The 107,804-nt window shown below is 39.4% G+C and overlaps 2 protein-coding genes across 3 annotated transcripts; one reads left to right on the top strand and one right to left on the bottom strand.

The window, feature by feature from the left end:
• Positions 1 to 4,876: 4,876 nt before the first annotated feature.
• Positions 4,877 to 33,468, bottom strand: dtl (denticleless E3 ubiquitin protein ligase homolog (Drosophila)). Of its 2 annotated transcripts, none has more exons than XM_052010889.1 (15): positions 33,380 to 33,468; positions 25,533 to 25,655; positions 24,760 to 24,858; positions 23,418 to 23,479; positions 23,197 to 23,317; positions 23,044 to 23,109; positions 19,785 to 19,900; positions 19,574 to 19,647; positions 16,601 to 16,704; positions 16,194 to 16,298; positions 14,063 to 14,175; positions 12,531 to 12,620; positions 9,796 to 9,910; positions 8,239 to 9,077; positions 4,877 to 6,565 (listed from the first exon to the last, which is right to left on the bottom strand). In XM_052010889.1, the coding sequence occupies exons 1-15, from the start codon at positions 33,426 to 33,428 to the stop codon at positions 6,509 to 6,511; spliced, it is 2,133 nt and encodes a 710-aa protein (XP_051866849.1). In that variant the 5' UTR covers positions 33,429 to 33,468; the 3' UTR covers positions 4,877 to 6,508. The 2 variants fall into 2 exon arrangements, with proteins under 2 accessions (XP_051866849.1, XP_051866850.1); XM_052010890.1 differs by having other exon boundaries at positions 4,898 to 6,565; positions 24,760 to 24,855.
• Positions 33,469 to 33,594: 126 nt separating this feature from the next.
• Positions 33,595 to 82,212, top strand: ints7 (integrator complex subunit 7). Its single transcript, XM_052010888.1, has 20 exons — positions 33,595 to 33,726; positions 37,435 to 37,564; positions 37,670 to 37,816; positions 38,420 to 38,557; positions 38,859 to 38,905; positions 41,799 to 41,998; positions 42,861 to 42,983; positions 45,236 to 45,353; positions 47,392 to 47,523; positions 50,297 to 50,394; positions 56,591 to 56,830; positions 57,762 to 57,899; positions 60,119 to 60,325; positions 63,267 to 63,461; positions 64,446 to 64,549; positions 65,581 to 65,649; positions 73,235 to 73,367; positions 76,036 to 76,134; positions 76,775 to 76,960; positions 77,489 to 82,212. The coding sequence occupies exons 1-20, from the start codon at positions 33,633 to 33,635 to the stop codon at positions 77,765 to 77,767; spliced, it is 2,877 nt and encodes a 958-aa protein (XP_051866848.1). The 5' UTR covers positions 33,595 to 33,632; the 3' UTR covers positions 77,768 to 82,212.
• Positions 82,213 to 107,804: the final 25,592 nt, after the last annotated feature.

Here is a 107,804-nt window from a genome sequence, read left to right as displayed (position 1 = left end):
CTCCTGTGCTCCAGGGAATAAAGTCCCAGCAACATCCCTGTAAATTTTCTCTGTACTCTTTCAAGCTTATTGATATATTTCCTGTAGGTAGATGACCAAAACTGCACACAATACTCTAAATTCGGCCTCACCAACATCTTGTACAACTTCAACATAACATCCCAACTCCTGTACTCAATGCCCTGATTTAGGAGGTGCCAATGTGCCAAAAGCTCTCTTTATGAGCCTATCTACCTGTGATGCCACTTTCAAGGAATTATGGATCTGTATTCCCAGGTCCCTTTGATCTAATGCAGAGCCCAATCTTTCACCGTGTAAGTCTTGCCCTGGTTTGTCCTCCCAAAGTACTTGTCTGCATTAAATTATATTTGCCATTTTTCAGCCCATTTTCCTAGCTGGTCAAAGTCATGCTGCAAGCTTTGATAGCCTTCATCGCTGTCCACTATGCCCCCAATCTTGGTGTCATCTGCAAATTTGCTGATCCAGTTTACCACATTATCATCTAAATCATTAATATAGATGATAACCAGCAGACCCAGCACCGATCTCTGTGGCACACCACTAGTCACAGGCCTCCAGTCAGAGAGACAACCATCTACTACCACTCTCTGGCTTCTTAAACGAAACCAGTGTTGAATCCAACTGGCTACTTCATCCTAAATGCCAAGTGACTTAACCTTCTGGACCAGCCTCCCATGTGGGACTTTGTCAAAGGCCTTGCTAAAATCCATATAGACAACATCCACCATCTTTCCTTCATCAACCTTCTTGGTAACCTCCTCAAAAAACTCCACTAGATTGGTTAGACATGACCTACCATGCACAAAGCCATGTTGGCTATCCCTAATCAGGCCCTGTCTATCCAAATACATATATATCCCATCCCTTAGAATACCTTACAATAATTTACCCATGATGACTGATGTCAGGCTCACTGGTTTATAATTTCCCAGTTTATTCTTAGAGCCTTTCTTGAACAATGGAACAACATTAGCTATCCTGCAGTCCTCCGGCACCTCACCCATGGCTCAGGATGTTTTAAGTACCTCTGCCAGGGCCCATGCAATTTCTGCACTAGTCTCCCACAAGGTCCAAGGGGACACCTTGTCAGGCCCTGGGGATTATCCACCTTCATTCGCCTCAAGACAGCCAGCACCTCCTCTTCTGGATACGGTCCATGACCTCACTACTCTTTTGCCTCAGTTCTATAGTCTCTGTGTCAGTCTCCAGAGCAGACACAGATACAAAAAATTCATTTATGATCTCCCCCATCTCTTTCAGCTCCATGTATAGAAGACCACGCTGATCTTGAAGAGGACAAATTTTGTCCTTTGCTACCCTTTTGCTCTTAACTTAGCTATAGAATCCCTTGGGATTCTCTTTCACCCGGTCTGCCAGAGCAACCTCATATCCACTTCCTACCCTCCTGATTTCTCTCTTAAGTGTTCTCTTGCATTTCTCATACTGAAGCACCTCATTTGATCCTAACTGCTTATAGCTGATATGTGCCACCTTTTTCTTTACCAGGGTTTCAATATCCCTTGATAACCAAGGTTCCCTAAACCAGTTAGCCTTGCCTTTTATTCTAACAGGAACATATAGATTCTGTACTCTCAACATTTTCACTTTTGAAATCCTTCCACTTACCAAGAATCTCTTTGCTGGCAAATAGCCTATCCCAATCCACACCTGCCAGATCCCTTCTGGTGCCATCAAAACTGGCCTTACTCCAATTTAAAACCTCAACCCAAGGACTGGTCCTATCCTTCTGCATAATTATCTTGAAACTAATGGAATTATGATCACTAGATCCAAAATGTTCCTTTATACACTTCTGCCATCTGCCCTGTCTCGTTCCCTAGGACGAGATCCAGTATCACACTCTCACTAGTTGGGACCTCTATATATTGATTAAGGAAACTTTTCTGAAGACATTTGAAACTCTATCCCATCCAATCCCTTCACAGAATGGGAGTCCCAGTCAATATGGGGAAAAGTTAATATCACCTAGTATCACAACCTTATTTCCTGCAATCTTGTTGAAAGTTCCAGCAAGCACGAGAACCACATCCTGCATCACTCATGTTCTCACCGATATCTGGAGACTGTGGTGTAAATTGGGAGAGCTATCCCACAGACCAGTCATGCAACAACCTGACAGAACCAAACTGGAATACCAGAGTTCACAATGACACTAAAAGAAAGTGAAACAAAAATGCAAATGCTGGAAATCTGGAGCAAGGTCAAAAAATGCTGGAAATACTCAGCAGGTCAGGCAGCATCTGTGGAAGGAGAACATTTCTGAGAGACAGGATCTACCTCCATTTGGAAAGGCAAAGAGTGATTTGGGATACTCAGCATGGCTTTGTGTGTTGAAATTCTGTCTCAAAAAATTGATTGGTTTTTTTTGAAGAGGTGACCAAAAGGATTGGCGAGGGCAGGGCAGTCGACATTTGCTAGACATTTTAAAAGGTCCCTCATGGTAGGCTTGTCTGGAAAGTTAGATCACATTGTAATCTATGGTTTCCTAGCTAATTGGAAAGAAAATTGTTTTCGTGATAGAAGGCAGAGGGTGGTAGTGGGAGGTTATTTTTCAGATTGAAGGCCTGTGACCAGTGGTGTGCCACAGGTATCAGTACTGGGTCCCCTCTTGTTCATCTATAATAACAATTTGGTTGAGAATGCAAGTGGTATGGTTAGTAAGTTTGTGGATAACACCAAAATTAGGGTTATTGGGGACAGTAAAGGAATTCTATCTTAGATCACAACAGGATCTAAATCAACTGGGAAAGTGGGACAAGGAATGGCAGATGGAATTTAACTTGGACAAGTGTGATGTGTTGCATTTTGGGAAGTTAAACCAGGGTAGGACTTACACAATAAATGGCAGGACCCTGGAGAATCTAGGGTACAAGTACATAGTACTCAAAAGTACAACACAAGCAGACAGGGTGGTGAAGGCAGCATTTGACACACTTGCTTTCATTGGTCAGAGCATGAGCACAAGAATTGGGACATAATGTTACAGTTCTACAAGATATTGGCAAGTCTGCACTTGGAATACTGTGCGCATTTCTGGTAACCTAGCTATAGGAAGGATGTCATTAAACTGGAAAAAGGTGCAGAAAAGATTCACAAGCTATAGCTAGAGGTAGGGGCCATTTGCAGCATAGTCAGCCAAGGGGTGACCTTATAAGAATTATATAATATCATGAGGGGAATGAATAAGTGAATGGTCACAATCTAGAGGGCATGGATTTAAGGTGAGAGAGGAATGACTTAATAAGGTACCCAAGAGGAAACTTTTTCCACACAGAGGGTGGTGGTTCTATGGAACAAGCTGCCAGAGGAAGTGGTAGAGGTGGTTACAATTACAATGTTTAAAAGCAGTTGGGCAGATACATGGATAGAAAAGATTTCTGGGGGAAATGGGACTAATTCAGGTAGGCACCTTGGTCGAGTGGATGAGTAGGGCTGAAGGGATCGTTTCCGTGCTGTATAACTATGGCTCTATTATTTCAGGCCCAGGAACCATCATCAGACTGGAAGTGTTAACCATTTCTCCTTCCACAGATACTGTCTGACCTGCTGAGTGTTTCCAGCATTTTCTGTTTCTGGTCTCAAACCATTTGCTTTTTTCCATCTTTCCTAGTTGAGAAGACATGGACAAAATGATGTGCTGCCTTGTGTGGGAAATGACAAAGTACTGGCAGGGGAAGGGATGTCTGGGTGAGATTTTCCAGTCACCTGGATCACAGTGCTTGAGCTGTACTCAGTAACAATTCAATTAACATTTTTAAGCTCAGAAATACTCAAGTTCAGTGATCTTAAGTTCACAACATTGGGACCATACATCAGAGAAAAGTGTATAGAGAGGTTGTGCCAATTTTCTTTTGCAAGTGGCATTGTCTAACTACAAATACCTTCAACCATAATATTAAGTGACTAATTCAGACCTAAGTCATAATTATGGCAGCTAATGATCTGATGTTTAGGAGTTGTATTTTATTGTGTTAAATAAACATTTTACAACTATTGCCCACACTGCCAAAGTCCATCCCTCAGGAAGTCCTTTGGCGAAGCCAGAAATTGGAACAGGATATGCAGCAGGAAACTGTTTTCAGCCTTTGTTGACAATTGTTAACAATTTTGTTTAAAATTAAAACCACACTCTGCCCCCAAAATAGCCTTTACGTCATCCTTACCTGGGTTACATTCAAAATAGTCCACATTCCTGAATCAGGCAAAGGGCAAAGACAACTAGCTTTTCCAAACAAAGATGTTCTCCTTCACAAAGTAGCCAATTTGCCTTTGAAAATAAAAACTGTTGTGCCATGATTTAGTATTACTTAAATCTAACTAATCTGGTATTACTCTTTAAATACTAAAATGCTTTTAGATCAGTTTTCGGGCCTTTTCTATGGTCTCTGTTTTTTGTTTAAATAAGCAAGGAATGAAATGTGCCTCAGGAGAATCACAACAGCCAAGGGTACTTCAAAAGAACAATAGGAGAAGGTTGCAAGAAGTGCATTTCAAGGAGATGCAAACATTTATGGAACATCTGAAATGAGGCATGCACTTAGGAAATACAAGGCACACAGTTATACCATTGAACTGTCAAACCTAATGAGTGCCTGCATCGCTTCCTTTCTGGTTTACATTGCATGTTGATTCTTCAGCCTTTGTGCATTGGACTCCTAAAGCTGCATACAATATTCTGAGACTTAATAAATGTGTTGTAGAAATTCATCTATTGCTTTTATCTAATGCTAAAATAATGAACCAAGCAGTATTAAATTCCATGCTATTATTCACGAGCATTAAAAAAAATGGAGAACACTCTTGCTTAAACATACAAACTTACTTGCACTTAAATGGATGAGATCAATTACTTTAATGAAAAAACAATACATGGTGCAACTTTAATTTCCAAATTCATACAAAACTTGAAAGTTGAAACTTCTGCATTAAGTATTCTAAATCCTACTTTGACTGACAAATAAACTAGCTCAATGATAATTTTGTGTCAGAACTATATTGTAGCTTTAGCAAGTTAACCTTGACACAATTAAAGTGCAGTAGTACCACCATAATTCAGAAAACAAACAAGGACAATGTTGTCAAACAATTCACATGACAAATAGATGTTTACCATTGCAGAGGTGCTATCAATTCATAATGCATCAATTCCATATGTATTGACATCAGAATTCTAAGAGACAGGGCTAGGAAAGGGCAGAGAGATTCTACCAAATGTAACCTAACCACTGCTTCGCCTAAGGTATCAATGTGTTGCCATATTATTTGGTTGCACATTATATATTGTTTTAGATTGAAAAAACACAAAACTGGGCTTTTTAAGTTCCATTCATTTATCTGTTACAATGAAAGGTCCATAACAAGTGGCATAATCTACAACATTCGAATAATTTTGCTTCCAGTTGTGCGAAGGCATCCACATTTTGTATTTCCTTAAGACATAGGAAGCAATTTGGCCCAGAGTCTATGCCAGATATCAGAGCAATCTCATTCCCCCACTTATTTCCTTATAACCTTTTCTTTCACATATACCCAGTAACACCCCCTGGCTTTCCCATTCACCTACAATAGGGGTAATTTACAGTGACCAATTAATCCACTGACCAGCACATTGGAGGAAACCTGTGTGATCATAAGGAGAAAATGTAAACTCTACAGACAGCATTGGAGGTCCGAATTGAGCCTGCATCACTGGAGTTATGAGACACCTCCATTACCTTCAGTGCCACTATGTGTCCCCCAGGCTGGAGTCATAGCAAAATATAGTTTGTTCCAACATTAAGCAAAAAAAAGAACATCAAACATTATCGAAGTAGGTAAAATCTAATCTGGGAAGCAACAAGTTCAATATCAACCAGTAACATAATTTATAAACATAGCTGTAACTTTGTGCTTTTTAAAAAAAGGAAAGTAAAATTTAAAATTTGGATAAAATTCAAATGGAACCAGGGTGTTTTGACAAATAAACCAAGTAATTACTTCAATGCTCAAAAACCATTGATTAGTTAAATTTAGGGGTACAGTTTGTAGTTCTTAATTTTTCTCTCTGCTCATTTCTTAACACTGCAAAATGAGCTAGTTGTGTGGTTGACAGTTTTCAGTCCTGTCCCTACATGCACTATAATGCATAAGCTACCCTGTTCATCAGCTAGTACTAACCCGAGATCCAATAGGAAATGAGATTGCTGGTACATAAATTGTCATTAGAATTTAAATTAGTTACTCAGTTAGGTGCAAGACTTTTTTTTGACTGGGGAACAAGAGGGAAACTGTGGTTGAACAATAGTCAAAAAAAAAGGGTATTAAAAATTCGGAACTCTATTTCACAAGTAAATTAATGAAAACCATACACCATCACAGATGGCAGACAGGAAATACTACACATAGAAGATAAGTGTTTCATCAAGAGTGCTGCAAGCTTTAAATTCAGCATTAGGTTATGCCAATAATTCCCAGCTGCACAATATGGTCAATCAGTCAACTTCCGCTGAAAATACGAAGAGATCTTGCGCATTGAAGCTGCAGTCTGTAGAACAAAAAACATTATATGAACTTTTCTACATAAGAAATAAGCCTTGGTATTAACAGTGTGTAGCAGAGAAATTAAACATTTATTTCACATTTCAGGTACCAGCTTAAATGTGTGGTAGGGGGTGGTCCAAAGGCATCGATAAATTTATCCAACCAAAGTAGTACATGCAAGGGAGTTCAGCAGTCAGTCAATCACTGCCTCGGGGAGCTTTACCTCATACATACACATGGTGATACATGAACACGAATACCATATAAACAGGGCACTTAAAACAAAACAGCAAAAATGGAAATTATTCTGTCTCTGACAGGATCTAATGATGACAGTGTACAAGTATTCCCGCACTGTCATTTTATCTGGAGGTATGTTAGTAGATGGGCAGTAGAAAGGAGGGAGACAAAGTGCTGTAAGTGGGTAAAACAGCAATAACAAAACTGGTGGGTTTTTAAACTTAACAACAAAGCATTACGGAGAGAATATAAAATTTAGTACATAAAGTAGAACCCAAACCTGTGAAAAAAAACTTGGAAAGGACCAGCACTACAGAAGGTGTGAAATGTGGTTAAATAAAGGAGATATTTCCCATGCAAGAATACTAGGTTAAGACTTTAAAATAGCAAACAGAATATTGCATTAAACTGATTTGAGAATTTGAACCATTCAAGCAAAAATATTCATGAAGTTTATTTCATAATCTATCCAATTGGTAGTAATTTTGATAAAAGGCAACAAAGTTTATTCTAATGTAATACATAGTATTAACACAGAACAGTACAGCACAGGAACAGGCCCTTCAGACCACAACGTCGGTGCAGACCATGATGCCAAATTAAACTAATCCTATCTGCCTGCTTATGATCCATATCCCCATTCACTGCATGTTCACGTGCCTGTCTGAATGCTTCTTAAATGACACTATCGTGTCTGCTTCCATCACCACCCTGGTAGTGCATTCCAGACATCTACTACTTGCTCTGTGTTTAAAAACTTATCCATTAACTCCCCCCCCCCCCCCCCAACTCAAAGTTATGCCCTCTAGTATTTGACATGTCTGTCCTGGGAAAAAAGACCATCTACTATCCATACTCCTCAAAATTTTATACCGTCAGGTCTCCCCTCAGCCTCTGCCACTCCCAAGAGAGCCTCCTGGTGAACCTCTTCTGCACCCTCTCCAATGCCTCCACCTGTAATAGGGTGACCAGAACTGTACACAATACTCCAAATGTGGCCTAACCAATGTTTTATAGATCTGCAACACAACTTCCTGACTCTTATACTCAATGCCCCAACTCATGAAGGCAAGCATGCCACACACTTTCTTTACTACCCTATCTAAGTGCTTTGTCACTTTCAGGGAGGTATGGACTTCGACCCCATGATCCCTCTGTACATCAATGCTGTTAAGGCTCCTGCCATTTACTGTATACTTTCCCCTTTTGACCTCCCAAAGTGCAACACTTCACACTTGCCCAGATAAAACTCCATTGCCATTTCTCCACCCATATCTGCAACTGATCTATATCCTGCTGTATCCTTTGACAATCTACTTCACTATCTACAACTCCACCAACTCCATCATCTGCAGATTTACTAATCAGCCCATCTACATATTCATGCAAGTCATTTATACATTGTACTTATTCAATATTATATATTGTATTACTTACTGGTGAACTTGCTAGATTCCATTCTTCCTTTTTCTTCACAGATAAATTCTGTGAGATAGTTGGACTCGTGGATAATCTCCCCATTCTAACACCCAGTTCAAGTTTCTGTTTTTCTCCTAATTCAGCAAGCCAATTTAGATTTTGTGGGGAGTTGTTTTCTTTGTCCAGGATTTCAGCTCTCTGTTGGGACTTGCATGAAGATGAGGAAGCTTCCAGGTCTGGACAGGGAAAAGGGCTTACTAAAGGAAGGATTTCTCCAGAGTTACTGTCAGTGTTCTTCATCCCTTTGTCGTCTATATTTTCTGTTGATAAGTTTTTCCTTTTCTGTATCTCTGCATAGCAGATATCAATTTTACATTTTTTAGAAATATGACTGAGTTCTGCCACAAAACTGCACTCTTCATTTTTGCTATTGTCCATTACTGACCCATCACTGGTGTCCAATCTTCTTTTAACTTTCTTCTCTGAAACTGGAGCATTTATAGCTGCCAAGACATCTTTTGATTGAATTTGTCCGTCTGAGTTCAGCACCATCCTTGAAGTATTGTGGGCACCAAAGAGAGAGGCAGGAGGGCAGGGGCTTTTAACCATCCATTTCTTGATTGACATCTTCCAAGAGGAAGAATTTGGTGGTGAAGAGGAAGTTGACTTACTCAGCTGATGTGGTATATAATTCTTGCCTAAAGAGCTCTGCGTTACAGAGCTGGGAGTGTTGAAAGAGAGAGGCATGCCTCCACTGATATTAGGGGCACATGCAGCTTGCTGAGGAGATGGCAACTTGGGACCTTCCATCAATGAAGTTTTGGGTGGAGTACCACGTGTTGACTGAATGATGACATCTGTTCAAAGCAATGCAGGGAGATTACAATTCACTTAGGCTCACAACATCCCACATTAATCTGGGAACATGCTGCAAGTTTGTACAATTTTGAGCAAAATGACTCCAAAATTTGTATTCGCCAACATACCAATTCATAACTAAACTATTATTTTGAAAGACAACTTTTTCCCCCCAGTTCCATGTCCCTGACAGCACACCAAGTTACATCGACCAATTCTTACTGCATGTTGCTTAGTTCACATTTGGTTCATTTCAACTCAAGAACTTCAATCAGTACTATTTCAGACCTTACCAAATCAAGTCATGATTCAGCTAACAGTTAGGAGACTCAAGATGTTCCAAGTTTAATTTGGAAATACTGATCATTAAGTAGCTCAATAAGTTATGTAGATGTCTAAAAGTAGACAAAAGGAATATTTTAAATGCTAATATTCTTAAATAAATAGATGCAAAATGGGCAAGTATAGTGGGTCAGACAGCATTTAAGAGAGAGACATGATTAAATTCTGCCCTCAATACTTTTGCTTTAAAGGTTCACTGCCAATCCTTTGAAGCTGCAATACAAGTTCTTGTTTGAGGATGTTTGAAAACTGACAACTCACACAAGAAAACAAAAAAAAATTACCTAATCAATGTCCTTTAAAGTGTATGATTACATATATCCATACATAATTTGTCCTGTGGCTCCAGCCTTTAGTTGGATATATTTATTTTACCTTTCTCCGTTGGCTTCTTCTGGCATGCAGATCCCACTAATTCAGATTTGGTCACACCCACTTTTCGATTTAGACGCCAGATTCGAACAGTATTATCATCAGAGCAAGTAGCAATCTAAAAGGAGAGAGGAGCAAAATTAGATGGTCAAAAATCACAAATATTAGCAGGTTTGTGATGGACTGGTTTACAAGACAGGTTTTTACAGTTGCAGTTATGTGCAGAACATCACCTCTCAAAAATGAAACCAAAATTCAGTTGCATTTTCCAAGCTTAAAAGGCACTTGTTGACAAAGCAAATTATCGATCTGTCACCAAGAATAATTACATTTCCTTACGTAAACAGATCAAAAAATGCATCTTCAAGCTCTGCTGCTTCCAGATATGATTCAATACTCTAAGGAATTTATTCTAGTAGCTCATTCTTTTGAGTGGGAAGGGTTAGTAATATAACAATGCATAATAGCAACACACCTTTGTGGAATTCTGCACAATTACTCATCGTTTCTCAACTTTCCCTTATCAACTCAAAAGTTCAACTGAAATCTCTAACTACTTTTAAATCAAAACCAGGGACAGTTACGATTTTAAATTTGTTGCACTATTTCGGAAGAAACAGTTCAATGTTTCTATAACTAAACTGAATATTCATATTGTTCATTTACTTAATAGAATATGGTCATTTCAAAAGAAGAATATTGATCAACTTTCCCACCAACATTTGCAACACTTCTGACATCCACCACAGCTTTAACAGTTCCTTGTCTGCCCTGTTCCAAATTCACCATGGCTATCCAATTCCACCTCTCCCCCACCCATATCAACCAACAGGCCTTGGTTTCTTCTTCAATGTAGCAACCTCTGACATTCCCAATGTGATGCCACTACCTCGTCTCCTTTCAGCATTCCAAAAGGACCACTCCCTCCAGGATGTTCTGGTTCATTCTTTTATCTTCACTGTTATCCATTCTTCTGTATATGCAATCATCTACCTTTGACCTCCTTCCCTTTCCAAATTCCGAGGCCTCATTCTTTCCACTTGAAGTGAATTTACTTGAAATTGAATCATTTCAGATGCTGTATTTGTCACTCATAATGCGGCCTCCTCTGCACTCAGATAATCAAATGTTGACTGAGTGACTGCTTCACAGGACACTTCTATTTAGTGCAAAAGCATGACCCCAACCATTGGCTTGCACACCACACTAGTTCTCCACATCGTTTGGATCTCTGTCCTTGGTCTCCTATACTGTTCCAGCAATACTCAAAGCTTGAGGAACAAAACTTCATTTTCAGTCTAGGCACAAAATTACCCTATGGGCTCACTGAATTCTGCACTTACAAACAATCAGCACTTCCATTTCTGATTTCCAGCATTTAGACAATTTTATATAAATACTCTGCTTCCCTATTTAAACTTCCTCCAGACTGATCACCTGTTCCCAATTGTCCCATTACCATCTGCTGTCACCTTGCTCCAAGCATTCCATCGTTTAATCTCTTCTCTCCCACCTTGCCAAATTCATTCCATTTTGTACATTTCCTTCCTTTCCCCCTTTCCCAGCATCTCAAATAACGATGAATCAGAGTACAGGAAGGAGATAGAGAGCTTGGTAACGTGGTGTCATGACAACAATCTTTCCCTCAATGTCAGCAAAAGCAAAGAGCTGGTCATTGACTTCAGGAAGGTGGGGGTGGGGGTGGTGATACACATGCACCTGTCTACATCAACAGTGCTGAGGTTGTGAGGGTTGAGAGCTTTAAGTTCCTAGGAGTAAACATAGCCACGGCCAAGAAAGCTCACCAGCACCTCTACTTCCTCAGGAGGCTAAAGAAATTTAGCATATCCCCTTTGACACTCACCAATTTTTATCGATGCACCATAGAAAGCATCCTATCTGGATGCAGCACGGCTTGGTATGGCAACTGCTCTGCCTGGGACCGGGATCACAAGAAACTGCAGAGAATTGTGGACACTGCTCAGCACATCACAAAAACCATTCTCCCCTCCATGGACTCTGTCTATACTTCTCGCTGCCTCGGTAAAGCAGCCAGCATAATCAAAGACCCCAGCTGGGACATTCTCTCTTCTCCCCTTTACCATCAGGCAAAAAATACAAAAGCCTGAAAGTATGTACCACCAGGCTCAAGGACAGCTTCTATCCTGCTGTCATAAGACTATTGAATTGTTCCCTAGTACGACAAGATGGATTCTTGACCTCACAATCTACTTTGTTATGACCTTGCGTCTTATTGTCAACCTGCACTGCACTTTGTCACCGTGACACTTTACTCTGCATTCTGTATTGTTTTACCTTGTTTGTGCTACATTAATGCACTCTGTAATGAATTGATCTATATGAATGCTATGCAAAACAAGTTTTTCCACTGTACCTCGGTACAAGTGACAATAATATTCCAATTCCAGAAGAAAAATTGTTCATTTATTCCCAGTTTTGAAGAAACGTCAATAACTTCAAATGTTAACTACCTCTGTAGATAGAGGCCACCTGACCCATTGAGGTTTATAGCAATTTGATTCTTATTAACACCGATTTTCTTTACACAAGTTTCCAATCAACACAGCTAATTAATTTCTCATACCAACAATTTGGACAGCATCTGTGCAGCAACAATAAACTTCACTCAACATTTTGGAACAAGTAGATTCTATGCCAAGTGGATGATGATCTGCCATTTAAATACATCCCAGAACAGATCACAAACAAAAGCTGACCTTTGAGAAATCTGAAGGGCACCAGGACACAGACGTCACCTCTTGAGAGTGTCCCTGGAGCACTGTTGGAGGATGAAGAGGATCAGTGACCTGAAATAACAAGGAATTTAAACAGTCAACTTTAATGGCAATTGGTTACAACATTAACCTCATTTTCTTCAGGGTAGCAGCATCTTCAGTTTAAATCCCATATTATTAATTGCATGAAAGGGCATGAAAGATCGTGTGCAATTCAGGCTACTGTGAAGTTATCACAGCTGCAGTTGCTGTAATTTAGTGATGTGGCACAACCCTTTACCCTAATTTGGATCAGAACACTGCAAAGCAAGGCTACAGGGAACGGAATCGTGAGCTGTTCTCACATTAGTGTAGCTAAATTTTAGTGATAACAGCAGCATGTGGTAATTCTCATCTCAAACGCCCCTTAACCCAAGAGTATCAAGTTTTTCATAATGCATTTAAGCTATTTTTAGAAGGAGAAATGTTACAAGCAATAATGGGTGTGGAAACTACCATCAAGAGAGATTAGCAGAACAGTTTCCTACCATCTCACACAGGAGATGTACAACCCACTGGGTGCAACTGTGGAGTTCTTTCTTTGCATTCTCTCTTTTTTCACTCCTTTCCTGAAGAAAATCCATGCTATACCATGGATTACTTAAAAGCCCTAATGGAATCCTAAATAAGCCAGATTTAAAAGATGCATTCTCTGGCTGAAACAAGCAACTTTGAGTTGAAGGAAATCAGCACAAGTCAGCCAACTCCACGAACCTCATTCTTTGCTCAGTTTCTTTGAAGGATTGACTACTGGAAAGTGACTAACTTACTACTAGTTTTGCAGGCTTTCAGTTGCCTGGTGATAAGATACCTTCATTTCAGCACTAATACAGGTGTGACAACTGCTAGATTGGAACAGCCAGTGAACAACCTTTGAGCTCAAACGTGGAAAACCTAACAGGACAAAAACTAATTTATAATGCACGCATGCCGAAAACAAGATTTTTGGCGAGACACTGTAAAAGCTTACTAAAAAGACATTGCCTAAAGTTTAATTTATGCTCTATGACATCCCACTGATTTCAATGAGAATGAGTGCCAGGAAGAGTTTAACCATCTGTTGATGTGAGTGTGAGACTCCCCACTTCCTTGCAATTAGTCAAATAATTTGTGGATCTGCATCACATATTAAGAATATGCATTTAGGTGGAATTAAGTCTATCAATCCATGTAGCTGCACAAACCAGCTCATTTGTAAAAGCAGAAAACTGAAGAGGTAGAAATACCTTTTTAAAAAAAGTTTGCTCGAAACTGATCACTTGCAGCTTGTAGTAACCCTGCATCATTTATTTTCTTTTAGTATACCTGTACTCCAGTTCAAAGAGGCCAAGCACTATTAAAGACATTTGATTATAATAACATATATTATTTGGCCTGAAGGACTTGTTGGTGCAAATTTTTAAAAAGTACAGAATTAACAGGCATGTTGACTTAGTGCATCTCCTTCTAATTTTAAATTAATTGCAGTCACTCACCTTCCAGATATATGCATTATGATCAGTGGACCCACTGACAAGGAATTGATCATCTGGACTAAGACCGGCCTTAATATAAAAGGTGGAATTCTGATGACCACTGAAGGTTGCAACTACACAAAATAAAGAGAAGACCAATCAGAGGACAAAGAGATGCCATCAACTCAAGATGTGACCTGGGCTCAGTGCAACAAAATCCATTTTATGGCATAAAAATACAAAATTTATATATGTGCAGGAAAGATGAAGCTGCTCAAAATAATAACAGTAATTGTTCTTATTTATTTTCTCTATTAGTTTATTTTCTGCCTCAGTGCTACAAAGTCTCCACTTGCTGCCTTTACTGTGGTGATAAATGAAGCAAGTTTACATTCAACTAAACCAAGAAATTGATACAAGTGGAGTCAAAATTAGCTATTTGAAAATTCATATAAGAGTTGATTGTGCAGTGCCCATATTTTCTTATCTGGTTATGTTCCAATCTCATGCAGGGCAATCCAAGCAAATTAAAATTCATGCCTTTAAAACTTATATAATAAATTTTTCCATTCTGGGGATGAACTTCCAATCAATCTAGTCATGTATAGAACCATTACAAATTTTCAATTAATTCCCTTAGCCAGAGTACACTAGATTTTGGCAGAGTTTGGGAAAGTTTTTTTTAAATATTAAAAAAGAGAGTAGGTAGATCCAACAATCATATGCACTAAAGAACAGTTGTTATCCCAGTGACCAGGTTAACATTTATTCTTTGACAAACACTCAAATAGATTAGAGACACAAATGACTGCAGGTGCTGGAACCTGAAGCAATGAACAAACTGCTGGAGGAACTTAAGGAGTCAAGCAGCATCTGTGGGGGTGGGGAGTGTGGCTGGGAGGGACTGTAAACGTTCAGGGTTGAAACCCTGCATTGGGACTGAGTGTGGAGAGGGAAGACAGACTGTATAAAGAGAGGAGGAATGGTAAGATGGGCTAGTAGGTGATTGGTGGACCAACAATGGGTGAAGGATGATAGAGCCTGGTAGAGGAGGGAGAGGGGAGGAATTGGGAGACAGAGGCAAGTGGATGATGGGCAGAAAAAAAAGGGAGAGGCAGATGGAGCCAGGTGGGGGAGGGGAAGTGAAGATGGAGACAGCTGCTGGATGGTGATAAGCAGGAACATAAAAGCTACCAGTGCCATAATCTGATAAAGTAATAATGGAAACCAACAGGGGAGAGGCAGGCAGATGGAACGAGGAGAGGGAGGGGGATGAAAAGGGAGGGGGGGTAGAGAGAGGTTATGGGAAGGGGGACAAAAAAGTGGGAGGACCAGAGATGGATCAGCAGAAAAAGAGGGGGACAAAGGTTACCTGAAATGGGAAAATTCAATTTTCATGCCAGTGGGTTGTAGACTACCCGGGCAGAATGGAGGGCGTTGTTCCTCTACTTGCCGTTGGCAGCGCAGAAGGCCAAGGATGGACAGGCCAGTGTGGGAATGGGAAGGGGAGTTGAAATGGCATACAACTGGCTGCTTGGGATGGCCATTGCGGACAGAGTGCAGATGCTCTACATATTGGTCATCTAGTCTGCGCTTGGCCTCCTCAATGTAGTGGAAATCACATTGGGAGCACCAAATGCAATAGACAAGGTTGGAGGAAGTGCACATGAATCTTCTCCTCACCTGGAAGGGCTCTTTAGGTCAGCTGCAGTGAAATCCCACCACTCATCACATCTTATCCTCCCTGCCCCTTTTCACCTTCCACAGGGACCACTCCCTCTGTGACTCCCTAGTCCCCTCATTTCAGCCCCCCCCCCCCCCCAATCTTCCTTAACCCAATACCTTCTCCTGCAACCACAGGAGGTGCAACATTTGCTCTTAAACCTCCTCCCTCACCACCATCCAGGGACCTAACACAGCCCTTCCAGGGAGGAGTTCTGCTAGCATTTACAACAATAAGCATGGGCATTTATCAGCAATATCTGCACAATAGTATCTTTAAAGCACCTTTCACATCATATCTCAAGGTACAAGCAAGTTGGAAATATCAAAAGTTGCAGATACAGTTTTTTTTTAAAACAAAAATCTGAAGTGAGTTTGAATGCCAGATGGTAGCACTAAAAAGATAACAGACAGACAGGCCTTTACTTACTTGGTGTGGTTTTCAAGCCAGTCAAATTGAACATGTAAATGTTATCATCAGTGCAGTTTGCAAAAAGATTAGAGCCTTTTGAATCCAAAATAATACTGGAGTATCCTGCAGGTAAAGAAATTGGAATTCCCAAATAGATTCAGAACAAGGTTTACAAATCTAAACATACATAGACAAAATTTAACTCTACTACAACTAAATCAACACAGTCACCATAATTCAGAACAAGACTTGACAGTTCTAAGTATTCAAGTGTCTCATGAAGTATTTCAATATTTCAATTTTGTTACTGTCATTTGAATATTAATGTCTGGTCAGATTAAGATATACTGTAATTCTTCTGCTCCTTCGTCTTGAATTCAATGACAGAGTCACAGATCAGTGAACACATAGTGAACAACATTTACCGAGCTTTCGTGCACTGGTGCCTGGATAAAGAAAGGACTGAACTGGCACAGGATCTTGGTGAAGAATGGTGTAGTTCTTTCTTAAATCCCATACTTTGATGACACTGGAATGCAAATAAAACCCATTAAAAAAAATGATTAGTCATTAAATAAATGTCATCCTGAGCTCAATGTTAGCACCCTTGTGCTTGCGAAAAAAATATTATGCTCAAGTTCCACTCCTACAGCTTTAACAAATTACCTGGAAAACAATATGACATGCAACACCGAGGGAGTGCTCTTAGAGCTAATAACATTTTAAGGAAACTCTAAACTAATGTCCTCACAGATTCAATGACACTATTTGGAAAACCGTACTTCACAAATACTTTGGCCAAAGATGATTCCTCAACTGAATCATACAGCCAATGATGGCAGTAGACTCTATATGCACCCTTGCTAAGTGATAGAATGTTGACCTTGTGCCAGTTACTTGGATCTCTTCTTCCCACCCCCCACCACCCTAAAAGCAGAGCTATACAACCATCATCTCATCAAGCAATATACTGAAATCTCCCTCCTCCTACATGAATTTTGGAGCCAGTCATCTTCTCAACTGGCACTGACCATTCTTTGAAATAAAACCAAGCCAAGCACCTCTTCACATACCATACAGGATCACTATTTAGTGATCAATACATCCTCGCCACAGTATTGTTTTAATGGGTGAAGACCAGCCTCCTCACCCAGAAACACATTGCATGCTACCCTCCCACTGAAGATTCCCTTGGTATCTTCCATTTCATCTTGTTCTCATTTTCATCTCTTTGCCACTACTTCTTTCCATTCACCGATCTCGACACCCCAAACCTGTAAACCTGTTTGACCTGCATTTCATCTTGACAATAAGTGTGGATTATTATATTTAAAAAATGTAGAGCAACAAGTTTGAGAATGTTATGAAGTCCATTCATAGAAATCACAGAATGGTTACAACACAATAGAGGCCTTTGTATGTACTAGCCTAATGCAAGAGCAATCTAGCTAGTCCCCTTCCCCACCCTCTTCCTTTAGCCCTTCAAATTCTCTCCTTTACGATACTTGTTCAGCTCTTGTACAAATGCCACAATTGAATCTGCCTCTACTGTTACTGGCACTGCATTCCAGACCCAACTCATTGTGTAAACAATGTTTCTCATGACAATTTTGGTTGTTTTGTCAATCACCTTCATTCTATGCCCCCTACCGAGGAACAGTTTCTCTCCATCTACTACATATGCTATTCACTTCCAAGGAGAACAACCCAGCTTCTCCAGTCTATCCATGTAACTGAAGTTCCTTATCCTAGAAATTATTTTAGTGAACGTCTTCTGCACCTTCGCCAAACGCCTTGTATCTTTCAAAGTGTGGTGCTCGGAATTGAACGTGATACACCAGTTGTGCCTATATAAAAACACTTAAGGCTCATCATTACTTTCTTGCTCATGTTCTATCTCTATAAAGCCTAGGATCTGCATGCTTTTATAACCCCTTTCTCAAAGAACTGTGCACACACACTCTCCAATCTTTGTCCTGGTACCCAATTTAGAAATGTGCTCTCAAGTTTAATTTGCCACTTCCCATTCTTCCTACGAAAATATAATACTTCACATTTCTCAGTGTTAAATTTCATCTGTGAATTTCATTAGCTTGTCCACAACTTTGAAGAATATTACTGTTCATCTTCAAGTTTTGTGTCATCTGTAAATTTGGAAATTATGCCTTATACACCCATCAAAAATCATTCATTTATATTAGGAAAGATAGTGATACCACCACAACCCCCTGGAATAACAGCTATTTCCACACAGTCTGAAAAAAACAACCTTACATAACCACTCTGTTTCCTGTTATTTAACCAATTTTCTATTCATACTGTTCCATTCCCTTTTCAATCCATGGCAATCATTGGCCTCCAGTCTTGATTTTTTTTCTGCCTTATCAATGATGTAACTGTTGTAATAACTTCCTTGGGTTCAAATGTATTTTTAAATCCATTGCAAAGATGCTCTTGATATAAATTGCAAAGGCAGACAGGTTAGATTTGCTTCTGTTGGAATTAAGAGTGAGAGAAGAACATCACAAAATACCAGGCATCTATTAGCTTTTGGTACATCTTTTCTCTGTTGGGTATGGTACATTTTATTCCAAAATATGTGATTCAGATTTATGTTCTTCATTCTACTGTGACATGCATAAGATTTACTCTTCTCATGCACAGTGGATATATCAAGGGAAGCCACTCAAGCTTAAGCATTATTGGATTTGATTGAAACAAAAACTTGAGGGGTTTTGACAGAATGGATGTGAACAGGATGCTTCCACTTGTGGGAGGATCTAGAATATGGGCAAGGCAAAAATTTTCCTCTCAGAATGTTGTAAGCCTTTGGAACTCTTATCCTCAAAGGGCAACAAAAGCCGATGCTTTGAATACTTTTAAAGCAGAAGTAGATAGACATTTGATAAGCAAGAGGGCGACAGATTACAGGGGTAGGTGAGAATGTGGAACTCTGGTTACAATCAGATCAGCAATGCTCTTATTGAATGGTGGACTAGGTCCAAGTGGCCTATTCCTGCTCCTCATTTGAATGTATGTATGCATGTATTACCAGAAGTTTTAGGCTTGTCTTGTTCAGATTAAAAACACTATTAGCAAACCCTCAGCAGGAGAAAAATATTTTCCATTGTGGACAAGCTGTTCAGTGCAATCCTGTAAGATAAGGTAAGAAAGGAAGGATCTAGTTCCAAGTCCAGCCAAGCAAGCTAATAACCTGCATCTCAACCATCTATGGCCACATCTCCGTCATTCCTGTCGAGTTGCTCACAGACATTTTGGACAGAGGGACGGGATGGAAAATGTATAGTTGGCACTGCTGTAATGATGATGCATGGAGAGGGAAAAGAGGGGAAAAAAAAGAAAGAGCGAGAGAGAGAGCCATTCCAAGTTGCACTTACCCATCTACAGCCCCTGCAGAGATCAAGGTGTTTTCATCTCGAAAAATTACTACTGTTACGCTCTGCTGAGAATCCTAGAGAATAAGAGATAAATCAGCACATACAGCAATCCTGACAAGCGTGGCCTATGGCTGTGAAATCCAGCTGCTGGAACAGCTCAGAACAACATAATGGACAGATACAGAGAGTGAATGTTGAGAAATGGTCATACCACAGAAGGGGCAAGTCCCCGTGCAGCAGGTCGTCGTTTCTTCTGCCTTGGGGGAGTCTGTTTGGCTTGCGAGTTATGAGCACCAGTAATCTGTTTCACTTGTCTGTAAAATCCATCTAAAACAGAAAAAACATGTCCATCAGCAGCCTAACAACTCAGCACAATTTCTGTCTTCAACTTGAGGAATTCACTTTCCTAAGTGATTACTCTTTGTGCATCAATCTCGAGAGTGAATCAGCAATCTCCAAAACTCAGGTAGTTTTGGGGTGGGAGAGGGTGAAATGGTGGTCCTCACGGAGAGAACATCACTAGCAAATCAATACAGTACCTCAAGACCAGGGTTTTCACCTGTTATATTTTAACGTACCACTCAATTCATGAGATGGCATAGTGGCGCAGCCTCACAGCTCGTGATCTGTGTTCAATCCTCACTTCTGGTGCTGTCTGTGTGGAGTTTGCAAGTTCTCCTTGTGAACACATGGGTTTCCTCCCCCTGCTTTGGTTTCCTCTCACATCCTAAGGCGTGGGTTGGTAGGTTAAATGGCTGCTGTAAGTTGCCCTTTGTGTGCAAGTGAGTGGGAGAATGAGGGGAGTAGGTTGGGGAAGAAAAGAGTAGAAGAAAATGTGGGGGGAATAAAATGGGATTAATGTGGGATTGGCGTAAATGGGTGATCGATAGTGGGGTTTTGGTGGCCCAAAGGACCCACTTCCATGTTAAAACACTCTATGACTCCAATTTCACATTAACATACAATGCAAAGAACATCTTGTACATCAAGAGGACAACCCATTTATCAGGGATCCATCCTTTGTTTCAAAAAAAAGTTAAGAGAATTCTATATTACACTAGTATTAAACATCATACTTTGATTAGTGTTAGGGATAATCTCATTTGGGCACTGATGTAATGGAAATGCCAAGTCTGCCTGTTAGGTATGTAAATAAGTATGTTATTGCAGACTGACTTCAATGCCAGTTGTGTGCTGCCACTTTGTTTCCTGAAAGATATCAGTGACCTTTATAGTCACTAGTCACCTCAGTACAAGAAAGATATGGAGACCTTGGAGAGGGTGCAGAAGTTCACCAGGATGTTGTTTGGATTGGAGAATATTAGCTATTAGGAGAGGTTGGACAAATTTGGACTGATTTCTCTGGAGCGGAGGTGGCTGAGGGGGCAACCTGATAGAAGTGAATAAGATTATGGGAGGCATAGATAGGGTAGATAGCCGGAGTCTTCATCCCCCCAGGGTGGAAACGCCAAATTCTAGAGGGCATAGATTTAAGGCAAGAGGAGAAGGCTTAAAGGAGATTTGCAAGGCAAGGTTTTTTTTAAATACACAGTGGTGGGCACCTGGAAGGCACTGCCAGGTACATGGTGGGAGAAGATACAATAGCAATTTAGAGGCATTTAGACATGCACATGAACAGGCAGAAAATGGAGGGTTATAGACCACATGCAGGGAGATGGAATTAGTTTATCGGCATCATGGTCAGCACAGACATCGTGAGCTGGAGGGCCTGTTACTGCGCTGTACTGTTCTATTTTCAATTCACCAAAGAAATCAAAATCTACATCTCAAAATTGAAAGACCGTACAAGTCAAAGAACATCATACAATGTTCAGGTGACCACCTTTCCGCAACTGGGCCAGACAGTTACAAAATGCAAAAGGCTGAAGTCCAGCCTGATCCCAGGACAGCATTTGAGACCTCTCACCTCACCATGTCTGGATTCACCCAGCATGATTTATTGGAACAATTAGACCCGCTGAGTTCCTCCAGCATTTTTTGTGTTGAATCTGTTGGCAAAGCTGCTTTGGGATTGCTCATTGTTTGGCCAATTGTGGGGATAAGGTCACAAATCCAGGTCAGCAGTAACATCTGCATAACAGAAGGGTACGCGGAATGGGAAGTACAAGGGTGCCAGTAGCCAGACTGCAAGATTAAAAAAAAGGTGCTGGGGGTCCAAATTGTGCAGCACAAGAAAGATATTTTGGTGCTAGTACCTGTGCTGCCCCCTTCAAAGAGACAATTCATCTGCATTTGCCCTGAAGCTCTGGAACTTTTTGCTTAAAGCAAGTCTACATTTCATACCCTTCGCTGACAGAATTATATATAAACCAGGAGAGAGAGAGCAAATTATGAACAGTAACCTGGAAACAAGAATAGTTGACCTGACCCTAAAAACTCAGCAATACACCAGCTATGTTGAGTTTATTTGGAAATAAAAAGCATTTTGTTGTTAACTTACATCTTAAAGAGTTTTTGAAGTATCTTCTAGAAAAGTCATATTAATGCAATGCAACACAGTGTCAGTCCTAGCTTACAAACAAAAATTGTGGATGTTTTTAAGGTGAATTTTTTCACCAAGATCAGATCAAAAGGCACTCTCAGCCAGCATCAGCATCACACTTCAAGACTGTCAATACCAAAGCCAGGTGCAGACAAAAGCTCCTTCTAAGCCCACTGGTTTGACTTTCAACTTAAAAATAACATCCCTACAACATCAGGAATTCTTCCAGTTTCTCATATGGATGAAACATTTATGGCTTCTTGGGAATTTTCTGCACAAATTAGAAACCTGTTATGGCATACTTATTTCAAACCAAGTTCAGACAATCTAAATAAAGTTTAATTAAAAAAAATAACCAGTAGAGATAAAATACATCATTTATAGAATTTTGTTGAAATGGTTATCCTGAATATGCATCTTGATTAAGGAATCAAATCTGATGAATGGTAATTGTTATACAAATTACTCTTTATTTAAATTCACTACTCCATTTGTAAGTCCTCAATTCCTCCAATGATCATCCTGCACCATCACAGCCACGAGCCCTGTCCCACACCAAACAACTGGACTGCTGTGTTGGCAGTAATAACAATGATTTGATCGTGGGCACTATTTTCCAAGAAAAATGTTAGGCTGATTTTGAGGCAAATGTTTGTGTATCAGAAAATAATGAGTAATCAGTGTCCACATTTTTAAGTTTCTGTCTTGGTTTCAATATATCATGGATCGATCTGCAGAGGAGGGTATATGTTACTAATGCCCTCAGTTTCTGATCAGTTCTCTTCAGGGCCTGGGTGAGGATGCATTGCAAAATGTGACAAATGACTGGGATGCAAAAGGAAATAAAGACAAGATTAAACTCAAGAGGTAATGCAGTAACTCTGCAATAATTCCAAAATAAAGTTAGTTGAACAATTTGAATTCTTTACAAAATGTGTTCATCTCACAATTTCTGTAGAATTCATACCTTTCTTACTGCAGCGAGTATCCCAGACCATTATATTACCATCTCTTCCACCAGTACAAAATACAGCTTTAGAAAAAATAAAGAAGTAAAATTAGAACCAATTTCTCTTTATGAATAAAGCTCTACAAAGCTCAAAGAAATTGTACAGGGTACCTGTTTCCTGCTTTCCAAATGCCACGGACTTGAGGCTGCACTGGTGGCCTTTAAATGTGCCAAGAAGCTCACTCACTTTCACATCCCAGAGCTTTGCAGTTTGATCTCCTGAAGCTGTAACCTTCAAAATAAAACACATTAACAGCACAGATTTTTATCAGCACAATCATCTCATTCTGGTTTAGTTAAGAAATGTACTATCAAAAACAGGGAGTACTCACTAGTTTTGGTTCTCCTGGAACCCAAGCAAGGTCAAATACAGCATTGTTGTGAGCCAACCATCCTGAAAAAAATAGGGGGTGGGGGAGGAAAATCTAATTTAGAGATTAAAGACGAGGCTAATAAACAGACATTGTATTACCATTGGGATCTTGATGAAACAAAATTGTCCACTGAAATGATAGATAAAAATAACAATTATGTTCTTCCAAACTTAACTTCCACTTGGAGCATTTTGACGTCAATTAGGATATTGGAGTAATGTGGTGGGTGTATTTTCACTGTTTGCTATTTTGTTATAAAGAATGAGTTTGAAATAATATAATTAAACAATGAACAGCACATTTCTCATGCTGAAAACATATTAGTATAATGCCAAACAGCCTGATATAACCGTATGTCACATGTAGATATTTTACATGAAACTTCAATGAAGATACTGCAGCAAATGCTTTGAACAGAGTTTGAAGTACGTGTAAGAATGCAACAGGTTATGCACCATCACAAAGTACTCAATCTGAATCAGCTAATTGGGCAAAATGGGAAGAAAAACAGTTTTGACACCAAGTGAGCTCTCAAAGACAAGGCTAATGTGATGGATTAAACTACTCCACTTAATTGGACATGCAAGAAAAAGTCTGCAGGTAGCAATGTAAATTAAGATTTTATTGTTTATAATAATTGGGAATTAAGACTTTAAGCTTCTAGATGTTTTGTTTTCATAAGCAGACAATATATATCTTGATAGATATTTTTCAAAAAACAGTAGGTTATCCAGCTTTCTTTGAGTTAGGTCTGTTCTAGAATTTAACACACAATCAGGATATTCTAGAATAAATATCATTCAGAATTATCTATAATGCTGTAGTCACAGATGAACTACGCAAGGCACTGGCCCAATGAGTTGAGACCTTTTTCTCCCCCGATTCCTAAACTTTATGTCCTTAAAGGGTCCATGATATTCCTACCAGCATGGCAATTAGTTCTTGCATGCATAGCTAATCCATCTACTTTAACTGTAAATTACATCTAGACTTAACTGTGAACTGGGAGCAGTGCCAGGGTAGAAGAACTGAGAGAAAATGCTCTCCTTCGTATACAGGAGAACAATAAAAGAATGAGTGAGAACCTGGACAATGTTTACGATGGATAGAATGACAATGCATCTCATGTGCTCTTGGTTACCTCCTTACCAAATGTTATAAATAAAGTATTATAAAGTGTTTATAAATCATTAGATTTTTTTTTAAAAAGTGGAATGTTTAGTTTCTTAACATGACAAATATTTAGATACATCTCCTTCAAAAATGTGAAAGCAATCAAGGAAGCAAAATCTTGGCACACCTCGAAAAATTGGATCCTTCTTGTTATGGCATTCAGTGTTGTATAACCTGACCATACCTTCTTCATTTACAACTGCAAGGACCCAGTGTAACTGCTCTGCTGTAAAGAAATAAAGGTTTCAGGATAAAGTACTCAAGATATTAGCAATATCAATTTTTGTTTTACATAAAAAGCAAACCTAAACTGTATAAAAAAAACAGGGAGGCATCTTCCAATTTTGTACCAATAGAAATTAGGATTTCATTTTGCCTCCTTGGTGGGGCTGCCTTTGCACAATTTTAACAAAGTTCTTCTGGTTGGATGGTAGATATAAACTCCAATGTTAACCAAATAATTTCTCAAAAGTGTGGACCGTCAGTTGCATGCCTGAGCATTACAATTGAAAAATTGAAGTATCAAATAATGCCACAATTTCTCATTACTCATTGAATCTCCAACTGGTCCACAAATTAAACTCCTCAGTGTAACTATAGGAAGTTATGTACTTAATTTTAAAACATATCAGTTATTCAAATTATGTATTCGTTATTCCCCTCAATATATTAAGCAACATCTGATGCACTGGTTGTTTGTTTTGGATAATCAGGCTATAACATGTGTGGTAATCAAACTTACAGCTTTGCACTTCAATAATTGTAAATTGTATTGAGATTCTAACTAATGCTTTGCAACCTCTGAGTGAGATGTATTTGACAGAAGCAATTTTATCAATGACATGCCATAAGAATATACATAGTCAATGTTCACTACAAGCATAGGGTTGTCCAATTTACCTGTGGACCACGAACAGCCAAAAGGAGGAACTGGTGCTCCAAGGTCACTGGATGAAGTGTGTTCATCCTGTCGGTTGCACTGGTAATATTGCAGCAAAGTGTCTAAGGGGTAGCTGCGGGGCTCTAATGGGGAAAATAAAAATAACATTGAAACTGATGAAGTAACAACAATAAGTAATGTTTGAGTAATCTATTATTTTACAAAGTTTACATCAGAAATTAAGCACCAAGAAAGCATGATCCAAAAGGACACGTGGAAAAAATTTCCAAGCTGTTGAGTATTATTTTTGTTTGACCACACTCCTTCAGTGTGGCAGTGAAATAGTTATTATTCATAAGTGAGCCCAGATACCTCACTATAGGCCCCACAGATGGGTTTAGGAAAATTGTTAGAGGTCAAATTAAGACCTGTGTATCTCAGTGCATAGTATCCAAAACAACCAAAGTCGATGGACAAACAGTGCAAACAGACACAAGTTGTGATCTGATTACCATTACAGAGGCAATAGGTACAAGGAAGTCGAAGCTGGGAACTCAATATTCGGAGATATTTGACCTTTGAGAAGGACAGGAAGGAAAGAAAAGGTTCTACTAATAGGGGATGAAATAAATCCAGCTGTGAAAGATGCACAGATACTCCGACACACATGTGTGCACACACACGAGAAGGTGCAGAATCCCTTAGAGTGGATGTAAAACAAAAGCAAGGGAAAGAAGACAGAAGTAGGAGTTGTGAACAGGGCCCCAGACATAGAACAGTACAGCACAGGAACAAGCCCTTCAGCCCACGATGTCTGTGCCAAACACGCCAATTTAAAATAATCCCATTTGCCTGTAATATGGTCCATATCCCTTGCCTGTTCATGTGCCTGTCTAAGTGCCTCTTAAATGTTACTTACGTATCTGCTACCACCACCTCCCCTGGTAGCACATTCCAGGCACCTACCCCTCTGTGTAAAGAAAATCTTGCCTCAAATCTCCTTTAAACTTTCCCCATCTTATCTTAAATCTATGCCCTCTAGTATTTGACATTTCCACCCTGAGAAAGAGACCATCTACCCCATCTATGCCTTTCATGATTTTATGAACTTCTAACAGGTCACCCCTCTGTCTCTGACATTCCAGAGAGATACTCCAGAGAAAACAAGGGGAGCTTTGCCTAAGGTCCCCTTATAGCTACTACTCTCTAATCCAGGCAACGTCCTGGTGAACCTCTTTTGCACCTTCTCCAAAGCCTCCACATCTTCCCTGTAATGCAGCAACCAGAATGGCCTACAATGCTCTAAATGTAGCCTAATTAGTTATATTTTGCTGAAACATGATTTCCCAACTTTTATACTCAATACTGCAACCAATAGATGCAAGTATACATGTGGAACCATCGATCATAGACCTCCAGTCAGAATAACACCCGTCCACCACAACGCTGTCTTCTATAGCTAAGTCAATTTTGAATCTAATCTATCGAGCCTCTGTTGATACTATGTGCCTTTATCTTCTGGATCACGCTACTATGAGGGTCCTTGTTGAATGCTTTCCCAAAGTCAATGTAGACAACATCCACTACCCTAATCTTCATCACTTCCTCAAATCTCAATCAAGTTTGTAAGACAAGACCTCACACAATAGTCACACTGTAGGAAAGAGTAGAATTAAAAAAAAATTGGCGAGTAGTGCATTAATCAAAGGTGACTCCAATCTTCAAGTGGATTGGATTCATAAAATTGGAAATGGGAGCCATAAAAAAAAAATGAAATCAGGGCCCAGCTTGAGTCAGAAACTTGGATCTGAAATAATTGCGTTACACTTAAGGGAACTAGAAAGGAAGGAGGAAAGAGTTGGTCAAAGTGGACTGGAAAATAGCTTAGCAGGTAAGACAACAGACAAGTACGAGCAGACATTCAAGGATATAATTCATACTGCCAACAAAATTATATCACAATGAGGATGAAAGATTCTAAAGTGGCGGGGGGTGGGGAACAAATAGACTAGGAGGAAAGTGAGCAAAGGATAGCCAAGTTAGGAAGTTAAAGAGGACATTCTGTTCAATGAGAAAACACGCAAGGTGGCAAATGGTAGGTGTTAGGCCCGAAGATTGGGATAAATTTGGAATTAAGCATAGGGGGACTTAAATTGAGAGAACCAACTAGTGTGAAATAAAAAGTGACAATAGAAGTTTCTTAAAGAGAGAAGTCAGGATGAACACAGGCTTCCTAGAAACTAAGTTTAGAAAATAGTTATGAAAATGGCAGGAGTTAAAGAATGATGCAAAATATCAGTTTAAGGTAGAAGATACAACAAAAAAAATAAAAGGCAGGAATTAAATACATCACCTTGTTAGAGAACTAGTACTAATGGGACTAAAGGCAAATAAGTCACTTGACCTGATGGCTTGCATCCTGGGATCTCAAAAGAAGTGCTACAGATTTAGCAGATACATCAGTTACAAGTCTTCTGAAATCCTTAGATTCTAGCAAAATACTGAAGAATACTGAAGGAAACCACCAGTTGAAGCCTTATTCAAAAAGAGCATGGGAGGCAAAAGGTGTGCAATATAAATGCAAGTTTACCTGACATCTATTAGTGGAAAAAAGTTAAGTTCAATTATTAAGGAGCAGAACATCTGGAAAGTCATAATCTAATCAAACAGAATCATCATGGCTTCATGAAGGAGAAATCATGTCTGACAAATTTGAGCTCTTTAAAAGGAAATACTTGTCAGAGTGATTGAAAGGGAACCTATAGATGTAAAATATACAAAGTTCCAAAAGGCATTCCAGAAGATGCTGCATAAAAGGTTGCTTTGCAAGACTAGAGTTCATGGTTTCATATATAATATATGATTATGGTTAAAGTATTGATTAACCAGCAGGAAGAGAGTGGTGGAAAAAGGGGTCATTTTTAGAGTGGTAAACTAACTAGTGGGGTGCTGCAGGGATCAGTGTTGGGACCACAGCTATATGTTATTAGAACTAGCTGAGTCTCTGTAACACCACTTAAACTGAAATTCTCCGCTTGCCATCCTGATATTTAAACCATGTCCCCTGTGATTAAACTAGCTACCTGGACTGCTCCTCCAGTAATTTAACTACTATAGCACTACCACACGTTGGTGTCAACAATTGAATAGAGTCAAATTTAGAATCTTCCATACAATTCTCTTGGCTATCAGGTCAAATAGCATCCGTGAACCTTTTTGAATCACTCATGTACCCTGTGAAATAATTTGTGAAACCATACATCTCAGCAATCTGTGATATCCCATTTGTTTATCTTAAACCTGTTTGGTGGTCCCAGCACAGGAATTCATGTAATTTGAACCTCCTCTTTAGTGTACTCATCATTTCAATCGCCTTTCTTCCAATCTCCCTTACAAATTCAGCTGAATCAGACATGTCCCCAAGTCTTTTATGCATCAACAATTCTGCAGAAGTATATTCTGCTATGGAGTGTGCATTAATAGTTAACTCAAAAACAAAATCTGCAAGTCAATATATCATTGTATGACCAGATCCACCCTGCAGAACTCATTTCTTTGGTACATCTTTAACTATACATTCAACCACCTAACTTCTCAATTTTAGATTGGATAATAAGGTGTAAAGTGATGTTTGTTCCCATTTGGTTTCACAACTGTTCAAAATTGAAATGACTGAAATTGCAGATTGTTATTTAATACAATCTCCTCAGTAAAATCATATCACAAAAAAAACGTTTCTTTTTCTCTTCCAGATCCTGGTCTACATCAGTCTAATAGACAAAGCTACAGGCTGCTGCTTTCATGGTAACAATGTTTAAATGCTCTGTGTGAAGTTCTTCCATTATTCTGCTTTATATTTGCGTTCAAGGCTCCTTGATGCCACATTAAATAAACATTTTCTTGACATGAAGAGTAGGCACTCTCATCTCAGCTCTGAAATTCAGATCTCTGGTCCAAGTTCAGACAAAGGCAATGAGTGGTTCTAGTTAAACCCAAACTGGTTATTGGTGAAAAGTGCTGCTTGACAGCATTGTCAATGACAGCTTCCAATATTTTGTTGATGATTGAGAGTAGACTGAGCAGTAGTTAGCATAATTGGATTTGTCCTATTTATGGACACAACATACTTGGATAATTCTTCTACGTTGGCAGGTAGGTGCCTCTGCTGTAACTGTACTAAAACAGCTTGGCTGGAAGCACAAATAGATCTGGAGTAAAGGTGTTCGGTACTACAGGTGGGATGGCGTGTGGTCCCACAGCCTTTGCTCTATGCATTGCTCTCAATCCCTTTTTAATATCACAGAGTGAACTGAGTTTGCTAAAGAGTGCCTTCTGTAATGTTCTTAGTGCCTCTTCCTCCTGTTAGTCACTTAATTGCTCCTGATTACTCACGTCTCGATATGATAGGATTGCAGGGCTTTGACCCAAGCAGCTGTTATGCCGATAATTGAATTTTGTATTACTTTTTTTTTTGAAATTGCTACATTTTCCACATATTGGTTAATACTCACTCTCCATCCTGGTTCTCATCAACTTCTATATTGTACAAACCTCTCTTTTGTGGCTTTCTGTTAGCAAAGTCATTTTACTATTTGACTCTCATTAATTTGGCTTGCAATTGAGGTTGTGTGCCTTGTTGCAGTTGCATCATTTATCTGCTCTGAACTAGTATACCTGTGGTGGATGACCTCCACTATATTGGTAGCAGCTTTTCTTGCACATCTCACCTTTTGTGGGACATAGGATTTTTTATTTTTTTTTAAAGAAGTGCTCACATGAACCTGGCTAAGTTTTGGAAATCTCATCTTTGCTACTGTCATTTACCCAAATACCAGAGTAACACTGATATTATGGACCAGGCAAAATGCAGTTTTTGGAAGCCATTTGTATCGATGGGATTATTTTACATGCATGGTCATGTGTTAAATCTTGTGCACTTAATAATTTCAGTTGAATTTTCTCAACTGCTGAACTGATCAATGATATCCCTTGCAGTGAAAAACACAATAACACTGGGCAGGTAGCATCCGTGGAGAAAAGCAGGCGGTCAACATTTCAGGTCAGGACCCTTCTTCAGGACTGAGGATAGGAAAAAGGGGGAAGCCCAGTATATAGGAGGGAAAAGCAGAGCAATGATAGGTGGACAGAAGAGGGAAGGCAGGGTGGGCACAAGGCGGTGATAGATAGATGCAGGTAAGAGATAGTCATAGGTGGGTGTGGGAGAGGAAGGGAGAGCAGATTCACCAGGGGATGGGTCAATAGGTAAGGAGATTGAGGAAAAATAGGGTTGAAAAAAAAAGAGAGACTAGGAATGGGAAGAGGAGAAGAAGCATGGGGCGGGAGAGTTGTGGAGAAGGTGGGTGGGGATTACCTAAAATGGGAGAATTCAATGTTCATGCCGTCAGGCTGCAAGGTTCCCAGACAGAAAATGAGGTGCTGTTCCTCCAGTTTGCAGTTGGAATTCTCCTGGCAGTGGAGGAGGACGAGGACTGACACATCAGTGATAGTGTGGGAGGGGGAGTTGAAGTGACTGGTAACAGGGAGATGCAGATCGCGATTATGGACAGAGTGCAGGTGTTCTGTGAAACGGTCACCTAGGCTGCGATTGGTCTCACCAACGTAGAGGAGGCCACACTTGGAGCACCGAATGCAGTAGATGATGTTAAGGGAGGTGCTCCAAGTGTGGCCTCCTCTACATTGGTGAGACCAAATGCAGACTAGGTGACCGTTTCACAGAACACCTGCACTCTGTCCATAACCGCGATCTGCATCTCCCCGTTGCCAATCATTTCAACTCCCCCTCCCAAAATTTCACTGATGTGTCAGTCCTCGACCTCCTCCACTGCCAGGAGAATTCCAAGCGCAAACTGGAGGAACAGCACCTCATTTTCCATCTGGGAACCTTGCAGCCTGACAGCATGAACATTGAATTCTCCCACTTTAGGCAATTTCCACCCCCCCCACTTCTTCTCTTCTTCCCCTTCCTAGCCTCTTTTTATTCCAACCTTTTTTCCCCTCTCTCTCTCCATACCTTTGACCCATCCCCCCGGTAGATCTGCTCTCCCCTCCTCCCTTGCACCTGCCTATCACTATCTCTTACCTGCATCTACCTATCACCACCTTGTGCCCACCCCGCCTCCCCTCTTCTGTCCACCTATCACTGCTCTGCTTTTGCGTCCTAAATATTGGGCTTCCCCCTTTTCCTATCTTCAGTCCTGAAGAAGGGTCTTGACCCGAAACGTTGACCGCCTGCTTTTCTTCACGGATGCTGCCAGGCCTGCTGAGTTCCTCCAGCGTCATCGTGTTTTTCATCTAGATGCCAGCATCTGCAGTCCTTTGTCTATCCCTTGCAGTGCTGGATTCAAGAAGGCACCAAAATTACGCACAGTTTTAAGACAGACTCTTGAACACAACTACACAATCACTAAAGGTCTCACTTGACCTTCTGGTTTCTGAATTTGTAACTTTCGAACAGGTATACTCTCACCTTAAATATTATTTTTCCCCTGTTGATCATCCCCACCCGTTCTACACAAGAAATGAAGAGTTCACGGGCTTTATCAGAAACGCCAAGTTTCCCGACATAACACGATTATGTCTGAGCTGCCATCTCGCATGGCTCTCACGTTAACTGTTATTAGGCTTAATTTAAAAAACCATTTACACTTCTTTATGTCTCTTGTGTTCAAGTGGTACACAATGAAGTCACGCTAATCGGGAGTTTTCAGACTCACATTACTACTTTAGGAATACAGTTGATCGATGTCTTAGGTAAACGTAGCATCAAGCTGCTTCTGCTCTGTCCTCGCCGCCTGTTAGGTTCCTAGCCTCTACTGAAGAAAGGTGAAGGGTGCACAGAATAATGCACAAGAAACAACTCGAAAAGGCGCGTCTGATGTATTTGAGCTTCTTCTCAGATTACATACAATGAGACATGCATAATCTAACACATCCATGACATCAAGCACGGGTCACTAGATTGTAATCATTAAAAGTGGCCCGAATTTTTTTCTCCTTAGCTTTGAACCAAGTTTAACATGCTTCCTGCCTCTCTGCTAGGCAGTGATGATGCGGGACCTTGCTGATTTTTTTGTGTCTCAATTCCATTTCACACAAGATGGTGAGAACACAATCCACCAGAGAGCAATTTTAATTGCACGTTAGATTTGCTGGATCAAATGGCATCTTAATTTGATTTTCTCTTTACACTATTTTCATCATGCACAAAGGCCAACAACTTGAAATAAACTCACTTAATCTGAATGTAGATGTAGAGAGCAGATGATTGCAACACTGCGTTGTTGTAAGAATTCTGGTCTTGTGAGCAATCCCAATTTCTATGGAGTCTCCACATAGACATTCCTCTCTCTATTACTTACTTTTTAAATATTATATTTTCGTTTGTAAGCAGGAGTCATCTATAGCCTTGATCAAACTCGTTCAACCATCCCTACCCCCACTGGAAATACTCAATCCCGATTTCCAGTTCACTAAACTCAATAGCTTCATCAACTCGTTTGTGGCTGAGATTCAGCATCGAAGAGCAGAAAATGTCCTGGTTTAAAGCCATATCGTTAATACAATTAACATGGAATTGCTTAAAGTTAATTTTGCAGTGAAACACGCAAGTCACCCTGAACTGTACTACAGCATATTTCAAATGATCAGGATTAGGGTTATACCTATAAATGCAATCGACCGATGAAACATGAAAATATTCGTAGACATTAAATGAAACCAATAGACTTAAAGCGATACTGGAATGATTGTTTAATAAACACGCGTAGATCCACAAAAAGTTATCAGCAGGCAACTTTTAAAAATGTTAGATGCTTCTTGAAAGAATAAGTTAATAACATCCTCTCACCCCTCTTTTTGCTGCAAACTCTGCTACTCAACACAGTACGGAACAGCATCCTTGAAGTCAACACTGCAGGAACCCTGGCTGCTACAGACTCCCGCTCGTTTCTCTCCACGACCAACCTCCCGCCAAATCGACGTCACGTCCCGTGATTGGTCCGGGCCGCTGGGCTGGCAGCGGCCGCGCCGTCACTTCCCGTTCGAGAGGCATCACTGGGAAGAAGGCGGTTGGTTGGTGGGGAGGGAAGGTTTCTACAGCCATGGCGTTAACCGTAGCCAGGCCGTTCCTGTCCGAGGGAGGTTACGGCGAGCAGGACATGGACGCCAACTCTGCGCTGATGGAGCTAGATAAAGGTATGAGATCCTGGGAAGTGCTGGCCAGTGTCTGCCTGGCGCCAGCACCCATTAGCACGGCGGGAGGGGTGTTGTAGTGCGGCGGGCTGTTGCAGGTCAAAGAGTCTGCCTTTTGATTTGACAGAAGTGGAGTTTTGATCTCGTTTTTCCATCCGCACTCTCCACTTTTTGTGGAGAGCCCTGTCGTTGGCGATAAGCTCTTCCCCCTAAACGAGGGGGTAATTCTTCTTCCCCCAATTCCAGGCTAATTGTGACTCGTCACTGTTTGTTTCAAACCACGAAAACAAGTTATTAGCCACCATCTCGATTATTGTGTGGCACAGCTATTTTCAAACAAAAATAACTCGGATTTTATAATCCTATGAGACTTCTGAAGTTCTTCAAAGTAGCTGATCTTGTCAAATCTGTCATGGTAAAGTTATTAATTTTGTAATCAAGTTTCTAATGTGGACTTGACTATTGTCACCACGATGATTCAATTAGTTTGGTTGGAATTACACTGCTCGTGATTGTCAGTGATGCTCTGAACTGTGATTTGCAAACAAAGAATGTTAAATGTTCTGTATAACAACAAAAACGCAGCAGTTCATTTCAGAATCAGGTTTATTATCACTAACATATGTAATGAAATTTGTTGTTTTGTGGCAGCAGTATAGTGCAAAACATAAAGACATAAAAAAACTACTGAGTTACAAAACTAAATAGTGCAAAAAAAGAATAATGAGGTAGTGTTCATGGACCGTTCAGAAATCTGATGGCAGAGGGGAAGAAGCTGTTCCTGAAATGTTGAGTGTGGATCTTCAGGCTCCTTTACCTCCTCCCCTATGGTAGTAACGTGAAGAGGGCATGACCCAGGTGGTGAAGGTCCTTAATAATAGATGCTGCCACCTTGAGGCACCACCTCTTGAAAATGGCCTCAGTGGTGGGGAGGGTTGTGTCCGTGATGGAGCTGGCTGAGTCTACAATCCTCTGCAGACTTTCGATCCTGCACATTGGAGCCTCCATACCAGGTGGTGATGCAACCAGCCAGAATGCTCTCTGCTGTACATCTGTAGAAATTTGCAAGAGTCTTTGGTGACATACCAAATTTCCTCAAACTCCTAATGAAGTAGAGCCGCTGGTGTGCCTTCTTCATGATTGCATCAATGTGTTGGGCCCAAGATAGATCCTCTGAGATGTTGACACCCAGGAGCTTGAAGCTGCATGCATTCCATAATACAATTTCTAGTGTCAAGGACAACAGTGACGATTTATAAGGGCCTTGAATTAAATGAACAAATAAAATACAATTCGTAATTTACCAGTACTTAACCATGCCATACTTGGCACATAAAAAGCTTTTCCTAAATGAAGACTTTATCACCTGCATGGTACCTCCTCCTTTCTGGGCTCTGTTTTTTGTTCTGTTCATAGGTTTTTTTTATTAACTTATGAATTATGAGTGCTGTTAGGACAGCACATATTATCTATCTCTAATGACTGTTCAGAAGGTAGTGGTGAGCTGTCTGCTTGAATTGCTGCAGTCCTTCTGGTAAAGGTGTTCCCTCAATCCTGTTCATTAGGGAGATTCATGATTTAGATCTCGTGATGAAGGAACGGCAATATATTTTCATGGTGTATGACTTGGTAGGAAATCTGCAGCTGATGTTAATTTCCATGTGCTCACTGCCTTAATGCCCAAAGGCAGAGACTGCGAGCTTGGGAGGTGCTGCCAAAGAAGCATTGTGGAATAGCTGTAGTGCATTTTGTTGGTGGTACACTCTGCAGCTGTGGTGTGCCTATGCTGTAGGGAGTGAGTAATCATGGAGGTGAATGGAGTGCCAGTCTGGTAGGCTGCTTTGTCTTGGATGGTATTGAGCTTGTATTGTTGGAGCCAAACTCATTCAGGCGCACAACTAATTTGTACTTTGTAAATAATGGAAAGGCTCTGGGAAGTTGGGAGATAAGAGGTCCAGTATCCTGTTCTGATTTGTCTTGTAGCTCTGTGATTAGTTCAATTAAGTTTCAGGTCAATGATAACCATCAGGGCATGAATGGTAATTTGACAGCTAATAGCCGATGTAGAATCCAAGAACATCCCAGTCTTCAGTGATGACAGAGGCCAGAACATGAGTGTCAAAGGTAAGGCTGAAGTAATTGTATTCTGCCGGAACTGCTGAATTGGATGTTCACCAATGATCATTGAATGCAAAAAGTAGGTGGTTAGATTCATTTTGTTGGAGATGGTTATTGCCTGGGATTAGTGGGCAGGAATGTTATTTGCTTCCATGAATCCATGCCTGAATATTGTCTAGGTCTTGCTGCATACAAGCATGGATTGCTTTAATTTCGAAGGAATTGCAAAAGCAAGCGATCAAGGGCTGGCGTCCAGATTTCTGTTCCTATGACAGATGGAAGACCATTGATGAAATAGTTGAAGTGTTTGGGTGATAACAGTGCCCTGAGGAGCTCATATAGTGTGCTTGTGCTGAGATGGTTGACCTCCAACAACCACAACAATCTTCTTTGTGTAAGGTGAAGGTCTAACCAGTGGAATTTTCCCCCTTGATTCCTTTTGTTCTGTTCTTCCCTCTCCAATCCACAGAGCCACTCTTCTTTCTTTGTCACTGCCTATTTCAGATGTGCTGAACTCCTCTCTTGCATTTCAAGAAAATATTCTTCTCTTTTATCTATTCTCAGTTTCTTCTGAATTATCATTTGATTTACAAAACTTCTTTCCTTGAGCCAATTCATGGAAGAAATTATTGGAATGATATTCTGTGTCATTATTGACTCTTCACTTAAATTGCTGCTTTATTTGGGGTTTCCACATGCTTGTGAATGAAAATTTGCATCAACAGCGAGATTTAGGAGTACGTTCACAAAAACTGGGAAGGAGCCAGAGAATGATTGACAAATTGGATGAAGGATAACAATGTATAGGGATGAGGTTTTGCAATGTGCATCTAATAAATTGTTTCATTGCAAGTGTCTGTCTATGGTCCAACATTTGCCATCTGAGAAACTTGCATATTAAAATTACAGTTTAATACATGCTGTATAAATTTAAAACAGCAGAGCTTTATTGTTGAAATTGTATATGAAATGTGCATTACAATAAAGTCAGCAAATATATTGGACAAAATAGATTGAAGCAACAGATTTTGACATTTCTTGAAGAATGATGCTCAGAATCAGCAGCCAGAAGCACAGGTTAATACTGTTTTCAAATAGAAGCCACAATGGTAGGTCACAATCAATGTTACAAACAGATCCCATGACTAGTAGGAGCCCAATGAGTCCAAGCGGGTTCTCGCAGCAATTGCATCAATCTCATTTCCCCCGCTTATTTCCCTCTAACCTATTCTCTGTCACATACCCAGTAATTCCTTCGTGATTCCCCTACCACCCACCAATATTGGGAGCACTGCCAATTAATCTAACAACTAGCACGTTTTTGATATATGGAAGGGAGCCCATGTGATTACAGGGAAAATGTGCAAGCTCCACACTGGCAGCTCATGGATCAGAATCAAACCTGATTCACTGGAGCTGTGAAACAACTGCACTACCTGCAGTGCCGTCTATTAGGATTCCTCAGGAAGATCCAGAAGTGTGTTGTTGAACAACACAATACAAAGAAATTTTGAATCCAACCTTACATTAACCTTAAAATTTGAAGCAGAAAAATGATGTTGCAATGTAATGTTTTTTATCCTTCCTCTTAAGGGCTGAGGTCAGGAAAACTCGGTGAACAGTGTGAGGCAGTTGTTCGTTTTCCTCGGCTGTTCCAGAAGTATCCGTTTCCAATTCTTATAAATTCTGCTTTTTTGAAACTTGCGGACATCTTCAGAGTTGGGTAAATATTACAATCACTTGAAAGGATAATGCCGGGCACTATCTTTAACATTTTAATTTGGGGATTAAGAAGAGTTTTATTAACTTAGCCACTTTCAATCTTTAGAAACAACTTTTTGAGATTGTGTGTACTGAAGGTGACTCAGCAGAGTGAAAAGCACTTGGAGAAAATCTTAAATGTTGATGAGTTTGTGAAAAGGGTCTTCTCAGTTATCCATAGCAATGATCCAGTGGCCAGAGCCATCACTCTCAGGTAAGCAAAACTTCGGTGAAGTTGTGCCTTTGAGGCACTTGTATTGTTATGGATAATTAGTCAAAATAAGCCTGTCAAACTAACGTAAGACATTAAGTAACTGCATTATAATCATGCTGACCTCTGTGTAATTTATATTCCTGCTGAGTACGTTATGTTTCAGAAGGAGTATGATATATTTGTCATTGGGTTTCCAAGTAATAACTGTAAATTAATTCTGTATAAACTTGTACTAGCGTGCACTAATGTAAGAAAAATATTGGCGTCAAACAGAATAAAATGGGTTTTTAAAGGGGCTGTTGTAAAGTGATTTCGTTTTTTCAGTGTGTGCCTAGCAAGTTTTACCATTACAATACATCTCATCTACACCATTTGATCAATATTTGCTCTAGTTAAGTCATGCCTGATGTAAATTATGCATGGAGCTTTCATTTTCAAATGCAATCTGCTTTGAATTTAATTCAGTTCTCATGATAAATTCCTGGTTTATCAACATACACAGTGGCTGCTATTTATTTTTGTATATGAACACTTCTATTTTTTATCAATCATTATGTATCTAGTCAGTGAAAATACAATTCACGGGATTGTTTCCTTTTGCAGAATGCTGGGAAGTATGGCTTCTATTATTCCTGACAGAAAAAATGCTCATCACAGTATTCGGCAAAGTTTAGATTCGCATGATAATATTGAAGTAGAAGCTGCCATATTTGCTGCTGCTCATTTTTCTGCACAATCCAAGTGAGTACATCTAGACCTTCAGTGTGGCATTTACAGCTGCCACAAAGTTGACGGTTAAGAATAATTGCCTCTATCTTTTAGATAGGATTCATGCACACACAAACTGTATGGTTAATTGTCAGTTTTGTTGAGAATAACAACAAATAGTTCTTGCATGCACATAGGAAAATGTATTTTAAAAAAAGTAACATTTGATTAAAATTCAGAAGAACTTAAATTAATTCCACTTATTTTAAAATTTTGTTTTATCAATTTGTTAAATTTCTATTTGTGATTTATGACATTTGCATTTATACATTAGGGATTTTGCCACAGGAATTTGTAACAAAATTGGTGAAATGATTGAAGGTAAGATTTCATAAAATCATTTTTCAGAGTACTTATTATCTTTCATTTTTGTCCCTTCAGTTTATCCAATACTTTCAAGCAAATATTATGTATTTGACATTGTTTAGGAATTTTAGAGCCATATTAACATGCACATTATTAAGAAAGTGTTTTAATATTGGGTTCATTTAGCAAAATATATTTTTGAAAATGCTTTTGTTTTCAAAAGTTGTCCTGAACTAAGTTAATGGTACTTGTTTATTTATTACTGAGTAAATATACACACTTCATTAGCTTGCTGTTTCCACATGAGAAAAAAGACCAATGGGGTATGTGGTACAGGCTTATCTAGGTATCCATGATTATAACTAGATATACCTATAGGTTGATCCTTGGTTTGTATAATCTTGCTGGCAAAACGTCATTGCCATAAGACAAGTGAAAAAAAGAACATTTCCAATGGCTGAATCCTGTTAGTCTGAGCATTTGCTATAGAAGTATCTTGGATTTGCTCTTTTGAATTTGTCCTCTTTAATTATAAGTTAATTAATTAAGCTTAGCACATCCTCAGGAATTGAGGCAGTGACAGGATAATGAAACACTTTCCTGTGCTGGGCTATTCATTTTGATGCTGCTTGATAAGTAACTGCACAAGGAGAAGACTTGGATTCATCAAGAAAATGACAAGCAATTTTGAACACTGTCTTAAAGTTTTAAATGTGGAATTGAGGAATTGCTTACATGTAATTAACAATTCAAATAGATAGTTTCTGCAGAGTGACAAAGGTTTGAACCATCAAGTTTCTTGTTTCAAAGCTTCAGATTTGCAGGGTTCTCTAACATTGTCTATGTTAGAATATTGCAAAATGGCAGAATCCCTTTCCAGCTTACTCAAAAGTAAAATGGTGCAAAATGCTGGTAATCTGAAATAAACAGAGTGATGTTTCAGCTATTCATTCTATAGCTTATTTTGTTCAAGCATGTTTTCAGAATTTTTTTTTCCAGATGAGCTCTTGGGATCTATGAGCAAGTTTGGAGTCATTTGATACTGGTGGTCTTTTGGGCAGCACTATGGCCAGAAATTTCTTTAATTGTGGTTTTACATATGACTACAAAATTTGTGGCTTCTGGTTATTCGGCATCCAGTGGAGGACCTGGGATTGCTTGATTCATTGACAGTTTTAAAGAAATAAGCACTCACTTCAGAGATCTTTTTATGCTGGAAAAACTGTTTAGAGGATGAATTCTAACTTTATTACATGTAGAGAACAAAGTTTAATTCCTTTAAATACATTGTTTCATTTTCGTGTTTTTTTTATTACTGTTAAAGAATATTATTGGTTTATAGTGCAAGTCCAGATCTTTTAGACTCATTCCACCTCATAAAGGTGAACAGAATCACTTGGCAGCATTCTAACTGATCACATAAGTAACTTCAAAGAGGTAAACTGGCAGATGTAAATTGCCTGTATATCTTACTTGGTATCCATCTTAGTACTTGGTCACTTCAGTCTACTTGCAGATTATTTTTCTGATTCAAAGGACCTCTTCTATCTGAAACAAAACATATACTCCTTATTAGTTTAAAGGTGACTTAAGCATAGTAGTCTGATATTTAGTGTATCCAGAGTGAAAAATAAACCTGCGATAGCATTAATAAGCTCAATTTATTCCAAAGTCATCCGTGGTCTTTGGATCTCTTAAGTAGAAGGATGCATAACTTTATAGACTTTAAACCATGAATCATGTTTGGTCAGTTGTGTATAAATAGGAGAGGGGAAAACAAACTGACTAGCAGCAAAAATAGATTAATTAGTTTTCTGATTGCTGTTTGTATGACATTATTTTGTACAAAACAGCTGTTTTATTAAATTGAGTTTGAGATCATTATCCATATATGACACTGAAGTCTTGGCAAAATGGAAGAAGTGGCTTGAGGTCATTTGAGTATGATGAGGAGAGATTGAATGAACTAGGCCTATATTCTCATTTAAAAGAATGAAAGGCAATCTCATTGAAACTCTCAAAATGTTAACAGGATGTTAATGTTAACAAGCTGGATGCAGAATGTTTCCTCTGGCTGAGGAATCTAGAATAAGGGACAGTCTCAGAATAAGGGCCCTTTAGGACTGTAATAGGGAGAAATTTCTTCACTCGGAGTATGGTGAATCTTTGGACTTCTCTACCCTGGGGGTTTATGGAGGCTTAATCACTGAGTTCATTCATAGGAGGTTAATTGCTTTCTGGATATTAAGGGAATTGAGGAAAATGGGGCTAGTGTAGAAAAATGATGGTGTGGCATAAGATCAGCCAAGATCTTGATGAAGGGCCTACACTGGCGATTTCTTGTGTTTCTTAATACATTTTAATTATTATTTGCATAGACTTGATATTCCAAACATAATTTCAATCATTCATCCCTTTGTGGTGTGGCGGGAGAACACCTAATATTGACAGGGTATTGGCAGAGCCCGTGTAAGTTTATTTGTTATGGAAGTGAACTGGGAATCCAGTTTTCTGGAATATCATTAGTATATTCTCATGTGCATTTGGGTTCTGGAGGAAACAAACTATCAGGCTAGGCTGTATTTTGGTAGTGTAATGAATATGAGTGAAGAAGACTACTTGCCTTTGGTATTATATTTTTGTTGTATTTGAAATTTATTCTAGGATTACAACTCAAGTTTGAAGATGAACAGGTGTACATTGATCTACATGGCAATGTGGTTGCTGTGTGGGGGGAGAGGGGGCAGGGGGAAATCCCTTTTTGATCCAGAATTTTACTCTAGTTAACCTCCACATGTTAGTTTTCAGATTCTGGGATGCTCTATGCTGTTAAGTCAAAAATGTTCTGCAGTTGCTGCATTTGAGGAGCACTAAAAGCAGGAATGAATAACTTAAACTTGCTTTCCAGGTTTGGCAACACCTGTGGATCTGAAGTTAAAGCTGATCCCAATTCTGCAGCACATGCATCACGATGCTGCCCTTGCATCCAGCACTCGTGTTCTCCTTCGGCAACTAGTGGCATTGTACCCTTCCACCAAGATGGTGGTAGTCACCCTGCATACTTTTACACAATTGGCTGCATCATCACTGGTTGATATCCCAAAACAGGTAAGAGTTATCTTTCAAGACCTTATATTTATTAGAAAACCACCAGTGCAATACACTTTGCTATTTAAATTCAGTATGTATGTAGCCTGTCTAATTCTCTGAAAAGTTAATGGTGGGTAATCACAAGCAGATAACCTGATATTTCTGTCCTGTTAAAATTTCTCAGTGCATCTGTCTACTCGGGATGTAGGAGCAATAAACTACTCTTAATATAAAAGATCCAATCCTTTTGTTACTAACTGCCTTCAACTTTCATCATTCTACATGGTTATTTAGGTAGCAGTGTAAATGGTACATGAATTATTCACATGTTTATGACATTGAACGTGGTGGGATATTTCTGACCCTATAATATGCTTAAGGTTTGGCTTTGAAAAATAAGTTTTTAATAACTATATTGAAAAATGTGGTCAACCACTCTACCCATGATGCCACACTCAACTACAGTTGAAGCAATTAACTGAGAAGACTGAATAAAAAGGGAAATATGGTTAAGTAACTAGAATTCAAATCTGAAAATTTGCAGAGCACAGCAAGAAATTGAGAAGCTTTGTTTGTTCTAAAAATGTGAATAAAAGCACATGTGAAATTTAAAGGTATTTACGTTCTTATGAAAGGTCATCAACCTGAGGTGCTAACTTTTTTTGCATCTCAGTTGCTGCTTGACTTGCATTTTCAGTATTTTCTGTTTTAAAATATTTTGGGGAATTTTATTGTAGGTGGTGAAAAGCATTGGCGAAAAAGTTTTATGAAAATTTTCCTTGGAATTTATTTTAATGAACACCTTTTATAGTGGTTTAGCATTGCAAATTTGTCGAACTGTAACTAATTTGTTTCTCTCTAATCACCATTGTTGGAAAAGATTCAGCTTTTGCTACAGTATTTGAAAGAAGACCCCAGAAAAGCTGTGAAGAGGCTTTCTGTTCAGGACCTAAAATTGTTAGCTAATAAAACACCACATATGTGGAGCAGAGATAACATTCAGGTAACTTCAATTTTAAATTTGGATATGAATATAGAGAAATGATGGACTGAATTAATTTGGCATGATGCTTTCGTGAGTGCATGAGCAATTTGTTAATTGTCCTAAGTATACCTAATCTCACCTAGCTAGGTACTCTTTATTTACAGTTATTTACATAATCTCTTTTTAGCATGGTTTAGAAAAAGTCTTTCACATACATAATGATACTTTTGGTGTGAGTTCTTTGTGGTTTGTAGCAAACTTTCATTTGGGTTTTTGTGTTCCTTTCTTGAACATGTGCATGTTTTATATCCAGGAGTGACAACAAGATAAATGTTGGTGTTTACCAGTTTAGAGAGGCATATCAGTCTGGCTTGGTAATAATACATTATGGTTTCCTCTTTACCTCCTATGTGTAGCTTAAACATGCAACCTCTGCAATCCCTGTTTATTATTTGAAAGTTAATAAGGTTATTTTATCCTGAACAATTTGACTTTTTTTGTGTGACATTAACTCCCCAAAATTTTTTTGCTTCCATGTAGTCAGACTGGTCATAGAATCATACAGTACAAAGAGGATGTTCACCTCACTAATAACCCACCCACCTGCCTCACCAGGCACCTCCTGTCGTATCTGAGAGGGTCTGTTTGTGGTTCCCACATTGGCCTCGTCCATCATCTCAGAACCCACAAAACTGAATAGAAACAAATCATCCTTGATCCTACGGACTGCTAAAGAAGAAGAATAGTAGAAAGGGGGCTATTCGTGTCTTTTCTCCTCCTTTCACTTTCCAATAATAAATTCCTTGTTAGAAACAACTGGTGAAATTTGCTTCTACCATCCTTTCAAATCATGGACTCGATCATAACAACTGTCTGTAAAATTACTTTCTTTCCAATTCCATTCTCGTTCTTTTGCTGTTTTGAATTTTGAATCGGTGTTTTCTGGCTACCATGCATTCTACCAATGAACACAATTTCTTTATATCTACTTTTTCAAAAGAATCAGTGCTTTTGATAAAATTTATTAAATCTTTTTAGTACTGTTGTCTCCTGTATTGAGAGGATTTTCTGCTCATCTACTTTCTCAACATGACTTAAATATCATTAATCTGATACCACTTTAACAGATCTCTCTTCCACCATCATCAAAGACTAGAGTGAAGTGCTCAAAACTGGGTCTTGTCAATTCCATCATCATGGTTCAGCAGAGCTTCTTTTACACTTCATCCCTCTAAAATCAAGAACCTTTTTTACTTTTTCATTAGAGTTTTATTAAGCGTAACTGCCACCTTTTGAAGATTTATACGTGCCTCCCCTGATCTCATTGTTTTGGCATCCTCTTTAAAATTAAACCATTCACAAAATGTTTTTTTGTGGGAGAACCATAAGCACTGCAGTGATTGAACAAGAATTTTTTTCTCCTTCTTGAACAGTAGGCTTTTAAAAAAAATAGTGTTCTTCGCATCTGGAAGATGCTTTACTCTTGTAATCACCCCACCCTCCAGTGGCTGCCCTTTATCTTGTAGCATTAAGTTAAAAATCTTTGTCTGTGCCATAAAATATCTCTTCTGTTTTTGCTTCACTCTATTGCTACAATCTTCTTCAACTTTTGTGTTTCCTCTCAAACTTTTGTGCTGATCTTCAATGCATCCATCCTCCTTTTTCCGCATTATTAATGGCAGAATTCTTAACTGCCTTATTTATACACTTCTAAATTCCCTGTTCTAAGACTTTCTGATGCAATTTGTTTTACAAATCTTTTTGATTCTCCATCCTGAGCACTCTCTGGCTTAGAGTATGTATTTTTATGCAATTTCTGAAGAGTCTTGGGATATTCATGCAAAAGTTACTTTAGAAATGCTAGTGCTAATTATATACAGGCGATTGCAAAAGATCTTTTTACTTTTGCTTGATAGAATATTAACAATATTTCAGTAAGGGTAATTTGTAATTAACCAGTTATTTTGATAACTTTTCCTCGTACGTAAATGCTTAATGTTTCAAAGGATTTAAAGCTGCCTGTGTATTTTAGGTGTATTAATAATGTAGCTCTTTCTAGGAGCTGACAATAGTATAAGGGACCCCTTGCTGTTCTTTATGATTCTATATGTAATCTGACTACACAAAGGCAACGAAAGCTTTAGGGAGCTGATACTGCATCTGGCTTCATAACATACTAAATCTCTTTGATTCTGCTTACAGTATTTAGCTGTTAAAAGCTTATCTTCCCAAGAACAGAATTATAACATGCTTTTCTTTTCTCTGTTAAGTCACTGTGTGAATGTGCCCTTCAGAGCCCTTATGACAGTTTGAAATTGGGCATACTTTCAGTTTTGTCCACATTATCAGGAACCATCGCAATGAAACAGTACTACTATAATTCACAAGGTAAGGCCACTGACCAATTTTACTTAACTTTTCATTAATGTAATCAACTGTGTGAAATTGCATTCTCACACATGGAAAAGCACTAAAGTCTGAAACAAAGAATGGAATCCATGTGTCATTGTGAATCTTTGTGGACCCATTGTTAGAAATCATCAGCCAATAAGTCACACCACTTTAAAGTGGCCAGTATTTTCTTAACAAGAAAATTGTGTTTACTGAAGCACAACCTACAGGTAGTAGAGATCGTACTGTTAAATACAGGACCAAAATTATTATATATAAAAATTTTTCAATGCTCATTTATTCTCCTGAATGCGGATGGAGCTCTTAATCAGTAGCCTTAGGATGAAGTCTAGTATTTCTGTGGTGATATTTGATTACTATGGTATCAGGGAAAGTAAATTTTGGTCCTCGGGTTGTTTGATTGTTGAACGCATTATTAGATAGGATTCCCATGTGAGAAAGGTCGTGTTTTGAATTACAAGGGCTTAGAAGATTGGTAGCTGGGATGCCATAAAATCTTGGACTGGAAACAGGAAAAATCAGGATGTTTCACCCTCCTCAAAGCTACTTGGTCACTCTTTTAACATAAGAACATATGTGTAGCAGTAGGCCATAAGGTGCTTTAAGCCAGCCAGCTCTGCCATTCATCAAGATCAAGGCTGATCTTCTACCTCAGCACCATTTTCCTTGATCCCTTTAAAGCCCCAAAATCTATCAGTTTCTGTCTAGGGTAGAGAATTCTGAAGTTCACTGCCATCAGAGCAATGAAATTACTCCTAGTCACAGTCCCAAATACCCCTTGCCCTTATTCTCAAACGGTGCTCCTTGATTCTAGGTTCATCAGGCAGGGGAAGCATTCTCCTTGCACCTAACCTGTCGAGCCCTATAAGAGTTTTGTATGTTTTGATGAGGTCTCTTCTCATTCTTCTAAACTCTTCTCGTATGTCTTATGGTCTTGTGGTCTAAAGAATAAAATACCAGCCTAATACATCACTCATATGGCAATCCTGCCATCCCTGGAATCAGTTTCGTGATCTTTGCTACATTCCCTCTATAGCATATACATCCTTTCTTTATTAGGTAAGACCTAACCTGTACACAAAACTCCAGCTGTGTCTAATTCCAGTAATATATCTTTACTCCTGTACACAAATCCCCTTGTAATGAAGGCCAGTATACCATATGGCCTCCTCATTGCTGCTGTATCTGTATAAGCACACCCAAGTCCCTTTGAATATAAACATATTATGTGCTCCAAGATGGATGACCTCTTTATGTTCCATCCATTATGTTCATGTTCACTCCATAAACCATAGAAATCCCTTTGCATCTACCTGCATACTCGCAATCCCACCTAGTTTAGTACCATCGGCAAACTTGGAAATATGATACTTTTCTCTCCTCAGCCAAATCATTGATATAGATTGTGAATAGCTGGGGCCCAAGCTCTGATTCATTGTGGTACCCCACCTGTCCAACAGTCCTGCCATCTCAGGAGTCAGTCTGGTGCACTTTCCTTGCAGTCCCTCTGAGACAAATACATCCTTTATTGTGACCAAATCTGCACTGAATACTTCAGGTGTGGTCTCACCAGAGCCTTGTATAATTGTAGCAAGGCACCATTGCCCCTGAGGCCTTGTAGAAAAGGGCTATGTACTATTTTCCACCTTAACTGCTTGCTGCATATGCATGTTTGCTTTAAAGACATGTTTTCGACACTTCACACAAATACCTACTGAATCCTTTTGGTTCTGGGGATTATTGCAACCTTACAGACATTTACATTTCTTTCAAAGAATTTTTATCAAGAATTCAGTCCAGCTGTATGTTGATAAAATATCATTGAAACTGGTAATTAATTTGGGTTTAATCAAATATTTGATGGTTACATTGCAATGAATTTGTTTCTGGGATGCAGGTGACTTAAAAAGCCCTTATTCTGGTTATTTTATTTTTTGATGTAAATACGTTATTTGACTGCCTGATTTGTATGTTGTTGATGGAAATGCTGTTTTCCTTTCTCTTTATTTAAAAGGAAACACAACTACTCCAGCACATTCTGACGACCTGATAAAACTTGCACAAGAGTGCTGTTACCATAGCAACTGTGCTATTGCAGCTCATGGTGTTACTGTTCTAACAAACATTGCATCCTGCTTGGAAAAAGGTAACCTAGAAAAGATGAACGTTAGCCTTTATATTTCTTTTGATTGATTGCAATGATTTTGAGTTCTTTGTTCCAAATTTAGATAGAATAAATTTTTTTTGTATCTATGAAACATTGAGAACAAAAATTATGCCTTATTATTCTTAATGTAATTAACTCTTGAGTAGGTTCTGGAATTCATTTTAAAATCATTGGGAAAAAATCTATGATTAAATAGGGGAATCTAAATAACTGTGGTTTATAATGGAAATAACTCATAATTAGTGTACCATTTATAACAACATTTTCACAGTTGAAAGTTGACAACCTCACAATCCAAATTTTATCCAATGAGTGGGAAGAAGGAAGGAAATAATTCATGAGTACTGGCAGCCAAATTGAACTGTGAAGGCTATTATATATTGTGGAATATATTTTGCAGTGAATATTCTGTTTGTACTACGGATCTAATATAAAATTAATTTTTGTTATTGATGTTTATCATCAGCTGAAATATCACTTTTGCAGGCAGGCAAAAAAAATGCTTCATTGATGGTCACAATTGTAATATGCTTTCATTACTCAGAGTCATAAAGCACAGAAATGGGCTCTTCAGCCCACCATGTCCATGCTGACCATCAAGTGCCCATCTATACTATTTCCATTTTACAGCATTGCCTTCTATGCCTTGCCAATTCAAGTGTTTGCTAGGCACTTCTTAAATGTTGACTGTTTCTCCTTCTGTCATCCCCTTGGCCAGAGAGTTGTAGATTTCAGTACCCTCTGGTGAAAAAAGAATCTGCATCAGATCCTCTTTAAACCTTCTATCTCCTTGCTTTAACCTATGCCCTCTGATTTTATACACCTCTGCTATAAGGAAACGTTTTTATTTACTATGTACCAATACCGTTCACAATTTTGTATAGCCCAATCAGCCCGCTGCAGCCTGTGCATCTCTCCTCATGACTGAAACTCTTCATCTTCAGGCAACATCCTGGTGAATCTCCTCCTGAATTTTCTTTTGACAAATAGATGAAAGGAAATTATGGGCAGATGTAGCCCTAACAACCATATATTTAAATATCCTATCTCGGAGGATGTTTAAGTTTCTAGCTCAGTGAGTCACTGGCATTCAAGACACTATAAATAAACCTGGACTAGTATAGTGCCAGTAATAGGAATGTGCTTAATTGCCTACCCTTTCCTTATTTTAAAAGACAGCATTTGTTACAGTGGAAAGGGAAAATTGATTTCCTGTGGCTTTTGATATTAAAAAAAAACTTCAAAATAATAAACAGATTTAAAAAAATACCCATTTCCTCCATTTATATTCCATTTAAAACATTTTCAATATTTGGCTTGCAATTCGTAGTGTGTTTTTGCTTCCAATATCATTTTCTCTGCTTTGTGATTCCATTATTTTGCAGAATGTTTATTTCAGATATGTCTTCAATTTGTGTCTGTTTATAAATTATACATTTACTCATCAAAGCTTTGATTTTGATTCAGAAATTGTAATTTTTAAAAATTAAATGAGTCGTTAACTCCATCTTTAAGAAAACAAAAGCAACTGAGTAAAGGATGTCATTGAATTAGGCATGGAAGTAGGCATAAACAAAAAATAGTGGAAACCCCAGCATTAAGCATGGGAAGAGTAGGATCAAATTGGGTCAGAACTGAGTTTGAAAGTAAAAAAAAAACTGGAGATGCTGGAAATCTGAAATAAAAAGAAACTGTTAAATGTTTCAAGCCTCAGGTCTTTTGCCAGAACTGATCTTGACTCTGGATCTCGACACAGATGTAGCTTTTTCAAAAGCTGTAATCTGGCTTGTTGGTAACATTACATTAGCTTCTTAATACTTCAGGGGTCATTTTTGTGCAAGTTGATATGAAAGCTCTGAGGATGTTTTAGAAAACAATAACTGATGATCCATGAAGTATTCTAATGTCACTGATGTACTTAAATTTTTGATATGTGCTTTAGAACTCCTGTGCTATGGGGTGAGGGGTGAATGGAGAATACCTGGAGCAATCAATTGATGAGTTTATTGTTTTAGGAACTCCTTTTTAATGTGTTTATAAAACATCATTTTGGCAGAATGTAATTGTGGGATTAGGGTACTGAAATTCAAATAGGCAAAGTTTTGCACAGAACTTAATAAATATAGAGGTAGGTAATTAGAAGACTTCAATTCTGACCAGCAAGCTGGAAGTTCACCTTGATAGATACTGTAAGTATTGTTTATAGAGATATTCTGTCTAGTATTGTAGAGACTGCAATGTAGAAAAGTAAACATGGTTTACACAGGTAAATAAATTTAAGTAAAATGACATAACTGAATAACAAAGGTTTAACGTAAAGTCTTTATCTCTGTTTGTGGTACCATTCCAAATTGTGAAAATTGACCATTATATCAGTGTATTGCATAATATTTTTGATGTTTAAAGCAGGCATTATCCTACACTGGCCAAATCAAAATATATATTATAAAAATATGCAAACTGATATTGTGCCTGTAACATTTGAGTTGTCTTCAACAAGGCAAAGTCAATTTCTGTGCAGGAATGTTCAGTAGTTTTTTTTTCTTGAAATAGCACTATTTTGAAGAAAGGGTGTTGTATGGGCAGTATTAGCCCTGCCTGCTTCTGCCCCAATCTCCTCCACAGTGGCCTTATTTCAGTCTAGGACATAACAAGAGAATGAAATGCATGACAGCTGAGCAAAAAAATAGCAAGATCATGTTTTTCCAGCAACACAGTTTGTAATCATGCTTGGAATCTTTTCACTTTATAGATTTTTTGGCTTTGGAACAAGATGCAGTTTTTGCTCTGGAATCCCTCCTTGTTCTTTGTAGCCAGGAAAGTAATGTAGGAGCACAGAATGCTTTAAAGGTAAGGAACACGATCTGCTCGTGGGTGAATTGATGCCGTTATGAGAACTGTTTTATCGTAGGTGGGTTATTTTTGTCTTCGCAGTACTGTTTGAAATGACAATGACAGTACTGTTTTGCCGTCTGTTTCAGTTACACAAGATGTGCAGAATCACAGAGTGGCTACAGCACAGAAGGCCATTTGGTCTGTTGAGATCAGCAACCAACCTAGTCCCACTTACCACTGTGATCCCATTGCCCTGCAAATTCTTTCCTTCCAAATATTTATTCAGTTTCCTTTCTGAATGCTACAGTTGAATCTGTCTCCACTATAACTTCTGGCAGTGCACTTCAGACTCTTGCTACTGGCAGCTTAAAAATAACTTTTTGTCATGTCACCTGGTTCTTTAGTCAATCGTCATTCTCTGTCCTCTGGTTATTGCTTTTCCTATGAATCTACACTGTTTATACCCTTCATAATTTTAAATTCCTCTTGAATCTCCTCACATCATCCATTCCAAGGATAAAATCCCCAACTTCAATTTATCCACTTAAAGTCTTTAATCCCAAGTCATTTTTCAGTTTGAGTATTTTATTGTATAAAGGGATTTTCTTTATTTTTTTGCCTTAGCAGCACTTTTCATTGTGCTCAGAGGACATTGCTTGGCCCGATCAAAGGATGTACAAATGCTGATAACAAGGATTACTAGTATTGCTTGTCCCTAGCTTACAAAAGGGCAACTTGCCTTTAGCAAAGTTATTTAAATTGAAATTTCAATAAAATAAAGATTATAAGGTTAATTGCTTCTTGTCAAGTGCTCATTCAAGCTTAGTAATATTATCTTCCTTAATCACATCTGAATCATGGCATATTAATAGACTAGAAAGTAATCTGGGGGCTAGGTGAGAAGGACGTTCAAAATTGAAAATGTTTCCTCTGGCAAATGAATTGATTTAGAGGTCGCAGATATTAAATAATTGCTGAGGTGCGAGACTAATTTTTACAGCTTTTTGAACAGAAGAGGTTTAGGCACAAGATAAGGCCATCTGCTGCGCTGTGCTATGAAAAACTGAAGGAAAGAGAAAAAATGCTATATGGAATGAAAGGAAACTGAAGATATGAAAAGAGAATGGGAAGCAAGAAGAAATATTATTTTAACAAACATGCCTAGAGCTAGAGGAAGTGGGTGAAATACTTCGCCAAGGAGAAGGACATGGATGATAATGAGATCAGGGAGGGGCATTCTGATATTCTAGGGCATGTTAATAGGAGATTGCCGGGGCCTTGACAGGGGTGTTTGCATCCTCCTTAGCCACAGCTGAGGTCACAGAGGACTTGAGAATAGCCGATGTTGTTCAACACACACAAAATGCTGGAGGAACTCAGCAGGTCAGGCAGCATCTATGGAGGGAAATAAACAGTCGACGTTTTGGGTTGAGACCCTTCGTCAGGACTGGAAAGGAAGAGGGCAAAAGCCAGAATAAGGTGGTCAGGGGAAGGGGAAGAGTACACTCAGGCAGGTGATAGGTAAGTCCAGCATCGTAGGCTGAAGGGCCTGTACTATTGCTGTAATGTTCTATGAGAGGGGGAGGGGGAGATGTAAGAAGCTGAGAGGTTCTTGCATCTCCCTTCCCCTACCCTCCTACCTTTCACCTCTCTCCTGGACTCACCTATCACCAGCCTGAATGTACTCTTCCCCCTCCCCCAACCTTCTTATTCTGGCTTCTGCCCTCTTTTCCAGTCCCGATGAAAGGTCTCGGCCTGAAACGTCGATTATTCATTTCCCTCCACGGATGCTGCCTGACCTGCTGAGTTCCTCCTGCACTTTTTGTGTGTTGCTCCAGATTCCAGCATCTGCAGAATCTCTTGTGTCTCAGCCTATGTTGTCCCTCTGTATAAGGAGGGCAATAGTTACAAACCAGGAAATTTATAGGCCGGTGAGCTTTGTATCAGTGCTAGAGAAACTATTGGAGAAGATTTTTAGGATAGGATCTACTTACATCTGGAAAAACGTAGGCTTATTAAGATAGTCAGTATGACTTTGTGCAGGGGAGGTCATATCTTACAAGCCTGACTGAGTTTCTTGAGGAGTTGACAAAGATGATTGATGAGGGTATGGTGTCAACATGGACTTTCATCAAGCATTCAGCAAGGTCCCTTAGTAGACTTGATTGGCCATAGAAGCAGAGGGTAGCAGTGGAGGGGTGTTATTCTGACTGGAGGTCAGTGACCAGTGGTGTTCTGCAAGGATTTGCATATGTATGTGTGTGTATGTATATATATATATATATATATATATATATATATATATATATATATATATATACAAACTTAGCTGAAAATGTAGGTGTGCTGATTAGTAAGTTTGCAGATGACGTGAAAATCAGCAGAGGTGTGAAGTGTGAGAAAGGTTGTCAAAGGATTCAACAGGATGTAGACCAGTTGGAAATGTGGGCAGTGAAATGTCATTAGGAGTTTAATGTGGGCAAGTGTGAGGTGTTGCACTTTGGGAGGTCAAATGTAAGAGGAAAGTAAATGGCAGGACCCTTGGGAGATTCAATGTACAGAGAGATCTCGGGGTGCAAATCCATAGCTCTTTGAAAGTCGCAGCACAAGTAGACAGGGTAATAAAGAAGGTGTATTGCATACTTGCCTTAATCGGTCAGGGTGTTGAGTATAAAAGTAGGGAAATCATACCGTGGCTGTAGATAATTTTCTTCGGCCACATTTGGAGTATTGTGTGCAGTTCTGGTCACTGCATTATAGGAAGGAATCAGAGGCTTTTGAGAGGATGCAGAAGAGGGACACCAGGATGTTGCCTGGATTAGAGAGTATAAACTATAAGGAGAAGTTGAACACACTTGGATTGTTTTCACTGGAGCGTCAGAACTGAGGGGTGACCCGGTAGAAGTATAAAAAATGATGAGTGCCATGGATAGGATAAATAGTCTTTTTCCCAGGATGGACATGTCAAATACTAGAGGGCTTAATTTTAAGATGAGAGCGGGAAAATTTAAAGGAAATTTATGAATTAAGTTTTTTTCTATACAGGGTGGTAGGTGTCTGGAATCCACTGCCAGGGGAAGTGGTAGAAGCAGGTACAATGGCAACATTTAAGAGACAGGAACGTGAACAGGCAGGGGATGAAGGGATATAGAACATGTGCAGGCAGATGGGATTAATTAACATTGGCATCGTGGTTGGCACAGACACCATGGGATGATGGGCCTGTACCTGTGCAGTACTGCCTCATGTTCTGTGAGTGATAAACTTGGATACATCAAACTGTGGTAGTAAGCAGTTGCTATGTTGTCGAACTTCAAATATAAATCTGCAATAATCTCTCATTACTCTGTTGATGAAGACACAAAACTCTTGTAACTTTGCTATCAGCCGCCACTAATTGTAGTTGAATTGGGTGCCAATTTACTCTCGGCATTAATCGTTCTACTTTAAATTGGCCATCAGAGGGCATAAACAATCCTGGGAAGGCACTCCATCTGTTCCTTTTGCTCTGCATCTGGCTGAACTTGCCATTTATAAAGGTACCTGAAATTGAGAAGGGAATGTTATAATGAATCATTGAACACCATAATATATCTCCCCTTCCAGTCATTTAAGAGAAACACATTACTACAGTAATACAGATACGGCAGCGCTCATCTCAGATTTCATCATACAGAAATTTGAATTGTTCTGAATTTTTATGTAAATCTGTTCCCTTTTTAATACAGACCCCATTTAGAAAATCAAATACACAGAAATGTTAAAATTTCAGACTGTAACCATTTGGATGATATAGTGCATAGACAGAACAAAACCTCTCCGTGTAATTGACAGCAGCTCCATTTGTTTCCCACTCCAATTCCTTTTTTTTCCTCTCTTTTTGCTCCTTTCGACTGGTTCTCTTTACCCTTTACTCTTCTCTTTCCCCTTTCTACTTCATCTCCACTACTCACTCACCTTCTGTCCTAATGATTTGGTAGCCTCTAGCTATAGCTGGCTTTTTATGCCGCCTTCTCGGGAAGTGAGGGAATTAGTTGGAAGGCAGTATTCAAGAGCATGCAAGTGAAGTGGCTGAGAAGGATGGAATAGGGAGGTCAGTATTGCAATGTGACCAAATACAGTGGGCTCATACGCCTCCTCAACCCCACCTTAAGTTGGGAGTAAATGGACTTGGCTCAGGAAGTTGGAGCAAGGAAACTGGAGACTTCCATGACTGGGAAGAATGGGATTGGGATGCTCCGACTAAGAGAACACAACAGTGACACCGTCATCTACCTTGACCTGGGAAGAAGTCCGAGGATAAGAAGGAGCTAGTAGAGACAGAGTCAACAGCAAAATGCATAATTTTCTCTCTTCATTTTTTGTTGTTTTCCTAATAATAAAAAATACAGAACAAATATTACCTCACTGTAATATTACTGCCCCAACAAGTATTATAGGCTATTTTCAAATTATTACTTCTGCATTTTGTGTTTGAAGCCTGATTGTGTTGGCATTTGAAAAATGGACATGCAATTCTGGGCCTCCATCTCTGTGCGTAGTCCCATTCATCAGAAATGAGCAAACTCCGTGGCTGGGAGCAGTGGTGGCAAATCCAAAGCCTGCAAGTCTATGGTGTATGCTGGGCAGAAGCCAGTCCTGCTGGATAGGAAAGGCAGTCCACTTCGAAGTATGGTGAACTCTGATGAGGATGGTGGTAGACCACCGTCCACTTCGAAGTATGGTGAACTCTGATGAGGATAGTGGTAGACCAAGAGAAATTGAAGTAGGCTGAGAAAATGGGCACATAGCGATGGATGAAATTTAACATGTAGAAGTGAAATGTGATATTTTGGTGGAAAGGACAGGGTGAAACAATATACTATAAAAGGCACAATTATAAAGTGAATGCAGCAATAGAGAGACCCAGGTGTGTATATGCCTAATTTATATATCGCTATGAACGTGACAGGGCTGGTTGAGAATGTGATTATAAAAATGTATCAGATCTTAGACTACATAAATAAAAGCATAAGAGTACACAAGGAATTTACAATACTCCTTGTAGAACAATAGTTAGGCTACAACTGTAGTATTGCCTCCAGTTCTGATCATGACACTTTGGGGAATGACTTTAAGCCCTGAGGGAGGATGCATTAATGTTTCAGTAAATGCTTCCGATTGGAAGGAACATGCATTATGCAGATCGACTGGGGGGAACAACATTGGTATTGTTCTTAGAGCCAAGAAGGTTGAGAGTTGTTGGTTGTGCTCAAGAAAATGAGGTCCAGACAGAAAAAGAGGGACATTTTTCCCATTGGTGAATAGGTTGAGAGCCAGAGGATACCTGATTTGAAATAAATGCATCTTAAATAAAAATGTTTATTTTTACACACAGCAAGTGTTTGACAGTCAGAATGTATTGCTTGATACAGGTGCAAGCCAATTCATTTATGGCTTTCAAAAGGAAATGGATCAGTATACACAAAAAAAAAGCCAGGCCTCATAACAAACAGTGGGGAAAGTGGGACCTGCTGCACTTCTCTGGCTGAGAGCTGGTAGAATTTCAAGGCCAGAAATGCACAAATCCAGCTGAACTTAACAGAAAGACCTCATCGTTATTTTGTGGATCCAGCCATTTGATATCCTGTCCAAGTTTGGAGATCTCAGCAGGGTTTTGGAGGAAAGACAGGATCGCAGTGGGGAAAGTGGGTTTGGGCATTGTAGACTGGGGCAGGGAGGAAGAGATTTGGACATGATTGGTGTGAGAGAGGGATGGGACAGGCTAAAGACTTCCTTGATGGGCTGCAGGATAGTGGAGAGGAGGGAAGAATGCTCCTCCCCTTGGCACACAATTGTGGTGGTACACCACCAGAAGCCAGTAGCCATGGATTGAAATTGGACTCCCATTTGCCCTGTGGGAACTTAATGTGAAATGATTTGCCTTTCTGTGTTGGAAATCTCGGAAGCCACACTGTCCTCGACTGCGAAGATGGCTATGCGTGATAGAAAATGTCATTCTCTGGTCCTTTCCAGTTTGTGCTGGGAATTCAAGTGCCAATTTATGCTGATTATTTTAAAAAGTTTTATTTATGTTGTAAATAGGCAAGGTGTCTGTGCTATTGATGTTTTCATTGGCACTCATATGAGAACTAGTATGTTTTTTGAAGAAATTGGTGTATTTATAGCTTTGAAATTGTTCAGTTCCTTGTTTTTTTTTGTTCTTACACAGACTGCATTTACCTGCATGGTGAAGCTGATGTGTAGTCGCCCTCACCTGAGCCAGCCAGTCGTCGAATCCCTGCTGACCCAACTACATACTGCCCAGGATATCGCTCGGATTCCAATGTGCCACTGCCTTGCTGCTATAGCAGTGCAGTTGCCTGTCTTAGGAGAGGGAATGCTGGGAGAGCTCATGGAATTGTACAAGATGATTGGATTGTCATCTACAGACAAACAGCAAGAGCTTATGGTAAAAATCTTCAGATTTATTTACTGGGGACATTTCATTTGTAAGGAATGTGTACTACAGGGTTTGGTGTTATTCATTTCATAAAGAAAATTATGCTCCTGTAATGGAGTTGATGGCAAGTAGAATCATGAGCATCATAACATTTTGCAGCATGGTAAGTTACCATTTAGCTCAACGTACATGAGCCTAGTTCTGAAAGACCACCAAATGGCACCTGCCCAAATGCATCAAAAATATCCATAGATAACATCTACTTTGTATCCTTTTATAAAATTTTATCAGAACTTTCGTTTCTTTTTATAAATCCATCCTGATTGATTAAATGACTTTAAGTGAGTATTTCATGCTGTGTTGAGGTGCATAATCTATTTGCTATTGACTTATTAACTGAATTATTATTTGGTGAATCATTCCATTTTTTTTAGTTCTTATAAAATAAAGTAAGAACTTGTTTCAGAATATTTCAAAACAAAGACTTAAAAGATTTTTAAGGAGAGCCAATCTTTGTTCGGTTTTAAAGAGTGAATAGTGAGCCTTTGATATACAACTCTCCTGTAATTAGACAAATATGACTTCTTCATTGTCAAAGAATGTTCATGTTTTCCTTACTAGGAATTTTCAGTTCAAATATAATTGTTTTTTTTCCCCAAATGTAATGGCTACATTGTGTTTATGCCTCAAATTATCACTGCAAAATTAAAAGTCCAGACCAATTTGACCTGTCTTCAAATTACATATGATTTCAGCTTTTGGTCATTGAGTGTAATTTATCCTTAAGTATGTATCGAGTTATGCCTGATGTGCTCAGGTGTAGAGCTGGGATGTTTTATGTTAAAAGGTGTTACATAAATGCTAATTTACTATTGACTTGCATTTTTAAAAATTTTGTATCCATATTTTTAATCCACCAACTCTTTCCTTTGCCTTTCAGGTAGCATTGGCTACAGTCATTTTTGTAGCTAATCAGAAAACTATGTCTACTGATGTTAAAAATGTGATAAAACAGCAATTGGAAAATGGAGCCAATGGCTGGACAGTTTACAAGATTGCCCGTCAAGCATCCCGTATGGTGAGCATCTTTTAAATTAATCTTCAACACTTTATTTCAAGAAATTAATTATACCTAAGGAGTAAATGTTGCTACCATTATTTAACCTTTCAAAGTCTGAACTGTGAGAAGAACCCAAGGAGCACCTCTCTCTCCCAAAAATAATTTGGAAACTGGAAAAGATGCCCTCTGGAGATCATTTGTCTGCCTGGTAACCAGAGAATTCATTTGGTATTATTCTCCATATTGTCCCAAGAGGTAAAGGGCAACTGTTTGGGCCATTTGATTTTCTTTTCCTCACTCATTTTGATCTGGCTGTATTTAAACAGCTGCAAGTGGAATTACCATTCTATGTCTTGTGCGTTGTCCTAACTTCTCAAAATCTCCATCACCATTCTCTTTCCATTTCACTCCTAAAAACAGTGGTTTACTTTTCTGTCCATGAGGGTCAGGTGGTGTGGTTAAAAATTCAGTATGACGGTGAAATTGACTTTTTCCACTCCTGCAAGGGGGTGGGTTTAATGTAGTATGATACATAGATTGGAAATAAACCTAGTCAGTATTATTCGCATCACCCATACTACTGGTATTTCAGTTCATGATTTTACTAATCCTATTGCAGCAGAATAGGCACGCTGCATTGTAGAGCTAGTGTTCTTTAGATTGTAAATAATAGTTTCATCCAGGAAGAGTAGGGGTTTGTGTGTATTAACTTTAGCCACAAAGCAAAATTATTTGTTCATTTCCTTTTGCAGAGCACTATGACTGCACATCTGTTATAGAACATATTTAAGTGTGGCATGAGACTACTAACCATCATAAGAGCACATTTACAGGGACAATGCTTAGCTTGTTAAATCTTCATCCTATGTTTAAATTGGCTTTGTTCCTATCATTTGTTCATGGATCAGATCTTGGGCAAAGAAACCAAATTAATTCCATCCCTAATGTATGCTGTGAAAACTTTCTTTTGGTTATTAATTAAAACATAGTGGCTTATAACTTGTTATTGTACAAGATCAATATAGTGCATGGATGTTATTTCTGATGTGACCCTGTTGTTTCAGGCCTGGAAGCCATAAAGATTAAAGTGCAATTAGTTTCTCAGTCTTGTATTCTCCATTGTGGTGTGACAAGTTCAGTGTTGGCTGTAAATGTTTATACCAGTTTAATTGCAGCCTCTAGTGGTAGATATCAACCAGTGCAGTATTGTTATAGGATAGAACATAGAAAACCTACAGCACAATTCAGGCCCTTTGGCCCACAAAGCTGTGCCGAACATGTCCCTGCCTTAGGGATTACTAGGCTTACCCATAGCCCTCTATTTTTCTAAGTTCCATGTACCTATCCAAAAGTCTCTTAAAAGACCTTATCGTATCCACCACCGTTGCCGGCAGCCTATTCCACGCACTCACCACTCTGAGTAAAAAACTTACCCCTGCATCTCCTCTGTACCTACTCCCCAGCACTTTAAACCTGTGTCCTCCTGTGGCAACCATTTCAGCCCGGAGAAAAAGCCTCTGACTATCCACACGATCAATGCCTCTCATCATCTTATATACCTCTATCAGGTCCCCCCTCATCCTTCACCACTCCAAGGAGAAAAGGCTGAGTTCCCTCAACCTGTTTTCATAAGGCATGCTCCCCAATCCAGGCAACATGCTTGTAAATCTCCTCTGCACCCTTTCTATGGGATGTTCTGAACAGTTTGATCATCTGCCAGTTTTTTCCTCTTTACTGCTTGAATGTTTCGAAGTTTATTTTTGGTTCAATTTGAAGCATTTTCTTAGTTTTTGTTAGTCATAGTCACAGAAGTCCATGGTCCAGAAACAGCCTTTGGCCCAGCACATCCTTGCTGACCATCAGGTTCCAACTAATCCCATTTTCCTGCACTTGCGTTACCAAGGCATTTGCAGGCTATGGCCCAAGTGCTTGTCCAGATACTCATACAGGCAGTGTGTTCTTGGCACCAGAAGCATGGCAACACTTGCAGGCTGTCCCCCAGAACATTCTACACAAAAGATGCATTTCACTGTGTTTCGATGTACATGTGACCAAAAGATATATTGTCTTTATCTGCTGCATAGGAGAAACAGGAGTAATAATCAACCTACAATATAAAGCAAGTAATGGTTATGTGCAACAGTGTACCAAAGGAGTAAATAGAATTTGGACAGCAATCCTTTCTACCAATTTGCAGATATTCCCTTTGACTGACTTTTTGGTTCTGGTATTTTCAGGGAAACCATGATATGGCTGGAGAGCTCTACCACGGCTTGTTAACTCAAGTGGCCTCTGAACATTTTTACTTCTGGCTAAACAGCTTGAAAGAATTCTCGAAAGCAGAGCAATGTCTGGCAGGCCTACAAGATAGCGAATCCAGTGTTGCACTGGCTTGTATTGCAGAAGCTTTGAAACACTACCAGAGGGGCATAGCTTCTTTGACAGTAAGTTTAAAATTTTACATTTTTCTCAGTCCCAATTATTTTGGATTTGTGGTTGCAGAATTGATGGTTCACAATTGCTTTGTAACTTGTTCAGAACAGTTGGCATCTGATCAGTTTTTCTGTGTGTGTTGAAGAAGATACTTTAGAAATCTAATTCACAACCAAAGAGTGACAAAACACTTTTCTGGGCTCTTTACATGTCAGAAATATTCTACATGGAACAGTTGGTAGTGTGGGAAAGCCAACTTAAATTTAACTGATCAAAACACCAATTTGAGTAGGGTTGTTTTTTGTTTGGAATTGTTACTTTAGAGTTTTAGCTAGGATAATGACAAGTAAAACAGTAATCCTTAAAGTCCATTCAAAGTACCCCAGTGGCATTGTACAATACAGAGGAAGGCTTGAGGAAATGGAGATACTAGCCATCTCTTAAACATGATAGGTAAGCTGAGGACTAGAGCTTGCCAGTGTTAGAAATTCTTTTGTCAGCATTATCCTGGGTTCAATGGTGCAGGTCACTCCTGTAAACAGACCCAGCATCTTTTGTGCCCTTAGCAATAGTAGAACTCACCAATATTGTCCGTTCATTGTATTTTCATACAAATGCTCATGTTCATGTGGATTGAATAAATATTTAGCAGCAAAAGCCAAGATGAGTACATAATGGTAATAACCAGACTCACCCAAATTCAATTTGCACAATTTGACATAATACAAAATATGCCACACATGCATCTAATTTTCATGCAACGTTTCAGATCTCTGCTGCATTGAAACTTCACACACCTTTTCATTTAAAAAAAATACCATCTGCAATTAGATTTTTTAATTTTGTAAGGCTGCAAGATATAGAAGCAGTTTGTGGAGAAAAGAGACAGAGGCAAGAAACAACCTGGAGTGCTGTACAGGCTTCCTAATTTCCTAATAATAGTACAAAAGAATTAATCTGAGTTTGTCAGAAAAGCACGACAAATCATGAATGTAATCTACATCTGGACTGGGAGAAAAAAAAGTCAATGGGCAAAGCAAGCCTAGATGAAGAGCTCTGAATTCTGGATACTTTCTTAGGAGAGCACAATCTGAAGCTAACCAGAGAGCAGGCCATTTTAGATCTGATATTGTTCAACAAAATTGGATTAAATTAATGACCTCAGTGAAGGTGTCATACTGAGGTAGCAGCAATTTTAATATGATTGAATTTCACATTCAGTTTGAGAAGAATGGTTCCAAGGCTGGTATTTTAAGATTTAAATAAAGACAATTAAGGGCATGAAATCAGGGCATGAAATCAGAGCATGCTGAAGTGAACTGGCAAATTAAGGGATTGGTCAACAGATGCAGTGGCAAACATTTTAGTGGATCTTTCAGAATGGAGAGATTCCAAATAAGAGAAAAAAAAATTCCATGTGGAAGACCCATCATGTGTGACTAACTTAAGAAAGTCAGAGATAATATAAAATGTGAAGAAAATGTTTAATTCCACAAAGATGTGGCTGCTCAGAAGATTGAACAGCATGTTTAAAAAAAACTAAAGACAGACAAAAATTACAGTATGCGATAAAGCTTACCAGAAATATAAAATTAGGTGGTATAGATATTTAAAAAGGCCACTCAGGGGGAGGGTAACCAGACAAAGTCAACATCGTTTTCTGAAAGGGAAACCTTGTTTACTGTAGCTCTTCAAAGTAGGAACATGTATGATGATTAAAAGAAAAAATGGGTGGAGGTACTATATTTAGATTTCCAAAAAGGCGTTAAACAGGTGCCATAAAGGTTATTGCAGAAAATAAAAGCTCATGGTGTAGGAGTTAACAAAGACGGCCAATTTTCTTTTCATGTCAGAAGAAGTGGTTGGCAAAAGAAAAAGGGCCTTTTCTTGGTTAGCAGGTGCACCACAGGGATTGGTGCTAGAGTCTCAACTTTATAATTTACATAAGTGTCTTGGATGAAGGCACTGAAGTATAGTTGCTAAATTTGCTTATGATAAAAATAGGAAAGCAAGTTGCAAAGAGCTTACAAGGAGGCAAAGAGAGATGGGTTAATTGAGTGGACAAAAATCTGGCAAATAGTACAAGTGGGAAATGTGTCAATGCTTTACCTGCCATAATGGACAACTCACTTAAGAGATTGCAAAGCTCTGAGATAAAGGGAATGAAGTGTTCTTGTATACGATTTGCAAAAAGCTGGTATGTCAAGTAATCTGGAAAGCTAACAGTATTTATTGCTGGAGGTATAGAATACAACAATAGGGAGTTATTTAGCACATTGAGATCATATCTGTAATATTGTGCACAGTATTGGTCTTCTGGTTATAAAGCAGGATGTAAATGTGTTGGAAGCAGATCAGAGGAAGTTTACTAGACTAATACATGAAATGGACAGGTCATCTTGAGGGAACATTGGACTGGCTAAGCTTGTATCCACTGAAGTTTAAGAAAGCAAGAGGCAACCACATTGAAACATACAGTATTCTGAAGGGTTGTGACAGGCTGAATAATGGAGAGGATGTTTCCTCTTTTGGGAGACTAAAATGAGTTGCCCATGTAAAACAGATAAGACAAACCTAGGAATTGTCAGTTTGTGAAACTATCTTCCTCAAAGGGCAGTGGCAGTAGTGTCTAATTATTTTTAAGGCATAGTTGTTTAATTCTTGAAGAAGGTGAAGCAGAATACAGAGTTAAGGTTGCAGTCAGATCAGCCATGATCCAAGTAGTGGAGCCAGGCTCAGGATGGTCAGACTACTCCTGCTCCCAATTCATGTTGTGTGAAGTGTTCTGTACCCTCTCTTGCACAGACTACACCCTCAGACACATCAACTTCCTAGTCTGTTTGATTTTATATAAATATTACATGATGTACAAAATTTATGAAAGGTGTAGCAGATTTTCTAATTTATAAAATGATTTGACAGCATAAATGTAAACTGTTAAATGTTTTTCAGGCTGCAAGCACACCTACCAATCCCCTGACTTTTCAATGTGAATTTGTTAAACTAAGGATTGACGTGCTCCAGGCATTCTCACAGCTGATCTGTACTTGTAACAGCCTGAAGACTAGCCCTCCACCTGCAATTGCCACAGCAATTGCTATGGCATCAGGAAATGACTTGCAGAGATGTGGCCGTATTACCAACCAGGTATGTATATGTTGAGGAATGGTCTTGATAGTTTGGAGGATCTTTGAGAGTCAAATGATTGAAGTTGTATTCTAAATCCAAAGCAGCAGCTGGAAGTGGTTCTGAACAACTTGCCAAAGAGTTAACTTGTGCTTATATTCTCAGTTGTATCTATACATTTTTACATCACTAAAATACTTTAAATAATGCATTTCTTATCAAGATGATTAATTATGGTTTTGTCTTCCAATGATATGAAATGCACAGTTGCCATTTCCACATCGTTCTGAGTGTCTAAAACAAAAACAAAGTGCTAGAAATTTTCAGCAAGTCAGGCTGTATCTGTGGAAGAGAAAACAGAGTTAGTGTTTCAGCTTGGAGATCCTTCATCAAAACTGACCTGAAATGTGTTTAATATGGTAAGGAGCAAGGCAAATTTGATATGAACCTAAAGTTACAGAAGCTGATTATGAACAGTTATCTCCAGTTGACACTCCACTGCAGGAATGATGCAGTGTCTGCCTTTTAGGTCTGTGGATTTTAAATATCCCATGGCACTATTTCATGAAAACCATGGCGATTATTCCCAGTGTGTTGATCCATAATTACTCTTCAATCAACATAACAAAACACATCTTATTGCAACACTGGAGTTTAGGGAATTTTGATGCACACGAATTGACTGCCACATTTCCTACATTGCAACAGTAACTACACTTAAAGTACTTAATTGGCTGTGAGCACTTTAGAACATCGTTGAAGTGCATATATAAATGCAAATTATTCTATAATGACTTCCTTATAACTCAAATGTGGATGACATTTTTGAATCTGGTTCTAAATTTTTGCAAAATTTCTAGTTTCCAAGTTTGCAAAATACTAGCCAATTTCAATTTTTTTTTAAATAAAAACTAGAAGTTTGAATATTTTGTCGGCCTTATTTTTCAGTATCAAAATATTATTAAGATGTTCCTTTCTAATCTAAATTACATTTGCATCATTTAGATGAAGATATCAATGGAAGAGTTCAGAAGTCTAGCAACTCGCTACCATGACCTTTATCAATCCTCCTTTGACGCTGACTCTGCCACCTTGAGAAATGTTGAGCTGTATCCTTTTTTGTCAAGCTGCAAAATCCTATTTTGCATCAATTGGGGCAGAAATTTAACATTTGACTGGAGACAAATCTATAAAGTAGGTATTATTGTTGTGGTATTGTTGCAAGATATCATTAGGATTTAAAATAAACATTTGCTTTTAGCAAATTGTGTTAGCCAAAAAGATGCAGCTTTAAAGTTCATCCTCAAGTTTTTCTATTCTAGTCTAATGTTTTTGCTGCTCCTGGGAGTGTGCGCGGGGGGTGGGGTGGATGGAGACTGTAAATTGCTGCATGTTGCATTGACGTGAGTAGAGATGGGATAAGTTTCAACTTTAGTGTTGTAAAAGTTGTGAATGATTGGCCAACTTTTGCGGCCTGGGTCAGTCCTGTCCGGTTTCCTGCAGCTGCACTACCCCACCCCCCACATGCCCAAGAGAAACAAGGGACATGTATAAATGGTGGGCAAGTTAAATATCATCTTTTAAAGACTACAATAGAGTCAGTGGCATAACAGGTCTCTGCTAGTAAGACCATTTATGCTAGCATGTAATGAGCATGGTTGCCTAGAACTTCCAGGGAACAGTGACTTGGCCACTTTCTGACCCCTGGCTGCCTAGGTCCACATTTGCCTGGAACGGGTCTTCCAGCAACAATTTTTTTTTGATTAGAGGCCCCAGGTAGCACAGGGTTTTCTATAAGTGTTTCTTCACATTCAAAGAAATGAATTGAGTTGCCATATCTGGTTACAAACAGGCATATTTCTCAGTTTAGCTGTGATAAAACTGTTGGAGTTTGTCACTCCCATCCTAGATTTGGAGCACAGTTAAAATTGCAACACAGAGGACCTCTGTGTACTGGAGGTCCTGATGATTATCTAGGGAAGTGCCAACAGTTCCTTGGAAGTGCTGGTATTTGCTCAGGAAAATTTAATCCATTTGTTTTCAACATAAAGTACCCAAATTGGCAAATTACCAGGAATTTGGGGACAAGTCGCAATTTAAATTGTCTGTTAACTTCTGTGGCCTTTAACTTTATCCATAGACAGCAACAAAGTTGTTTATTGATTTCTCACTCTATTGAAGCACTAATCCTGGATCCAGATTCTGCCAGGTAAAAAAAAACTTAATGTGATATAAAGTATCCTCATCAGGAACAGGTTATGCAGAAAAAGGCTGATTGTGCAATGGGTTAACATATTGCTCTTTGACCTCAAATTTGAATAAACCCTACTGCTGAGATGGAGTTTTTCCATCTTGTAATTGCAAAAGCCTTGATTAAAGTAATTCTACTGATGTTCTTTAAAATGCTAATAAAATGACATTATTATGAACTGTATGAATAGATTGAGTGTTAGTTGCTGTTTTAAGGTCCCTTGCTAGTACAAAGTCCAGATCAATACAAGGCAAAGTTAATGCTGTGATCATTATACATGACTTGAATGACATGATGTCATTAATCAGTAATTTGCATTGAAGTTACAAATCTATAATTTGCACATTCAGACCTTTCTTGGGATCTCAAACTAAACATTAATCTCAGATTAGGACAAATGAATTGTTACAGTACTATCAATTGCAGGGAAATTGATATCAGCACCTGTGAAGACCACTCATTACTTTGTCCTTTGTGTTAGAATATAGAATTAGCCTGGAATTACAGAAGTCATTTGCAACCGCTGCGTTGAGATAATTGAAATCAAGACTTTTAAAATTGAACCTTGAACTGCATTTCCTTCCCCTCATAATTTAAACATTTGATTCTCAGCAAGAGTAGTGTTTTCTCCTTCAGTTGAAAGATGTAACATTAACATAGTAGGAGTTTCAGATAAGGCTTATAGATGCTAGAGGAGATGAAAACATCAAGGCTTTCCACACAAATGTAAATTTGACATGGGCAACGTCATACTGATTTTTTAAAAAATGGTTAGGGAATAATGAAGAGCTGGTGCCTCACAGTGCCAGAGACCCAGGTTCAATCCTGATTTGGGGTGCAATCAGTATGGAGTTTGCATTTTCTCCCTGCGATTACACAGGTTTCCTCCCACATACCAAAGGCACGTGGGGTTGGGTAGGTTAATTAGCCACTAAATTGCCTTTAGTGTACGGGGAAGCTTTGGGGCAGTTGATGAAAATGTGGAGAGAAAAAAATGGGATTAGTGCAAGTGGGTGGTTGATGGTCAGCATGGATTCGATGGGCTGAAGGCCCCATTTCTGTCCTCTCTCAGATTCTGTTTTTAAAAATAGTTGGGCAGGAGTAGGCCGTATGCACAATAGAGTCTGCTCCAACATAGGACAAGTTCATAGCTGCCTCAGCCCCACTTTCCTGCCTGATACCGATGACCCTTCCTTCCCCAACCCGAAATATACTTCTAAAATGTATTTTTCCACAGCCTTAAATATATTCATTGACTCAGTCCTCTGGAGTAGAGAATTTTCAGGATTCACAATGCTCAGTGAAGAAATTCCTCCCCAGTTTGTAAACTCTTTATTCTTAAACTAGATTCCATGAGGGGAAACCATTCTCTTGCCATCTAATCCACAAATTTCCCTCAAATTCCATGCATTTCTGAAAGATCACCATTTGTTCTCTTAAACTCAAGAGTGTAGAATACACCTGCTCCAATGTTCTTCATAAGACCACCACTTCATCCCAGAAATCAACCAAGTGAGCCTTCTATGAACTACCTCCAGTATAAGTATATCCCTTAATGTATTAAGAGTACAATTATAAGGGTTTCTCAGGGTATGGTTTCATCAGTGCCCCATACAGTTGTAGGAAGACTTCCCTACTCTGTCCCTCTTGCAATAAAAGCCAATATTCCATTTACCTTCCCAATTACCTGCTGTACAAGCATGCAAACAGTACTGTGTGAGCACAGTCAAATCTCTGTACAGCAGCAACATTCTGCTTTTCGGTTCTTCCTAAAATAGATTACTTAACATTTCCCCACATAGTTTGTGCCAAACTTTTGCCCACTCATTTATCCTATCCTTGTAGACTCCTTGCATCCTCCTCAAAGCCTCAAACCTATCTTTGGTTTCATCAGCAAAGTTAGGTAGAAAGCACAGTGCCTCTTCATTTAAATCATTAACCTAGATTGCAAATTGTTGCAGTCCCTATACTGATCCCTATGGCACTTTGTGCGTTTGTCAGAGGCAAACGATCAGTAAATAATATCATTGCTGGAGGTCCTTTGTCCTCTTTTGCTCCAGTCATCTTCAGCCATTCCTGGCTGTCACAAGGTCAGAAGCAGGGCTAATGGCTTCAGGATTGAGCCAAGCTTACCCCAGAAGCATATCCTTGCTTAATTATCACTTCCACCAAGGGCAAGAGCAGCGGCGGCAGCAGCAGCACGAGCATGCCACCCTAATTTGAAATATAAACTGCTGCTTGTTACAAGCACTGCAAAGTTAAGAACCATTATTGCAATGGCCAGAGATGACAAGTGTTTTTACCAATGCCGCCCCAATACTCGTGGTGGGGGTGGGGGTAGAGAATGACTAAGGATTATTGAACAATAAAATTTTCTTTACAGTCACATTTCTCCCCCCAACATGGTAAGTGTGGATTTTCTACTGCAAACAATGTTTCTTTAGTTAGCACAGTTGTCCCAAAACTTATTTAGCACTATGTAGGAAAGTAATGAACAACCCTATGCCAAGCAGATTTTGGTTAACTTGCACATTAGCAGTTATAACAACAAATTCTATCTTCCTTAGATTAGTACAGTTCAAAGTTTCCCAGTTCATTGCCTGGTATGAATATTTATATTATAGAGCTGTTTATAATTAGAGGCATAGATAAGGTGGATAGTAAGTCTTTCTTCCACCCCCACCCAGAGTAGGGGACTTCAAAACTAGGGGACATAGGTTTAGGGTGAGAGGGGAAGATTTAAGAAAGGGACCTGAAGGACAACTCTTTCACCCAGAGGATAGTGAGTTTCTGGAATGAGCTGCCAGAGGAAGTGGTTGAGGCAGGTACAATAGTATCATTTAAGCAGCACTTGGATAGTTACGTGGAGGGGTGGAGCTTAGAGGGATATGGGGTCTGATGCAGGAACTAGCTGGGTGGGCACTGGTCAGCATGGGCTTGTTGAGCTGAAGGTCTTGTATCCATGCTCCAAGACTTTATTTGTAATCAAAATTCTCTTTAGTGTGTTAATCATTGAACTTTTAAATTAAACAAACCACTAAACAAAATAAAAATTAATGTCCCATGGGTGACCTGGAAGCTGCACTACTAGTCCTGTGAATTCTTGGGTTATAGAAGCAAAATCCCAGTTTTAATGAAAATTTACTTTATCATACTAAAAGGAAATTATATCCTTGTACATTAAACTAGGGTCCTTGAGTACCAGATTAACTTGGATTTTTGTTTGTCCCAGGAATAATTCATAGATAATGGTGAGAACAATACATTTTGTACAGTAGTGGATCAAGAGGAGGTCATGAAGTTCTGTGGGGAAATTCACCCCAGTGTTGATATTAGATACATTTTGGGGCATCTCCCTTTACCACCCACCCAACAGAGTTCCTTGTCAGAGTCATACAGCAGCAGAAACAGGCCCAATGGCCTGCTGGCTCTGGGCAACCAAAAGCACCCATTCACACTAATCCCATTTTATTCTCTTGATATTCCCATCAATTCCCCACAGATTCTACCACTCACTCACACACTGGCAGTGGCCAATTAACCTACCAGCCCACACATCTTTGGGAGGACCAGAGCACCTGGAGGAAACCCACACTGTCACTGAGAAGATGCAAACTCACAGACAACATCAGGTACATTAACAACATGTAAAAGACATGGCAGGTACATGGATGGGAAAGGTTGAGGGATGTGGGCACCTTGGTTAGCATGGACAAGTTGGGCCAAAGGGCCTGTTTCTGTGCTATATGACTACAACTAGAGATCAGGATTAAACACAAGACACTAGCACTAGGAGGTGGGGGTGGGGAGGGTGGGGAAATGACTCACCCCATCTCCCTTAGTAATACGAATTTTGGTTTCCAAAGCTGAATGACAAAATTGCAGCAACTTCACTTTCATCATGTTGGGAACTAATGTTTATGTTAGGACAATGGGGGGGGAAATATCCAGTTTGCGAATTCTGCAAACTGAACAGCCTTAAACACCACCCTCATCTGCATTAACTACAAATTTCTTTTCCAGAAAAGAAATTGTATAGTTTAAGGTTAGTTACACTTGCACAAGCAGCTTGACCACTTGAGCCCCACAATAGAGAGGTGTACTTACCGTATCTGTGCAATTTCTAGAATTGTGGTAAAATGCTGGAAAACACCTTGTGAACACCAAGTGAATTCCAATTTTGTTAACCTTGAGGATGCCTTGAAATAAGATTAGTTACTTCCTTCGCAGCTTTGGTGTATACCCAATAGGGTCATGGAGTAAGAATAATACAGCAGAGAAGCAGGCCCTTCAGCTCAACTCATCCATGCCAACCAAGATGCCCATCTTGGCTTGTGCCATTTGCACGCGTTTAGCACATATCCCATTAAACATTTCCTATCCATGTACCTGTCCAAGTGTCTTAAATGTTGTTATTGTACCTGCCTCAACCACTTCCTCTGGCAGCTTGTTTCATATACACATTACCATCTGCATGAAACTGCCCCTCAGATCCCTTTTAAATCCTTCCCCTCCCACCTTAAACCTATGCCATCTAATTTTTACTTTCCCTATCCCTGGGGTGGGGGTGAAGAATAACTCTGCATTCACCCTATGCCCCTCATGATTTAAAAAAAAACTACACTTCTAAATATCACCCTTCAGTCACCTACACTCCAAGGAATAAAGACCTAGCCTGCCCAATCCCATCCTACAACTTAGGCCCTCAAATCCTGGCAACATTCTTGTAAATTTTCTTTACACACTTTCCAGCGCAGTGATGTCCTTGCTTTAACAGGGTAACTAAAATTGTACGCAGTACTCCAGATGCGGCCTCTCCAACCTCTTGTACAACTGCAACAAAACATCCCAACTCCTATACTCACTGCCCTAACTGATGAAGGCCAGGGTGCTAAATACCACTTTCAGGGAACATTGTATTTTTATTCCAAGGTTCCCCAGTTCTACAACACTCCCCAGGGCCATACCGTTCACTGTGAAAGTCCTACCCTGGTTTGAATTCCCAAATTGCAGCACCTCTCACTTGGATTGAATGTCATTTGCCATTCCTCAGCCCACTTACCTTGCTGATCAAGCTCCCCTTGAGAGTTTTGATAACCTTCACTGTCTATAACACCACCTATACTAGTGTTGTCTACAAACTTACTAACCATGCCTTGTTCATTCTCATCCAAATCATTTATACAAATGACAAACAATGTGCTAGATACATTTATTCCAGACATTGTACAAATCTTTTTATTTTGTTCACAAAGCCAGTCATATGGAGAGAATACTCTATAAAGCAATGTTAAGTTCAATTCCAGATAGGAAGCAGGCTTACCATTAGGTGCAATCCTGCTTCATACCTGGAATTACACTCCCATTGTGAGCAAAGCTAGCCAGAAACAATGAGTTTCTTGAGACAGTTAAACATTAACAAAGTGAACGTTGATCCTATAGAAAGTGAAACTGGGGAATTGATAATAGGAGATGAATTCTAGTTATTTTGCTTGAGCACGTGCTATGAAGGATCAATGACATCCCAGAAACAGCTGCAAATTGGGAATTGGAAGAGACTGAGAAAGATCAAGAAGAATACTGTCACCAGGGAAGTAAAGCTGAGCAAATTATTGGAGGTGTGGGCTGACAAATCTCTAGTTCCTATTGGACTTCACCTTGGTGTCTTAAAAGTAGCAAGTTTGATAGCTGATGCATTGGTTTTAGTTTTCTAACATTTTTCTAGATTTAAGGAAGATTCCATCAAATTGGAAAATAGCAAATGTAACTTGTCCAAAAAAAAACTACAGACCAGTTAGCTTAAGTTATGTCATAGAGAAAATATTAGAAGATTTTATTAAAGATGTTACTTCAGGGAACTAAGTTCAAGGTAGTCAAGCAAAGTCAACGTGGTTTTGTGAATTTATTGGAGTTCTTTAAAGAAGAGGCATGTGCTGTGGATGAAGGGGAACTGATGTAGTTACTATGCTCAGATTTGCAAAAGGCATTTGATAAAGTGCCACATTAAAAGATTGTGGAAAATAAGAGCTCATGATGCGGGTGATAACAGTGCTGTGGACAGAAAATTGGCCAGCTAACAGGAAGTACGTGTAACTAGATACTTCTCTGGTTAGCAAGATGTAACAAGTGGTGTGCCACAGGGATCAGTGTTGGGGCCTCAACTTTACAATTTATATAAATGACTTAAAGGCACTGAAGTATAGTTGCTAAGTTTGTGGTGACAAAATTAGAAAGAGTTGTGAAGAGGACAGGCTACAAAGGAATGTAGATAAAGTGAATATGCAAAGATCTGGCAAACAGTATGTGGACAAAATGTGCAATTGCCCATTTTGGTAGGAAGGTTTAAAAAAGTATTTAAATAGTGAAAGAGTTGCGAGATGCAGAGAAATCAGACTGGCGAGATACATGACATCCAAACAGTGGTATGTAGATGCAACGATTAGGAAAGCCAATAGAATGTTGTTGCTTGTAATTAGGAGAACTATATACTAAAAATAGTAAGGTTATGCTTCATTTGTATGGGGTATTGTTGATTTCACATTTGTAGTAGAATCATAGAAATAGGTCCTTTTGGCCTGCCTTGTTCATCCCGACCATGAGGCACATCTATGCAAGTCCCATTTACTGAGTAGAGTTTTTAACTGGAGCATTTTAAAAAAGGATGTTCATTTGCAGAAAACACACACAAAATGCTGGAGGAACTCAACAGATCAGGTAGCATCTATAGAGGGAAATAAACAGTTGACATTTCGGGTCAAGACCCTTCATCAGGGCTCGCAAAGAAGAGGGCAGAATTCTTCCTTTCCAGTCCTGATGAAGGGTCTCGACCCAAAACATCGACTGTTTATTTCCCTCTACAGATGCTGCCTTGACCTGCTGAGTTCCTCCAGCTTTTTGAGAGGTTGCTCCAGATTCCAGCATCTGCAGAATCTCTTGTGTTTCCATGTTAATTTGCAGGTAGATCAGAGAAAGTTTACTAGCTTTTCTTGAAACAGGTGGTTTGTCTCAGGAAGAAAGGTTAGATTTATACCTGCTGGAAGTTAGAAGAGAGGGAGGAGACTTTGTTGAAATGTACAAGATCCTGAGCGGTATTAACAAGAGAATGCAGAGAGGATGTTTCATCTTGTGGGAGAATCTAGAACTAGCGATTACTGTTTAAAGAGATTTCTCACTTTAGACAGAAAAGGCAATTTTTACTTTCAGTTAAGAGTCTTTGGAGCTCTCCCCCTCCAAGGGCAGTAAAAGCAAAGCTCAAGGCAGAGGTAGGTAGATACTCTAAGCAAGGGGTTGTAAGGTTACCAATGGGCAGACAAAAATGCAGAGTTGGTTATAATCAGATCAGCCATAATGTTATTAAATGGTGGAGCAGGCTTGAAGGGCTGAGTTGCCTACTAATTTGTTAGTTGGTTAGTATTCCAACCAATTCTGTCAATTGCAAATAAAAATCTAGAATAATGGGCTACAGTGTGTATTAACTGCTGTGTCTAAAATTTAAATGTTACCCCTTAATGATTTGGTTTTATTTTAATTGAATCTCCTGCAGTTTCCAAGAGTACGGATGCAGTGGGAATGTCCATGCTGAAAGCGAGTATGAAAGAAGCATGCTGTCTATATTTACTCAGGTGCTGGAGGACGTAGAGTCTCTTAGCAGAAAGTATCCTCCCGTTTCCTACCTAGTAAGTAGAGATTGCAGAAGGTAAATGTATTTGTAGCAAGTGTCAATTATTCCCCAATTGTGACATTGAGATTGTTTCTTTTGCAAAACCTGGTGATGTATTCTGGGTATTGGTTATGTTGGCGTTTTACCTCATCCAAGTTGCTTTTATTAACAGGTTTGAGCATTGACTGTGATACATTATTAGATTAGTGGAGAAACTGTTATGCCTGAACTCTGCTATGGATTTCCATAGTGTCTGACCCAACCTCTGAATAACCTTGATGTGAGCTTGTCTTCTGGTTTGCTGACTGCCACCTGCCTGTTTTTTTCCCCAGAAACTTTACTTGGAATTTGGAGATAGGCAAAACATTGGCTGCTAGTATTAGAATCATAGAAACATACAGCACGGAAATGGACCCTAACAGCCCACTTCATCCATGCCAACAGTGATGCCTGTCTATACTAATCCCATCTGTTGCATTTCCATCTACTTTCCTATCCAAGGACCTGTCCAAATGCCTATTAAATGTTGTAATATCTGCAGCTGCTACCTCTGGCACTTTGTTTCAAATATTCACACCCTCCAAGAAAAACTTACCCTGTTAAATTTCTCCTCTCACCTTGAACCTGTGCCCTCTTGTTCTAGACTGCCCTGACCATCTATCCTACCTGTGCTACTCAATTTTGTAAACCTCTACAAAGCCACCCCTTGGCCTCCTACATTCCAGTGAGAATAAACCAAGCCTATGCAATTTCTCCCTATAACTACAGCCCTCCATTTAGGCAACATCCTGGTGAACCTCTTCTGCACTCTCAATTTCTACCACATCCTTTCTGTAGTGTGGCAACCAGAGCTGGACACAGTACTCCAAATGCAGTCTAGCTAATATTTTGTACAATTGCAGCATGACATCCCAACCATTATACGCGATCCCTCAGCCTGTGAAGGCAAGCATACCAAATGCCTTTTCACTATCCTCTCCACCGGTGTAGCAACTTTCAGGGAGCAATGGACTTGCACTCCAAGGTGTCTCTGTACATTAATGCTCCCAGCTATTTACTCACAGAATTTGACCTACCAAAGTGCATTACCTCACACTTGTCTGGATTAAATTGTCTGCATACTTTCCAGCTGATCTACATCCCGCTGTATTTTTAAATAACCTCCTTCATTATTTATGGTTCCACCAATTTTTGTGTCATCTGCAAACTTATGAATCAAACCCCCTATATTGTTAGCCAAGTCATTTATATACATTTCAAACAAAGGTCCTGGTGCTGATCCATGCAGTACATCACTTGTTAGATTTCTAGTCAGAAAAAACACCCATCCACCACTACCCAGTCTCCTATTACCCAGCCAATTGTGGATCCAGTTCACCAACATGCCTTAAATCCCTTGTTCCTTAACTCTCTGGACCAACCTGCCATGCAGTACCTTGTCAAAAGCCTTACTCTCGCTCATATAGATAACACCTTCCATCCTGCCTTCATCAATCTCCTTGGTTACCTCCTCAAAAAACTCAGATTTGAGACATGATCCCCCTGCACAAAACAGTGCTGACTTCTCCTAATCAGTCCCTGCCTTTCCAACAATCTTCTCCAACAGTTACCCTACCATTGGTATGCAAGGTTCACCAGCCTGCAGTTTCCAGGCTCATCCTTACTACCCTTTTTGAACAAGTGAACATTAACTATCCACCAGTAGCCTGGCACCTCACTAGTGGTCACTGGTCATGCACTATGCGTGCGTGCACACACACACACAGGCCTACATGTACTCATTTTAGCCTCTTCCTGTCCCAAGACAAAGTGGCATCATGATAAACTCTAGTCACATTTGACTTAGCCAGGACTATCCTGATGCATCATGTTACAGATCAGCTCAGAGCACCAATGCAGTTCATTACAAGGGATGCCCAGGACCAAGTCCACTTACAAGATTAGGGCACGAAGCTGCAACTGAGTTGATTAGCACAGGTTCAGGGAATAAAATAGTAATATTGTTTGCTTGTAATGCAGTCCATGTCCTCCTTCCTGCTCGGAGGGGAACTATTGTCACTATTAAACTCCAGCCTGTAACCAAGTTAGTCCATAATGTCACATGTGCTGCATCAGTGCTCAGAGGGAAGTGAGCTGTTCCATAACGTGGTTAAATATGACACACCCGGGACTAAAGTGAAATAGCTTGCGTCTGGTGATCAGAAAGCATGCTTGTAACCCCTCTCGTCCATTCGAGGGAAGGACATGTGCTGGCTTTTGTGATACTGCCTGGATGCCTGGTAGCAGAGATGGTCTGCTTGCACAGGGCTGAAAATACCACCAGACCACTGGGCTCTAATTGAGTAGCAGAGAACTGTGCTGGAACAGCAGAAGGCTGATCAGAAGATATGCAAATAGATGCCTTTTTGTTTACTCCCATTTGAATATTTTTAGTGGACATCAGCCAGAGATTAAATTTTTTTTTTGAGTAAAGCACATGTATAAATATACTACTTGCTGTATTTGAGGTCAACCATAATTGCTGAATTAATTATAACCGCGTCAGCAACTGAATGATTAAGCAGAGGAGGGGAAAAAAAGAACCAAATAACGCACAGATTTTAACATAAATGTACCACAGTCATATACTGAATTATTATTTCAGGATTCATACTTACTGATTTCATCTTGCAATTTTATTTCAGCACACCATGTGCCTCTGTGGGGCTGTGATTTCCTTGCTGAAGGTCCCCTTATCATTTCAAAGGTATTTCTTCCAAAAGCTTCAGTCAACCAGCATCAAGGTATGCCAGTTTCTCCCCAATTCTTCCCCTTCAATAGCACAATTCATGCATCAACAAGCTTTTAAAACCTTTTCAATTAATATAACATTTTCGTGCTATGACCAACTTGTATTTTCTCAGCTTGCAATCTATTACTTGCACTTTCTCTGTCCAAATTAGCCAGCTTACTGTGTTCAAAATGTAATTTTGTTTTAAATCAGAAATGTTGAAATTTATTGATACTGAATTTCAATGGTAATTTAGAACAACAACAAAAAAAGACCAATGGTCTCTTAAAACTTCCTTCGTCTATTCTCAATTTTCTACTTCAGTAATTTTGAGAATCTGGACACTACTTGTTTTGGCCTTGCAGTCAAGTCATTGATGTACACAAAGAAAAGCAGTCCTAGAATGAGCCCTGTAGGATGCATTTATGAACTCAATCTTTCCATTTCAGGTTTTATTGCAATTTCCTACCTTCTCAATTCTGTTTTGTATATACGTGCATGTATATATTGAATACAAAAAGCAGTTAATTATGGGTGGTTATAAAAAAAACCATAAAATAATATTGACAACATTTCCCACATCAAGCTCATCTTATTCAAACTGTCCAAATGATAGCTATAGTTGTGATTAATGTTTTCTATTGTCACTCTAGTTGGCACTGTCACCTTCACCTCGCACTCCAACAGAACCAATCACTGTGCAGAATAATCAGCAACTGGCTCTGAAGGTGGAAGGAGTTATCCAACACGGCTCAAAGCCTGGGTTCTTCAGGAAGATTCAGGCAGTTTGTCTGAATGTTTCCTCCTTACTGCAGAACAAGAGTGTACAAGATTATAAGGTAGTTGCTGCACAAGTTTCAAAAACTGCACTTATTCTAAATGAGCTCCAATGTGATATCAATAATTGAGTACCTACACTTCATTTCATAACCAGTTCCAAACATTAATCTATTTGTTTGTTTTAAAAAACAAAGGGATGTGATGATTGCTGACTGTTTGTACATGTAGATTATATGGGAGAGAGAGGAAATGTTTGGAAGTAGAACAAGTCAGTTTTCATCATACATTAACAATTAACCTACTGAGCAGGTTGGGGAATAGTTTGATCCCTAGCCTACTTCCACATGTTATTGGTTCATAGCCTGACGTTTAAACTTTGATCCATAAAAGTTTAAGTAATGGTTGTTACTACATAGGATATATATTGTTCACACCAATTAGTAATAGTTTTATCTCAAAATTGGATGAATAAAACTGCCTGTTTGACAGCAGTAGATTGTAAGTTGATCCAAAGTAGGCTTGTAAAATTGCCTGAGGTATGCCTTTAAATTTTTTTTTTAAATGATGTATACATATTCATTTCCTAGGTATTGCTTGACAATATGACCAATGAAATGGAGCAGCGGGTCGAACCCCACAATGACTACTTCAGCACGCAATTCCTGTTATGTTTTGCTGCACTTGGGAATCACATTGTTACTGTTGAAGCTTCTGTCGTTGACTCAAATGGTATCATTTGGAAAACAGGACCAAAAACTACCATTGCTATCAAATCCATGGAGGATCCATTTTCTCAGCAATTACGGCTGCAGCAGCAGTCACAACAGCAGTCACAGCTGCAGAGGAACACACTTTGTCGGTTTTAATGTGAATCACTAAATGTGCAAAAAAAAACATTAGGATACTGAAGACCTGCCAGTTATCTGCTGTGATGCATCATAACAGGGCAGGACATCATTTGGTGAAACCTCATTCTCTTTTGCATTATGAGCTTGTAGCCCAAATGAATGGGATTTTTTTTTTAAAAAAAAAGAAAACCAACCGTTGTCCTGTCCAAAGAAATACAAATCAAAACCTCTCCTCCACTTTTCTTGCTGGTGCTGTTCTATGAAAATTTGTAGATTTCATTCTCTGGACTTTTTCAGAATTAATGTGGTGATTTAAATGGTTAAGTGTTAGAAAGTGTGCTTGATAGCGGAAACCTATTAAAACCTAGCATTCGCAAGCCTGCTACTGACTTCATTGTATGAATCTGTTTAATCAGTTATCTCTGTTGGCTAACTTTGAATGGAGAACTTGGAACAAGCAGTATTTACACGAGTTCTCATTACCTTACCCACTTCTGTTGCAAATTGATGTATGTTTGATACAACCATAAAATCTGAAGTTCATAGTCCCACACTTATCAAAAGAACATCCAAAGGCAATAAACATGATAATGTAAATGATTTCTGTGACCAGTGTTGTTGAAGGTGGGGAGTAGAATAGGATCAGAAGCAGGCAATTTGGTCATCGAGCCTGCCTCACGGTTCAGGTAGATAATGAGTGATCTGTACCTCTACCCATTTACACACCTTAGCCCTTGAAACATTTAATGAAAGAGGTATTTATTCATCTTAACTTGCAATTAACCCACATCCACAGTCATTTGAAGACTCTCCCAGATTTCTTCTAGACTTCTTTCCTCCTAAAATGGCTCCTAATTTTATTACACACCCATTTTCCTTTCCCCTTCACCACTGCCCCAACCTCTGAGGTTTTTTAATTTACAAATCCCTCATTCTTCCACCATACAAACTCAACGGAATAGAATCCAGTTTTATCAAACCAGTTTGCATAATTTAATCTTTAAAACTGGTAAAAAGCTGAATCTGCAATGAGCCCTCAAAAACAAACTTAATTCACTTTCAGATTTTAGGCATTGCTAGCAAGGTTGGCATTTATTGCACTTGCCAAGCAAGTGGTGAGCCACTGTCATTACATTGGGAGAACATTCATTATGACTGCAGTGGTTAGTGTTCCAGGACTTTGAGCCAGCAACAATGAAAGACTGGCGATATGCTCCCAAGTCAGATTGATGTGGGATTTGGAGGGGACCTGCAAATGTAGCGTTCTCATGTACCTGCTGCCCTTATCCTTGGTGGGAGGTCACAGGCTCGGGACATGCTGTTGGAGGACTAACTTCTGTGCATTGTGTCGGTGGCACATACCACGGCCATTGCACACTGATGGTGAAAGGGAATGAAAATTTAGAGTAGTGATGGTGTACTAATTAAGTGAGCAGCAGTGTGCTGAGTCGTATTGAGCTTTTTTTTTCCCCCTCAAAGAGTTGCCTGGCTGAATACAACAAGTGGAAAGTATTCCATCCCACTCCCGGCTTGTTCCTTGCAGATGATGGAAAGCCCTTATGATGTTAGGAGACAAGTCATTTGCCATAGGATATGCTGTCCTTAACTTGCTATTGTAGCCACAGTATTTAAGTGGCTGGTGCAGTTGAATTTCTGGTCAGTGGTAACCCTCAGGACATTGATAACACCATTGAATGTCAATGGTAGGCTTTTACACTCAACAGGAATAGCTATTGCCTGGTACGTTGCACAAATATTTGCCGCTTATCAGTCCATGCCTGCATGTTGTCTTAAGTTTTTCTGCATATGGACAAGGGCTGCTTTATTTGCTGAAGAGTTGCAAATGAAATTGAACATTGTACAAATATCTGCACTTCCAAAGGATGGAAGGAAGGTCATTGAAATAGCTAAAGCTTGGGCCTAGGTTACTACCCTATCTCTTCCATGATGTCCTGGGGCTGGGATAATTGACTTTTTACAACCACAACAATCTTACTTTGTGCAATATACATTGAATAAGTGCCACTTGATAATGCTGTTTATGACTGTCCATCACTTTGCTGATGAGCAAGATTAGGCTTATTGGGCAGTAGTTAGCTGGACAGAATTGGTCTTGCATTTTGTGACCAGCACATGGACAGTTTTCCACACAGTCATATTGATGCCAATCCATTTATAACCAGATCTGAGAAGCATCTTGTTCTGGAATGCAGATCTTCAATACTAAAGCTGGGATGTTGTCCGGTTCCATAGCTGTATCCTGTGCTCTTGAATAACATGGAATAAATTGAACTGGCTAGAGTCTTGCTTCTGAGATGGTGGGAGGAAGCAGAGACAGATGTTCGTTTAGCACTTCAGCTGAATGTGATTGAGAACGTGTCAGCCTTTTCTTCAGCACTTCACCTCCAAGTCACACATCATCCTAACTTGGAAATACAATCATTGGTCCTTCACTGTTGCTGGATGCAAATCCTGAAACCCTTCCATAAAGGTCCTGTGGGAAGGACAGCAGTGGTTCAAGGTGGCTCTCCACCACTCGAGGGCAATTAGGAATGGGCACTAAATTGTGGTCTTGCCAGTAATGTACAGATACTTAAAAAAAAAGTCCTGGCACACCTGGCCATGTCATCATTGAGGTTGGAAATAATCTTGCATCCTCGTCTCATTAGTTGTTTAATTGTCCACCATATTCAGGACTAAATATGGTAGGAATGCAGAGCTTAGATTTGATCTATTGGTTAGATCTGTCTTTCAGATGCTGTTTTAGCTCTTTAGCAATACAAGCAATCCTGTATTGCAGCTTCACTAGGCTGACAGGCCCACTTTAGTGCTGCTCCCGGTATGTCCTTCTGCACCCCACTGAACCAGGGTTGATGCTCTCTACTTTCAAGCCAGGGCAATGTCACAGATTGTAATATTGTACAGTTCTGCTTCCACTGAAGCTCTGCAGTGTCTCATGGATGTCCAAGTGTGCACTGCCAGATCTAACTTCATTGCATTAACATGGAAACCTTTTATAAAAAGGCAAATGTAGAAAAATAAAGACCATAATTGAATTTGAGCCAAATTTAAAAGATGCGCATCCTCTAATTTCTGCCACTGACTAGTAATTTTAATTTTTCTATCCTGTGATGTTTAGTAATCACATTTTTATTGCAGATTCTGGAAAATATTACACAAATTTCAGTTTTGTGTAGTTCAGATAGAAAGCAGTTAAGATAATGGAACACATTATGTGAAGGCCATTTATTATTTCTGGTGATGAAATACACAAGACATTAATTACAGATGACTGTAGTGCTTAATATTGCTCAATTCTGGTGGCTGCCAGTGAATTTTAGAACCTGAACTCTCTAGACTAATGTGTTACATTTGTTTTTAAAATAAATTCTTCACTTGCTTCACTTTGCAAATGACTGAACTGATTTTATATACTTAGTCTGTCTATCTAATTTTATCTCTGCAGCAGCTTCTTATCTGACAACTTGGCATTGTTTCCTCCCTCCCAATAATTCCTTATGCCATTCCTGGCTTTGAGTATTCCCATCAATCCCACTAATTATCCCTATAACCTATTCTGCCCCACATGCCAAATAACAACTCCACTCTCAACTCTCTCTCATCAGCCACCTCCAACAGAGGTAACTTACAGTAGCCACGTAACCACATCTTTGGAGAGTGGGAGAAAACATGAGAACCAGCAGAAACCCAGGCCATACACAAACAGCATCCAAGGTCATGATTGAATCCAAGTTGCTTGAGGTGCGAGATAGCTGTATGACCACTGTGCTGCCCCTAACAAATTTCATCTGTCCACATTTAAAACTGTGTATAGTTCTGTGGACCTAGGTTCAATCCTAACCTTGGGTGAGCAGTTTGCATGTTCTCTCTGTAACTGCTTGGGATTACCCTCCCACATCCCAAAGACATGCCGATAGATTAAATGGCCACTGTAAATATCCCCTAATGTAGTGAAGTGGTTAGAGAGAGGGAAAAAAAGTCATAAGGGGAAGATGGGGTAATGGGCACAACAGAAGTTGTAGGGTTATAAGTGAACAAGATGAAGGGGAACAGAAATGATTTGCTGGGAACTAGTATGGACTCCGTGGACAGAATGGAGTGTGTGATAACAACGTTTTTCAGTAAATATGCAAGCTCATCATTCTGTTCAGTATAGGTTCCAAAAAAATGTTATTATTTTCCTCTTGTTCAAAATAGGTTTTAATTATTAATAAATTTCTGTAGACTTGTTTAATGCTTTTTAAGGTTTCATCCTTGACAACCTCAGCTTCTCCCAAATGCCTTTGCTCAAATCTCTATCCACGGAATGCCTCAGTTTTATATACTTTGAATGTGGCTGAGGATTCCAAATGTAGTCTTTTGAAGTGTAGCTTTGTTACCATTGTTTTGAAGAGCAATTTGAGGTTTTATATTAAATCTCAAAAATGTATGAATGATTTTCAAAAGAGAAATTGTCTGTTTTGTGTACAAATTGAATAAAGAATACATTGTATATTATTGGCTTTGCCTGACATTCAAGTTGTGACTAATACAAGCAAAATCTGTTGGAAGAAATCCAAATATTATAAATACCTTCATTATATTCTTCTTGCTACAATGGTTTAATTGCTTTTCTAATGAGAAATTTGTATTTTGCATTCTAGGCTGCTTTTAACCAAAACAGCATTTTAATTTAAAAAAGTTGTGGTTTTTCAAAAGTGTTAAAAACTACTTCTGAATTGTTGGTTGCCAAGTATAATATACTTGAAACCAGAAAAGGATGAAACATGAAAATTTCTCAAAGTTGATATTGCCACAAAATTTATAGGGTGTATCCTAGGGGATCGTGATCTATTTTAGCAGATGCTCTGGAAAATTCAAATTGAATGAGGGTTAGATTGAATTGAAATAAAAATAACTCATTAATGGTAGCAATTTCTAGATCTAATAATGTTTAATCAAATGTTCTTGTTTCTATTGAATTGGAAGAGCTTCTGTATGTTTGCTGAATAAGTCAATATTTGATTAGTTTTATATTTTCCAGTCTTCTGGCTGACCTAGATTTGCTGACCTGAATTGGACTCTGCACAATGACATTGCAGAACCACCACATTTTACATGCTGCCTGAACTGCTTGAAAGATGTAGGAAATGGGGTTGCAGTACGCTCACATTTATGAACAGCCTTTTAAATCTTGAATCAAAATAATTGCCGAAATTGAATATTTGAAAAGCATTGGAAGAATAAACAAGAATGTGGGGAACTATTATCCAGGGAAATCAAAAATGCATTTTCCTGGAAATTTATCCACAGAGGATTCACCACAGTGATTTTGCTCAGGACAGTGCTAGTGCATGCTGCCTTGTGTCAGCACACTGATCAGCTGATTCCATGGGAATATGGAATGTAAACAATAGCTGTGCAAAGACTCAACTGCATCAATAGCCCAGTTCTAACTTCTAGTCACAAGTAAACAATTCAATGGCAAAAAGGTACTGAGACAAATTATTGACTACTTTAAAGAAAAATGTACGTGCTTATCTAACAAGCCCTTCCATAAGCTTACTCTAGTACAGTTAAAATCCCAGCATTCACATTACAAATTTTTAAATTTGTAAATATTAAGTACAAAGCAGTGCTCATTTTAAACAAGCTTCAGTCATAAATGAGAGCATAACGAGGCCATGTGACCCCTTGAGCCCACTTCACCATTCAACAAAAATCGTAGCTGATATACCTCAGCACTATTTTCCTGCCATAACTTTTGATTTCTTCAATATCAAAATCTATCAACCTCACTTTTGAATGAAATTAGAGACAAAGACATCATAACCCCCAAGCATAGAGAATCCCAAAGATTCACCACCCTTTGAAGAAATTTCTCCTCAATTCAGTCCTAAATAACCTTCCCTATTATTCTGAGATTTTAAGCCACCGATTCTACACTCTTTAGCCAGGGAAAATATCCTCGTTGTATTTATGCTGTTGAGCCCTTTAAAAATTTTGTACATTTTAATATGAGCTTCTCATTCTATCAGACTCTAAATCAAGGATTAACCATTTCAAGTACCAGAGTGGTTAATTTTAGTTGCATCCTTCTTCAGCAAGATGAAGGAGACCAAAACTGCACACATTTCCAAGATGTGGCCTCACCCAGATCCTATGTAAAGAGTAAAGATATTTTACTATTGTACTCAAATCTTCCAGCAATAACCAATGTACCATTCGTTTTCTTAACTGCCTGAAAAACCTGTACAATAGATTTTAGTGATTTGTATAAATTACACCAGGTTCCTTTGAACATCACACAACCAGCAGGCAGAGCAGGGGAGGATTGGAAGGCCAAATTATATCCATTTTAATGCAAGAAACCCAAATGAAAAGGCAGATGAACTTAAGAATGTTGATCAGCAATTGAGAATCACCAAAACATACTTGAAGGTCTGGCAATTCCAACATTCCAGGGTGTAAAGCTTCAGTGCAATTGGGTGGGCTGTAAAGAGGAAGGGGTATCGTATGATTGATCAAGGAGACCAGTAATGAGGGAGAAGGCTCTTCAAATGAGGCCACATAGGTACAGTTTAGATATTAAAAAGGGACAATCATTTTGCTGGAATTATACTACAGGCCTCCCAGCAAGAGACACAGTAGATGTCAGCAAATCAGACCTACAAGTGGAATAGAATTAGAGTAGCAGCTTCCTCAGTATTAACTGGGATTGCTATAGTGTGAAAGACTTGATGCAGTGGAATTTTCAAAGTGCACCCAGAAGAGATTTTTGTGCTGGAGCCAGTCTGAGGGAATGAGGGCAGGCAAGTGTTGAAGAGTCACTGGGTAAGCACTTTGTGGATAATGACCATACCTCCACGTTTCAAAGTAGTTATGGAAAGGAACATGGATAATCCAGAAATTAAACATCTGAATTGGGGCAAGGCCAATTTTATATCATTATCTATGTAGGCCAGGTCCTACCTAGAGTGCAACCACTTGCAGATAAATCTACATCTGACAATTAGGAGACATTTAAAAGTGAAAGTGAGAGTTCAGGGCAATATTGGGAAAGAGAAATTTCAAAAAAATTAGATGGGCAAAGTTGTTCCACAAAATATCACTGGCAGGCAAGATTAAGGAAAATCCCAAAGCAGTTAAGGACATTTAGAGCAAGAAAGTCACCAGAGAAAGAATGGGCCCCCATTAAGGATCAAAGGGGCAAACTGTCGATAGAGCCAGAGGACGTAGACAAGGATTTGAATACTTTTCATCAGCATTCACTAAGAAGACAGACATCGTAGATGGAAATTTCAGTTGGGATGATGAGCACAAAATTGAAAAGGACACATTATTTGTCTTGGCAGGCAGAAAGGTCCCCAGGCCAAGTAAGATGTATCCCAGGCTGCTATGGGAGGCAAGGAGGGAGATTGTTGAGGACCTGATCAAGATATTTAAGTCTTTGTTGGCTACAGGCAAGGTGCTAGATGGAAGACAAGTGTGGTACCTTCATTCAAGGAGGACAGTACAGATAAGCCAGGTAATTATAGGTCAGTTATTCAAGTGATAGGGAAATTAATGAAAGTAAATAGAGGGACAGGATTAACCTACACTTGGAAAGGCAGGGATTGATCAGCGATAGTTAGCATGCATTTCTTGGTGGGATATCCCGTCTGACTAACTTAATTTTTTTTTTGAAGAGGTAACTAAATATATTGAAGAGAGCAATGTTGTGGATGTGGTTTACATAGAATTTGGTAAAGTCTTTGAGAAGATCTCATAGAATGCTGGTCCAAAAAGTTTAGAGCTCATGGTATCCAAAGTGAGTTGGCAAATTAGATTCAAAATTGGTTTAGTAATAGGAAAGGGTGATGGCGGAAGGTTGCTTTTGTGATTGGAAGTCTGTGACCAGCAGTATACCAAAGGGATCGGTGTTAAGACCCTTTCTGTTTGTTATATACATCAACGACTGGGATATGAATATAGTAGATATAATTAGCAAGTTTGGAGAAGACACTAAAGTTAGTGGTATTGTAAGGAGGGTATTCTTGGGTTACTGAATGATATTGATCAGCTGGGCAGGGAATGGCAGCTCAAATGTAATCCTGACAAGTGTGAGCTGCTGGATTTTGGGGGTTACAACAACAGTATGACATACACCATGAATGGTCGGGCCCGAGGGAGTATGGAGGAATAAAGGGATCTTGATGCACATTCAAAGATCCCTGAAGGTGGCAGCACAGGCAGATAGGATGGTGCAGAAAGTAAACTGGATGTTTGCCTTCATTAGCAAGGGCAAAGAGTATCAAAGCAGGGACATCTTGGTACAACTTTATAAAACACTGGATAGGCCATAACCGGAACTTTGGGTGCTGTTCTGGTCACCACACGATAAGAAGGATGTGATTGCACTGGATAGGGTGCAGAGGAGATTCACCAGGAATGGAATGTTTTAATTATGGAGATGCTATGGTCTAAATGCTGGTAAATTGGATTAGCATAGATAGGTACCTAATGTTCAACATGGACGGGGTGGGCTGAAGGACTTGGTTCAATGGTGTAGGACTAACACATGAACCATTTTTATAGAAAGAAAGAGTCCATTGTATTTTAGAGGACAGGCTCTTCAAAACTGCAGGAGTTGTTCAATGTCATTGGCAGGGTTTTGTTATAAAAACATGTCCACAAATCCATCAGCACCATAAGGCTCATAGTATCAAAGCAAATTAAAATCTAGAGTCAGAGCATGGAAACAGATATTCTCTTACCAAAATTACAAATAACATCCTTTGTGAATGTGACAAAGATATATTTTTTTTAAAAAAGTGTATATATACACACACTTCTTGAACCATCAACAGTTAACAACACCATCTTTGTCATTATTCAGGTTGGTAGCATTGCATTTATTGGCTTCCTTTATTTCTCATATCTTTCAAATCCTTCATCATCAACCTCTCCTCCTAGAAAAAACTCTCAACTCCTCTGTCATTGCAAACTACTGCACCATCCCCATCCACCCCAAAACTACGAATATATTGTAACCTCCCAAATTCATACCCATCTTGCATAGAACTTACTTGAACTCCTTCAATCAACCTTCCAGCCCTGCCAAAGCAGGCCAGATGGTTGTTGTACAGGTGTGCAAACCTAATGAATAGATAGTGCCATTTGTTTATCTATCAGAGCAAAATTCAGCACTTGATAATTTGTGATTTATATAACCTGCAAATTTATACAATTGGTCTGCCATTTTGTTCTAAAATCTCATTAGTGTATTGCCATTCACCAAGTGTCCACTTTGTCTCTTTCTAGCATGTCTTTCAAGTTGTTATTCTTCCTGCACAATACCAAATAATGAATGTCATTGGCAAAAACAATGGAGTTCAGTCCCTTTTCCACAAACAGTTCACTTCCAGCACTGGAGAGCAATCTGGAGTGTGCTCTTTCTATTATAACATTCTTCATTCTGGGTCAAAGGGTCTATTGTCCTTTTAACAAATCAGCCTTCAGTCAAAGGTATTGGACAGATGCTTTTCCTGACATTACCCTTTATACTGCAACTGTTCTGATTCCTGGAGATGGGTATCCAGGAAGCTTCTAACATTTCTACAAATATCTACCACAAGATTTATTTGTACATCTTCTAATAACGTGGACCTACAATGCATGCAATTCTGCTTAGGAGAGCCAGATTTTGTAATGTAAAAATCAAAAACAATCCTAGATGCTGATGTTATGAATTGCGAAGTAAAATATTTCCAATAGAATTTTTCAATTACTACATTAACTTTTGACTCATTACACAAGTATTTTGGTTCCACTGGTATCATTAAATGGGATCACCTCAAATAAATATTCAAAGCTCTGTATCAGAATTGAAGTCTTAGTTGTAGAAAACCTGCAATTAAAATCATAATAAACTATTTGAATTATCAATTATCCTTTTAACCCAATTTGCTTGCATTAGTGATTCTAAATTTACAATAGACCAAGATTACACATGTAGGTCTCTAGACCTTGCTGTCAATAATGGAGTGAAGTTTATATAATCAAAAGTTGGGAGGTATTACAAGCCTTCTAAATTGTTGTGTTCATGTTTAAGAGTGAATGGAGCAAAGCAAACATACAACTTTAAAAAAAAAGAAACTCAATGTACCCCATTACAAATAAATGCAAGACATTGTACAGAGAGATGATAGAATTTAGGCTGGAAGTGAGGATTAATGGCTAGAGGAAACACCCTGTGTGGCTGTAATGCATAAAATATTTCTGTTTTAAAGAATGGAAGCCAAATTTCAGAATAGAAACATACTTGGGAAAGAAATTTAGTTGAATACATTATCATTCAGCAGAAAGTTATTGCTTATTTTGACGATGAATCTGTTCCTTAATCCTGTTAATCCAAAATCTATGTAATGTGTTTGTGGTCACATATAATGACAGATGTTAATACTGACGGTAGACATTGCAAATCTGCCATAAGAATGCAATTTGATATAGATCATTGAATAAAATATCCTCGAGATGTTTTTACAAAATTTCAGATAAAATAACTCAAACCAGCAGGGATAAGGTGGAGTTTGAACAGCCTTCAATATAATCAGTGGTGCACAAAACCAGGACAGGGGATGGAAAAACCAAGAAGCAAAGTTTAGAGGAGAAATGAGACATCTAGGAACCAGTAAAATATGAAATTCCCCACTATGCAAGGACAAAACTAGTTATAGGCATGTTCATATTGTACAGTATATTTATTATACCTTGTCTCTAGATCAAATTCTTCCGGTGTTTCTTCAAGCATCCATATCTACACATCAGGAGTGTCATTGGGATTGTCAGCTACCTAAAAAACCTTTGGAATTGTAAATTTAGAAAGTGCAAAGTATAAACTTAATTGGTAACCATACTGGAACAGTGACCTAAGCAATATCAGATCTAAACCTTGTGCCACAACATCTCCAAAGACCAGATCCAGAAAATATTGCCAATTCTAAAGATGCAGAATTGTCTGTTTACCCCCACAGACATGAAAGAAAGTGGCAAAAGTTTCAGATCATTCACAGAAGGATAATTAGAGAGATTACAAGAAAAAATGAGAAACTGAATGGGAGAAAGTGGGAAATAGAGTTAACCTTAATATAAAAAAAACAGCTGATAGGGGAAAAAAGACTGAAATAAGTAAAACATTTAGTTTCCAAGAAAAATGATATCAGATGATCACACAAGCCTATTTTATCATGCTGAACTTTTCTCCACCTTCTGTTGTATTTTTTGTTTAAAATCAATTTGAAAATCCATTTAACAGCAGACTTTATGCAAATCAGCAAGGCATGCAAATTGGGGATTACAGAACATTCAGCAATGAGTGAACATTAACTTACAGGGGTACTCACCTTCATCAGGAGAGTATTGTTGACTGGGGTCTTCCTCCTCTGATGGATTACACTGCAGTCCAAATGCACTCTTTCTTTATACCTTTTCAGAACAGGCAATATCATGCTCCAGCAGAAAAATGCTGTGTCCCCCAAGCTTTACCTGACTTATGGAATGTAAGGAGAAAGTAATGTTTAATGAAGTAGTTCCCTTTTACCAGGAGAATCCCTGACTGCCTTGTAAATGTATCCCCTCTGTTGACCATTATTATCCTAATTATCTTCACCTGCCCCTATCCAATTCAATCTCATCCCGTGGTCAAGGAATGCTCTCCTTGCTTTTCCAACTTCAACATTGTCATACATACACAATCCATTTTCCTATTCATTCATTCATCAAAAAACATCTGTTCAAGTAACACAGGTACCATGCTTACCACTCAGAATGCATTATTAGGAACTAGAGCATTATCGGAAATAATGCTAAAATTGGTCATTTACAGCATCGTATGTGGAGATACATTACTCAAAGCACTGCTGTGCCAGGAATCTGGTTGAGGGCTTGGCTCTCCTCCTGCACTCCAACGACATTGAAACAATGAAGGCGATCTCATCACCACATAACTCAGTGTGGAGTGAACCACTGAGGGAATGTGCAATGGCTGTCTGAGAGAGCAGTGCAGTCACTCAGTGGTGAGGTACATAGCTCAGGGCTGCCACCTGGCCAGCAAAGGGACTGCACCCTTGATTTTCTGAGAGAACCCATCAAATTGAGTGTGGGGTCATGCACTTCGGTAAGAGGAATCTGAAGGCGGATTATTATCTAAATGGAAAAAGAAGTTCAGAGGGATCTAGGTGTTCTAGTGCATGAATTACAAAAAGTTAGCCAGCAGGTCCAACAAGTAGTTAAAAAGGCAAACAGCATGTCAGCTGTCATTGTGAAGGGGGTGAAGTTTAAGAATAGGGAGGTTTTGTTGCAGTTGTACAGGGTGTCAGTGAGGCCACACATGAAATACTGTGCATGGCTTTTGGACCCCTTACCCAATCAAGGATACAGTAGCATTACAAGATCACAAGATAAGGGAGCAGAAGCAGGCCATTCGGCCCATCAAGTCTGCTCCAAGGAAATGGAAAAAAGAAATGAAAAAAGGGGAATGGGGGAAAGAGAAAAAAAACTATACTAATCCCAATTTCCGGCCTTATCCCCATATCCCTTGATATTCTGACTATTTAGATATCTATCTATCTCCTCCTTGAACGCCCCCACTGATCTGGCCTCCACTGCTGTACGTGGCAAGGAGTTCCACAAATTCACCACCCTCTGGCTAAAGAAATTTTTCCTCATCTCTGTTTTGAAACTGTACCCTCTAATTCTAAGATTGTGCCCTCTGGTCCTGGACTCACCCACCAAGGGAAACAGCCTAGCCACATCTACTCTGTCCTTTCCTATCAATATTTTAAATGTCGCTATGAGGTCCCCTCTCATTCTTCTGTACTCCAGTGAGTACAGTCCAAGAGCCGACAAACGCTCCTCATACGTAAGCCCTTTCATTCCTGGAATCATCCTCATAAATCTCCTCTGAACCCTCTCCAATGTCAGCACATCCTTCCTAAGATGTGGGGCCCAAAATTGCGCACAATATTCCAAATGAGGCCTCACTAGTGCCCTGTAGAGCCTCATCAACACTTCCTTACTTTTATACACTATACCTCTCGAAATGAATGCCAACGTAGCATTCGCTTTCTTTACCACCGATCCGACCTGGTGGTTAACCTTTAAGGTATCCTGCACGAGTACCCCCAAGTCCCTTTGTACTTCCGTGCTTTGAATTTTCTCTCCTCCTAGATAATAATCTGCCCGCTTATTTCTGCTTCCAAAGTGTACAACTGCACATTTCTCAACATTGAACTTCATCTGCCATTTCCTTGCCCATTCTCCTAAACTGTCTAGGTCCCTCTGCAACCTTCCTATCGCTTCAATACTCCCTACTCCTCCACCTATCTTGGTGTCATCCGCAAACTTAGCCACGAAACCATTTATTCCATTATCCAAATCGTTAATGTACAAGGTAAAAAGGAGCAGTCCCAACACTGACCCCTGCGGCACACCACTAGTAACCGGTAACCAACCAGAACGAGATCCTTTTATTTCCACTCTTTGCTTCCTGTCAACCAGCCAATGCTCCACCCATTCTGTTATCCTACCCGTAATTCCATGACCTCTCATCTTATTAATCAGTCTCTTGTGAGGCACCTTATCGAAGGCCTTTTGAAAGTCTAAATACACAACATCTACCGCCTCTCCCTTATCCACCCTACCTGTGATTTCTTCAAAAAACTCCAATAGGTTGGTCAGGCAGGATCTTCCCTTCACAAAACCATGTTGGCTAGGACCTATCTTGCCTTGCGCCTCTAGGTATTCCGTAACCCCATCCTTGAGGATAGATTCCAATAATTTTCCCACCACTGACATCAGATTAATAGGTCTGTAATTTCCTTTATGCTGCCTCCCACCTTTCTTATACAGTGGAACTACATTTGCGACCCTCCAGTCCTCCGGAACCATGCCGGAATCTATCGATTTCTGGAAAATTATTGCCAATGCCTCCGCTATCTCTAAAGCCACCTCCTTCAGAACTCAGGGATGCACCTCATCCGGTCCGGGAGACTTATCAGTCTTTAGCCCATTTAGTTTTCCTAGCACCTTCTCCCTAGTAATCTTAACTGAACTCAGTTCCATTTCGTGAGACTCCTGACTAACTGGCACATTGCTGATGTCCTCCTGCATTTTCCTTATTTCCTGTAGAAATTCCTTCCATTTCTCCTCTGCCGTCCCTCCAGCCAGCTTACTCTTCCAATCAATTAGGGCCAACTCCTCTCTCATACCATCTCCGCTCTCTGGTCGCTGGAAAGAAAACTGAAGGTAACCCTCCAACTTTTAAATCGCCCGTGCGCTTCCGAGTGACGTCACGTGCCTGCGCAGTCACTTACCGCTATCCCGAATGCTAGAAAGATAAAAAACTCGCTCCTCATTAATTTCCGGCACTCCGCTCTCTGGTCGCTGGCAGTCCGAAGGAGATTCACCAGGCTGATTCCTGGGATGAGAGGGTTGTCGTGTCAAGAAAGGGTAGACAATTTGGGTCTGTATTCCTTGGAGTTAGGTATGAGGGGTGACCCCATCAAACATATAAGATCCTCAGAGTGCTTGACTGGGTAGATATTGAGATGTTTTCACCAGTGGGAGAGTCTCAAGCAAAGGGACACAGCTACAAAATACAAGGCTGGTCATTTAAAACTGATGTGCATAGAAATTTCTTCTCATAGGGTAGTGAATCACTGGAATTCTCTGCAAACCCCCCCCCCCCCCAAGGGTGGTGGGGAGGACAGATCATTAGTTGTATATGGGTGGAGATAGATAAATAAGATTGAGGAATTGAAGGTTATGGGGAACTGACACAGAGGAGGAAAATTGAGGCCAATCTATAAGATATCTTTATTATTCACATGTACATCGAAACACACAGTGAAATGCATCTTTTGCATAGAGTGTTCTGGGGGAAGCCCGCAAGTGTCGCCACGCTTCCGGCGCCAACATAGCATGCCCACAACTTCCTAACCTGTACGTCTTTGGAATGTGGGAGGAAACCAAAGCACCCGGAGGAAACCCACGCAGACACGGGGAGAACATACGAACTCCTTACAGACAGTGGCCAGAATTCAACCCGGGTCATTGGCGCTGTAATAGCGTTACGCTAACTGCTACACTACAGTGCCTGCCTAGAACAGCCATGATCATGTTGAGGGCATTCCTCCTGCTCCTATTGTCTGGTGTTCTTAAAATTCAGGACCTCTCTGAACCCGAAGCATACTGAGATTGCTGCACCATTTTTGTTTTTTTAAAAAAGATAAGACCAAGATAAAAGAACTCAAAAGAAACTCATACTATCAAATAGTCTCATTCATTCTAGAGTTCAAAAGGTAAGCAAACTGACACTTTGATGGATTCAATAAATTGGTAACCTTGGAGATAATTATCAGGAAACACTGATAATGTCAACACTAATGCCATTGCAAATAATGAGTTGTGAAATATTACACCCACATTAGTAATTCAGCTCATTGGCCGTAGGATCACAGTGTGTGAAAACTGGAAGCTTTATTTACATCTAATTACTGCACTTCAAAATTAATTTGTGGTAAACTCACCCTCGGATATATGGGTGAGGTGGGATACAAATGTTAATTGTAGAACTAGCATCTTCAGTTTATTCATTTAAGTAAATTCAACTACTTGGCCCAAGAAGAAATGTGGCTGACTTCAGTTAAATGTAGCTCACAGTGGGTTAAATCCACAAAATTTAAGTCCTCCAGTTCAGTAATTAACCCAATTGTTGAGAGCATCTTCAAGACATCTTCTGCAGCTATGACATTGGATGTCACATACAGAAACACTCTGCTCCAACTAATCACTGTGTATGCCTCCACTCTGAAGAATGAACTGCTGGCCATCTTCCAACAGCTTCCATTGCTGCTGGCAACATCCTGGCCAGTTATTCTGGCTGCTGTCTTCAACTGCGTCATCGATGCAGCTAGATGATCCAGCAGAGCAGACAGCAAACAGGGCCAATTGTTGATGATGGATCTTCTGGACCCCATGTCAGTGAGTATTGTGCAAATCAGACAGTGGACAGCCAAAGATGCTGTGTTGCCTCGAGCGGAGGTCAACACTCTACTAGAGAGAGAGTCATAGATGGATATAGCACAGAATCAGGCCCTTGCACCCACAAAACCTCAAACGTTTTTGAAAGATTTTGTTAAGTAATGTTGAATTAGCTTGGGAGAAGTGGTAATGCATGCAATTTATGTGGTTGGTATATATAGAATGTATATTAATGATAGTTGTTTTCCTCCAAGCCAGCAAGGAATCTGGTGTTTGGGGGTTTCTCTTGTGTCAGTGTCAGATGCCACTTTGGTTGATCTGTCAGGGATGTGTACACGACCACATGCTCTCAACAAGCTTGATGAAAATAAACATACTTTCTAAAGGATGTAACGCAGCCCCCAACATTTTTTTTAATGTTATGTTGCAGCAGATAGAAAGCCAGAACAAAAAGCATTAACCTCTGAAGCCCCAGCTCACTTTATATTGAGGTTCAACTGCTGGTTTCCTGGATGAGATTCCCCAGTGACTAATCTCTGCTTAGCCCTGACCTTTTCCGTTCATGTAAGTGTCACTACAAACATTCTCTGAATGTTTCAAACTGATTTTTTTTCCCAAAAATATATAATTGATAAAATATACAGTAATACCACTGGCTCACATCATTATCTTCTTTCACTGCACCAAGCAAATCAATGCATTCACTAACAAAGGGTCAACATCACTATTGTTCGTCCCTCGACACTGCATCAGTGAAATGTTTGAGGAGGTTATGTCACAGGGCCCAGCCCCACAGTGTCCAGTGGTGACAGGATCCCGTACAGTGGGTTTTCCCCACATGGCCTTTGCAGCGGCTGCACCGAGCTTCAGTACGTCCCTCAGTGCGTACTTGTGCACTTTCTGGCATGGGCATCTCCTTGCTCTTGAAGACCAATCGGTTTTATGGAGACCAAGGTGTATCTTTCACTGTGTTGATGATCTCCCAACAGCAATCGATTTTTGTCTTGGTGTACCTCCCGGGAAACAACCCATAGAGCACAGAGTCCTGTTTACGCAACTGCTCGGGATGAACCTCAACAAAGACTGCATTGTTTTCTACACCTTCTTGGCAAACACACCATCACAGGAAGGAGAATGGCCTTCTCATCCACTCTCAAGGGCAGTATGTGGTGGGACTGAGACTTTGGCTATGCATGAACAGCATCTGACATGAACGACCTGTTAACCACCTGTTAACTGAGGTCTTGGTCTTGGTCTTGTTTGAGTCTGGTGATGAACCATTCTGCCAAATGACCTTGACAGCCTGCTTGGAGAACTACGCTGCAGGATCTACTGCTTCCTTCTCTTGAGGCAAACCTGTGTGGACCACTGCCTGATTGACTTGCAGTCAGAGGTATTTCTCTGCAGAAACTTTTCTATGAAGACAGGTAGTGCATAAAGTTAAATGGAATGTTCTGTGGCAGAGACTGGGCCCATCCTTCGCAACACCGGGAACAGGTAGAACGTGTTTGCATACTCAGGCTCTAAGCACAGCTTGATGCAGCCATACACAGAGGTGGCCATCAAGATGAGTGCTATGTTGGGTACATTTTCCCTCCTTTCTTTGGAGACCTATACATCACATCCCTACAGACACAATCCATTTTGGATCTCCAAATTAAAGGGAAGATGACTGCATGACTGCCATGGTACAGGAACAGAGTATGGGACCCCCAGGGGATCGCGTGTGAATGATATTCTGATCTGAAGTAGTGCGTTTTGCAGTGGTTTAGTTAGTGTTATCTGACGTAGTTATGCGTCTGTGTAGTTCTTTCTTGTATTAGTTGCTGTAGTTTTGATACTGCATCTCATTTTGTAGTGCCTTTAGTGACTAAACTTTTGTATATTCACTAAAAAAAGAGTATGGGTCACACCTGTGCCACGTACAGCAACACCAAGAGCATCTCACACCAGATAACAGGATCCTTCCCACCATGGAGAGGAAGCTCCAATTGGTTTGAAGAACTGAGGTTCTTTCTTGCTTCTCAGGGGGTCCCTTCAGGGTCAAGGATAACTTACTTCAGCTGTGGCATTATGGGTACTGAGGTGGCTAATGAGGTCAATCTGGAAACCACAGCCTCTTCTGTGAATGGGGTTGGAGGTGGCTGTAAGGCTGACTGGGTAATCTGTGAGGTGGTGCACTCCTTCTGATGCTTACACAGGCTTTCTGCTCTTGATGCATGGATGAGGTTCTCAACACTTTCCTGAATGCTCCTTCTTTAATTTCAGCGGTCACGGGTCAGAGGTTCCCTGAAGATGGTGGGGATGCTGCACTTCTTCAAGGACGCTTTGAGTAGATCCTTCAATCTTTTGTTCCTTCCACCTGGTAATCTCTTCCCATGAAAGAGCTTGGAACAAACAGGTGTGCGAGTTATGTGGCCTGACCAATGCAGTGAAGAGCCATGGTGGAACAATGGGACGAACAGGAATTTGGGCTCAGTGTCTTCAACATGGCCAAATCGTCTCTGGGAAAACTCTTCACATCTCCCCAGCACCTCTTGTAATATTCCAGCCAAGTGATGAATGTTCCTCTAATCCAGGGGGATTTTTTTCAGCCAGGTTTGATCCAAAGACAGCAACGATGACGACTGGTAGCGTTTTAACTCGTTTTTGGCATTTCATGGTCATGTTATCAACTCCCAACTACTTTAATATTTTCACCTGTATAGGTTTTCAGACATAGTTCTGCCTTTCTCTATTCTAGGCACTCAGCTGTATTTTCAGTCCAGTTCATCGGTGTAACACTGCATCCAATGTTAAGTTCAAACGGCACGCTTCACTGATTCACTTTCATGACAACTAGTGGTTCTGCTTCTGTTAAGTCAACCCCTTTTTCATTAAGCATTGTGAACACTTCCTCTGTATTCACCTGCTTCCTTTACATCCTGGCAATGGTGGAAAATTCAGAGAACTTGAGCACCTTCCTTTAGTTTTTTGCTTTCATATTATTTCATCAACTTTATGGTTATTGCAACAAGCTCTGGTATTGTGACCTTTAACCTACATAAGTGATACCTTTCTTACTTGAATGAGCATTCAGACAGCACGTGTTTCCTCCCACAGTGGTAAGAGTCTTGGTTTATCTTTATAAGATGAAGTTCTGTTTATTTCAGAACAGTGCGTTTTGCTGCTTGTCCCACATGCACACTGTTTTACGGAACTGCCAGGCTCACTTGCAAGCCCTGCATGTTTTAATTTGTCCATTTCATGGGCTTGGGCAATTTTCAGTGCACTCTCCAAGGTCAGGTTCAGTTTTGACCACACCTCTGAATCTGGCTATTATCAATTCGGCATGTAAACCTGTACCTCAGTATTTGACTGGCATCATTGCAGTCTTGCAATAACATCCTCAATTCAGTTACAAATGCAGCCACTGTTTCTGGAGACTTTAAGTCAAACTTAAACCTTTGCACCGCCTTGCTTGGCTTTGGGTTAAAATGATTCTTCAACAAACACGGCTGTTCCTTCAATTTTCTCATTACCAGGTTTCTCACTAAAGAAAATGTAGGTGTTCCCACCAGTGTAATTAGGATAGACCTCTGTTTGTTTTCGTCATTGATGTCATTTGCAGCAAAGAAATGCAAATGTGTCCCACAAGATTCCTCCCATGTCTGGGTTTCAGAATTAAATGCTGCAATTGAGCCTATTGTTATGGCCAATTTATTTCCTTCATTTAAAGCATATGGTTATTAGACTTTTTCTCTTTTTTTTGAAAGATTTCTTTTCAACCCTACTTGACTTTGGGAATAATGAAATGAAAATAAAAAAAATGCAAATGCTAGAACTACATAAACAAAAAATGCTGCAAAAACTTCTACCAGCCTTTATTTATCTTTTTAAAATTATGTTCTGTTTGTTTTGAATCAGATGCTGCTTGACCTGCTGAGTATTTCCATCAGTTTCTGTTTTTATTTCAGACTTCCAGAACCTGCAGATTTATTTTAATTCTAAGATTTTCATTTACTGTTGAATTCACTGCTACTTCTCTTCCAGCAATGCCAATCTCGAAGTTTTCCTTTGCTCTCCAACAAGATTTCCGTCTGTCCCTTTTGCCTTGTTCACTCTCAATGGTTTCTCCATACAGATGCTGTCTGGCCTGTTTTCCCAGCATTTTCTGTTTTTATTGCAATCCTTCAGTGACCAACTAAAATGGTGTCTGCCAGAGATCAAAATGGTGACTCAAGATAATTCCCTCAAATGCATCATGACCCCTGCTGGCAAAAATCATCTCTGTACATCCAATTATATATTTTACTGCACAAGTTACATACATCACTACATTATATAACTGAAATATGTCAGTCTGGACTAATTTGGAGCAGAGACATGCATTGGAAAGATCTCCTTATGCATGGTTACAGCAGTCAGTACAGTTAATGATAACTGGCAAAAGTGAAACTGGATCTCTTAGGGACTTAATAAGGATGTGTGTTATTTTTCATATTTTATAGAATGGAAATTTTACTTAAAACTGTGTTCATTTACTATGTACAAAATTACCCAACTTTTGTATTCACATTTGGTGTCATCTTACTAGGCTGTTCAGCTCACCTCTAGAAGGACAGAATGACAGGAGAAATGCACATGAGAATGTACAAGATCTGCAGTATACACAAAAGAAAGATTCACTGCTGAATCCTAGGAATGTCATTTGGCAATAAAAGTAAATTGCTGACTCTACCGCTGGGACACTAAAGCAACACAAAGTATAAATCTGCAATTTGTGACATATCCCACACAAAGAAACTGATTGTGATGAACAAAAATTAAAATCCAGCCCAGAGTCTTAAACCTACCGAGCTGAATCAAGCTGGATGAGGAAATCTGCCCATGTTCCCTGTCCTCCAGGAATGGATACTAAGAGCTGGCTGAGCTGACCCTAGGCAGGCAGAGTGAGGGCCCAGCAGTCAGTTGGCCTGTGGTGGAGTCATCCATCTCCACACCAGGAACTTCCTGATGACCTTTGACTGGAGGCCAAATTGGGGCTGGACCTTTGTCCCCGTCAATGCAGACAAACATTTTACAAATAATTATTAAAACTAACTTTAAATAATTAATAATTTCAAATAAATTGAAAACACTTTAAAGCACTAAATAAATAAAATTGCTAATAATAGTGAAAAATGAACAATCTATTATTCCTCCTAAATTCCAATTCAAATGAAGGGGAATTCCGATCCTTGCTCTGACAGGGGCAGAGTCTCCATGAGCAGGCTAGAAATTCCCAGCATGATTGGGCTCCACATGGAATTCAGCAATGGAGTGGAGTGACAGAAGTACAGCACCTGTCATTGAGAACATCTTGAACTTACAGGGAGCCTACAGCTGAATGCATTTTGGAACCACTGGCCACAACCAGCACGATTCTGCCCATTTAAAGTATGTTGGCTGTTTAATTAGAAATGCAACGGATCTTCCTATTTATTTTACAACCTGCTTTCCCTTTAGTAGAGATTTATAGCATCGGAGAAGGCCATTTAGTCCACTTTGTCCATGCCAGATAAAACAAACCACCTGGCCTAATTCCACTGCCCACATAGCGTTTATCCAAGTATTTTCTTTTAAAATACTTCTGCTTCTATATCCCTTTCAAGTTCTGAGTTTCAGACTACCACAATCCTCTGGGCGAAAATATTTTTCTTCAAAAATGCTTGCTCAGTCTTAAAACTTAAAGCTATATTCTTTTACCAAGGGAAATAACTCCGTCCTAATAATTAAGCCTTAATTTTATACAGCTCAATTAATTCTCCGCACAGCCTCCACAGATTTAAAATTAACAACCACAGTCCAGCCAAACTTCCATAATAATTAAAATTCTGTTGTCTGGTAAGATCCTCAAATCTTCCCATATTTTCTCTAGCGCTATCCTGATCTTTATGGAAAGTGGTGACTAGAACTGTATATAGTACTCCAGTTGACGAGCAAGTAAGTTTAATCTGGTTGTGATGCAACCTCTCTGTTCTTGTTTTCTAACATAGGCCAATTTCGAGTTACAAACACTCAGTTTATGGGCACCCATACATATAAACGAGCTCCCGTAATATCATTAAATTCAAAAGTCCAACATACGTACATACATTTGTTCCTACGAATGGCGGAACTAGTTTCCTCTCTCTCAGCTTTTAGTAATTGTTCCTTCTTATCAGTCATGTGCTTTCGATGCCATTCATACAATACTGTGGAAGTGAGATTTTTCTGTATTTTCCAATATACGGTCAAAATTGACTTATGGTCATCTGTAAAAATGGAATCTATTCGTGACCCGGGAACAGCCTGTGAAGGCAAGAATGCCTTGTTTCTTCTTGATGAACCTTATCTTGCCCTCTGGAAATCATTTAAGGGAGGAGAAAGCCATAAAGTTCTTTCAGCCTGCTCTGCCATTCAATAACAACACTACTGATCTGATCTTGCTGTCACAGTTCCACTTTCTTGTCTATTCCCCATAATTCTTTATTCTGTTATGAACCAGAAATCTCTCTCATCTTGAACATACTTAATGACTCATCATCCACAGCTGTCAAGGACAGAAAAAGCATTTCTCCACAGGCTAGCCTTAAGTGGATGATTCCTTGTTTAGACAATGCCTGCTAGTTCTAGATTCTCTCACAAGGGAACATCCTCATTGAAAATCACACTGAGAATTTTATGCTTCATTCTTCTAAGCTCCAAGGAGTATAAGTGTTCAATCTGCTCAACTTGATTCTTTGATAACTCCTTCATTCTATGAATGAATCTAGAGTCATGGCGTTTACTTCATAGAAACAGGCCTCTTGGCCTACCACCTCTATGCTGACCATCATGCCTATCTATACTAATCCCATGCCTGCATTAATTCCATATCCCTCTGCCCTGCTCATTCAAGTACCTGTCCAGCTGCCTCTTAAATGTTGTTACTGTTCCTGCATTCACCAGCTCCTCTGGCAGCTCATTCCAGATACCAACTACTCTGTGTGAAAAATTTACCCTTCAGATCCTTTTCAAACCTCCTCCTTCTCACCTTAAACTTATGTCCTCCAGTTTTATACACCTCTACCATGGGAAGCAGACTCTGGCTATTTACCCTATCTATACCTCTCATAATTTTATATAACTATCAGCCTCCTTCACTCCAGGGGGAAGAAAAAAGACCCAGTCCTTCCAATCTCTTCTTATAACTCAAGCCCTCTGATCCAGGGCCATCTACATATTGCTTCAGAAAACCTGCCTGGACACATTTAACAAATTCTGCCTCACTAATCCCTTAGCAATAAGGCAGACCAAGTCAATGCCAGGCAAGTTAAAATCACTTACTATTACAATCCTATTATTCCTAGACCTGTCTGTGATTTTGTTATATATATACTCCTCTAATTCCTGCTATTTGGGGCCCTATTGTATAATCCCATCAAAGTGATTGTCTCTTTTTTATTTCTAAATTCTACCCATATGGTCTCACTAGATGTTCCCCCAGGGATATCCTCTCCAAGTACTGCCATGATATTCTCCCTAATCATTAGTGCAACCTCCTCCTCCTCGCCTACCTCCACCTCTGTCATGTCAGTAGCATCGAAACCCTGGAACATTGAGCTGCCAGTCCATCCTTCAACCACGTTTCCATAAATAACTACAATCTCACAATCCCATGTGGTAATCCACGCTCTGAGTTCATCTGTCTTACCTGTGAGGCTACTTGCAATGAAATAAATACTGCTTAGTCTATCAGACCTTCTGCACTCCCTGTTCTGCTCATCTGACCTGGACTTACTTGTTTTAACTTCTATATTTGCTTCATCTGTCTCATCTGATACATTCTACTTTGGGTCCCACACCTTTACTAGACTAGTTTAAACCTTCCCAAGTAGCACCAGCAAACCTCCCCACAAGGCTATTGGTACCCATCTAGTTCAGATGCAACACATCTCTCTTGAACAGGTCACCTCTGCTCTAAAAGAGATCCCAATGGTCCAAGTAGCTGAAGCCCTCCCACCTTAACTAGCTTTTCAGTCATGCACTCATTTGGCCTATCCTCCTATTCCTACCCTCACTAGTGTGTGGCACAGGGAGCAATCCTCAGAGTATAATCCTAGATGTTCTGCTCTTTAAACTTCCGACTGACACCCTATATTCCCTACGCAGGACCTTATCTCTCTTCCTGTCTATGTTGTTGGTACCAATATGTTTCCATAGTCTCTGACTGTTCACCCTCCCCTTTCAGAATGCCCTGTGCTCACTCAAAGACACCCTTAACCCTGGCACCAGGGAGGCAACACATCATCCTGGAGTCTTGCTCATAGCCACAGAAATGCCCGTCTGTGCCCCTATCTATAGAGTCCCCAATCTAGTGAATTTTCTCCGTACTGACTCCTTAAATGAGATCAAAACTGTACAGGGTACTTTTGGTTTGGCTTCACCAAAGTCCTGCACAACTGACCAAAAGGTCTCTATTTTTGTACTCTATCCCCTTTACAATAAAGACTAATTACTTACTGTAGTTACATGCCAAATTTCTTGTTTCCTTTGGAGATCTGTGGACAAGCATCGCAAGATCCCCATTATTTTTTTTTACACTTCTCAGTATTCCACCATTCATTTTGTGTTCCTGTGTCTTGTTTGTCCTTCCTGAATGCAGTACCACATTTTTTTCTGGAATGAATTCCATTAACCATTTATATGCCCACCAAACCTATCCACAGGTAATTTCCTACAGAATACAGCCTTCTGTCAGCTGTGTGGCAAGTTTTGCTTTTATAAATTCTTTTAATCATGGCTCCTACTTTCAACAAAATCTTTGATAGAAGTCACAAAGTGTCTAAAACAAGGGGGAATAATTTTAAGGTGATTGGTGGAAGGCCTATAACCAGAGAAAACACTAAACTGAGCAAGTAGTGATAATACTGCAGGGATAGATTTCTCTGGGTTAGAGATATAAAGTAACAGGTAATCTGCATTCAGAGATATCTTATGAGTCCCCTTTCCACGAGTGATACCAAATATGTTAGAAGAATCCCAAATGGCAATTGCCAAAGGTTCCAAAACAATATTAAATAATAGAGGGCAACCCTGTCTAGAGCCTCAAAAAAAGCCTGAACAAGGGGGAATCTCTGATTATTAGTAAGTATTGAAGCCATAGGTGTGTGGTAAATCAATTTGATTGCGGATATGAAATTTGAACTAAAATATGTTTTGGTCCTGTTCCCTTTTGGAAAAATATTGGAAAGACGTTTTTAACATTATTTCATTATTTTTAACATTATTTACAACCTCATCCTATTACTGCAATTTTTGGGTTACCAATGATGGAATCTCATCATTTATCTCCTTCTGCTCGTCGTATGATCGCCTTTGTCACATTAATGGCCAAGCGATCCATTTTGTTCAAATGGAAGGATCCAATACCTTCCACCACTTTTCAGTGGTTTTCTCAAACTATAGCATGTTTAAACTTAGAAAAAATTAGGAGTGGTACTGTTGATCCTTCGCTTAAATTTGAGGAAGTTTGGAGTCCATTTATTCAATATTTCCATATGATATAAGCTGAACTTTTTCAGATCCCTTTCAATAACCCTTGAATAGAGAGGAGCGGAGTTGACAACATAATGTTTTTTTAATTGAAGAAATATCAGCCCAGTTTTGTTTTTGAAGTTTTTGGTTTTTTTTGGTTTATTATCAATTTTTTTTTGATTTGGGGGTTCTTTTCTCATATAATTAAATTTCTTTTCAATCTTTCCTTTTGTATTTGTTAACTTAATAAGAGAACGGGGGGGGGGTCTAGATTACTTTTTTTTACTCCTTGTGATTATATATATTAACTGTTATGATTGTTATCCTGATCTCTTTGCACCATATGTATAATTACTAATGTTATATGTATTATTTGGTATTAATTTGAAAATTAATAAAAAGATTGAAAATGATTGGTGGAAGGTACAAGGGGGATGTCAGAGGCAAGTCTTTTCACACAGAGAGTGGTGGGTGCGTGGAACGCACTGCCGGCAAAGATGGTGGAGTCAGATACATTAGGGATATTTAAGAGACTCTTAGATAGACACATGAATGATAGAGAAATGGAGGGCTATGTGGGAGGGAAGGGTTAGATAGATAATAGATCGGGATAAAATGTCGGCACAACAACTGTGGGCCGAAGGGCCTGTACTGTGCTGTAGTGTTCTATGTTCTAAATGAGAAACTGTACTGAGCCCCACTGAACCCCTTCCACTCAGATGTCTATTCGCCATTACCCTTTACCTTGTACATCAAGGGAATTTGAGATCGCTCAGCCCTTTCACTTGATCAAGCTGCCTTGTGGGATCTTATCTTGCAAAAATCCATCAATGGATGTTGTTGGAAAAATAATCAAGGAGGGTCTATACCAAGCATGTGACCCTCCTTGATTATTTTTCCAACAACATCCATTGAGTTAAAGACCTTGCCTTTATAAAACCATTTTGATAGTCCTTGATTAATCTGCACTTCTCCAAATAACTATTTCTATTGCCACAGTTCTCATCTTCACTAATGCTAGGCTGACCTGCCTGTCATCATTTATGCTCTTTCTCCCTATATAAATGATACCATTCCATCAAAGCTTATAAATGGCTAGGCTGCAGGCTAACATCTGCAGGACAAAAGCTTTTCAGAAACCTTCTCCTACTGCCAAACTCCATCTCCTGGTAATCAAAACCTGCAACACACTTTGTTCAATCTATCACCACCTGCAAAGTCTTCAGCGGCCTTAAAAGCGTTCAAAAACCAAGATTACAAATCTAATTCCAAGCTTGTGGTGTAACAAAGCAGAGGCAAACCCCAGTAGTATTGAGTCCGTTTCATGGGTAACTTACAGTAGGACCTTAATACTCTGGGGAAGTGCCAACAATACAGAGATCCCTCATCTGTACATTGATGTGCAGAGGGACCTTGGGGTGCTAGTCCATAGCTCTGTGAAAGTGGCTGCACAAGTAGAAAGGGTGGTGAAGGCAGAGTGTGACACATTTGCCTTCATTGGTCAGGGCTTCTCCATTTCTCTTCCCACAGATACAGCCTGACCTGCTGAGTATTTCCAGCATTATCTGTTTTTATTTTACTTTATTTTACTTTTATTTTATTTTGCCCATCTAACCAAGTTTATGTACTTAATGTAATGAAAATTCATCCCACTCTACATCTTTTATACTCTATTTCAGTTAACAAAGTACTTAAATTGCCCACACCCCCACCATTATTGCCCCATTGTTATTGTACCACAAAAATTTGCTGAAATATATGCTCTCTCATCACCCTGTCTTGATGTATCTAATCCTTCACAAATATTGGCTTAGTAATGAATGTACACCAATGGTCTTCGCACATAGCCTGATCTCCAAGTTGGTGAAACTACCCTATAGGGAAATGCATGGCACCGCCACTACTTTAAGGGCCTTGCTTTACAGTCTAGTTAATAACTTCAAAAAAATGCCTGCAGATCATTCTACTTTTTAAACTGTCATTGTAAATGATATGGAGCATTACCTCTGGCTGGTCACTTCTGGAGCGGCTCTTTGTACTAGCCCCCTGCTCCCTTTTCTCATCACCTTTGGAAGACTTGTGCTGGATGACTGATGTTGAAGCTGGTGTTTGTATTCTGCCAACAAGCTTACTTCCTAGAGCAATGATAATTTGCTTTATATAGCAAATTCAACACGAATCCTGAGATCTGAAATGACAATTGACTGGCTTAACCATGGTCAATGATCGAGACAGTGGGGGAAGAAAGCCCTCATGAAACAGCAGGCTGAAGGGGGGTAACAGTAATTAGGGGTGTACGTGGAAAGTAGGCAGTGAAATCAGAGGAGACAGAGGGAAGATGGATTAAGATAGAGATTGAAAAGAAAAGTAAAAATTGTTTAGTGCTGATGCTAGGGACAGTGTAGCCACTGCAACTAAAGATGTGATTGTCGTGGGATAGTAAAGGTTTTAAAGGATTGCACAAGGAATGATGCACAAGAGAAAGTGGTGCCAGAGGAAGTGGGAGCAATGAGCAGGGTATGGTGTTGTGATTAAGATCACCCTCCACCTGTTTGGGCATGATAGCTGATGCAATATATATTTAAATGAAGAGACTCAGTGTCACCATACACGAGCTACCTTTCAGTGGAAATGACAGCACCAATGTAATCAATGACAAAAGCAAGGCTGACCCCCTTCTTTTTAAACAAAAAGACACTGCAGGCTGTATGTGGAGAAGGACAATGATTCTTGATCTGCCCTCAGAAATGGTAAGCGGGGAGAATGGAAGAAAAAGTGCACTTGGCATTGCTGCTTGCATGGGGTTTGCCTTGACGGTTCACTTGGAGAATTCCCAGGAGGGGCACAGGGAGTAGCTGTGACCTTACAGCAAGGAGACTCCAGGGTGTGGCACTAAGAGAAAGAGGGAATGAAGCTTGGAATAGGAGAGGAGAGAAATTAAAGGTGTCATGACACTGGTGAAAGGAGACTCAAGGACGTTACAGAGGAATCAAAAGTAATGGATGTGTGTTTGCAGCAGCACACAAAATACAGGATGAAGCCAGCTTCCGAGCATCAATGAATCAATAACCAAATCGGACAACAGCTGAAAACAAAATGTGGCTTCAACAAGGTTCTTTTTAGAAATGAGGTAGTAATATTCATATCAGGACATTTTTAATGCATTATTTTATTAATATCCCTTTTGTGCATATTTTAATATACAATAGTTGTAAAACAGTGAACACAATTAAGTACAAAGATTATCAAGAATTTTTGCAGTTTGACATTGACAATAACCTGGTTGAAGACTATTATCAAATTCATGTTGTGAGATTAAAAACGTAAACAGCAAACTATGATAAAATGGCAGGGATAAAATGAGAATGTTGCTGTCAACTATATTTACGCAGAGCTTATAAAAAATAAAAGAGTAATATTTAGAATTTATATGCTTCAGACTTGTAGCATCAACTCTTTTACAAGTTCCCCCACAAAATTGCTTGGATTTGGCAAGCCCCCTCAAGAAATGTTCCCTTCTGTGACTTTGAATGCTCCCTGTTGAATTGCTGCATGCCTGGATACAGCCCCACTCTAATTTATCCATCAGTGTGGGACTATTACATCAAGTTTTAGATTCTTCCAAGAGATTAACAATCATAACTTTAAACCTCACAAGATACCGTGAACTAGTAGCATTAATTCAGCACGCAAATTTCACAGGCAGCCAAGAGTACGGTTAGGGAAAGGGGTGGGAGACTTAAATTACTATCCCACCTACCCGAAGGGAACAAAAGTTCATTGCTGAGGGTATAAATACAGTGATGGGATATCGATGTTGCTCTGCAAAGTCAAATATTGAAAAAAAACACTTTTATAAATAACATATTAGACAAACTCAACATCAGATACAAGACATTTTCTTCCTTGCAGTCTTTCCACAAAAGGACACATTAAGTTGCCAGTCTTGTTAAATGAATCTTTGCCTTCTTTGCTCCTTCTGCCGTACACACCCATTCTCTATTAAAACCCAGGCCAAAATGAAAAAACCTGCGAACTGGAGGGTGACTAATTATCAGTGAAGTTCACAAGCCAATGATTAAGATTTATCTGGGTAGATAGATAAAAAGTTTAAACTGCACTATTTTGTTTTAGAAGTGATTTTCTTTTTTGAAGGGCTACTACCAGCCAGATTGGATTATTTAAACAGTTCCTATTAGTTTGCATTTTATACACACTTTTGTTGACTGCATATGCTTCCAGATTGTTTTACTGTCCATCTTGAATTGATTTTGAAGCAATCATCCTCACACAGGTGTTGTGGTGTGGGACAGCATGCGGATCAGTTTCAAGGCACCTAGGAACTAGGCATGAAGAGGGATTTAAACACTGCTGCAGTATGCAAACCTACACAGGATAGCAATCCCTGTAGATGAAAGACAAAGATAAGCCCCAACCCCAAACATTCGACCTTTTGATAGAATAAGGAATGAATTTCCATTGGGTTATTTTTGTTTCAAGATTAGCTTAGACA

The sequence above is a fragment of the Pristis pectinata genome, chromosome 3 (assembly GCF_009764475.1).
Source record: "Pristis pectinata isolate sPriPec2 chromosome 3, sPriPec2.1.pri, whole genome shotgun sequence".
In the NCBI taxonomy this organism is placed as follows: Eukaryota; Metazoa; Chordata; class Chondrichthyes; order Rhinopristiformes; family Pristidae; genus Pristis; species Pristis pectinata.
This window is presented reverse-complemented; position numbering and strand designations above follow the sequence as displayed.

Coding starts and splice junctions, on each gene's coding strand:
- dtl (XM_052010889.1), bottom strand. CDS start 33,428: ATGCTGTTCCGTACTGTGTTGAGTAGCAGAGTTTGCAGCAAAAAGAGG. Junction 16,299..16,600: donor CACCAGTGCACGAAAGCTCG/GTAAATGTTGTT, acceptor CTTTACCTGCAG/GATACTCCAGTATTATTTTG. Junction 6,566..8,238: donor GGAATCTAGCAAGTTCACCA/GTAAGTAATACA, acceptor TTTGTTCTACAG/ACTGCAGCTTCAATGCGCAA.
- ints7 (XM_052010888.1), top strand. CDS start 33,633: ATGGCGTTAACCGTAGCCAGGCCGTTCCTGTCCGAGGGAGGTTACGGC. Junction 45,354..47,391: donor GTACTACTATAATTCACAAG/GTAAGGCCACTG, acceptor TTTATTTAAAAG/GAAACACAACTACTCCAGCA. Junction 60,326..63,266: donor GGGGCATAGCTTCTTTGACA/GTAAGTTTAAAA, acceptor AATGTTTTTCAG/GCTGCAAGCACACCTACCAA.